This window comes from Desmodus rotundus, chromosome 11 (assembly GCF_022682495.2).
Source record: "Desmodus rotundus isolate HL8 chromosome 11, HLdesRot8A.1, whole genome shotgun sequence".
Lineage (NCBI taxonomy): Eukaryota > Metazoa > Chordata > Mammalia > Chiroptera > Phyllostomidae > Desmodus > Desmodus rotundus.
The window spans coordinates 10,606,650-10,716,153 of record NC_071397.1 but is presented as its reverse complement, the minus strand read 5'-3'; the positions used below and the strand labels follow the sequence as shown (position 1 = coordinate 10,716,153).

Here is a 109,504-nt window from a genome sequence, read left to right as displayed (position 1 = left end):
AGATTAACCCCTTTCTCTACTTCCTTCCTACTCTCGTCTGGGATTAACATCAGCCCACCCACCTCAGCCTGCCCCAGATATTGTCTCGGAGGCTGAAAACCGAGGGCTCTCTCTACGAAGGATTTCCTCAGCCTTTCCTGGAAAGATAACCATCCTCTCTGGCAACAAAGCTGCCAGAGGCAGTTCCTCTTAATTCCTGATTTTGCCGTTTGTGATGTGTCCTGCCTCCTCTGCCCCGACCTCTACTCCTCATCCTCTGCTGGGCTGGGAGGGGCCAGGCAACTTTGAGGAAACTGGTCAGACCTCCTGTTTTTAAAAGTCAATGAAAAAATATAAATATATATATATCACTGTGGCCAGGTGACTAAGTTGGCTGGAATGTCATCCCATATGTACACCAAAAGGTTGTGGGTTCAACTCCCTGCTCAGGGCATGTATGGGAAGCAACAGGTCAATGTTTCTCTTTCACATCAATGTTTCTTCCTCTCTCTCTCTCTCTTCCTTCCTCTCTCTTTAAAATCAGTAAACATATCTTCGGGTGAGGATTAAAAAAATGTATTGGGTATCAACTTGTGAAGTGAAGGCCAGTGGGCTGGGCATTAATTGACCCCTGGCGTCCTCCTCCCTGGTCCTCTTCCCAGACCCTCAGGGTCATCTAGAGGCATCCTGGGGGCCCTACCACCCCCATATATAGACATCAGCCAATTGGGCCATTCATGTCGACAACAAGCATTGCATGCCTACGGTGTACCAGGCCTGTGCAAGGTACCGAGGACGCAGGACGGCCACACCAAGAGTCAGCAGGGTGACAGCAGATGGGGAAACCGGGGATGGGGCGGTGAGAGTTGTAATAGAGCTAATGGGCTCTTTCAAGACCTGAGAGTACTGAGCATCCTGCTCCTCCCACCCCTTTCTGCTTGTCCCCATCCAGCAGGCCAAAGAACTCTACAACCTGGTCACCGCCCTTGCTGGTCATAACCTGCGCGGGAAGGTGAAGGACGCTTAGGCATCATTGTTCATTCAGATCTGGCTGTGCGTGCTGGCTCCGGGCTGTCTCAGGGTTGCTCTGGCGGCTTCTGCAGGCTGTATACTGCACCACCCAATGTGGAAATGACGCCCTCTGGAGTCGTGCTCTGCGGTAGCCCTCTCCCCTAAAATGGGAATGATCATAACACCTATCTTGGAGGGAATCAAGGGATGAGAGAATACTAGGTCCAGAGCTCAGCCCCTAGAAGGTGTCCAATAAGCAAGAGCTTCCTTCGGTTACCATTGGCGTTTAGCTACATATTGAGAAGGGGAGCAAAAGGGAACCTAGGCACTGCACTTAATAAAACAGGGAAGCATAAATCTGCTTGCTGAGCCAGGAAGCTACAACTTCACACTCCAGGGGCCCACAGCATTGTGCTCCACCAAGGTAATTAACACTCTTCTTCCCCTCTTCCGGTACAGGACTGTTGTGGGGCACTGTGGGAGGTGCTGGACCATCAGGCCTATCAGTCTAACCAGGGGGTGGACCTATCAAAGACTGTAAAAGTTCAGGAGATTGATTGGTTCTTTTGAGAAAGCACCTGGTCCATCCAAACTGAAGCTCCTGGTTACAACCCCAGGGGATCAAAGAAGGTCTCTCTCTTGATCGTGACCTGCACTCACACTGCATGCACCTGTTCTCTCCATGGCCACGTGGCCTCAGCAACCACGTGGCTCTTGGCCTCCAGCGGGAGTCTGAATACAGAAGCACAGCAATGGACTACAGCTGGGAGCACACGCTAAGCTAGCCAGATGCTGGATGGACTGCACTTTAACATGGAGCCTAAGCTCCGGGCAGTGGCCTTCATCCTGGCCTACCGAAGACAAGATTGGACCTTTTCCATGGCAGGGTGGAGGGAGGTGGGACATGGGAAACCCAAGGAGCAGTTTTTCTTTCCACATGAATAATCCATCCTGCCACCCCACAGTCTCCTGTGCGTAGGTTCCTGGAATTCTTTTCTTGTGATCATGCGGAAGAGCCTCGTGTATTTCTACCAGCAACGCTTCCTTCCATCCTTTGGGTTTCCCTCCCAGTTTATTCTATGTCGAAAGCCAGCCCAATGGCGGCTCCTTGAAGGCCTGCCACGAGGCGCCCTGATGCTGTGAGCAGCTGCCTGAAAGTGGATGCTGGGGCTCACTTAATACTTGAAGAATCAATGGCAGCTTGGGTCCCCTCAAGGCCCTTGCCCCTGGCTCCTGGCTCTGTCAAGTTTCATTGTCCTGTTGTCCCCTCCAGGGCATCAGCACTGGCCTGGAGCCCTTCCTGGTGGTGGGAGGTTGAGGGCGGTGTTGACTCCCAAACAAGGAGTTCTGAAGAGAGGCCAGGGAGGCTTCATGGCGGGCAGGGAGTGCTGAGAGGCACAGGCGCCCAGGAGGAGATGCGGAGACTGGGCAGGTGTAGGAAGTGTCGGCGGGGAAGGCCCAGTGCTGGGAGTTCAGCCCTGTGACCTGTGACAGCACTTCTCTGCCTGCAGTAGCAGGCCTGAAGCCACCTGCCAGAGTTGGACCATTGGGAGGATCTGAGGTCTGAGTGTGGTGACAACTGAGGGGGCCCTTTGTGAACTCCAGCTCCTTGAGGCAAGAGATTATGCACGTGGGAAGGATGGTTCCTTCCCCACGACCACCACTCCTCTCCCCACCAATGCTAGGCAACGACAGACCTATGAACGGGCAATGGGGAAGTACAACACCCTCTAGAAACGCTCGCAAGACACAAGGAGAGTGGGGATTTAGATGTTGTCTGAAAGAGTCACTGGAGCTGACAGGTGGGCTGAACCCTCTCCACAGGAACAGTTGCTCTGGCCAGAGAGGGACCCTTATAGAACATAATCCTTTGCCCCCCCTGAAACAACTGTCACTCTCCCCAGACTCAGCTGACAGGGCTCAAAGTGGGCAAGTGTGAGCCCAGCCCTTCGGGCAAGGCCGCTCAGGAGCAGTCAGCTGCTGGAGCCAGACAGCTGCCCCCTGCACAATGGGAGGGAGGGGCAGGGAGCGCGGGGCTGGAGTAGGGGTAAGGAAGGACATGCCTGGCATATTTGACGGGGAAAGGGAGAGCAGCAAAATCCACAGCCCCCAGGGATAAACCTAACAAAGATCGAGCAATACCCTCATGGGGGAAAAATAAATGTTTACAAAAAAGAAGACCTGGCATATCTGGTCATAAGCGAACGAAAGCAATGCGGCAAGGTGCAAGAATAGACACAGTGACTAAGGGATAGAGTGGAGAGGTTAGAAACAAGTGCAAGACTATATGGGGCAGAGGTAGAATTTCTGGTTAGAAAAGAAAGAACATAAAGGGTCAGAAATGGGGCAGGGACACTTGGCCATCCACGAGGGAAAGATAAGATTTGACCTTCTGCTATACCAAATGCAAATACAAACTGCAGCGACATTAGAGCTGTGAGTGTGGAAAGTAAAATTATAAAACATAAGAGCTAGTCTTCAGGAATGTGGGATAGCAGAGAATTATTTATTTGATAAATTTTTACAACTTTTTATTATGGTTATTTTCAAAATTATACAAAAGTGGAGATAATAGTGTAATGAACCCCCAAGTATCGATTGTCTAACTTAAGTAATTACTGAAAAACTTTCCATTGACAAAAGATACTACCAAGTGAAAAGACAGTCCCTCACAGACTGGGAGGAGAAATTTGCAATTCTTATAACTGAAAAAGATTTAGTAGCAATCATAAATAAAGCATTTTTATAATCAATAGGAAAGGACGAAAAGCTCCCCAAAGGAACGAAGGATGAGAACAGGCCACCTCTCGAGGAGGACCTAGGAGTGGCCGTCCAGGACCACAGGCTGCTCCCTGAGCCCGAAGGACTGTGGGCACCCTTTGAGCCTCCGCTCGGCTCTCTTCTTCTGCCCCGTGTGAATCCAGGTGGGGCCCCTGCCAGGCTGTCCTCTCACCCCCACCCCATCTCTCTCTTGGTCTGGGAATTCTGGAAATGTGAGGGAAGGGGCTAGACACCTCGCCCTAAGAGTTTTTGGAGGACCTGGAGTGGTGGGTTTGGGGAACACACCTCTGTCAAGACCACTGTCACTAAGTCCATGTCAATCATGGCAAAACAGTCGCTGTTCAACTTCTCTGGATTTAATCCCACTGATGAATATCCACATCAGAAAATATGGGCGTGGTTCTTTCTGAAGAGCTACATTTTGAACCTGTCTTCATTCATTGCATAGATAAATGGTCATTTACTCAAAAATCTACCTATAGAATTACCAGTTGATATAGAATCATGCTGGGAGAGCATGATTCAATTAATTAATTGAAGAGGGCAGTCCTCAGACCAAATACTTCATTTGTCCCGTTGCTATTTCCAAGGTATAACTTATTTGGTCCTTGTAGTTTGCCCCTGAATGTTCTTGTCTCCAGACGGATGAAAAGGCTGAGGTGCAGAGAGGACCCGAGTGACAGTCAGAAGAGGGTGGAAGGCAGACCGTGGAGATAGAGGAGTTGGCATGTTAGACCCTAAAGGGTCCCAGTTCCAGTAGGGCCACTTTGGCCCTTTGGGAGGCGTCCTTGTTGGAGAGCTATGAGGGTTCAAAGTGTGGGGAGCATTCACATTAGCTGGGAAAGCCATTCATTTCCTTAGTCAACAAACACACCTCACACACGCGTCAATGAGGAAGACAGTCCGGCGCCATAGATGGTCAGCAGCGGGGACAGAGGAGTAGGCGGGGAACACCGACAGACAGCTCAGAGAGAAATGAGCTGCCAGGCAAAGTCCCTGGTACCCCGGAGTCCTGGGTGCCAGGTCAGCATGGTGCCTGCGGGGCGTGTCTCTGCGCCAGCAACTTCTCAGAGACCTTCTGGAGGAGGGAGCTTCTGAGCTGAGGCTTGAAGGAGGAATGGCCGGGAAGGTGGGAGGACTCGGGGGCAAGAGGATGCTCAGGGGTGGACAGTGGGAAGACTAGGTTACACACAGGTGTGGGGGGACCTGCTGCAGGGTGGGAGGCAGAGTCCAGGTGAGGAAGAGCATGGACAGAAACAGGAGGGCGGACAGCATGGGGTGAATTCGGGAAATGTGAGCCTTGAACAGTCTTCCTGGCTGGGGTCACTAACAGAGAGGTGGAAACCAGGATCATTTTGGGGGGATGGGTTGATGAACCCAGGTTTCCAACAAGGTGGTTCTGAAGACTCGATGAGACATTGAGTTTGAGTCTCTGGCAGGACTGTGGGCTTGGAAGGCTCTGTGGTAGGGGGAGGGGCGGCAGGAATCTCCCCAAGATACATCTATATCTTCAGTGAAAAAAGGAGGGTAGAGACTGATGTGCATAATATATTTCCTTTTGTGCAAACAAGGTGAGAAATAAGAATATATATATTTGTGTTTGTAGAGAGAAACTCTAGAAAGATGCACACAAATCTACCAAGAGAATAAAAAAAATGTATATTCCCACAAAAATTAGTAAATGGCCCTGGCTGGTGTAGCTCAATGGATTGAACGCAGGCTTACGAGCCAAAGGGTCGCTGGTTCGACTCCCAGTCGGGACACATGCCTGGGCTTCTGGCCAGGTCCCCAGTTGGGGGTACTCGAGAGGCAACCACACATTGAGGTTTCTCTCCCTCCTTTTCTCCCGCCTTTCCCCTCTGTGCAAAAATAAATAAATAAAGTCTTTAAAAAGTAAAAAAAGAATGGTAAAAGTTACATCACTTCCACACCGTGGTCAAGCTTACAACATCTACTTTATTAACAAAGGCTTATGTTTTTACACTTTGAGACTCAGCTTCTCAAAAATAGAAATTAATTTAGTAACATGAGAGGGAAGGATGTAATTTTTTTAAAAAAGGAAAAAGGCAAGCTAACCCACTAAACAAAGTACGTACTCAGCCGGTGACCCCCACACCTTCTCAAGGCAAAGACAAAGCCGAGCCTGGGGGCTTTCCCTGTAGCAGCAGAGTGTGCTGGCTTCATGGGAAGTGGTTCCATAAACAGGAGGCGTTTATTACTCCTCTGAAATGGTGTTGACATTCCTTGATCTTTGGAAACAATGTCAAGGGGCAAATCAAAACCTGATATTGAACAAGGGAAAGGAGTGCCGGCCAGATACCAAAGTCCTTCCCGGGCATGGTCAGCGTGGCGGCGGCATTCACACCTTCCGGTGGAGCCCTGAGAACGAGCGGGGGCCCCAGCAGATACACTGACCCTTGCATTCGATAAATGTGTGTATTGAGAAATGATCGCCACAATGAGTCTAGTTACCGTTCATTACCATGCATAGTAACAAATTGTTTTTTTCTGATGAGAGCTTTTTTAAAGTTATATTTTATTGATTATACTATTACGGTTGTCCCAATTTTCCTCCCTTTACTCCTCTCCACCCAGCACCCACCGCTCCCTCAGGCAATCCGTGAGAAGAACTTTTAAGATCTACTCTCTTAGTCCTGGTAGGGTTGGTCAGTTGGTTAGCGGGTCGCCCCAGTACGCCGAGGTTTCGAGGTTTCAGGTTTGGGTGTGGGTCAGGGCAATTACAAGAACTGACTAATGAATGTGTAAGTAAGCGGAACAACAGACTGATGTTTCTTTCTCTCTCTTTCTCTCTCTCTCCCCTGTTCCTCTCTCCCTCTGAAAACAATAATATTCAATGTTGTTAACCATAGTCACCACGCTTGTCCATCGCCTCCCCAGGACTTGTTTATGTTACTGCTGGAAGTTTGTACCTTTTGACCACATTCGCCCATTTCACCACTTCACCCGCCCCCACCCCGGCCTCTGGCAAACGCCGATTTGTTCTGTGTGTGTGTTTTCGTTTCTGTTTGTTAGGTTGTTTGGTTTTTCAGATTTCACATAGGAGTGAGATCATATGGTATTTCTCTCTCTCTGACATGTCACTCAGCATACGGCTCTGAAGGTCCACCCGTGCTGTCGCAAGTGGCAGGATTTCTAGCACATCTTAGACCCCGCTTTCTCAGAGGCCAGAGGACGAAGCTGCGCGTGTGTCCCCGGGAACCGGAGCAGTCGGGCTGAGGCTGTTGCTCTGATGTGGCCTCATCTGTGCGGTAGAACAGGAGGCTGCAGGGAAGGATCTGAAGAAGTGGGGGAAGCAGCTGTGGGGAATGACAGTTAGTAAAGAGATGAAATCTAGATTGCCACATCTCTCAGCTGAGGACACCCCAGCATGAGTACGCAGATGCGGGCGGCAGGGCTTCACCCTTCCCCCCGCAGAGCTCGGCAGCCATGCTGTGTCCGGGGAAAGCTACCGCACTGAGGACCAGAGCAGAAAGTGTGGTTACACATCCCCAGGACAATGCGAGGACACAGTGGGAAGGGCCTCCCAGGGCATTAGGCTGGCAAGGAGGCAGGTGAAGCTGAACTGGGACTGGGTCAGAAGGGGATGTAGGAATGGTGAGGGGCTGGGGTGCAGAGGCCAGAGGCCGGTAGGAGGAGGGAGCAGCTGGGCCCCCACTGCAGCTGCAGGAACTTCTCTTCCAGAGTTTGGACGTGGAGGAATGGGATGTATGCACGTTCGCAGGTGTTGAATGCATGTGTTAATCACGTATTTATTAAACGAATGTTAATTCATCTGGCTTCGTGAACACAGGGCAGCCGTGTGGCAACTCCGAGGGTGCCCCTTGCATCACAGTCCCAGGGAACGACGCTCCGCCTGGGGCTGTCTGGGTCACAAAATGTACAAGTGCATGGGGTTGGGCCGGAATGCAAGCTTGCCATCGATGGAATGCTCACTATGTGCTGTCGGCGTAAGGAGCATTCTAACCTGCAGAGAATTTTTATGACTTTGTTTGAACCAAACCGATGACGACAACTGCTGGCAGCAAAGTCTCAGCGGACAGAGAAGTGCTCCGGGAACGGCAGTTCCGCAGCTCACTCCACTCATTGGGCCAGCGATCCGACGTGCTGGGAGACCTTTCACCACAAGCGGTACCCGACTGTGTAGTCGGGGCACTGACCACTTTTCCCTTAGCTCATCAAATAAGAAAATGACAACAGCCAACACAACAATAGCTGTCGGGTGCGAATGAATCAAAATGATACCTATTTTTCCGGTCAGATCGGCAAAAAATAAATATTTGGCGTGCCACAGAATTTTAGTAATTAGTTTTTGCGTGCCATGAGATGAAAAAGGTTGAAAACTGCTTCATCAGATATCGAAGGAGGAGGCCTGCAGGGTTACATGAAACACACTGCTGGTAGGTTAAGGGGGCAGGAGAAGGCAAAGTGGGGAAACCTCTGGGGTGGGAAAAAGAAGTAAAACAGAGAGACATATACTTCTTTTGCACTGCCGGGTGCAGGACAGCTAATAATGAACGTGTACAGCACTAAGAGACGGCGTTCGGGGAGCAAGGTAACAAGTGAGGGTCCTGTGGTCTCTGCCCTGGTGAGGTGGGTGTGCTCTGAGGGGCTGGGAAAAGGTTAGTCTGACATTGCTTTTTTTTTTTAAATTGGTGTGTGTGTGTGTGTGTGTGTGTGTGTGAGAGAGAGAGAGAGAGAGAAAGAGGGAGAGGGAGAGAGAAACACCCTGACGGCACACCAAATCCACAATCTTGGCTTTTGGGGACAAGGCTCTAACCAATCGACATACCCTGCCAGTGGCCACGTGGGAGAGGGTGGCAGACTCGGTTTAGTCTTTGAAGTCACAAAGGAGGGGGGAGGGGATAGGGGAGAACAGGTGCCGAGTCAGTCACCCGATCAAGGGAGATTGGAATCCCACCTCCCAACTAAGCATAAGACAGGTGGCTGGGTTAGTGCAAGTGGGGGGAGCCTCTGAGCAAGCCCTTCCGCGGGAGGAGACGCAGGCCAGCTACCCCAGGAAGCTGGAGAGTACATCGACTGGGAAGGAGTTAGACTCATTTCGGGATGACAGGTCCCAAAATGAAGGGAATTGGGAGGCTGTCCCTATTGAAGAGGCTGAAAACCTCTCATGCAGAGGCCCCAGCCCAGGCTAGAGAGACCAGAGCTCTGGAAGCTATGGAGAGATGGGTGTGTGTGTGTGGGGGGTGCGTCTAAGGCAGAGACTCCAAGGTTAAGGACATGGTCACTGATCTTTAGAGAGAGGGGAAGGGAGAGAGAGAGAGAGGGAGAGAAACATCCATCCATTGTCTCATTCGTGCCCCGACCTGGACCAGGACCAAACGCACAACCTAGGCATGTGCCCTGACTGGGAATTGAACCTGTGACCTTTAGGTTAAAGGGTGATGCTCCAATTGAGTCACACTGGTCAGGGCTGGCAGGGACAATTTTCTGACAGTGATTTGAATCCGAACACCTTCAGGCCTGGAAGGAACTGACCTGTTGCTACAGTTCTCGCCCCTCCCGGCCTCACACTCAGGAGGATGGGTTCATTTCTGACCTGCCGGCTTTTGTAGCTGTTGGAATTTGACCTTTGTGGCACCTGTAACGCAACCTTTGGAGATCCCAGTTTGAGGGGTGAGATGAGAGAGGAGGCTGAGGGCCCTGTGGACCCCTAACTTTGCCCAGCTCTGGCCGGGGCGGAGGGTTGGCCGCTGGCTCAGACCTCCCCTTGGACACTGCTCCATGTACTGTGCTCCATACAGTTCCCGGGGACCGCTGGGCATTAAGCATCCCTGGCATTGCCCATAAATGCCAAATGCATGCTCTAGCTTTGGCAACAACCACACATTTTTAAATGCTCCCTGGAGGAGGGGTGGTACTGCGCTAACTAAGGCCCTTCTTTGGTGCTGAGGAAGTGACTTCCACCCCCGCCGGTCTTTTCCTGGCATGCAAACACAGAGACACAGAAGTCAGTGGCATGTGCTGTTTATTATATTAATGCCCCTGAGTGAGAGAGAAGAGAGAGGCCATGCCAGGAGGGGCGGTCAGCAGGCAGGTGGAGGCGGGACAGAAAGTGTGGAGAGCCTGCCCAGCCTGGGGACAATGGGGAAGTATCACTTAGTCTTTCATAAAATTTACTCAGAGGGAGAGAGGCTGTGAGGTAAATCCAGTCACCAGAAGCCTGGCTGGGGAAAAACAGAAACACTGAGCTGGGAGGCTGGACATGGAGTATGAACAGGTGCGGACGGCACCCGGGACCCAGGGGCTGCCACCTGGGGCTCATCCCATCAACAGAGACTGCGGAGCCGAGAGCAGCAGAGGGTGGCCGCCCCCTGGGCCAGAACCAAAGTGGGTTGGTGGCACTGGCAGAGGGAGGTAGCCGGGCTCCTGCAGCCCCTCTATCCCCACATGGTTATCTGCAGCCACTGTGGGGAGAGAAGCAGCAGCTCTGAGCGTGGGGGTGGGGCGGGACGGCTGGGGAGAGCAGAGGGCGGGTGGAACCCTGGGTTGGGGAGCCAGAAGGTCCTTTCCATGTACCTGGTTCAGGTTCAGGCAAATATGGCCAGTATTCTTGGGGTCCATAGTTAGAAAGTGTGCTGTTTCGGGGAGGAGGCAAGGGGAGAGGGTTGAGAGCTGAGTTAGTGGATGGATCTAAAATACCCACACCCGACTAGGCAAGATGGCAGAAAGGGTGCAAGAAGCTGTCCCCTGCTGCTTCCCCAGCTAACACCCCGCCCTTCCACCGAGCAGGGGCTTGATGATAACAACTCAGAGAGCTTGCTTTGAGCCAGGCCGGTTCTGAGTGCTCTCCACACATACACTACCTTCTTTAGTCTGTACTTCCATCCTATGAGGGCAGGACCATTATTTCCCTCATTTTATAGGCAAGGCAATCGCAGCTCAAGAAATAAAGCGACTTGCTTGAGGCACAGAGCCAGTAAGTGGTGGAGCTGCGATTTGAACCCACAGCACCTGTGCCCTGTAAGGGGGAGTGGCTCTGGAGCAGCGTTCCTCTCATGGGTATGTGGGGCAAGGCCAGCGGTCCCAGCCTCGGGTGGGGCGTGAGCAGGTGCCTGACTCACTGAACATGGCCTTCAGCCTCAGGAAACAACTGATGAAGCTGTCAAAATCCATGATCATGTCGTCATTTGCATATCTGGCCACCAGCACCTGTGTCACCTTGTTATTCACCTTGATACCTGGGAGAGAGAGGTGTGCAGAGGAGCCATCAGCCCTCTGGCCGCTGCCTTCCTTGTCCCTGCCCCAAAGCCCCCTCCTGACCCCCGTCCACCTGCTTTCTCAATTGCCAAGCGCATCTCGTAGGAGTTCAAGGTGCCTGAGTTGTCCTGGTCACAGTCATGGAAGATGTCCTGAAGGGACACGCAGATGAGGTAGGGCGTGTGCACGACATGGTGGTTGGAATAATGAAATACTTCCCTAGAGTTGGCTCCCAACTGCTACCCAAGACCAGGGGCTCCCCGCCCCGGCCCATCTCCTGAGCGCCCACCATGGCTGTCAGCTGGTGACTGTAGGATGAATTCCAGGGCCGGGCCGGGGTTCTGACACCCTGCCAGGGCTCTGCCTGTATCCTTTTGGCTAGGTGATGCCTGGACTACACTGCTTGTTAAACATTTTGTTCTTTTTTTCAAAGTGTATTTTATTCATTAGGCTATTACAGTTGTCCCACTATTTTCTCCCCTTTATTTCCCTCCGCCCTCCACCCTGCCTCCCAATAGCATTCCCCCCACCCCCTTTAGTTCATGTCCACAGGTCGTACGTATACATTCTTTGGCTTCTCCATTTCTCACACCATTCTTAACCTCCCCCTGTCTATATTGTACCTGCCATTTATGCTTCCTATTCCCTTTACCTTTTCCCGCATTCTCCCCCCACCCCCTCCTCACTGATAACCTTCCATGTGATATCTATTTCTCTGATTCTGTTCCTTTTCTAGTTGTTTGTTTAGTGGGTTTTTTTTTTTTTTAGTTTCATTTGTTGATAGTTGTGGGTTTGTTGTCATTTTACAGTTCATAATTTTGATCATCTTCTTTTTCTTAGATAAGTTTCTTTAACATTTCATATAATAAGGGCTTGGTGATGAGGAACTCCTTTAACTTGACCTTATCTGGGAAGCACTTTATCTGTCCTTCCATTCTAAATGATAGCTTTGCTGGGTAGAGTAATCTTGGATGTAGGTTCTTGCCTTTCATGACTTTGAATACTCCTTTCCAGCCCCTTCTTGCCTGTAAGGTTTCTTTTGAGAAATCAGCTGACAGTCTGATGGGAAGTCCTTTGTAGGTAACTCTCTCCTTTTCTCTTGCTGCTTTTAAGATTCTCTCCTTATCTTTCATCTTGCGTAATGTAATTATGAGGTGCCTTGGTGTGTGCCTCCTTGGGTGCAAATTCTTTGGGACTCTCTGAGCTTCCTGGAAGTCTATTTCCTTTGCCAGATTGGGGAAGTTCTCCTTCATTATTTTTTCAAGTAAGTTTTCCATTTCTTGCTCTTGTTCTTCTCCTTCTGGCACCCCTATGATTTGGACATTGGAACATTTAAAGTTGTCCCAGAGGTTCCTATGCCTTTCCTCCTTTTTTTGAATTCTTGTTTCTTCGTTCTGTTCTGGTTGAATGTTTATTCCTTACTTGTGCTCCAAATTGTTGATTTGAGTCCAGTTTTCTTCCCTTCACTGTTGGTTCCCTGTACATTTTCCTTTATTTCACTGTATTTCACAGCTTTCACTTCTTCCTCTATTTTGCAACCACAATCAACCATTTCTGTGAGCATCCTGATTACCAGTGTTTTGAATTCTGTACCTTATAGGTTGGCTATCTCTTCATTGCTTAGTTGTATTTTTGGAGCTTTGGTCTGTTCTTTCATTTGGGCCACATTTGTTTGTCTGGGCGAGCCTGTTACATTTTAAGGGGTGGAGCCTTAGATATTCACCAGGGCGGGGCAACCCACAGTCTCTGCCTTGTGACACTGTATGTGGGGGAGGGGTCAGAGAGGGAACAGTGCTGCTTGCTCAGCTCTCCGCCAGCTTTCAGTCACTTCCCCTACTATCCACAAGCAAATTGGGCCCTTCTGGTGCTGATTCCTGGGTGGGTTTGTGTACGTTCTAGGACCCTGTGGGTCTCTCCAATGAACTCTCCTGTGAGCCTGGGAGTTTCTCGTGCTGCCACAATTCCCACAGGTTTTTACAGTCAGAGGTTTTGAGGCTTTATTTCCCTGTGCTGGAACCCTGGGTTGTTCCATCTGTCTCGCTCTCCAGTTGTTCTTCCCGGTTTATCTGCATGCAAATGTGGGACTGCCTGGTCCGCCAGCTGCCGCCTCATCCACCCGGTCCTCCAGCTGCCACCTTGCTGTGCATCCTCTCTGCCCTGGCTGCCCGTCTCCGCCCCTCCTACTGGTCTGGATGAATGTTTCTTCTTTAATACCTTGGCTGTTGGACTTCCATACAGTTCAATTACCTGGCAGTTCTGGTTATTTTTGTTTTTAAATTTGTTGCTGTCCTTCTTTTAGTTGTGCAAGGAGACAAAGTGTATCAACCTACGCCTCCATCTTGGCCGAAGTCCGGCTTGTTAAATATTTTGACTAGTTAATACACCAACACTTTGGCAGATCCTGACCTGTTGTGTGTGCACGTGTGTGTCTAGTCAGGGGCTCTGGTTCTAGCTTCATCCTTACTAGTGCCCATCCCTTTCGAGGATCCTTTCTCACCCCCATAAACTGCCCTTTTGATGCCCTTTACCGTCCATTTCTTGATTTTTTTCCACAGGATCTGGAATTCCAGAAGCCCTAGCTTGCCAGAGCCATCTTTCTGCGGGGTGGTCAAGGATATCAGAGAAGGGAGTGAGGGGGCATCCTGGGGGCAGGGAAGCAGAGGGACTCATGGAAGGGGTCCTGTATGGGAACTATGGTAACAGTCAGAGAAACTGACACCATTGGGTACCCCAGAGCCTACTCCCCATCAGGAAAGAGGACATGACTGGTCAGAGAGGGGCCACGTGGGGGCTGGGCTGGGGGCAGGGGACAGGGGCAGGAGGAAACTGGACAGGACTGCCCACTGGTCAGGAAGATACATCCATGATGTTGATCATGCTGCGGCACACATCCACGCCAAAGCCCCTGGTCCTGAGGTTTCTGACTGGGAGGGGAAGGGACAAGAAGAGAAGGAGCGAGTAGGGGGTTTGGGGGGACACAGACAGTGGTCAAGGTGGGGCCACGCTGTGGGGGGAAGGGCTGTGAGCGGTGGGGCTGGAAGACTCACGTTTGGAGACCACCTTGTTGAGCAGCCTCTGTAGCTCAAACACACCTATCTCCTTGCCCTAGGAAGGGGGACCGTAAGCCCCTGCGCCGGCCCCTTCAGCCCCCAGCCCCTCCTTTCAGCCCCAGCCCTCAGCTCTCACCTCTCCTCCTGCCACTATCTGAAATAAATGTTTGAAGTCCTGGTCTATGTCAATCTCAGAGACGATCTCCTGGAGGGAAAGTTATGGGAAAGAGACTCAGTCCAGAAAGGTCCTTCACACACCCCCCCCCCCAGAGGCTTCCTTGATCCTCCAACACCAGAGCCCCCCCCCCCCTCACCTCTTGGAGGAGCTCTGAACAGTTGGCTTCATCCAGTTCCCTGGGCAAAAGTGAATGAAGTTCAGGGGTTACCAGGGGTCAGGGAGACAGGATTTCAGTGAGGGGTGGGGCGTCAGTATGGAACAGGCTCATGGCATCTGGGTTCTAGTTCTGCTTCTGCTACGAACTAGGACTTCCCCTCGTCATGCCTCTGTCTCCCTGACTATATAACAGGGACAAGGTCGGGGGTGGGGGGCACCAGATGACTGCTCCCTGAGCTTGACATCTTACAGCTCCTGAGCAGGTGGTCTTGGAGCATCTAGCGGCGCCCCTCACCAGGACTCGCTGTGCTTCTCTGTGAAGACCCGAAGCAGGAAGTCGGCATCCCTGTGCGGCTCAAAGGTGGAGGGAATGATGATATATTCCCCTGGAGGCAGCTGCAGGTGGCTGCTCACCTCCCGTGAGTTGGTGAAGATCTCTGAGAAGCCATGGTCCTGATACTTCATGAAGAATTCCTTCTTCAAGTGGATATCCTGGATGTTCTGCAACTATATGTGCCCCGGAGGTGGGTACAGGGCTGGCCTGGGAGGGCTGGGAGAGGGGCCTCCAAGGTGGAGCCTGGCTGGGCAGGGTTGTGGAGAGGCATCTCCACCACTGGCTGGTGCTGGACACCACCCAGCTGGCAGGCACCCTGGTGTGAGCTCGCCTTTCCCTGACTTCCACCCAGGGCCCTTTGCCGAATTCCACCCTTTGCCCATCCACATGCATCCTGGCCAGGATCAAACCCCATGTCTTCTGTACCTCCTTTGGGACCTAGGAAGGGAAGAGAGAGGAGGGTCAGATCCCCAGGATGGTGAAGGGGCTCAGGCTTATGGAAGCCATGTGAGAGGCGTGCATAGGGTGTGTTGGGTGGGTGTGCATAGTGGGGTGTGTTGGCAGGGCATGTTAATGGCACCGGGACACTGGTAATGGGGTGTGGGCATGGGCTCTGATAAAAGTCCTGGTGTTAATAATCCTTCAGCTCTGGCCAGCAAAGTACAGTCTACACAGAGTTTGGCCAGGGGGAGATTGTCACCACTGCAGGTTAAGGACAGGACACAGAGTCCCCAGGAGGTGAGGTGACTTGCCCGATCCCCACCACTAAAAATGGAAAGAGCTGGGATGAAAATCTAGAGAGCTTTGTCCTGACCTTGAGCGTTTCCAGGGAATGCTCCGGTCCTGCTGGAAGCTGATAAAGGGTTGTGAAGCTGATAAAGGATTGTGAAACTGATAAGGGATTGTGAAACTGAGCGTGCTGTTGCGCACCAATAAACTTGGGGAAAAGGTGAGCTAAACCAAGATAAATAGGTTGCTCTGCTTCAGGGATGACCAGAACCTTTAATACGCTGATGGCACTGTAGACAGGGGGTGGGGGTGGTGGTGGCGAGGAACAGCCTTTCCTGGAAATAATGCATCTAATCTTGGAAATGTCTTGCCTTGAGGTGTGTCTGTTAATCTGGTAGACTCACAGCCTAGGAGGAGGGCCTGGCTTGTGTCTGTTTTTTTCACTGTTGAGCCACTGGGAGGCTGAACTGGGGCCTGGCATGCAGTAGGTGTTCCATAAATACTAGCTGTGTATCTAAGAGAATGAACAAGTGGCCACTTGAAGGATCCTGCAAAGCACGGTTTGGGAAATACTCATCAGGGATTTCTCTTGGTCACCGGAGTCAATGCTCCCGGGGGGGCATCTGGGGGAGGCTTGGGGGGCGGGGGCTTGTGCAGAGTTCTCAAAGTGTCTGGGAATCAGGATGCAGGCTCTGCTGCTGACACTTTGTTGTGCGAGCTTGGGCCAGTGACCTCACTGCTCTGGCTCTCAATCTCCTTCCTCTTCATAGAGGGCGTTACTATTCATAAGGCCTGTGGTGGGATGCCTGGTACAAAGGAAGTGCTACCTAAGTGTTTTTGATGAAAAAATCTGTTAAAAGGAAACTACTGGCCCTGCCTCGAAAGCACAATGCACCATGCAAGAAAGAGCCAGGGCCGTGGAGCCTGTTGGAGAGGGTCCCACCACTGGGTAGGCAGTGGCCCTGGGGAGAAGGCATGGGGAGAGAGGGAGAGTGGCTGGGGGACTGGCTGGGGTGCCCACCGTGTAGATGACAAAGCCAATGGTCTGCAGCTTGGCTCCTTGGGGCCGTGCCTGCCGCCAGTTCTTCTGCATCAGGGCTATCATGCAGGTGCAGATGACTTCATCATCTTCTAGGTCATCGTCCTCCTCGGGGAGACAGATCTTGAACTGGGGGTTGGTCCAGAATGTGTCTGTGGAGGAAGCAAGTCAGGATGGCTCTGCCCTTCCCAGCCACATGCCTGCCTCCTCAACAGGGCCAGCAGGATCTGATGGCACTGGGGCTCCTGATCTGCTGGTGGACCCTGACCCTTGTGACCCGGGTCCCCAGGCAGGGTTGTGTGGTGAGCCGGTAGCCCCTCCCTGGCTCTCTGCACCCACCGAGGTGGTTCCTGCAGCCCCCCGCAGTGCTGCCCCGCCTCCAGCTGCCCTCGTAGAAGGTGGTGTGCCAGCAGCTCCCATAGTTCCCAGAGAGCGCGTCAGGCATCAGGCTGCAGATCTCCAGGCATGTGAAATTCTTCAGGAAATCGTGGTAGGACATCCTGTGGTGGAAGGTGTGGGTGCTACAGCCCATCAGTGCTACACTCCCACACCCACAGGACCCCCTTTCCCAGGAGCCACCACATCCCCCACATGGTGGGGAGGGTGGGAGGAGATAAAGGGGCAGGGCTTGGGAGGAGAAAGGAGCCCACCAAGCTGCACTGACCAGAACTCCCCATCCTCCATTCTGTGCAACAGCTGCTTCTGGAGGTCTGGGGACACTTCTTCCCACTCTCTGGAGCTGGAGCAGAGACAGGCAGTGAGAGGGGGTTGGGGGCAGGAGGTACCTCCTTTTCCCTCAGGACGTGCCCTCACCACTGAATGCCTGCCTACTGGGCGTCCTGACTTTATGGAGAAACTAGAGGGGAGGGGTGTGCCTCGGTGTGCCCCCGGGTCCCTCTGAGGCATGGCCTTGCTCATGGGTCCACTGTGTACTCTGCCCCTTACCTGAGAGCACCGGTCAAGGGCACCTACTTGTCACTCCAGGCTCCATTCCACTCAACTCGGCCCCAGGGATTCCGGACCCGAATCAGGGTTTCTGTTTTGCCTCGGTACCAGATCTGGGTGGGGAGTGGGCCAAGGTTAGGGACACGGGGCAGGAGGAGGTGCTCTTTCTTCACGTGCCCCTCAGGGTAGGGTGCTGGTGAGACTTACATCCTGAAGGTCCGTCACTGAGTAAGCGTGCCCCCTCACCAGCATGGTCTCCGTCAAAGTTTCCAGTTCGCTGTCGCTGGTGACCTAGAGAACAGGGAAGAAGGAGAGGAATTTGGGGTCTGCTCAAAGGGGTTGGAGCACGGAGGGCGGGGGTCATTTCTTTAGGATTAAACTTTGTATTTTCAAACAATTGAAGATTCCCATGCCGCTGTAAGCCATCATCGCTGGCGGTGACAGAGAGGTCTCATCGCTGGCAGCCTGTTTCCGCTGGTTGAAACATCCCGCAAAAATACAGCACCGTGTCAAAACCAGGATGTTGGTGTGGGTGCGATTTGCCAATTTTACACAGCCTCCTACTTTTACTAGTTCTCGTGTGTGTGCTCTAAATAGCTTTATTGCCTGTGTAGTTTCGCGGACCCACCACCAGTGGTGACACCGATTTCTGTCCCCTGAACACCCGTCTCATTGTCCTCGCGTGTATTCTTCTCATGGCCCTCCTCCCCAACCTCCGACAGCCACTGCTCTGTTCTCCACTTGCTCACTTTGTCGTTTCAAGACTGCCATATGAATAGGATCATACACTACGGAGCCCTCTGGGACTGGCTTTCTAATTCAGCATCACTCCCTGGAGATCGGCCCACACTGTTGCCTGTCACTGGCTCATTTCTTTTTATTGCTCAGTAGTGTTTCAGGGTGTGCGCTCCACAGCCTAACCATCCACCCTTTGAAGGACTGCTGGGTTGTTTCCGGTTTCTGGCTATACGAATACCGCTGCTATAAGCATTTGTGTTCAGGCTTTTGTGCGGGCATGTCTTTATTTTTCTGGGATAAATGCACAGACTGCAATTGTTGGGTCATCCGTAGCACTCTAGGTTCATTTATTTAGCTGAGCAAATGTTCGTTGCTTTGCTATTGTATGCCAAATGCCATCCTAAGGCCCAGGATCGGGCAATGAATGAGACAAATACGGTCACTGCCGCCATGGAATGTGAAAATCGGAGAAGACAGGCTATGAGTAAATTCATAGTAAGTAAGAATTTCATATTGAAATTTCAAAGTAGAGAGTATATGGTGGGGGGAGCAGCTAATTTAGATTGGGAGACAGGGAAGATTAACCTGAGGAAGGGACATTGGGACTGAAATGTGAATGAGAAGAAGCTAGTTGTACAGGTATCTGGGGGAAGAACCTTCTAGGTGAAAGCTGCAGCAGGTGCGAAGGTCGTGAGGCAGAACCAAGCATGGCTTACCTCAATGGAGCAGCCCATGAGAGAAGATCGGTTTATGGCCTTCCTAAGCATTCTCAGCAGGTTCTTAGGGGGCCTCTGGAGTTGCAAGCTCTGGGTGACGCCCCCTGTGAAGTCCTCGAAGCCCTCCACCGTATTGCCCCCTGACAATGCTTCATAGGACCCGTTCAGCCTGTGGGCACATAGAGGGCACTGTTTGGGCTCTGGAATAGAGGTTGAGCTTGGACATCAGAGGGTTAGAGAGGGAAGGGAAGGACGCTCGGCCACCCCTGCCTTTTCCCTTGATTCCAGCTGCCCCCATAGCAGCCAGCCGGTGGGGCAGGTTTGGAGGCAAACCGAGCTCCTTGACTCGGGCACTCACTTGGCATACGCCTTCTCCAGCAGGGCACTCCAGAACTCAGTGCGCTCACCTGAGTGCACGAACACCAGCTTGCCACTCTTTGTGGGTAGCCGGTCGTCCACCACGACGTTCACCCACTGCCCATATTGCCAAATCTGTGGGCAGCAGAGTGGGCCTCGGTGGGTCATGAGGTATCTGGCATCTGTCTAGCTCCCCTTCCCTCAAGCGCAAGCACACTAAAGAGCACGCACCGCCCGCCCCCCCACCCCGCGCAGTGAGAATGCTGTTGTGTGAGCGCCCCCTGGTGGTCAAGGCTGACACCCTCAGAATGGCTGAATAGTGAGTGGAAGACAATGAAAAGCATGAACTTCACCACTAGCCTCATCTCCAGGTCCTGCCATGGCTTCCAGGGGGACCCAATCCATCTTTTGACCTTGGTTGGACTATAGGACTCCTAAGGTCTTAAAAACTCCAATTTTCTAGTCCTGGCTGGTGCGGTTTAGTGGATTGAGCACTGACCCATGAACCGAGAGGTTGCTGGATCAATTCCCAATTAGGGCACATGCCGGGTGTGGGGTCCAGGTCCCCAGTTAGGGGTGTATGAGAGGCAACTTATTCATGTTTCTCTCCCTCTCTTTCTTCCTTCCTTCCCCTATCTCTAAAAGTAAATAGATAAAATTTTAAACACAAAAACTGGTGATTCTCAGAAATACTTTATAACATGGGGATTTTATCCACATGTTGCTAAATTTAAAGAACAGATTCCAAAACTTATGTGACAGAGATTCCCAATATCATACACACATAAGAGCAGGGACCCCTCAAAAACAGGAATTATCTTTTGGAGGGTGGGCCCCTTGTAGTACAAGCTTCCCCCTCTAGGTGAGTGTTCTAGGAACCCATCTGTATCAGTGTACCAGCTGGCACGGTTTTGAGAGGCTGTGTTCAGCTTCAGTGAAGGTTTTTGAAGACTCAACGTGTTTGCCCATTTCATGATGGGTGACTTATGAGCGCGCCTGCTCACAGTGTGCCGAGTGTTCAGCAATTTTTGACCAAAAATGACCTGACCCTTGTGCCCCACCCTCACTGCTCCCCTGATCTCTCTCCCCAAGCAACATTTTTTTTGTTTGTTTCCCTGGATGAGAAAAGTCCTCAAAGGGAAACCTTTTGCCAATGCGAAAGAGGTGAAATAAAAAACAGCAGAAACACTGAAAGCCATCAAAACTGATGAGTCCAAAAACTGTTTTGAGGAGAAAAAAAAATCTCAATAGGTATATTGTATCAAATGGAGAGTACTTTGAAGGTGACTGAAGTTTAAACATGTAAAAATAAATACATGTATAAATAAATATTTATAAATTCTTTACAAATAAATCCCAGTATTTTGGGGTCCCCCCTTGTATGTGTGTATGTGTGTGTGTATATCTATTGAGAGAGAGAGAGAGAGGGAGAAAGGAGGAGGAGATCCACAAGCTGATAACAATTTGTTTTGGGGGGAAATTTAAAAATTAGCTTACATAATTTTTTTAAAAAAGAGTTTATTTATTTATTTATTTATTTATTTATTTATTTTAGAGAGGGGAAGGAAGAGAGAAAAAGAGGGAGACAAACGCCCATCCGTGGTTGCCTCTCGCGCGCCCCCTACTGGACACCTGGCCTGCCTTGCAACCCACACATGTACCCTGACTGGGAATTGATCCATCGACACTTTGATTTTCAGGCTGACCCTTAACCCACTGAGCCACACCAGCTAGGGCAGCTTACATAATTTCTTTAGTGAGCAGATATTCCTCTGATAATTAAGCAAAACCCCATCCTAATAAATGTCACTTTTCAAAAAGAAAATAAAAAAGGTAAACTTCGAAGCATGTAGTAATTCTTTCCTCCCTCCATATTCCCCACCCCACCACATACACACACTACAAAGCAACTCTGACTTTCCAATCACCCTTCACCTGAAAGTGGAAGATGCCAGCATAGTTTTTCTTGAAGCTCTGCCCCTTGGGCACCACGCGGTACAGCAGCTGGGGGCATGTGGTAAGGGAGCCGATGGCAGCCAGCAGCCAGCAGTCCCCTGGAAAGACAGGCAGGTGCTTCCCCCCTGAGCACTCCCACGTGTGTGTGCGTCCCGAAATCCAAGCCGCTGGAGCAGGAGCTGGTCCTGCAGCCCCCTCCCCAGTAAGCCTCCTGCCACAGAAGCCAGCTGGGAGCAGCAGGGCAGGAAGGACAGCCTCTGGGAGGTGCAGTGAGCTTCTTTACCTTCTCTTTTAGGTGAGAGATTTAAAAATTAGAACAGGCGCTTTTGTTTGGGCATTTGGGGAGGAGGAATGTTTGGCCTCGGTGTAGCTCCTCACTCTGGGACCTGCTTCCTTTGGAAGAGAGCCAGTCACCTTCCATCCCTTGAAGAAATGCAGTCACCTTCCCCCACGGACTGCATGTCTACCCCTGATTACACTGGTGTAGCAATCAGGACGTCTCTCCCTGATGTCACCCACGTAATACTGGAGACTCAGGGGGTTCAGTCTGTACTCCAGGGTGTCTGGGGCTGGGCACTGGGCACAGGGGCAGTATGCCTGGTCTGAGGTTATCCGTTCTATCTCTCTCCTGGAGATCTCAGACCCCATGGGCTGGGGCTGCGGTCAGGGGTGCCCCATTTGAGTACCCTCAGCGAGGTTGAGGATGAGGGCACTGGGAAAGCTTCTGTGATTACCAGTGGCTTCCTGGCTATTGGAGGTGCCCCCAGGAGGGAGGCAGAGGGTGGGAAAGGAAGGTTAAGGACGCTAATCCACCATTGCCAGAAGGGCACCCAGGGAGAAGCCATTTTCTTCTTGGTAACGTGGGGCTGCTCCAGCCCAGTGAGCCTCAGCGGCAGCTGGGGGCCTCTCCTTGGCCTCCGCCCTGCCCACACCCTGCTTTCTCTCTGCCACAGATCAGACTGAATTCAGCCCCAGGGGAAACCCACCCTGGCCTTATCCCTGAAGTTGCAACGAGGAGTTTGGAGGAAACCATGGAATAGAACCGGGTTTAGGGAGGAAGCTATCTCTTGGGACTGTCTGTGGGAGCCTGTGGGAGAGGGGGTGAAGGGGGCCCAGTGCTTCTCTATGTGATACCCCAGAATGAGGCAGCTCTGGCACTGCAGTGGCTTTGAGATATGTCCAATTCTTTGACTCTGCTCCCCTCAGGAGGTGGAGCCTCCCTCCCCTCCCCTGGAGTGCAGGCCAGGCTCCTTGCTCACTTCTAACAGGTAGACTGTGGCGGAGGTTACCTTACTGTGTGTGTGCGGGGAGTGCGCGTGTACGTCTGGGAGCAACTGTCTACCAAGTTGTGGGGACACAGTCCTGCGGCCATGTGAGCGCACCCTCTTGGAAGCAGACCCCCAGCTCCTGCCAATCCTTCAGATGGCCGCAGGAGCCCGGACTGGCAGGTTGGCTGCGGCCTCGTGTGAGACCCTGAGCCAGACCCACCAGCTGGGTGGCTTCAGAATCCCTGCCCCACAGCAGCAGCCAGGTGGTACCGCGTTTGCTGTTGCTTTGAGTCGCTGAGGGTTGGGGTAATTTATTGTGCAGCGGTGGACAGCTAACATATCGCCCATCTCACTCCCAGGTGGGGTGGCGTCCAGAGTAGGGGAGGAGCAGGAAGACCCCCCTGACCCTTTCATTACCACCTGCTCGGAAAGGGGGTGACAGGGAAACAGAAGGAATTGTCTGAACCTAAGGGATCCTAGCTCCCCAGCCTCAAAAGACACTTTGGCATGGGCCCCACCTCAGCCCCCCTCCCTAATTCACCCCTGCCTCCAGTGGAGACCAGCTTTCCTGCTCCCCACTCACCGAGCACCCCCTGGCAGATGTCCGTGGGGCTGACGCCATTCACAATGAAGTGAGGAGTGCTGGTGATTTCCTGCAGTGAAGGAACACAGGTTTCAGGGGGCCCAGGACACCCCATCTCCCTCCTGCCTCTCCTGAGGAATGATGCCCACCTCCAAGTTCTAGGGGAAATATGGATGGGGAGGGGGGGAGGGAGGGGGCTGGACCAACTTGGCACAGTTGTAGGCTGTGATGGCAAAGATTGGTGGGTGACTTTCCTGGGGATGTTCTGAGAGATTTTGCTTAAGCATGTCCAGAGCTGTCCCCAGCCCTAAGGGAGGTGGATCCTAGTGCCAGGGCCGGATGCGGCTGTGGGGTCTGCAGATGGACAAAGTGACAGGGGCACCTCTACACTCTGCCCCTTCCCCCAAGAGCCCACGCCTCCCCTCCCAGTGCCCACACTGGGCCGCTGCCAGCAGATGTTCTGCACATTTTTGGAGTTGGGGCCCAGCTCCTTGAAGCCCAGTGACGTGGGTTCTGCAGGGAATACGGGGTCCTCGAACAGTTCCCCCTTCCTCAGACAGAGTGCTCGCAGCTCCTCGAAGCTCTGGTTACTGTAGTTCTGGGCGTTGTTGTGTTGGCCCACACCCTTGGCCTTGAGCCGGCTGTGGCTTATGTGAGCTGCCATTCCCTTATCGATGAACATGGATTCCACTTAATAATAAAAAGAGAAATAACCCCATTAAAAAATGGACAAAGGGCCCTGGCTGGTGTGGCTCAGTTGATCGAGTGCCGGCCTGCAAACCAAAGGGTCGTGGTTCAATTCCCAGTCAGAGCACACGCCCGGGTTGTGGGTCAGGTCCCCAGTAGGGGGTGTGTAAGAGGCAATCACACACTGATGTTTCTCTCCTTCTCTCCTTCCCTTCCCCTCTGGAGTGCAGGCCATGTGAGCGCACCCTCTTGCGCTAAGAATAAATAAGTAAAATATTTTAAAAAATGGACAAAGGGTCTGAATAGATACTTTTCTGAAGAAGATATATAAATGACCAATAATCACATGAAAAAAACGCTCAACATCTTTAATCACTAGGCAAATGCAAACCAATGAGATACCACTTCACACCCAGTAGGATGGCTATGATTAAAGACTGATGCTAGACCTGGCTGATGTGGCTCAGTGGATTGAGTGCGGGTTTGGGAATCAAAGGGTCGCCAGTTCCCTGTATCCCTCCAGATACATGGAGGCAACCAATCCATGTATCTCTTGCACATCGATGTTTCCCTCTCTCCCTCCCTTCCCCTTTGGGAAACAGTCTGGTGGCTCCTCAAACAGTTAAACATAGAATAACCATATGATCCAGCGATTACACCCCTAGGTATACATACACCCAAGAGAAATGAAAACACGCCCGTTTAAAACACCACACGACTGTTCATAGCAGCATGATTTACAATAGCCCAAGGTGGGAAAAAAACCCCGAAGCCCACGCGCTGCTGAACGGACAAATAAAACGAGGAACGCAACATGCAATGGAATAGTTTTCCACAGCGAAAGCGAATGAAGCACAGGCTACACCGCGGGTGCGCCATAAAAACGTGATGCTCGATGCTCACGAGCCAGGGGAAAGGTTGTGGAGGGGGACCTGTGGGACCAGTAGTGGCGCCTCCTTCAGATGAAGAGGGTCCAGGGAGGAGAGTGCAGAACATCGCGGAGAGGGACGAGAAAACATTCGGAAAGTGCCGTGTGTATCGCGCGATTCCAGTGATACGAAGGGCCCCGAGTAGGCCAGTCTATGCAGAGACGAAGTAGGCTTGGGGCAGCTGAAGGCTTGGGGGAATGAATGGGTGTGGGGTTTCTTTCGGGGGATGGTAATGAAAACGTTCCGAAATTGACCGTGGTGACGGTGGTACAACTCCGGGCAGGTACGGAAAGCCATTAAAGAGGGAGCTGTATGGTGTGTGAATCGTATTTCAGTAAAGCTGATTGGAAAATGACCCCCAGACCTGCGCCAGACACTGCCGTTTGGGGAGGGTGGAGACGACCGGGTGTGGAGTGTGCAGGCAGGAGGGCAGACGGCGGGGGCTGCTTGTGGGGCACGGCGGCTGAGTCTTGAGGGGAAAGGTCATGCCGGCTGAGGGGGCCCCAAGGCAGCAGGGCAACTGGGGCCAAAGGGCGCCCTGCCCGCACGTCCTCCTGCAGAGGGACTGCAAGCCGCTTGCACCCCTTCCTGAGGACAGCTCCACAGCTCCAGTACGTGGGATGGGCTCCCCTCTGTCACCAGCAGAGGCCCCAGGCGAAGAACGTGAAGGAGGAGGAGGAGGGGGTGAGACCATAGACTAGAGGTCAAGTCTGAATCCTTGTCCTGCCCTGTATGACCCGGGGGCCATCCACCCTCAGTCTCCCCACATTCTCAGCTGGCTCTGGAATAAGGAGGAGCTTAGGGGGAGGGGAGGAAGGATGTGGTCTGAATCAAACAGAGCCCAGTTCGGGCCAGCGTGTGGGAGGGATCCGAATGAGGAAAGGAAGGGGGGCAGCTACAGAGAGGGGCTGTCCAACGGTGAAACTGAGCCCACAGAGGGCTGAGTGCCTCCGAGGGAAGACCAGGGGTCTCCTTTTTCTTCCTCTGTCCAGCTGACAGACAAGAAGAGTTACAGCAGTGGGACCGAGTCCTGGGCCCCTGCTCTAGCACGTGGGCCCTAGGACAGGGCCGTGCAGTACCTCCACTCCGGGCACTCGCGTGGGCAATGAACAGAGGTACTGGCCACAGCACAAGGACCTCTCTTGGGTGCCCTTGGGGTACCTGGGGCCTGGAGGTGCCCAGCCCCACTGAGGGGAGTTCATTGGTCATAATGATTGGGGTGAATTTGCTGAAGAAGGACTTGGGGTCCTGTCCTTTGCCTCTTCCACAGACAGAGCCTATGGCTCGTGATGACAATATGTTAGTCATCCTCCCTCGGTTAGAAAAGTAACGAGCATTTACAAACATTGTAAGAATAATAGTTAACAGTGTTTGAGGACTTGCGTTTGATTATAAACATTTTATATGCACGAACTCATTGAATCCTCATGATACCCTTTTGGTTAGGTGTATCGTTGTCTCCCTGCTACAGAGGGAGAAACCGAGGCACAGAGAGGCTGATTTTCCTCGAGGCCGCATCCCCCTGCACACCCCTCCTTCAGGGCTTACTGATCGTAAGGAGAGCAACAAACACACCCAACATGTTGGGAGCACCTGAGAGCTTACCCACCTCCGCCCCTGGGTTTGAGCCCCTGGGTTTGAGCTCCTTGGAGCCACCCGGCGCTCATCCCAACCCGCCTTGGGAGTGTCTATTCTGTGCTGACTACGGAGGAGTCAGAAGTGAGCGCCCCCCATGGGGGACTCTGGGAAGACCCTCACTGGGCTGTCCCTCCTCAGAGTCTGCTCTGTGGGCCATAGAGACAGGGGGCAGGTGCCAGGGAAAGAGGCCACTCAGGCTGGGGATGATCAGGGAGGTTCTGGAGGAGTGACTGCCTCCTTTAACCTGCTCTAAGCTCTCCCACTCCCCTGAGGGTGAGTGCACTGTGAGGTCCTGGCTCTGGAAGAGTCAGGGCTGGGGAGCAGGGAAGTGGGTGGCTGGAGCCAGAATCTGGGAGTTCTTCCTCCTGCCCTTTCCCTCCATGGTGCCTCTTCCAACCCAAGCGCTCTGGGCTTCTCTTAGAAACTCCTTCCCACTCCCTCAGCCTGGAGGAAAAGGAATAGGGTGTGTGTGTGAGTGTGTATGGAATATAAGTGTATGTCTGTGAAGTGCAAGAGTGTGTGCCTGTGAAGTGGGTGTGTCTGTGAAGTGGGTGTGTGTCTGTGGAATACGTGTGTGTCTGTGAAGTGTGTGTGTGTGAGTGAGTGTGGGAGGGGATACGTGGCTCATTTTTTTGCCTGCAGAGCCAGGGGAAAGGTTGTGGAGGGGGACCTGTGGGACCAGCAGTGGCGCCTCCTTCAGATGAAGAGGGTCCAGGGAGGAGGGTGCAGAACATCACGGAGAGGGACGAGAATCGACAACTGGTCTGTCTCATTGCTTGGTCCTTCCCAGCGTGGCTGGCAGGGCAGGAACGACTGTTTCGTCTGACCCAGGAGCCACCCGGGGCCCAGAGAATGCAGGTCAGTGGTTATCAGCTGGGGAGGGCCATGCCCCCAGGGAACGCTTGGGAACGTCTAAATACAGTTTGGTTGTCATAGCTGGGGAGCGGGGTCGGGCGCTACCGGCATCCCACGGTACCATCCTACAGTGCGCAGGACCCCACGACAAATAACTACCCTGCCTCAGGTGTCGAATGTCAAGGTTGAGAAACCTGGGTTAACCAAGTGCCAAGGACACCCACAGAATAGGGTGAATGGGCCGTCCCCAGGAGTGGGTGTGCAGAGCTCTCCTGGGGGTCTGGGGGGACCACAGAAGGTGCTGGTGCCAAGAGAACATCGGGGGTAGACAAGGCGATGAAGGTTAAATCTCACTTGCCTCGTCTCCCTGGAGCCCCCCACCCCTGGTCTGCACCCAGCTCAAGAAGCCATTTGCTGATCTTCCTGATTGCAGACCTTGCTTGAGATCCCGTGTATCTGTGCCCGGGTCTGAGTTCCTCACTCAGCGGCTGGCAAGGCGGGGTCTTGGTCTCTCTCTCTCTCTCTCTCTCTCTCTCTCTCTCTCTCTCTCTCTCTCACACACACACACACACACACACACACACACACACACACACACACACAGAAGTTACCAAAATGTCTCCAGAGAAAGTGACAGGCCCAAGCTCTGTCATGTGGGCTAAGCAGGGGCATGCGCAAACTGAGACAGACAGACGAGGCAGGCTACATGTGGGAAGGACAAGCAGATGGCCTGAGCACGAATCGGTAGGAAGCCTTCTGTCCTGGCGTTTGTCTGGTCTCCCTCATCAGACTGGGAGTTGTCTCAGAGCCTGGAGGCTGCAGCTGTGCCCGCCCCTGCCCCCAAGACAGGACCGGCAGATATATGGACAGCGGAGCCCGCACAGCTGGGAGGACATGAAGATGTCTGGACTTCTCGGTTGGGGAGCTCCTGAAGGGCCAAGACCGGGTTGGGGTCCTTTCCTAGGGTGAGGCCTACACTTCCGGGGCTCAGGCAGATGTGGGGGCCGGAAAAGCCCGGAGGCAGGGGTGCCCTCCGACCACTGGCCTCCCACCCCTCAGAACAAGGCTCTGCCTGCTCCCTCCCTCCCCCAGTGCTGCCCCCCAGCCCCTGGCCCCCCAGTCCTGAGGTCTGGTCCCAGTCTTCCTATGTAAGCCTGCTCTTGACCTTCTTAGGGTCCAGACTTTTTGTTCCGAGGGCCTGCTTTTCTAGATTGGGGAGAGTGTCTCTCTGTTCCCCAAGCTTTATGTCTTTGTTGCTGGGGCAGTGGGTGACCGGTCCCTCTCCTCTCTCCAGCAAGACCAGGAGAAAGGGGCCCTGTGGTCCCAGCAGCAGCCGCCTGTGTTTTCCCAAACTGTCTGAGGAAGAGGCTCAGCTCCTGCTCCTCGGGAGCATCCAGCCTGAGGACGAGTCACCCTGGAGGGGACACAGCCCCTTTCCTGGTGGAGGTCACAGCCTGCATCAGTCGGACAAGCCCCCACCAGCGCCTACCTGAGGAGTACAGCATTTTGGTGGCTTGTACGGTGCTTGACAGTTGAAGGTTCTGCAGGGAGGGAAGGAGGACCCCCACCCCCACTCCTACCCAGAATTCTCCAAGCGCAGTGGGGTTCCAAGGTCGGTGGCACATTTTAACAGCCGCCTTTCTTTACTCCTCCTTCCCACTGGTCCCCCACAGGCTGGTGCAGTCAGGAATTCAGCCCCTTTCAATCTCCTCGGTTCCCACCCACCAGCCTGAGGGCCATTTTCCTGCAAGGATGGGAACTCAGCACCTCCAGCCCAGGTGGCCTCTGCCAGGCAGCCTGTCCTTATTGTACAGGGTGGGGCAAAAGTAGGTTTACAATGGTTTGTATGGAAAATAATACAGTAATTAAGAAATAATAATACAAGAATAAACTGTTTTGTGTACTCACAAATGTAAACCTACTTTTGCCCCACCCTGTATATCTAATCAGGACCAGTCCTAGTCTCTCCACTTCCACCCAGGCCTTCCAGGAAGGGGTCGTCCCTGACACCCCAACCTGACTTTTTATCCTGAAAGCCTCCTCATTTCCAACGCTACTGACACAGCGTTCTCCGTGTCTCTGTGCCTTCACATGGCATTCTCCGTGTCTCTCCTCCTCCGCTTCTTCTTCCTCTCCTTCTCCTCCTCCCTCTTTTCTTCTCCTTCTTCTCTTCCTCCTCCTTCTTCTTTTTTAGAGGAAGAGAGAGAGAGGAACATCAATGTGAGAAAAAAACATTGATCAGTTGCTTCCCGTATGTGCCTGTACCAGGGATTGAACCCACAACCTAGGTATGTGCAGTTCCAACCAGGAATTGGGCCTGCAACCCTTTGGCCACAGGATGGCACTCCAACCAGCTGAGCCACACCAGCCAGGGCCCTCTCTTCCTCTTACAAAGACACCAGTTGTACTGGTTTAGAGACCTACCCTAATCCAGTGTGACCTCATCTTAACTCATTACTTCTGCAACGACCCTATTTCCAAATACAGTCACCTGCTGAGGCACGGGGCGTTAGGGCTTTAACATATCTTTCTTGGGAGATGCATTCCACTCATAATACTCTCCTTGGCATGGTTAGGTCCCTGGCCTGACTGTCAGGCCTCCCCATGGGACACAGTGAGCTCTGAGCTGGGAGTTCTGCACTGTAGTACAGTTTTTTAAACATAGATTTTATTGATGATGCTATTACAGTTGTCCCATTTTTTTTCTCCCTTTTATTCCCCTCCAGCCTGTACCCCCCTCCCAACAGCATCACCACCCCCACCCCCCCTAGTTCATGTCCATGGGTCATACATATAAGTTTTTTGCTTCTCAATTTCCCATACTATTCTTAACCTCCCCCTGTCTATTTTGTACCTACCATTTATGCTTCTTATTCCCTGTGCTTTTCCCCCCGGTCTCCACCCCCCTCCCTGTTGATAACCCTCCATGTGATCTCCATTTCTGTGATTCTCTTCCTGTTCTAGTTGTTTGCCTAGTTTGTTTTGTTTTTTAGGCTCAGTTGTTGATAGTTGTGAGTTTGTTGTCATTTTACTGCCCATAGTTGTTGATCTTCTTTTTCTTAGATAAATCCTTTTAACATTTCACATGATAAGGGCTTGGTGATGATGAACTCCTTTAACTGGACCTTATCTGGGAAGCACTTTATCTGCCCTTCCATTCTAAATGATAGCTTTGCTGGATAGAGTAATCTTGGATGTAGGTCCTTGTCTTTCATGACTTTGAATACTTCTTTCCAGCTCCATCTTGCCTGCAAGGTTTCTTTGGAGAGATTAGCTGATAGTCTTATGGGAACTCCTTTGTAGGTAATGTCTCCTTTTCTCTTGCTGCTTTTAATATTGTCTCCTTATCTTTCATCTGCGGTTATATAATTATGATGTGCCTTGGTGTGTGCCTCCTTGGGTGCAACTTCTTTGGGATTCTCTGGGCTTCCTGGGCTTCCTGGAAGTCTATTTCCTTTGCCAGATTGGGGAAGTTCTTTTTCATTTTTTTGGAGCTTTGATCTGTTCTTTCATTTGGGCCAAATTTGTTTGTCTGGGCCAGCCTGTTACGTTTTAAGGGGTGGAGCCTTAGGTATTCGCCAGGGCGGGACAACTCACGTTGCTGTATGTGGGGGAGGGGTCTGAGAGGGAACAATGCCGCTTGCTCCGCTCTCGGCTGGCTTTTAGTCACTTCCCAATACCCACAAGCAAATTGGGCCCTTCTGGTTCTGATTCTGGGCGGGCGGGTCTGTGTACATTGTAGGACCCTGTGGGTCTCTCCAACAAACTCTCCTGTGAGGCTGGCAGTTTCTCCTGCTGTGGCAATTCCCACAGGTTTTTATGGTCAGAGGTTTGAGGCTTTATTTCCCTGTGCTGGAACCCTGGGTTGCATGGTCTGTCTCACGCCCTAGTCATTCCTCCTGGTTTATCCAGTGGTCCCCTTGCTACAAGTCCTTTCCTCCTGGCTGCCCATCTCCGCCCCTCCTACCAGTCTGAATGAATATTTCTTCTTTAACTCCTTGGTTGTCGGACATCCATACAGTTCGATTATCTGTCAGTTCTGGTTATTTTTGTTTTTAAATTTGTTGTTGTCCTTGTTTTGGTTGCGTGAGGAGGCAAAGTGTATCTACCTACACCTCCATCTTGGCTGGAAGTCTGGAGTACAGTTTTATAGTACAGAATGCAGGGCTGTTGAGGATGGACACTGTCGAGCTTGTCCCCGTGCCCCTCAGCCCTGCCAGGCGGTGCATCAGGCACAGGGCAGACACTCAGACAACTGAATGGAATCCCATAGCCTTGTTCCAAGTGGACCTTGGGCAAGTCCTCCCTTCCTCACTGTGTGGGTCTCAATTTCCTCATCTGTGAGAATACAAACTAGTTTATTAAGTTCTTATTATGCGCCAACCACGACTAAGAACTTATTACTTCTTACACCTTAAAACAGCTCAAGTACATGGTATCATTATTCCCCTTTTGTAGATGAGTAAAGTGAGGTCCGGATGTGACATAATAGAAAATATATATTTGGTTCCTGCCCTGGTTCCTGACACAGAGCTCCTAAATCCCTTAGAATTTCCTGAGTCATAGGAACATCTTTTGTTCTAATGAGGTGACTCTTGGAGGCCTTCTGGAAAACCTCAGGATGGGGGCTGGTCACCAGAAAGACCAAGCCATGATCAAAAGTTTAGAACTTTCAGCCCCACGCTCTATCCTCCAGGGGAAGGGAATGGGGCTGGAGATTGAGTTAATAATCTATCATGCCTAAACACAAGATGGAAGGAAAGATAAGCATCAAATGAAAAGCAGTTATGGTCCCTGGCCGGGTAGCTCAGTTGGTTAGAGCATTGTTCTGATATGGCAAGGCTGCCGGTTCAATCCTCAGTCAGGGCACATCCAAGAAGCAACCAATGAATGCATAAATAAATGGAACAACAAATCAATCTTTCTCTGTCTCTCTCAAATCAGTAAGTAAAACATTTTTTTAAAAAAAAAGAAAAGAAAAGCAGTTACGTACAGAATGAAGAGAGAAAAAGAATAGAGGTAACAGAGATGGAAGCTAAACCCAGGACCTGAAGCATCCCTATCATGTAGATTAGCGTTTTTCAACCAATGCGCCACAAGAATTTTTAAAACATGCAATACCTGATGATTCAGTCAAGGGCACCGACTTCTTTCCCCCTAGATTGTCAAATAAAAACCGTGACAACAGACAGCACAACGACAGCCATCTGGTGTGAATAAATCAAAATTGCACCTATTTTTTGTCAGGTTGGCAAAAATATTTTTTGGTGTGTCGCAAAATTTTAGTAATTTGTTTACATGTGCCATGAGATGAAAAAGGTTGAAAATCGCTGGTGTAGGTGCTAATGATGCGTGTTAATCACTTAGTAGCCATCTCAGTCATCCGGGAGAGAGAGACTACATTTACATAGCTTTTGTTTAGCTTTTTTAAAGATTTTATTTATTTACTCTTAGAGCAGGGGCGGGGGGGGGGGGGGGAAGGGAAGGAGAAAGAGAGGGAGAGAAACATCAATGTGTGGTTGCCTCTCATGCACCCTTTACTGGGGGCCTGGCCTTCAACCCAGGCATGTGCCCTGACTGGGAATTGAACCTGCGGCCCTTTGGTTCACAAGCCCCACTCAATCCACTGAGCCACAGCAGCCAGGGCTATATAACTTTTTAAAAAATCCTCACCTGAGGATATGTTTATGGATTTTTAGAGATAGAGGAAGAGAGAGAGAGAGAGGGAGAGAGAGACAGAGAGAGAGAGAGAGAAACATGGATGTGACAGAGAAACATTGATTGGTTGCCTCCCATACGTGCCCCTGACTTGCAGCCTAGGTGTGTGCCCTGACTGGGAATGGAACCCAAAATGTACGTGATGACGCTCCAACCAACTGAGCAACCCCGCCGGGGTGACAAGTACATAATTTTTATTACAGTATATTGTTACTTGTTCTATTCTATTTTCAGTTATTGTTGTCAGTCTTTTACTGTGCCTAATTTATAAGTTACCCTTCATTGTGTATAGGAGAAAACAGAGTATGTAGGGTCAGTACTGTCTGCAGTTTCAGGCATCCACTCACCGGGGTCTTGGAACATGTCCCCCATGGATCAGGGGGACAACAGGTGTAGAATACAGTAAGTCAGTTACAATGCTCTTGTCACCAGGAACCAATATTTTCTTTCTCCTTTATTTTAAAGGTTTTATCTATTTATTTTTAGAGAGAGGGGAAGGGAGGGAGAGAAGCATCAATTGGTTGCCACTTGCATGCCCCCAACTGGGGACTTGGCCCGCAACCCAGGCATGTGCTCTGACCGGGAATCAAACCAGTGAACTTTTGGTTTGCGGGATGATGCCCAACCCACTGGGCCACACTGGTCAGGGCCAATGCTTTCCTTGGAAGAGTCAAAGACATGAAATCAAAGGAGTAAAAAGAGAAATCTATCATGCTTCCGTGGTGAAACCTCCATGAAAAGCGCTAAAATGTCAGGGTCAGAGAGCTTCTGGGTTGGAGACACATGCACTTGCTGGGAGGGTGGGACGTCCCAGCTCCACAGGGACAGAAGCTCTGCGGTCCCTTCTGGACCTCACCCTCTGCACTTCTTTGTCTGGCTCCTCATCTGTACCCTTTATCATATCCTTATATAGTAAACTGCCAAATGTAAGTAAGTGTGTCCCTGAGTTCTGTGAGGCATCATAGCAAATTATTGAACTTGAGGAGGGGATTATGGGAAGCCCTATTCATAGCTGGTCAGTTGTGATTTGTGTGAAGTGAGGTCAGTCTTGTGGGACTGAGCCCTTAACCCATGGGACCGGATGCTGCCTTCAGGTTGACCGTGCCAGGACTGAACTGGACACACAGCTGGCGCCTGGAGAGTTGGAGGGTTGGTTGGTGTGGGAAACGTGCCCACCCATTTGGTGTCAGATGTACTTTGTGTATAAAGGACAAGAGTTCTTTCTGAGCGGTATGAGACCCTGGTAAATGGCTGAGCCAGGGTTTGAACCTGAAGCCTCATCCCCTATCTATTATCTTCTGCTGGCCCCAGTTGTAAAGAGAGGAAGTGAGGTGGACTTTGGGGCTCCCTGTGGCCTCCATCTTCCTTCAGTGATTCCACCACTGTGCCTCCCGGCTCCTCTGCAGCACCCAGCACGGAGCTGGGAGCTTAACCCCTGCTCAGGGAATGTTTGCCAAATATCTGTGTTGTAATTCCACCTCTTGACCCGGGTTCTGCCCATGAAGAGGTGCCAGGAGCAGGTGTGGGTGAGAGCAGGCGTTCTCCTCCATTCCACCCTGGGGCGGGGCTCTCCCAGGACCTTTGCTCCATCTGCTGCTTGGGCATCACCTGAAATTTCACATCTGAAAACACTTGAACTTGGCTTTCAACTCAGGTCCTTCTAGAAGGCCCTGTGAGGTGGAGTCAGGGGAGACCCTCCCTCGAGGGAAGGGGAGGCATGTGGGCAGTGAGGAACCAGGAGGTCTAGGCTGCCCAGAGGCCCAGGCTGAGGTCTGTCCAGGCAAGTGACGGTGATGTCTTCATGGGCCACGGCGCTTGGTTCAAATCACTCCTGACTGCTTCTTTATTTTTTTCCTTTTCCCCCCAAATGTTTTATTTACTTATTTTTAGAGAGGGGGATGAGGGAGAGAAACATCGATGTGAGAGAGAAACATCAACTGGTTGCTTCTTGTATGCACCCTGATCCGGGACTGAACCGGCAACCCAGGCATGTGCCCCTGACCGGGGATCAGACCAGCAACCCTTTGCTTTGCGGGATGATGCTCAACTAGCTGAGCCACACCAGTCAGGGCTCTTGGCTGCTTCTTAAAGCCTGTTCTCTGGTCCCCCACCCTAGGCCCAGTGGCTCCTGCAGCCCTGGGACTTGATCTGATCTATTCGTGAAGTCAGAGGCCAGGACCACCCAGCCTTTGCCTCAGCTGTATTCGGCCCACCCCCGCCCACAGCCAGCCAGCAGAAAACACTGGCCCTCCAAGCTGTGTTTGCTGTGTGGGGGCACCTCTCACCGCAGGCACCATGTGCTTCCTGCCCCTCACTGGTGCCTGGGCAATCGTTACGGGCTTTTTACCTCATTTGCTGTCCCCACTGTTTGTTGTGTCCAGGACTCTAAGACACCTGCTTCTCCTCCACTGAGCTCTCTTCTCCCCTCTGGGAGTTCCTTAACTCACTTTTTTTTTTTTTTTTTTTTGCGGGGGGTGGGGATCCTGCTGGTAGGTGGAGGGTGGATAAGAGGGCACTCCGGGGATTTAGGGGTTACCTGGTCACACCTCCTGATTTTATTTATGAGAGAACAGGTCCAGAGAGGAGAGTTGGCTTTCTCGGGGCCGCATGGAGAATTAGTAATGGAAGCAGAGCTGGGCCGTGTCCTGGCCCCTGCTGCCACGGTGCACACTCTCGGGTGTGTGCGGGGGTGGTGGGGGGCGGGGTGGTGACCACGCAGCTCTGTGGGTCTCTGGAGGGTGGGCTGAAGCAGTCACGGGAACTTGTCAGAGAAGGTGAATTTGAGTTGGGTCTTAGAGGATGAGTAAGACTTGAGGGAGGGTGGGGAGGGGGCTTTTTCTGGAGGGTTGTGGACACTCCTGCGGGGTAAGGGATAGATGTGCTGGGGGCCAGCTCACTGAGACATTCGCGACCGGTAAGATTGCCCCCAGGCCGGTCACCTTGGGCAAAGCCCAAACTCTCCCTGGGACTCTGTCCTCATCCAGGAAAAGAGCAATACCACGCCTGCTTTGTAGGTGCTGTGCATGACCATGGCAGCAAACAAGGGTTGGTGTTTGCTGGGTGTGCATCATGTGCCTGGTACTGGGCCCAGTGAACTCCTGACATGTCTTACGTAACCTCCCCGGCAGACCTGTCCCCACTCAGGCAAGCTCTCTGCGTAAACGCTCTGAAACATGACAGCCATTTAGCATAATCCCAGGCACATATTAATCACTCAATAAAATGTAGTCGTGTTGACAACAAACAACAGAATTTGGCTGACTATGGTGGCCCTGCTTTCTTGCCTCTTCCCCTCCAGAGCAGCTGCTGAGCCCCTTCCTGGAAGCCGCTGTCCTGGAATCTTCCTCCTCCAGGAAGTCTTCTGGGACCAGTGTAGAACTTGTGGCTTTTCCTGACCTATCTCCACTGAATCTGTTTCATTTGCGTGGCTCTCGGGGATTCCGAATGTTGGCTTGTGTCCCTGTCCCTCAGTCTGAGTGGTCCCACAGTTGCCTCAGGGCAGGGGTGGAGGCAGAGCTGGCAGGTGCAGGGAGAGGGGCAGCGTTATCCCAGCAGGCACCTCCCCCGAGACCCTCCCTCCCGAAGTGTCCGGCCCAGGGTCACACGGGGACTCCAAACAGCTTCTCCAGCCCCACAGAATGGCGGCAGGGCCCCTGCCAGGTGTCCGGGGCAGTGGCACAAACCGGACACGTGTCTCAGAGCTTTTCTTTCCATTTTTATTTTAAAGGAAAAAAAGAAAAAAAAAAACAGTGCAAAAACCCATTGTCCAGTGTCAGCTATGCCCACCCCCCACCCCAGGTCGCCCCCCTGGCTCGGGCCTGACTCTTCCTCCCACTTGGCACCCCGTTCCCTCTCATGCAGCCCTTAGGGGCTGGAGGCTCCCCTTCCCTGGAGTGCCAGGTCCCAGGGGCACTTGCGGGGAGGAAAGAACCCGGGACTGCCCTGATCCACCTGAACGCCCCCCCAGGTCTCCAGCCACGGCACCAGGTGCCCATCTTGGCTCTCATTAACCCTTTACTGACCACACTACTAGCCTGGGGGGGGCACTGATCTTGGGGAACTCTGTCCACACCCCTCTGCCCCGGGACCGGCTCGGGGCTGTCCTCACTGAGGTTGGGGTCTCCTCTCCCACTCTGTGATGGGGGAGAGCAGCAAAACGCCCAGGTTTAAATACCTTAATGAAAGCAAGGGATGGGGGAGGAAGGGGTTTTAGATCTAATAAATTATTAGTGTTTCCTTTTTTTAGTGTCCGTGGGGGTGGGGTGGGGTGGGGCAGGGCGTGGCCTCCAGGGCCCTTCCCTCCCCTTACTGGTGAATCTCGTTCTCTATGAGGCTGTCCTCGCACGACTGGAAGTCTGTGTCTGTGAGGCCATCAGGTGGCATCAGCAGCTCCTCATCTTGGGACGAGGATGATGGGGGCTCGTCCCCAGAGCTTCCAGGACCCCCGTCCCCATCCCCGTCCACCTCTGAGTCCTGCAGCACCTGAGCGATGTATTTCTGAAGGGGGAAAGGAGTGAGGCATGTGGGTGGGCAGCTGCCCCTTGTGGGTAGGTGGGATGGGCAGTCGAAGGGCCTACAGGGGAAGGGACATATGCCCTGCCCAGGGGAGGCGGGCAGCCCTGTGAAGCCAGGCTTCTCCCTGCCCCTCTTCCCCACAACAGTGGGACAGGGGACAGGCTTTCCTTTCTGGAGGATAATGGGATACCCAGCTTTGGGGCTGAGTCTCAGAGGCCCCTCCCCACCCTTGGCTATGAGTGGGGCACTTACCGCAGATTTGGGGACAGCGGCAGCAGTGGGGGGCCGTCCATTGCTTCTGGAGTCCACGGCATCTGTCTCTGTGTGCTCAATCTTGAGGGGCCCGGAATGAGTCAGGGGTTAGCAGGAGTGCCCTTTCCGTCAGCCGCAGTCATGGCCGCACACCGCCCCTGCCCTCAGCTCCCAACCGTCCCCTCACCCCTGCACACCCTTGAGCTTCTGCCATGCCCTGCCCCCCTCGCCCCACACCTTGTAGTTGTGGGCACTGAGGTATTTGAAGTGTCCGAAGCAGACGTGGCAGAGGCAGATGACAATGGTGATGACCAGGACGACGAATGTGAACATGGACGTGGGGGCTAGGAACCCTGTTATGGAGGGGCAAAGAACGGGGCTGCTACCTCTCCCCTGGGCCCCCCAGCCCCACGTGGCTCCCTTCTGAATGCAGTCCCACGCTCCCAGGTGCTGCAGCCTCTCCCAGGCCCCTTGTCTGCAGCCTCTCTATCACAGACCTTCCGGGGGCCTGCTCTGCCTTGACTCTGGAAGGAGGCCCCTCGGCCCCCACCCGCCCCCGCTCCCCGTGGGGAGGGGCCTCACCCGTGCGCATGGTGGAGAAGAAGAGCAGCCAGAAGAGGCAGAGGATGGGTGCGGCCACCACCTGGTTCACAGCCCCCGAGTGGATCTTCTTGTCCAGCTTGGCCGGCAGGTAGGCGTAGTAGAGATTGTACCTGTCTACCAGGTGCTTCAGCAGCATGTACATGAGCCCTGGGAGAAGCCACATGGGCCCTAACCTCGGAACCAGTGCCGACAGACCACCTGTGTCCACCACAGGTTGTCCTGGTCCTTCCGAGGGCTGGCCTCCCTTCTCCTGCCTCAGCCCCACACAGGATAGGGCCCCAAGCCTCCTGCAGGACCAGACCTCCGCTTCCTCTGCTTCATCCCCTCGATCTGCAGCCCCTCAGTAGCAATTCTATTAGAAATCCATTCGCTGGATTCAATGGATCAACAAGCATCCTGTTAATATCCACACTTTTTTTTCTACCCCTGTTCCTAAATAGACGGGCATAAATTAGGCAGTAAGGTCTGTTTTCCAGGAGACTGAGGGAATGGAACTTTTGGAGGAAAACAAGGTTAGTTTGGGAGTTTGGAGCCTTCAGCAACCAGGAAGCGTGGTTAAGGGGCTGGGATGTTATCGGGGGGAAAGTAGAGACCACTAGTGGGGGCAATAGTTGAAGAGGCTGCTGAACTGTGGAGGAAGAGGGACTCGCCTAATCGCATTGCTGGGCTAGGCCGCAGGGCATCTCCACGAGTGGTGAGGACCCTTCCCCACCCTGGGGTCCGAGTGTCTCTCCTGAGTTTACAGGGCTTTGTACAAATGTGCGCATGGACCCCGCGTGGACGTGTGTGTGCGTGTGTGTGTGCGTGCGTGTGAACACTTTAGAGGGTATGTGATGTGTGTCCCAGTATGCAGTTGAGTGAAGGCCCAGTATACAGTTGAGTGTGGGCGAGTATGGTCATGTTGGGGTGACTTTGCCCAGGGGTCCAGCGCAGCAGGTGGGTCCAGCCTGAGCTGAGATGGCTTTTCCCCTCCTCCCCCCAGGCCGGGTCCCAGATTGAGCCAGGATCCGGGCGGGAGGCCCAAGCGGCCGGTCTCCCAGCCAGGGCCCTGTCCACTCGGGGTGGCCTGCCTTACTGGAGTGGAGCGGGCAAGGCCCCGGGTCCCCCCGAGCAGGGCCCAGGTCCCGGCGCGGCGGTGCCTACCGAAGGGCACGATGATGGGGCAGGTGATACTGTAGGTCATGACCACCGTGAAGACGCACATCATCCAGGCGTAGGCTGCGCCAAACTGGAACTCGTAGGCCTGATGCTGGGGGGGAGATGGGCAGGAGGGGGGCTCAGGGAGGGGAGGGGCAGCCTGGAGGGGCAGAGGGCAGATGGGAAAGGAGAAGGGCCAGGAAAGAAGCAATAGGGAAAACGAACCCAATGTCCAGGGTAGGGCAGGGCAAAGCAGGCGGAGAGAGGAGCTGTGGCTGAGAAGGTGGTCAGGGTGGATAGTGACAGGGCATGGGGGTGGGGCCTTCAAGGGGTCAGGGGCTGGCAGAGAGGTGGGCTCGGGAGTGGGATGCCCAGAGCCCTTGTGTGAGGTTAGGGCCCAGGGACCCTAGGTGTAGGGACCTGGATCTCCCCCAACTCCCATCACAGAGCACTAGACTGTCAGAACTGGCCAGGGCCTTCAGGGTTATCTGTGTCAACCCATCGCCGTGCACATGGGAAAATTGAGGCCCAGATGGGAAGGGGATAACCCAGGGCTACAGAACTGCACTATCTCGCACCCATAAGCCCCACACCCTAGCACACTGCTGCTGTTCCTGGTTGGGCCCACCAGGGGGGCGCTGTGCGAGCCGAAGCGGCCCCGTGGCCGTTACCCGCTTCACGTTGCGCCTCTCCGCCGCGGAGCGCGCCAGGCAGAGCCGGATCATGTACATGAGCAGGCCCGGAATGCGCAGCAGGTCCATGGCGTTGCCGATAAAGGCAGAAGCAATGACGTAGTTCACGAAGAAGGCGCCGTTGTCGGGCAGGAACACGCACCTACGGGCACCAAGTGCTCCAGCATTGCACCCTTGGGTGGCTGCCCGCCCACTACCAGCATGACAGGTACCACACTTTCATCCCCAACGTGCCTTGTGAACAGCCACATGTCCCCAGCTCACCCCCGAGCACCTGGTGCCCCAGTCCCCCCCGAGTGTTGACACACCTCACACCCTCACTGTGCGTGGACATGACCTGAGAGTGTGAGCTCAGAGGCACCCTGAGAACCTGTGCCCCATAAAGACCCATGGAGAGAGTGCCTGAGACCCCTAGAGCCAGCAGTATTCAGGGCATCTGCCCAAGATTTCCATAGCAACCCTGTGAAATCCCCCAAAGATCCCTGAGGGTGTGTGAGCCCCAGGAACACCAAGGTGGCTCTCTGCTTTAGGTCTTAATCCAAAGTCACCTCCAGAACACAAGCTCCAGAGAGCCTCCCCTGGAGATCTTCAGAGTGAAGAGCCAGGATGCTCGTGACCGTAAGTGGGAGCCCAAGATTCCTACAGATGGCCCAGAGCAAGACCCCTGGAGCTTGCACCCACATTTCAGCCATGGTACGTGCCCCCTAAGACACTCTCACAGGGATCCCCAGAGAAGGGGCCTCAGAAATAAGCACAGTCACACCTCTGAATAGGAGCCTGACACTTGAGAAGTGTGCCCTGAACTTGCGCCCTGTAAGTGTCCCAGAGTCCCCCATAGATCTAAACAGCGATCTCCAGAGACCCTCAGGGGTACCTCTAGGAACCCCAGGTCACTCCTACAGCATGACCAAGATCCAACCCCCAAAACTCCCAGAGTTCGTCCCAGAACCCTCACAGAAACCCTCGTGTGGGGGCCTCAAATACACCTTCAGGGTGACCTGGGAGTGAGCCCCAACATCGCCCCGGGAAACTCCCAGGTATACACCCGAGACTCCCTGTGAGCCCTCTGGGGTGACCTGCCAGCCTGTGGGGTAAGCTCCTCTCTCTCCCCACTGCAGGGGCAGGGAACTGTATTGCACCCTCCCCCGGGGAAGGAAGTGTCTCTCAAGCATACCCACCCCTCCATGCAGTCTCCTTCCCTGGGGGCCCCGTCACTCACTCAAACCGAATAGCTGCCTCAGCCAAGAATTTCTTGTCAAAGAGCCAGCGGAAGAAGAGGTCCAGGCTGGAGAGGAGGAGAGGGGTGGTGGGGGCTGGAACAGGGATGGGAGTCCCCGCCAAGAGCCTCTGAGGATGCCCCCTAAACACGGGGTGCTTGGATTGGTAGGGGACGTGGGAGCCTGAACCACTCCCTCTCCCCGTCCTGAGACTCCCCCCGCCCCAGCTCCCATGCCTTCTCTTTGGACCCACCTGCTCAGTCCCAGCGAGGGCAGGAGCAGCACCATGAAGATGAGGAAGGTGTAGCACTTGTGCATGGTGGTCCTGTTCTCTCCGGAGCTAGGGAGGGGACACAGGGGCAGAGGTCAGGTGGGCCGGCCCCCATGCTGTTCCCCAGCCAATTCAGTGTTCCAGGAGGGTCCCCTGGGCAGGGGGATGCTTTCCAATGTGAGGATGCTGACACCATGCCTTTCCTGCCAGCTCTGGGACCCCCAGGGCAGGGAGCCGAAATGGCAAAGGGCTGCCCAATGGCATGGGTGTAGTTCTTGGGCGCCAAAGCAAGGCACCATGTATGTGGAGGGGTCTCACCGTGTCCAGTGGGCTTCAAAGAAGGCAGAGTAATAGACGATGGTGGGGAGCAGGGCTGAGAAGCACCACAGCAGCAGGGTGGGGAAGAACTGGGTGATGATGGGGTTCTGCGGTGGGATACAGGACGGGGATGAGTCAGGTGAGGGCAATCTAGTTGGCCCAGCTTGCTTTGCTTACCTGCCCTCCCCCACTGAGCCCTGGGCCCCATGGCTCTCAGGGCCCCAGGTTAGAAGTCCAGAGCATCTGGAGGCCAAGGGTTGAGGGTGGGGGCCAGGGCTGTATTTGCAACCCCAGGATGAAACATGTTAGTTAGCCATTTGCTAAGCCCTACTCTGTGCCAAGCACTGATCATGTACATTACATTATTCCTCACAACAACATTATCCCATTTTGCAGATGAGCAAACTGAGGCTTACTAGATTGCCCAGCTAGTAAGTAGTGGCGTGGGGATTTGAACGCAGAAATTCTACGTCTTATCTATTGTGCTATCATCATTCAGTGATTTTCAAACTACCTTTCTTTGAACTGAGTGGCAGGAGGGGTGAAGGGCGACCAGGTGAAGTGGCCCCCCACCCTACTGCCATCTGTGCAGCCTTGCTTTTCCATACCGGGTTTCAGGTAAGACTCCTTTTGATAAAAGCTTTAAGTTTGGAAGCCAACTACCTAGTCTGAACCTTCCATTCTTCTGTTGAGGAGAACGAGGGGTGAGAAGGGAACTATCCGAGGTCACGTGGTCAGTTAGGACTGGGCCTGGGCTCTCTCTTTCCTGGGGTCTCTGTAGGTGTTTGCACGTGCAAGGGTGGCCTCTCCTGGGGGAAGGTGGCAAGGAACCCAAGGGAAGAAACACAGTGGGATTTGCAGCCCCTGGTTGTGTGGGAGCTTTCTGCTGGGGCAGGTTGCAGTGGGATATGGACTCACGTTGAGGTACTCCACGGGCTTGGTGACGTTGAACTTGTCCATGGTGGTGATGATGATGGCCGGGGTGGTGAGAAAGAAGAGGAGGATGAAGAGGACGACGTTGATGACTAGGCAGCGCAGCCACCAGATGAAGCCGCGTATGGAGAGGTGCTCCCTGGAAGGCCAGGGAGGCAGTCATTTCAGACACTCGATGCCCTACTGGTGACACCTAGGACACCCCCTCCCTACCCACTGGAGCCCACCCAGGCCCATGAAGCCTGCCCTTTGCTCACCAATAGATGTTCTGGGGGTCTGGGGCGTAGGACACGGTCCAGTTGGAAATGTGCAGGGACTCGCTGCAGGACGAGGCGCGTGGCTCCCCGCGGCAGGTGCAGCCCTGGCATTTACACACGTTGAAATCCTTCAGGATACTGTGGGGATGGACACCAGTTATCGCAACACCAGTCGATGGGGACCCGACTGCTGACAGCTAGCCATGAGTGCGGGGGCCTGGGAGCCCCGGACTGGTCACGGGGACTGGGGCTGGGGTGGGCAGGCTGGAGGGAGGCTCACATGGCAGTGATGGTCTCATTGTGGAAGGTGACAAAGGCCATGCCAAGAGGCTTCTCGTTCACCTTCTCCTTCTCCCGCTTGTAGTCCTCCTTCAGCTTCTGCTCCAGCTTCGTGTAGTACTCGATGGCCTCCACCTGCGGGGAGGACGAGGCAGGCTCTGGGCAGAGAGCTGGGCTGGTGCCCGCGGACCAGCTGCACTCACCCGGACCTTCCTACGGGCCAGGCACTGCTTAAGCTCTCTCTGTCTCTCACAACAAGCCTATGAGGTAGGTACGATTAACCCCATCTTACAGATGAGGAAACAGAGGCACAGGGCAATCAAAAAACTTGCCTAAAGCCACAGAGCCAGTATGTACGGCACAACACTGTCCTCTTGGCTGACCTCTTCTGATTCAGGGTTTGAAAATTTGGTCACTGTAGGAACAGGGGACAACCCAACAGTGGGAACAGGGCTTCAAGGGCTATAGGAACAACAGGTGGAGAGCCACTGAGAGAGGGGCTGCGCCCTGGGCCTGGCCCCGGCTCCAGCTCTGGCCTTAACTCCTCTGGGAGGCAGCTTGCCTTTGGGTGCTTATGTGCAGGGCCTGTGTGTTTGTGTGTGTGTGCGTACACACTGACAGGGGGTGGGACATGCACCATGGAGAGCATCCGTCTCTGCTGTGATCTGTTTCCTCAGGCCCTTCCAACTCCTCCCCGTGCCATCAGGAGCTCTGGGGCCCTGAGGTCTGTGCAGAGGCCGGGCATGCCCCTTGGCCAGCCCACCTCGTACCTGCTCACAGCCTCGAACCACACAGCAGCAGAGGTGACCACAGGGCTTGGGGTTGATCATAGTGGGGACATTCTCTTTGCTTTGGAGGTTTGTGAAGTACTGCTTTCCCCGCTCAGCCTTCTTCCTGTGGAACCCAAGTGCCCAGTCACATACTGCCTGGCTGGGAGGACCAGTGGGGAGGCCAGCTCAGGGGTCATTAGTTCACTCCCCAAGCTCCAGGGTATCTTGCTCTTGGGTTTGTTTGGGATGCATGGTTCAAACATGTCCCCATTCCGGGGTCCCAGTGTCTCCCTACCCATCCCTTGGAGACCAGAAATTCTTGCTACAGTCTGGCCTCAATTTCTTATACTGTAGTTGAAGAAGGTCTGTTCTCAGATGGGGTAGGGATGGTGAGCCCCTTTACTTCTGCAACCAGCTCTGACCTCCAGGCCTTGCTCTGTCCAGAGCTGAACTGATAAGCACTCCAGGGGCTGAATTAAAGTCAAATGCCCCAGGGAACACCCAGAAAGGGAGCCTGCCTCCTCTTCTGCAGCCACAACACCCTCCACAATGGGCAGGGGGCCCTCAGGTGTCACCCTCCCACCTCCAGTCCCTGTCCCCATCACCTCTCTGCATCAAGGAACATAAGGCGAGCCACGTTGTAACATGGGCGGGCTTCCAGAACCGTGCAGTTGGGGTAGGCCTCCCTGAAATACAGTCTACCGTCATCTTCTGCGGGGACCCTCCCACCTGCCCCCAACTTTCATGCATGACCCCATCATCTTCAAGACCCCCCCCATTTCAAGCTCCCTCTTTCTTTGCCTATAAAAACGAGAGTTCCTCCTCCAATAAAACATTGAAATTCCTCCTTGTGCTCATCTGAGTGGGGGTAGTATGTGTGCAGAGGCGTGGGAAGCTGTGTGAGCACAGTGTGGGCCGATGACCCAGGATATGAGCACACCTGCGTGGTGCTAGGGCAGCCGCAACTGTGGTCTGGTTCTCGTCCACGGCTTTGAACTTTAAGTTGTCCACGGCTTTGAACTTTAAGTTGGGAGAACCTGTTTCTACTCATGGGTTGTTCCCTTTACCCTGTTCCCAGAAGATCTGGGTATAGGCCAACACTTAGGCTTGACTATGAACTGACCCCAACCAACCCACAGTCTACAGAATAATCTCTGCCCCAAGACCAACCAGAGATTGATCCTGAACCCTGACCTGAGATAGACCTCTAACCCCAGACACTGATCCTTTACTCTGACCCAAACTGATCCACAACTCAGACCAAAGACTGACCCTCTAACCCTGACCAAAGATAGACCCCAACCTTGACTTGAGACTGACTAGAGAGACCGTTCCTGACTCTCAGTACCTGGTCCCTGGCTGGGCTCGAGGGCTACCTGCTGAGTGCACCTGCTGAGTGCGGGAGCAGTTCCCTTTACATTCTGATCACACCCTGCCCCTTGATCTTAATCCGTAATCTAGGTTTAGCCCTACTTAAAAAAAAAAATCATGCAGTGGATTGAGCACCGGCCTGCGAACCAAAGGGTCACCAGTTTGATTCCCAGTCAGGGCACATGCCTAGGTTGTGGGCCAGGTCCCCAGTAGGGGGAGCTCAAGAGGCAACCCCACACTGATGTTTCTCTCCCTCCCTTCCCCTCTCTAAAGATAAATAAATAAAATCTTTTAAAAAAATTTTTGAAGCACCACTAAGTGTTAAAGATGCACTAGATACTGCTTTCAAGTAACAAGATAAACTGCACAAAACCATGAAAATTTGGAAACTGAAACCTGATGGGCTTCCTGAAAAGCACTTCCCAGACCTTTTCCCTGATGGTGATGTTCTCAAACCATTGTAGGAATCCTCTTTGGAAGGGCCTCACCACCCTGTGACAGGGTGAGCCCTCGTTCTCACTCAACTGATCTCTAACCCCTTAACGCCCAGCACACAGGCTCCCTGGTTTTGCACACAGAATATTCCCTGACTCTGCTGGGTCAGTCCTCCAATCCAGACAGACCCCAGGCCCGGACCGCAGCCTAGCCAAGTACTGTCAACTAGCCCAGGAGCTCCATGAGGGCAAGGCTGCCTCTTGTATTTTACCACGTACCCATGACTGAGCCCACAGCTTGCACATAGTAGGTGCTTAATAAACATGTATGTGCCGAATGATTTGATCAATGAAATGGCTATTCCATGATACTCATTCCATTGATTCCCCAAAGCTCCCATTAAGACCAGTCCCCCCATCCCCGCTTATAGGCTAACCACCAATTTTAATCACAGACTATTTCCTAAACAAAGCCACAGAAGACCAATCCCTGAAAGACAGCTTGGACTGTGAGCTCCCCACGGACAGCCCCCATGTCTGGTTCTTCCTTGTCTCCCTGGTGTGACGCACGTAGTAGGTGCGTAACGAAGGTGTGCTGCATAAATGAAGGCTTGGCTAGTGGGGTTCACTCCCCCAGAGCATGCGAGTCTCTGCTCAACGGTCCTGCTGTCCGAGCCCACAGCCCCCACCCCACCCCGCCCCATCCGAACACCCTGCCTGAGTCCTTCACACTGCCCTTCTTTCTGCTCTGGTTTTCCTCTTTGCACCTACGGCCTCTCGACACAGTGTCTGCTGCTAGTTCACTTGTTCATGGTCCTCCCCGGCCCACTGGGGCCCACTGGAAGTAAGAGGATGAGGGCAGGGGCTTCTTCTTTTCCGCTGACTGTTACTCCCCAGCTCATACTCCAGTGCAGCCACAGCGCAGCGCAATGGACATTCGTTTCTACAGGACTTGTCGGTACAAGCTAACAGCTGATTCAACTGGACAGTAATGTTAGGGGTCACCTAATTCTGAGCATGCACTATCCTTAATCTCAGACTGCCCCCTAATGCTGATCACAGCTTGAGCTCCAGCTAGGACCCCAAATTGTTCTCTCAGCCTGACGGAGTTTGATTTAGTTTGGACTGTTGTTCTGGGAATTGTATGGGGGCGGGGCCTGTTTCTCACTGATTTCTGCCTGGCGTGTAGAAGGCGACTAATAAATGCCTGCTGAATGAGCTGAGTGTTTATCTACCAATGCCGATCGCAAAGCCATCATTCTCCTGTAACGCGGAGGTGTGGAATCTGACCCTGCCCAGGCGCTGGCTCTCGATGCTGTCCTGGTCCAAAACAATGCCTGACCTCCAGTCCTGGCCAGCTGACAGTGAATCCAGGCCTCACCGAATCCCCACCCTGACCAGAGACGGCCCTGACTCGGACCATCAATGTCTCTTATCAAGACCACTGGCCAACTCCTAATTCTGACCCCAGACCAATCTTTGATTGGACCTTGGACTGGCTCCTAAAGATGACCTCCATACTGTGGGCCCCCGAGAGTTCAACAGCCTTTTATTCATTTGTATTGTCCCGAGGCCTACCACAGGGACTTACGCCTTAGCACCTGAGAAAGTCTGCTGAATAGACAGATGAGTATACGCTAGGACCCCTAACCCTGTACACAGACCGTTCTGGCCGCCTGGGACCCCTTCCCACTGAGACACACTTCCAGAGTTGAAAAGAACCTGAGGGGACACACGGCCCAGGTGCTCTGGGGCTCCCTGATGGCCCACTGGGAGTAAGGAGCTTCTCCCTGCCAGTCTACGTACACACTCCAGAATGTCACATATCATTTTGAAGAAGCCATATACTGTGGACCCTTGGGCGACAACCCGTGACCCAGTTTGAGCCGGAGAAGGCGGCGGGGGTTGGGCAGGGGGGCACTGTGTGGGAGACTGGACTCACTGCTCAAGTATTTCAAGTATTTCTCTTGTGCTCCTAGAGATGCCTCTCGCCCAGTGCAAGTGTTGGGCTGCCCTGGAGCCAGAGAATTCTTTTGTCTAACCTCTACCCTCGCCATGGCCCAGACCCCTGAGTGAGAGGAGTGAGAGGCATGTGAGGAGGCGGGTCTTGGGAACTGAAAGGCAAAGAAGGGTCTGCAGGGCCTAAGGTTGGGGGTGGGGAGGTAGGAGTGGCTACTCACTCAAAATGCTTCTTGATCTTTTCTGACTCTGCGTATTTGGAGATTCCATTGATGAAGAGAGTCCGCTTCACCTGGAGTGAGAGGCAGGTGAGAGGGGCCAGAAGACATAGGGAAGGGGTGGGGAATGGGGGAGCAGAGAGGAGCAGAGAGGGGTGGCAGAGGCCTTGGGGACTTTCTGATAAAAATCAGGCAGTGAGCCAAATGAAAGAGCCGTCTGGCCCCTTGTGTCTGAAGGAGTTGGGGGAAGACCCAGAGCAGTGGTTGGCATGGAGTGTGGGCATTCACCGCTAGCTTAGTGGGTAAGTTTTACTTCATCCATTATCATAGGGAATTTTACTACCGCACCCCCCACCACAGCTGCTTCCCTAGTGCCAGGCATAGCACGGGGGCTTTCCGCGCATTGCCTCACTTCACCTCCCCTCCAGCCTCGGGAGAGGCACTGTTGTTGTGTCACTTGTCAGAAGAGGAAACCAAGGCTCCAGGAGGTGACAGACTTAGAGTGTGGGAGCTCCTGAGCTGCTGGGCCAGGACTCAAACCAAGCTGGCCCAACTCTGGGGCTGACATAGCTCAGAGCCGAGGCAGTAAGGGCCGGGGGAAGGGCAGGGCAGGCCGGGGCCCTGCCCCGCTCACCAGGTCGTCCTCCTTGTACCGCATCTTGGACGTGTGCCTACGCATGCTGTAGACGGTGAGCAGCAGGTACAGGAAGGCGAAGGAGGTATGCAGCCATAGCAGGTTGTTCCTGGATGGAGCAAAGGGTACGGAAGCCTCAGGGGCTAGGAACACCCCCAGACCCCCCCAACCTCCCGGTGCTCATTAAATCCTAGTCTAGGGCCCCTCTGCTGCCACCAGTGTTCTGGAACTGACAACCCACAGGGTGGGCCCCACACCCCACATCCCCTAGACCTGAAGACTGTTCCTTTCCAACTGAAATGCCCCAGAGGTCATCTCTTCACTCCCTACCCACTGGCTACCCTACCTGCCTCCTGCCCCGTGTCAGCCTCGCCAGCCCAAGGCCGCACCGTCCTCTTCTCTATCTGGTCACCCCTGGCAATCCACAGCAGGGTTCCACCCCTTCTGTTTCCAACCCCAGCTCTCAAGGCACCACAGCCTCCACCTCAGCCACCTGTCCCCCGAACACGCCCCCTTTCCTCCCCTCTTTGTCAGGGCCCAGACCCTGACACAGACCCGGGCCTCACCGACCAGCTCCTTAAACTTACCCTGATTTCAAGTTGGCAATGGTGGTTCTCCCAAAGCTGTAGGCATTGTTCTCTGGGGGGTGGAAAAAGGGAAAGGCCGATGGTGGGGTCAGGGCCTGTCCCCTCTCGCCCCCTCCTCTCTCTACCCCACCCACCCTGGCCCTCACTGACCCAGCAGGTCCCCTGAGAAGTTGACGGGCAGCACGATGCCTACGGAGAGGACGCCCACGACAACCAGCAGCCCGATGATGTGCCTCTGGAAGGACAGGTAGTGCACGGCATCGCCCCCACATTTGTCCCGGATCTCATCATCCCTGCGGTGCAGCCGGACGAAGGAGTCAGGTGAGGACCAGGGCCGCAGAGGGGCCGCCACGCCTCGCCTGCCCTTACCCACCCCCTACCCACATCCACCATAGCCCCTGCCAACCGGGCAGCAGTGTGGCGTGGAAATGGGGTCTCTGAGTCCCATATTTTCTGGGGAGAGGAAAAGGAGGGAGAGGGGGAGGGGGAAAAAGAAGGATGCAGGAGAAGGGGATGAAAAGGGGACAAATAGAGAGAAGAGGAACAGCAGAGGGGAACAGGAAGTTGGGAAGGAAGGTGGGAGGGAGGAGTAAAAGGAGCAGAAGGCTTTGAAGAGAAAGAGGAGAAATAAGGAATGGAGAGAAAAGGGAAAGGAGAGAGGACGATGGAAAAAGGGAGGTCAAGGCAAAAGGGGGAGGAATGGTGACAAGAAGAGGCGGAAGCAGGAGGCTGGATGGAGGTTTGGGAAACAGAAGCACCTCATGGGTGCTGGTGCAACACAGTACACGGTACACTTGGGGGGGCCCTGGGGGCCGGTGCTGACCTGTCCGGCTTCCTGCCTCTCTCAGCGCTCACTGCCTGCCTGCCGCACTCTGGCTTGATCTCCTGACTTCTGCCTGCCGGACACTGGCTCTTGCCTGCTGCTGGCTGGCTGCTCCCAGCCTGCCTGCTGCCCCTACCCGCTGGCTGCATGGAGGCTCTGAGGTGGGGGCTCCAGCCCCTGCTGTCAGGGCGGCAGGGGCAGGGAGAGCTGTGGACAGAGCAGGGCTTCCCAGGCAGTGGGGTGCTAGGAGACCATGGCAGGGGTGGGGGGTCAAGTGAAGCCAGCTCAGGGGCAGCAGAGGCCAGGACCCCAGGGCCTGGCCCCCTGGAGTGGGGAGGGAGAAGGGTGCTGGGCTGGCTAGGAGCCCTAAGGCCCTCCAAGCTGCTGGGCTTTGGATTTTGTCGGGAGATGACAGGTTCTGAAGTTTCTCTGTTTCTTTCTTTACAGCCTGAAGACCATTCACTTACTTTATCCTGAAGATGGCTGTCAGCCAGGAACAGAAACCCTGGGGGGACAGAGGGCTGTCAGCTGTGGCCCCAGCCCCACCCCGAACCTCCCCTTGCCCCTCAGGTCCCACTCACCCTGGTGCAGCTTCCACAACCCCCCCACAGAAGACAGTTCACCCCAGAGAGGGAGACAGAGAAGGTGTCAGCCTTCGAAGAAGAAAAGGACCAAGGCGAAAGTCTGTACACTCTCACGCCCAGAGCTACAGGCCCCCGCAAATACCCCACGGGGCAGCAGAACCGGGCCAGGTCCTGCAGTTGTGTGGGCCAAGGTACGGATGGCTGGGATTCAGGGTTCTAGGAAGAGCTAAAGGAAGAGTTGGCAACATGGCTGCCAAAAGCAGAGGCCTGCGCCATACTGCCTGAGATCCCGACACTTGTCTCCTACAGCACCTCAGCCAAGGGAGACCCCAGGTCACTGAGCCACAGGCTCCCACCCGCAAGCCCCCAGGCCTGTCTTCAGGCAGAGCCCCGCTCACAGCAGGGGATATTTGGGGGAGGGATGGGCAGGGAGACCCACCCCGTCCCTGACCTTCCTACCAGGAAAAGGCCCAGGCTTGACACAGGAAGGGGGAGAGAGGTACCCGGCCAAGACAAAGGACTGTGCTACCTATTGCCAATATCACCTGAGTCTGGGGACCATCTGGACACCTCTGGCTGGCAGGGGTAATACTTTTGTTTAGACACTTACCAGGACGCGTCCAATTCAGGAAGCCAACAGGCCCCCAGCTTGAGCTGGACTGACCAGAGCCATCCTAGGGCCTGAAGGTTAGAGTTCCGACCAGGACACTTAAACCCTGGCAGAATGACGGGGGCTGGGCGGGGAACGTCAGAGTGCAGGGTCTGATGTGAAAGGGGCCTGGGGCCTGCCGTGAGTCACCAAGCACAATCCTTATCTTCAGAGGCCACTGCCACTCAGCCCCAGTCCACAAGCAGGTCAGCTGGCCCTGCCCGCCCAGCCAGGGGCTGCCCGCCTGCAACCTCTGAGCAACGCACCGATTCTGTACGTTTTGCTAGGCAGCATGAAAAACTCACGATTACTTCTAAGACCGTGTCTAAGGAAAAATGGGTCCTTAGGATTAATCAGCAGAGGCGGGCACTGAACTCTACTGTGGAACGGGTTTGAAATCGTGGATCAGGCTTATGCTGCTCTGGAGGCTGACACCGGGGACAGAGCCAGGGGTTCTGGGTCTGGGTGGCTCTCCTGCGGCTCTGAGGGAAGCACGGCCCTGCTGAGCAGGCCGCACTCCACGGGTCCCCGACTCTGTTCTCTGGAAGCTAGAGGATGCTCAGCCCACATGCCCTGGAGGATGAGGGGGTGGCTAAGAAGTCTGGGAAGGGCACTCACATTGTCTCTTTGGTCAAAGTCCACGGAGCTGGAGACAGACGTGAGACGTTCGTACCGGTCGTGACTGTCCCCGTGCATAGCTGAGGCCACACTGGGGGTGAGGAGATGGGAGATGAGAGAGCCTGGTGAGTCTGAGCCCCTGGGGAGCAGAGGGTGAAGTGGGTGGGCTCCCTCTGCAGAGTTCCAGGGGTTAGACAAGGCACAGAAAGCGCAGTGGCGGAAGCAGGAGGAAATGCCCTCTCCCTGGGTCCCTCAAATTGGCCTCTTCCCTTCAGTGGCGTCTGGGGGAATAGACACAGGCAGTGGGGGAAGGGGGGAGGGTATCTTCATCATCGCCCCTTGGAGGCTGAAGTGAGAGTAAGTGAGAATGTGGCCTGGCCCTGCGGTTTCAGAGCTGACAAAGCCTCTGCACAGAGGACTGGGAGGTGAAGGAAAGGATGGACTAGGAAAGCCCCAGAAGGTGGAGTTAAGGGTGTTTGGGGATGTCTCCCTGGTGGGCCCTACTCGCCCTCTTCTGTGACCCCAGCAGCTGCCGAATCTCCAACATCAGTCCTACAGACAGAGACCATGATTTGACACAAAGGGCCGGACTCGGGGCTCCTTGAGCAGCGCCCCTCCCAGGCCTCCAGAAGAAGGGAGCAGGGAACCCTGGAATATGAAGAACTAGCTGTTAGGGAAGCCACTGGTGACCCCCGATCTTGTCTCTGTGACCAACAGGGTGAGCGTGCTATGAATTTCTGGGAGGATGGCTCCCGTACTCCAGCCAACTGTGGCCAGGACGGCTGCGTGCACGGGGAGGAGCTTCTCCCAGGCAGAGAGCCAGATGGAGAGGTGGGGGCAACAAGACAGAGACAAGTTAGGGAGCCCCCTGCTCTGCAAAGCACACCGCCTGCGTTAATCTGAAGATGAGCCTGCAGAGGAGAAAACTGCGAAGAGAAACCAGCAACTTGGCAGGAAGAGAAGAGAAGCATGAGAGACGGAAAGAGAAAGCTGGTTTAGTGGGGCTGAGGGGGCTGGTGCCCCACATACTATTCCTGTTCCACTCGGTCCCTTTCCTGCCGCCGAAGCCTGGGGACAGAGAACAGACAAAGTTAGCAGGGGGAGCGGGGGCAGGAGGGTGCTGGGGGACTGGCAAGGGACAAAGGCCCAACTGGGGACCTCATGCCCCCCATGCCTGCTCTGGGACTGGTCCCTCTTTACCCCCCGACAAAGGGTGATGACAGAGGGCTGGCTCTTTCTTACACCTGAGGAGTGTGGAACAAGTGTGTGTGCGTGTGTTGGGGTGGGGAAGAGTCTCTGAGCTTTACCTGTCCGCATCTGTCACCAAGGCCAGCCGCCCATAGTCCCAGGCCACCTTCCGGAGAATGGAGAACACGAACAGCAATACCTGAGGGGAGAGGAGGCCCCCCACCCACTGGATTAACCAGAAGAGCAGAGGCAGAGGGGCCAGAATCTTGTTTTAGAAGGGGGTGGCCCTGGCTTGGGTGCACAGTCAGAGGCTAGGCTTGGGCTGTGTGATGGGAATACCTCCTGTAGTTAAGCCTGGGGAGTCAGGGTCAGGTGGGAGAGGGGTTAGAGCCACAGGTGTGAGCAAACTATGGACCGAGGGTGGGTGCCGAGGGTGTGGGTGGCAGGTGGGCACTCACAAGGAAGCACATGAAGTCGAGAGCCAGTACAGTGGGGACGCCCCCGAAGGGCAGGCCCTGCAGGACGGTGCTGCGGATGCGGGCACTGTAGCAGTAGTCCTTGGGGTTGCTGTTGTTGAGGGCCGTGGTGCCCAGTGTGGCCAGCAGGAAGGGCAGCATGGCTGCTACTGCCGCATGGTCCTCCTGGGCAGAGGGCAGAGTGGTCGGCTGGGCTCGGCCCCAGGCCCTCTCATAGCTCCAGCAGGGTGGGTGTGGGGAGGGGGAAGTGAGGGCAGATCACTGGGCTGCCTGGGTGGGTGGAAGCTCTGGCCTCAAGAGATAAGGAAGGGCCTGGAGAAGGGAGGGTTAAGTCACATAGTTTTACCTTCACTGGCTCTCAGGCTGTGACCCCACCCTGGGCCAGGGGAGCCTGGTTTTTCTAAGCTGGAAGCTATCTGTGAGCCTACTATCTATCGTCCACCCCCTCGACACACACACACAGACACACACGTGCGTGCGTGCACACACGCACTCGCATACAAGCTCCAAACGAGTCTCTGTGTCTCCTTGTCTCAGGCAGGGGGCAGAGCTGAGCCTGAGGAAGGATGAGGAAGGGTCTTAGGCCTCAGGACCCAAGGATAAAGGGAGGGGGTCTCTAGGCCAAGGGAGGATGGGTCAGGAGCCAGCACCCCACCCTAATCTTCTCTGTCTATCCCTAATAGAAAAATGGCATGTTTTCATTTGCTTAGAGTGTTCAACTCCGTTAATCAGCTTCCCAATATAATTGTCCTCAAAATAAGATGTTTAGCTTCAGAGCTGCCCCCTCTGTCCCCAGAGTAGGGGTCTGAGAATAGGTTCAGAGTGGGAAGTCAGTTAAAAAGTGGGACTTCTGGATCTGCGTTACTTGTCTGGCTCCAGTCACTGCTGCTTACTGTCATTCCTTTCGCCCTGCCCAGGCAGCAGCTACAGCTTTCTCCCCTCTGACTTCCTCACCTGTCTCCAGTGATCTCTGCACAGAAGTCACCTGAGAGCTGTGAGGACTACAAGTCCCAGAGTGCACTGCTCCTGTCTCCGGAGCAAGGCAGGCTGGGAAAGCCGAGCTTCCAGCGAGCTTTTCAATTGGCAGACGAAGGAGGAGTGGGCGGGGGCCTCTTAGGTCGCCCAAACCCTCTGCCGCCAGGGTAGTGCCCTCCAGTCCCGGTTCCTGCCACTGCCAGGCTGTTCAGCTCTGGAAGGTCCGAGGGTCCAAGGGTATGGGGTGGGGAGGAGGAAGGAAGGGGCAGGCAGCCCAGACGCCTGAGTCCTGGAGGTGCCTGGGGACGGGGCGAAGCAGGGCTTTGGGGACGCTCCCACGGAGCCGAAGTGCGGCCGCAGCATCGCTGCCCCTCCCCCGTTTTAATGGAGGGCCCCTGGGGACCCCTTCTGCTGACAACACTGAAGCTCTGCCTTTGGAGGGGGGGGGTCTCCAGGGAAGAAAAGAAAGCAGACAAAGAGAGAGAACAACAAACCCAGAATCGGTGGCCACAACTCTGGGAGCAAGTGTCTCCCAGCCCCCTGGGGTGACTCACAGGGTTTTTCTCTGCCCACCAATCGCCGCCTCCCTCCAACATTTCAACTGCAGGGCCAGAGGCACCAAATCTTAGATGGGGGGGAGGGGGGGCTGGCGTTGTTTATCTGTTCCACTTGGTCCCAGGGAGTCTCTGAAAAGCCTGTTAGGAAGGCTAAGAAAGTAACTGCCCGGTGTTCTATGCCTCCCTCTTCCTTCCCAGCCCACGTTGCCTTAAAAAAATAAACGAACAACCCCCCCCCCCACTAACTTAGTAATTGTAGCAAGTGCCATTTATCAAGTACCACTGTTTCAAGAATATATACTCCCAAAGTCACACCACTAATAAAATGACGGACCCGGGATTCAAACCTAGTTTGACTTTCTAAAGCTAGAACACCTTTCAGGGCGCAGCAGTGCTTTTCTGGTGTGCCTAGAACGTGACTCCGCAGGCCCTGGAAGCTTTGTATGCGCTCATGAAGTGCCCTCTGGCCAGAGAGCACTGGAGTGCCGTGGGCACGCGTGTGTCTCGGTTTGTAAGTGTGTATTTTGGGGGGTTGGGAAGCTGAGTGACTGCACGGCAGTCTACAGAACTGAAGTGAGTGTTGATTTCTAAGTGGGGGTGTGTATGTGGGTTTGTCTGGGAGCCTGGGCATGCAAACACAAGGTGCTCAGAACTCTGGGGGACCAAGGGAAGGTAAAAGTAGGTATAGGTATCTTGGGTTAGTGGCAGTTGAGGGGCATGTACATTAGCTCCCCCCTTAACTCCCAACTCCGGTGCACTCCAGAAATCAGTATAGCCCATTCTCACTCCTTGCCCATTTCTCTCCCCAACTCCAAGGCTCCGCCAGGCCAGAATGTAAGGGGTACGAACCCCTGCAGCACCAGCCCCCTTTCCATCCTCTCCTCCTGGAAGGAAGGCATGGAACACTCTCGGAGTTTCTACAGTAAGGGAACCTGGTGGTGTGGGCGGGGAGAGTCCAGGCAGATGCTCAGTAACTGAAATCACCATGTTCACCTGAGGACTCCTTTTCAGTCACAAAACGCTCTCCCCTCCAAAATGGCACGGTCTTCCCACCTACACCTGAGGAAAGCAGGGCAGGCGCGATCAGATCATTACTCCCATTTTCAGGGACCCAGGGAAGAGAAGCCACTTGCAGGAGGTCACAGGGCAGGTAAAGGGTGGAGCCAGGGATGGTGGCTCTGCAGGCTGACAGGGTTGCTCCAAGCTCTTAATTGTGGGGGTGGGGCTGCTGGGCTGAGTATCACCAAGGGTGGCTGTTCCTTCACTGAGAGCAGCTGAGAGGGAAAAGAATGAAGCAGAATTTGGGGTAGGGTGTAGGTAGGAGGTGGGGAGGGCATTTCCTCCACTCCTCAGGGTTGCTCGAGCCAGCTGTATCCCAGAATTTCTCTAGCTTGACACAGGCTTTTAGCTGGAAGTTTGTAGAGAGAGTGATGGAAGATTTTATTTCTAGCTAATTGAAGGTTGTTATTTTACCATTAAGAAGCATGTGCATTGTAGGGGTGGGGGAGTTTTAAGTTACAAGTTTTTTCTTACAGTTACTTGGGAAGATTTAATTTAGGCTTGGGCTCATAGGAAGGCAGTATGTCTAATCGGAAGAAGACGGAGATGGAGGCTAGCTCTGTTACTATGTAACCTGGGCCTCAGTCTTCTAATCTGTAACAGAATTATATCCTTGCTCTGCCCCTATTAACTTCAGAGGGGTGGGCAAAAATGTATCCACAAATGAGGATAAAACTAGTAGGAAAAGAATGCACTAATCAAACACTTCTTCAACTCTTATTCTGTGCCAGGCACTGTTCTAAGCACTTTACAAATATTAACTCATTTCCTCCACATCACAACTGTAAGAGGGCAGTGAGGTACAGGCGGGGTGCATAACCTGCTCACACAGCCAGTCTCTGGTAGATCCCGATATGGACCCAGGCAACCTGATTGGAGACTATGCTCTTAACCACTGCACTTTGCTGCCTGGACCAACCTCAGAGCCACTTCCACCAGAGAGCCGAGGACTGCTCCAGCACTCTGGAGAAATGCCACGCCCTATTTTCTACCTGTTTGCCTTCCGTCTTGCTTGTAGCTCCCAGACTCTCCACTCAGGCCTTAGGTTTGTGATTTTAGGTTCTGAGGCAGGTGTAGGGAGCAAGGCACAGAGCCTGGTGGTTAGGAGCACAGGCTCCAGGATAAGACAGATCTGGCTTGACCTGCGCAAACTACTTCACCATCCTGGCCCTTGGTTCCTTCTCTGCAAATTGGGATAATAATTCAGACGTGCAGTGGTTTTGAGGATGAAAAAAGATGACTTATATAAGGCTTTTAATACAGTTTCAGGTACATAATGGATTCTAAAAAATTAACTACTGTTATTAATACGGTGTGGAATTAAAAGGGGTTGGGTTAGTGGAGGAAAACTGTTAAAAATCAAAATAAAACATGGAATTTAATATGATAGAGCCCTTCAGCCATGATGGGCTTCTTGTTGTGACCTAAGGGCTGATATCGCATTTGGGGCTCTGCCACTGAGAGGCAGGGTATGTTCCTAAACTTTTCAATTATATCCACTCCATCCATAGCAGGCGGGGAGGTGGGAGCATGGGAGGGCGATGCTACGTTAGAACAGGTCAGAAGTTAGGAGGACTGAACGCGTTATTGATCAACTACCAGGCAGGGTGCCAGGTTCTACCTGTGCCATCTCCTTTGATCCCCATGATAAATCTTGAAAGGAAGTGATAGTAAACACACATTTTAATGGAAACTAAGGTTCAGACAGGCTAGGTAACTTGTCAAGGTCACACAGCTAAAGAGTGGCAGAGCTGGAATTTGAACCCAGGTCTTCACGGCTGTTGTAATTGGAGGAAACTTGTAGGATGTCCAAAAGGGGGTTCTCAGCTACCCACCACCTGCCTTCTGCCTTGCTACCTCCCCCCCCCACCTTGACTGAGTTGGGTGAGCCAACAGCAGGCCTCAGCACGTGCCACTTGGGCATGCCAGGGCTTGGACCCTCCGGTGCTCTAGAGGACACTCATGCGGCCAGCACACCGCCACTGGGAGCCGGGCAGATACTCCCATTCCCCTACTCACAAGGAGGCAGGACTGCGGGGTCCCGCCTCAGGAGCGGTTGGGCACAGCCTCATTTTTCCTAGGCTGCTGCAGACCCAGGGTGAGGATAGAGAATGGTATTAGGCAAAAACCCTAGCCGCCTCCACCCCCACCCTTCTCTCCGGGGGGAGCGTAGTACCCAGCGGCCAGATCTCCACCTAGGGGACCCAGGAAGGTGGCAGCGCAGAGCCCCAAGGGCAGCTGGCCCCTCTGACCTCTCCTCTTCACTTCCCAAGCGTCCTTCTCTTCTGGGACACACGGCGCCAAAGCTTTGGGACTATCCTCTCTAGGTGGTCCAGAAGGCCAGGAGGGACAAAACGCTTCCCCTCCCCCGAACTGGGCCTTTGCCCCACTCCCGGTTCCGCGCGGAATCCTTTCCCCACCGCACCCTCCAACGCAGGCCCGGGCGCCTCATGAATGAACTGCACTGTGTGGGGCGCAAGGAGAGGACACGACACGCTCCTGGGACTAGCCGCCTCCCCGGCCCGCCGATCAGTCCCCAGACCGGCTGGGGACAGCGGCCAGCCTCGTGCCAGCCAGCACCCGCGAAATCTGCCCTTGCCCGAGCTCGAAACCCTGCCCCGGGGTCGGCTTCGGGGGTACTCGGCCCCAGGAGCAGGAGAAAATAAAAAGACACCGAGGCCAGCGGACTCGGCGACCCTGGAATCCAAAACTCGGGGGCGGGGGCGGCAGGTTCCCCACAGCGGCGGCAGGTTGAAGGGGCGCAGCTGGAACCCCGGAGGGCCGTGGAGGGGAGGCGCACCTGGACCGGGCAGGTGGCAGAAGAGTGGCTCTAGGGTGGCGGGGGTCTCACCCCTCGGGATCTCCGGAGGGGTGGGGACAGAAGGCGTTGCACCTCTGGACCCCTAGCAGGGGTCGGAAGACTCACATTTGGCTCAAGATGGTGTGGGGTTGGGGACAGCGCGCGACACCAGTAGGTCCCGCGGGCCCGGGCACCTCTGGGTCCCGCAGGAGGTAGAAGGGAGGGGACGCGCAGCTGAGTCTGGGGTTTTGTTTTGGGTGGCACTGGGATCCTCAAAGAAGAGAGCGGGGGCTGGGGAAGGGTCGCATACTCACCCCCAGGCGCAGACTCAGCTCCAGCACGGAGCCCCGGCTTGGGGCGGGGCGGGGCGGGGGGAGGGGGAGGGGGAGTCGCTGGGCGGCTCGAGCTCCAGGCTCCTGCGGCGGCCGCGGCAGTGGCGGGGGAGGGGGAGCAGGAGGAGGGAGGGGGAGGAGGGGCGGGGCCTGCGCGGCCCCGCCCCCCACGCCAGCACACGCACAGCGCGCGCGCACTCTCCGGTCACCGCCCTCCCAGCTGGGGCTGGCGCGCAGGCGCAGGGAGAGAGGCCGCGCGGGGTGCGGGGGGAGGCGGCGCTAGGCCAGTGGAGCCGTGGCGGGATATTCCAGAGCGGCGAGAGCGGTATGGAGTGGGGGCGGGGGCGTCCCGCTCCCGTTTTGTGCTGCTCGTCTTTTCTTGCGGGCAGCGGGGGAGGCGCCCTCCCCGAGGGGGCGGGTGGGGGCCCTTCGGAGCGCAGCGCTGCGGGAGGGGTCCTGACCGAGGGGGGCGGCCTCTGACCCGGACGCTCCCCGCTCCCGCCCGCGAGAGCTGCGGGGCCCCCTGTCGTCTGCGCCCCGCGCCCCCGGCGGGTGCTCACCTGCCTTCCCTGGGGCTTGGGGCCGGCCCGGGCGGGCGCGGGCTGCGGGCGGGCCTTCGCGAGGTGCCTGGGCCCGCCACTCCGGCGCGGCTTCTCGGGCGAGTCGTCTCCTCCCCTGCTCTCCGGCCCCCGGCCGGGGTCTGGAGGTGACTTCGCGGCTCGTGAGGCACTTCTGCGGTGTGGGGAGCCCGTCCGCCGCTGCGCCGGCCGCGGGGCCGAGTGCTTCCCGGCTGCAGGGGGTTCCCTGGTGTCTAATTTCGCCCGCGGCTGCGTCTGCCGGGGATCAGGACTGGACGGTGGGCGCGGTAGAGACCGGCGGGTGTGCGCGCGCGTGCAGGCGCAGACCCAGGTGTGGGAGTGTGTCGCCCACACGACGGGCGCGGGGTGCCAGCGTAGTCACTCACTTTTGGCTTCCCGGTAGGTTCTCTCTCCTTCGAGCTTGAAGTGGCTGCTTTGGGACAAGAAGTGAAGTATTGCTCTTCACAGCGGGCAGTACATGAACTTTGCCACCCTAAGAGAGTGAATGCACTGAACTTATAAAGAGGTTGACAAAAGGGCCTGCGACAGTCATTTTGAGTTACTGAGCAGAGCTGGGAGGTTGGCTGAGGCTTAAACCTGGGCTGCTGGCCGGGGAAGGTACTGCCCCCCTAGGTGTGTCTGGTGTGTGGGCCGCTGGCTCTTTAAAGGGTTCCTTCGTAGCTTGTGGAATGAAGCTCTAAGTTTTGATTTATTGCAGTTCGAACGGAACTCTCTTTCAAACTGAGTCCCATTGGGTCGTGGGGGAATCAGTTCAGGGGATCACAGCCATCATTGAAAGAAAGAGAGAGTGGGGGGGGAGAGAAGGAAGAAAGGAAAGGAAAAGAAGAGAAAGAAAGAAAGAGAAAGAGAGAGAAAGAAAGAGAACAGAAGGTATCAGAGCGCGTTGTCCTTGGTAAGGGTAGGTGTTATCTCTTGACACTTGCTTCAGGTCTACACACACACACGTGAGTGTATTGAGAGATGTTAGAAGGTGTTGCTTTGTGTGTGTCCCAGAAAAGTTTGAAACATTTTGGTCTTCTGTATCCTCCTGTCCGCCCTCTTGCCTTCCTCAACCTGAGGATGCCGTTAGCGCGCCAGGAACAGACAGTAAAGGACAGAGTGGGACTCTTTCTTCGGGCAGGAGACTGTCCGGGGGGAGAGTTCACTCTTCACTAGTTGGAAATAAGTGCGGTTGGCGTGGGAAGTAGGCCGCCCACCGAGGGAGAACAGACAGGAAGATGGCCTGAAGCTGTCTTTGGTAGACTGCTTGGTGGGAGCTGCCTTTGTAGGTTTGGATTCTTGGAGTTGTTTTGTTTTGGGTAGGAGCAGACGGTTCAGATGAAAAAGCATGGACTCTAGTTTGGTTTTTTTGGATGGAATTGTTCATTTTATCCTCAGAGCTTCTTAGATGTATATTTCCAATGAAACTTTTTACATACTGAGTTGATTTTGTGGTTGTAAAGCTGCTGTGATTCATTGCCAAATAGCACTTGTGATGTATTTCTGGAAAGTGGAACTGGAGGCCATAGTTACCTGGTGTTTGGACCTCTGAGGATCACTGAAGGCGTTTATATATTACTGTTATTTTAAAAATGCAGTTATGAATCTGAACATGTGCTGGATTCCTGATCTTTTCTCCCAGTGCCCAGTTAGGGTCACCACATGTTGACAGGCAGAGAAAAGAAACATTTCAGAAAGTCTGAAATGAAAATAGAATTAAGTGCGTTGTGGAATTCATGAAAGAACAGTGGCCAAAATGTTTTATTGCTGCCCTTGAATATGAAGGGTAAAAATCTTTTCTGGAATCCATTTTTCAGCAGCTACTCTCATGGACAGTGAACATGATTGTTAGGCTCTCCTCAGCAACCAGAATCTTAAATGATGCACGAATTCGTAAAGCCTGTCTTGCCCCACCCCTGTCTGGGGGTTATGACACCTGGCCCCACATTAGATGGATTTCCCTATTGTTTAGTTTTTATGGCTCTATGAGAGCTTACAGGGTCTCAAAAACCAGAGTATGATTTAGCCTTCCTTCCAAAGGCTGATGGTTTGTTCTGGATTCTAGCTCTCCCTGGTGTGGTTTTACATGTGGGTTAACAATAACAACTGGCATGTAAGACAGAACTGTGATTCAGATCCCAGAAATGTTACTCTGGGTCAGGCAATATGGTCCCTTATTAAGAAAGGTATGAGGTTAATTATCACTAGTGGAACAACTCAGAGTAGGAAAGTCTCCCTGTTAGAAACGTGTAAAAAAAAAAAATCACCTGCACCCCTAGAAAAGAGAGGGAAGCGCTTTTCCATGTCTACTTTAAAATGAAAACCGCTTTTAAGACTGAGTGATCTTAAAGTATATAGTGCTGCCCTGAAAAGCAGGGAGTGAGGCTATTCTCCCTGCCGGAGATTTGGGGAGCAGACTGCTTATCCTGCAGAGCTGGTCCCTACTGGTTAATTCAGAAGGGGAGTCCCCACTTATGTGAGTGAGGCCAAACCACATTCACTTCCACGCCCCTTTGCTCTTTCCAATTACCCTTGCTTGGCAGGAAGTCATTGAGGCCTGGAGAAGTTCATTTCAAGGTCACACACTTAGCAGTAGAGGGAAGGATGGAGTGGAGGAGATATGGTTTCTATCAGCAGCATTTCCTGTTTGAGTCCAGGGACTCCTCTAGGCTTTTCCTTTCCTCCACTACCCGTCTGCCTACCTGACAGCACCATAAACCTGGCTGCTTGCCACTGGCCCACTGGAGGTGGTAATAGGAAGGAAATATGCACATGACTGAGTAGAACGGAACTTTGCTTGGTGCGCTTTCTCTGAGTTTGACCATACCAATTATTACAAACTTATTTCTAGACTATAGATGTCTGCGCATCTGCGAAGTGGGGGTAGAGAGGGAGGAAAGCCAGGATAGATACAATCTACCCATTGAAAAACCAGTTTGAATAATTGAGAATTGCCAGGTATAGTTAAGAAAAATAGCTTTCAATACTTTTGTGACAAGGTGGGGAGAGGTGAATAGATAAACAAATATAGGACAAGAGCTCTAGACACATTTTTCTTTTGTGAATCAAATGGAGAAATGGGGTCCTCAGGGGCAGGCCTGGCAGAAACAGCTCATCATGCTATTGAAGGGCACTTTGCTTATTATTGATAGTGACACTGTGAAGACCCACTTTGCCATGTGAGTCAAGTTAGCTTCAGCTTTTGCCCTAGGCCGTGCAGAGTGAGTGTGGGTATTTATTGAAAAGACGGTTTTTTAATTCCTGAGTTTTTAAAGATTATGTGACAGCCTTGATAGAGAAGACAAAGGCCTTGCCCTGTGTGTGGGGGGTGTTTTTCTGTGTACTTTATTAGTGGTTAAAGCAGCATCTTAGCCGTGCAGGTATTGTGCAGGTTGTAATAGAGACAGTCTTCTAACCTTGGACAAGTCAACAAGTTGCTTAGTATTTCAGACTTCATTTCTAGTCTGCAAAATTGTGCTTACACTGTGGAGCCCCCAGAACCGTTCAAAATCCTTAGCTGATTCAATCTCCTGCAGACTCTTGCTCTTTATTATTTGTCTTTTTGTTTCCGTTGGGTGCTGGGGGATGAAACTGTCCAAGAAAGTGACCTGTGTGAAAGTACTTTGAGAACTGTAACATGTTACATTTGTGTGAGGTTGAAAAAGATTCCCGAAAGGATCATTGGACAACAAGACACTAATGAGTTTTTAAGCAACAGATAAGAGCACATGTTGGTCCAGAATGATGATTGGGGTGAAAACTGCAGGGGATGTCAGGGTCCTGGGGTTTCCTTTTCTTGATTCTTTGGAACTTCCGAGCATCTATCTGCCTTTTCCGCTTTAACTAAAAGTGACATTTACATCCTCAGGCTTGTGAGGTTTGCCCTTTTTGTGACTGCTTGTTGCATTTGATTTCTCTAGTGTTTCTTTTCCATACTGTTACGTAGTAGCAGAATCTCCTTTAAGTACTCCTTTGTGATTGTGGGCCTTTTTTATTTGTTTAGTTTCTTCTACAGACCCCATTCTGTTTGAAAGGACTTTGAAATTTATGTAACATGCCTTACCTGAAGATGGAATTGTTCATATGGAAACAATGTATAATTATATATAGGTCTGTGATACTAAATACATTTCCATAAACCTCAGCTCAAGTGATGTTACTTCCCCGTTTTCCACAAAGCATTTGTGTTTTCTTCAGCTCAGTCTCTGTGTGTTGAAATTAGTTAAAAATGAGCTCTCGGTGTGTAGGAGGCTCCCCCAAGTCACTGGGAACCTGGGAGTTGAGCACAAGAAAGATCACTAGGCCCCCAGTGTGGAGCCTTCTGGAGCTGTAGGATGAATTGCAGTTGCAGATTAATTTCATGCATTTAACAGATACTCACTGAGCTGCGTTTGTGTGCCAGGGACTGTTCTGGGTCCTTCAGCACCATACAGGGCAGGCAGGCAGGCAGGCACAGCCTCTGCCCTCACTGAGCATCATTCCAATGGGACCTGTAAGGTGATGCCAAGTGAAAAACTCACCTATATGTACCTGAAATGTACAGTCTTCCCTGGCCTCCACAATTGAAGGGAAATGTTAAAGTTAAACCAGGGTAGAAAATGAGCGTGGCTCTTGGATTATATAGTAAGTTGTTTATCTCCCTTCTCTTTCCTTTCTTTCCCCCTTCCCCCTCCTCCCTTCCCCTTCCTCCCTTTTCCCTTCCCTTCTCTCTTCCTTCCTCCCTTCCCTTTCTCCCTCCCTTTCTCTCTTCCTCTCCCCTCTTTTTACCCAGCTCCCTCTCCTCCCCTTCCCCCTCTGGGGAGGTTGTGATTCCTGGTCTAAACCTGGAGGGCAATGCTCAGTGCTGACCAGAAAGTGCCATCAAAAGCCATTCCTGGCACTGGAGTCTTCTGAACACCGGGCCCTCTCTGAGTGAGAGTGTTGTAGAGGAGGAAATATCACTGGGGTTACTTTTTATAGAAACATGAAATTCAGTTTTGAAACAAAGTATCATATACAGACTACATCTGAAGTGAATCAGGGCCTGTGTCTGCGGATGGATTTATGTTAGGAAATAACACCAGGGCTAAATTTGCTTTGAAGTAAATTGCTGCCTCCATTATTCCTCCCTGATTCAAACCAGTTATTTAGTGGTGGGATGAGGTGTTTTTCCACAGTGGGCAGTGCAGACACCAGGCCTGGGGGATGATTCGGGGACCTATAAACATGCGTGGGCTGCTCCTCCCACAACAGCACCACAGTACCTGATAAACAGATAGGAGCTCTGCAGTGTGTCTGGAATCATGAGTGGGGATTTTTTGTTGGTGGTGTTGGCTACTTAATTTATTTTATTCAACAAGTGTTTATTGCACTACTATTCCATGGGGACCTGCTGCAGTCTTTAGCTGGGGTGGGAGTGGTGGGGACAGACTTACTCTTATAATGAATAAGGGCTCTACGGCGCAGTAAGTGAATCTATTTGGTTCTTTTGTGCTTTCAGGTTCGAGGGAAGGCCTACTGTTGTCTGTTTGACATCTTACATCCTTTGGGTCTGAAGCTCACCATTAGGCCCACCAAGAGCTCATGAAAAGTCTTTGAAATCAGGCCCTTCCTTGTGAAAACGTAAGTGCTCCCTGGGGATGGGAATGTGTTACTCTTGGGTTTGAGGACAGTACATGCAGTCCCCACCCTTTGAGTCTGTGCTTCCTGAATTCCTGCAATGAGTTCGCTTGCCAGATGATCGAGATTCCTGTTTTCTTTCTTTCTTTCTTTCTTTCTTTCTTTCTTTCTTTCTTTCTTTCTTTCTTTCTTTCTTTCTTTCTTTCTTTCTAGTTTGAGATAGTGAGTAGCAAGAACTAGAATGTTAAGGGATATCAGCTTTATTCAAAAAAAGTATCTAAATTTATTCAGTGTTTGCGTTTGGATCATGGAAGTTGGAGCTGTGAGGGAGAGTTCTTTTGGCACGGGATGCCCGGATGTCCTCAGTGCTGGGGGTGGAGGGGTAGCATCTGATGCTGCACTTTTTACGCAAGGCTTCATGGGGGAGCTGCACTCGCAGCCAGGTCAGACCTAGCTGTGCAGAGATGGGCACAGGCCCGGGGGCTGGTGAGCATGGCCTGGGGAGGGGCCTGGGCCTGGGTGTGTGCTCAGACTGCCCCTCAGAGTTTAGGGCGGCACTTAGGGAGGTGCCTCCAATGGCAAGGTTGGGAAAGTTCTGGGAAGCCCCCAGGCACTTCTGCAGTTCTTGGACAAACAGAAGTGTAATTGAAGAAGCAGAGTGGTGTGGAGAGGCGGGGTAGGGGTGTCTCCTCAGGAGAGGAGGTGTGGGTGGTGCTGAGCTAATCTTAAGGGCTCTATAGAGCCCAGGAGCCCCCTGTCTCTGGGGGGCGGAGCAAGGGCCTGCCGGTATCAGATGGGAACGTTTGGCTGAGGTAACTGCAGCCTGGACCAGAAGGACTGCTTTTCACAGCTGTGTTTTTTGTTTCTTTTGTTTTGTTTTTAAATCTGATATCTAGTTATTGATCAGAGGATGGAGCTCTTCTTGCCACCGACACTACAGATTGTCTTCAAAATCTAAATTGGGTTAAGGTGAATCATTTTCACCTGGTGTTTGTCTACATCTCAGTTGATTCTGTAGGCATTGAGCTGGGTGTGAGTAAAGTGTGCCTGCGATGTCACTATTCTTGATGGAACAAGGATGATTTAACAGTTAGAAAAATATTGATACTTAAGTTACCATGTTAACTCTGTTAAGAGCACAGGTTCAAGAAGCTATTACTGGGGTTCATGTTGCAGCTTTGTCACTCCTGGCTGTGTGACCCTGGACACGTGGTCTAACATCTCTGAGCCTCATTTCTTCATGTACAAACTGGGCCTAATGATAGTGCCCATCGCGCAGGGTTTTGTGAGTCTTAAATGAGACGATAATGTAAAGCATTTAGCCTAGTGTCTGATACGTTATAACTACTCAATAACTTTGCATAGAGGAGACAGAAAAAAGATCAGATTACCCTTAGAGCTGTTCTTACCCAGAGCTCTCTTGTGTGAAGTGAGTTTTGTATGGCACAGTGAGGCTGTAGGGTGTGGGAAAAAGAACCTTGGACAGAGGATGGGTCTGCTTCTGGTTCTGGTTCTGCTTTTGGCTATTTGTGGGGCTTTACATAAGTCATTTCATGTCTCCGTATCTCAGTTTTCTAATCTGTGAAGTGAGGTGTGACTAGTGTCGATGTGACAGTGACAGTGATGATGATGGTGATGATGATGCTGATGAAGACAGCTAACAGGTATTGAGGTCCAGGCACTGTGCCCTGTGCTTTGCATGGCTTAATGTCCTCGTCATGCTGTGAGGGAGTCTTGCAGGACGTGTCACACAGCTCCTTCGCTAGGGGTGCCCAGCTCTAAGGTAAGGCTTGTCTCATGCAGCAGTCCTCAGCCCTGTGTGTCAGATGTTAGTAGTTCTGTGTTTGCTGACCTCCTTTGCAGTTAATTTTCTCATCGTAATTACATTTTGGCCAGTGCTTGCTGTGTGGTCATAAAGAAAACACTGGAAAGTAAGCTTCTGATTTGAGGCTAAATTAGAGTTAAAAGGCATTTCTGAAGTGTACTTCTAGATGTTCCCGTGGAAGTAAACAGTGAGTTCCCCCCCCACTCTTATGAAATAAAATCTTATCTGAGGTGCTTTGAACTTCGACAAGGCACAGCTATATGTAAATACTGCAGTGGTAGCGGCCTTTCTCAGCGGAGCTCTTGAACGAGGCCCTCTGCAGCCAGATGTTTGGAGAGGGGAACGGGCGTGTTTTGCAGCAGGAGATAGTAGCTGTTTGAAGGTCTCTCAAACAGGCCCCTAGCTGACACCCAGGTGTTGCAGGGAACCAGGGGTTTCTGTGTTTGTTGGTTCCAGGGGGCCACCGGTTTGAGGTTCTGCAAGCTAGAGCCATCAGTGTTGGGTCGGTGTTTGCTGTTATGTCTCCGGCCCGCCCTCCCGAACCCCCTTTTTGGCTGCAGTACGGGGTGGTAGTTTGGGAGACTGACCCAAATAGAAACCTTGACCAGGGACTTGGCAGGCCACCCTTTGGCTCTACTCTGCTGGCCTTGAGCTGTCCAGGTGCTCTGGTTTTTCCATTTGGGAGAAAGGTGATGTGGTGACATATAACCTGGGCAGGTGCTCAGATAATAGCACCTGGGCAGGTGCTTTCTTTCAGGGAGTGAAAGTGCTGGTCTCAGGGGGCCCTGAGGGTCAGCAGGGGCAATGGTGTGCAGACTTTCTCTGCGAAGGACTTGGAAGGTGGTCCCTGGCTGTGGGCTGTACCAGAGGATCAGTGCTCCCCTCCCCGCCTGTGGAGGGGAGGTGATGATGGCAGCGTTCTGTGAGCTGCTGTCTTCCTTGTCTGTTGTGGGTCATTCCGGTTCTCTGACCCCACTTAGAACGTGAGTCAGCAGCCCTGGCCGGTGTGGCTCAGTTGATTGCAGGTTCAATTCCTGGTCAGGGCCCCTGCCTGGGTTGCGGGTTTGGTCCCCAGTCGGGGAGCGTGTGAGAGGCTACCAGTTAATGTTTCTGTCTCACATTGATGTTTCTCTCCCTCTTTTTCTCCCTCCCTTACCCTCTCTCTAAAATCAATAAGCATGTCCTCAGATGAGGATTTGAAAAAAAAAGAATATGAATCAGCAAAATTGTAGCTGGAGTTCCAGCTAATCATCTCCATATCTTTTAACCACTGAGATGTATATTTGGTGACTAATGATCTTGGGCTGGAAGTGCTGTCTCCCACACAAGTCCCCAACAGTGTTTTATTTAAAAAACAGCAACAACAACAAAAACTGTCTCCGACTAAGGACACTGACTCAGAAATAAATCCTTTCCCCTTTCTTTTTCTGCAGGATTTTCCCTCTTGGTATCCAATGGCGCTCTTTTCTGGGCTCTGGGGTCCTTTCACCCATGAAAGCAGAGTATTCAGCCAACGCTGTTTCAGGTAACTTTTCCCATTTAGTTCTTAAGGCTACATCTTTTGTGTAAGTCTCCAGTTGGGGCTGGGTGTTACGGTGACTAGAACAGAAGTGGAAGCTCCGGGAGGTGGGCTTGGGGTCAGGGAAGCTAGAAGAATCAGACTGAGCTGGGGCTTGGTCAAGTCAGGTGAGGGGCATAGATAAGGAGGTGCCGATGCTGTTAGTAGGGGGATAGGTAACGGCATGTGGTAAAAGATGAAACTTTTCAGTCCTTGCCAGACTTAGAGTGAATCTGGTATCTGTCGACCTTACCATTCCTCCAGTGCATTAGAACCTTCTCTTTTAGAAATGGGGTCATTTTGTAAAAGTTAACATGCTTATTATCAAAAACTCAAGCATAGTAGACATGTGGCAGCCTCCCCTCCTGTTAGACGCTGAGCCAGGGGGAGAACACAGGGTGCGTTCCGGTCCCGTTGGCGAACGTGCCTTTTGGCCCCATTCACGCGCTTATTTCGCAAGTGTGCGCTGAGTGCTGTGCCAGGGTTGCTCACAGAGAGATGAATAAGAGTTGCTTCCTGCCCTGAAAGAATTCTCACAGTTGGCCATGGGGCAAACTGGGAAACCAATAACTCTGAGAAAATGTGACAAGTGTAAGAAGAGAGGTTTGTGTGTTGCTGCGGAAGGCCCGAGCTGCTAATGGAGCAGGAGAGGAGAGTGGAGGTGGCCTTCCCACAAGGGAAGGGGGGCAGGCCTGTCCAGGCCTCCGGGGAGGACTGAGAGGCAAGGTGCGCTGGGAGAGCTCCAGGGCTTCGCGGCCGCTGGGGCGCGGAGTGGGTGTGTAGTGGGAGCAGATGGACCTCAGAAGGCAGGTGACTTGGGGCCAGGTTGTTGGCAGTGTAGACAACGGGAACCATTGAAAGCTGCTGAGCAGGGGAGTGGCCTCAGTTTTATATTCTACAAAGAGCTTTTGGTTGGCAGAGTGAAGAGTACTTGTAACCAATTAGGACACTAATGTAATAATCTTGGTGTAAGAGAGTGAGTTGCCGAATTCAGGAAGTGTTGGTGGGGTGGAGGGAGAGGACAGAGGTGCTTAGGAGGTGGTATCAGCAGGACTTGGCAGCAGTGGATGTTGATGGAGAGAGACGGGTGCATGGCTTGGGTGCTGGAGTTTCTGGAGAAGCCATGGTCTCGATAGGAGATGTAGCCGTGGGAGGAAGACTGCAAGGGGAGGCAACAGGTCAGTGTGGGATCTCCTGAGTTTGCAGTATCTGTAGGACACGTGAGTGTGGAGTGGAACTACAGGACTAGAATACAGGAGGTGGATGCAAGGGACAAATGGGGCTGGAGATGGAATTTACTAGTTGGAAGCAATAGGAGTGGATAAAACTGCCCAGAGCAGTCATGTGGAATGAAAGAAGAGGGCCTGGGGTCACCCTGGAGAACATCAGTGCTTAAGGTGCTACAGGCAGAAACTAGAAATCTTACCATCATCGGATTGCTTAATAATAGCTTATCTGCCTTTAATAGGTGCCCATTAAAAAAAAAAAAACTTTCTAGTGGGGGAAAAAATGCATTAAAACAAAAGGTTGTTACCTTGACTTACTCACAGTTTCTGCTGTGTTGTGTCAAGGGACTCCCTTAGCAAACCTGCTCACTCATACCTTCTGGTTCCCAGCAACACACAGATGAGAAAATTTGGGAATCAGTGTATCTGGGGGAGCAGGTTTTGCAGGTTAGGCAGTGGGTGAGGCCTGGCCCATAAGGTATTTCCTTAATCCTCAGAGTCCTTTTGGAAGTCAGAGCCTTTAAGTTAAGGCTGCCCTGAAGTGTGTTGCAACAGAAAATTGGGTCCTCTTTAATACCCATCCAGGTCCAGACATTGTCCGTGGAAACTTTCTCACGCACAGAGAAGGCCCGACAAGCACCTGACTCTGTCAGAGCCCTGGGCTGCTCTCCCTTCAGCGCCGTGCGCTCTCCCGAGCCCTGCCCTCCAGAGGTTTGCACCCCGGCAGGGGAGGTGCAGCCCTCAGACTTTCTTCTTTCCCATCAGCACCTCCAGGACCCTCTGCGCGATTCAGAAGATGACGCGTGTGCGTGTGGTGGACAACAGTGCCCTGGGGAACACCCCATACCATCGCCCTCCTCGGTGCATCCATGTCTATAATAAGAGCGGGGTGGGCAAGGTGGGTGACCAGATCCTGCTGGCCATCAAGGGACAGAAGAAGAAGGCGCTCATCGTGGGGCATCGCATGCCTGGTCCTCGGATGACCCCCAGGTTCGACTCCAACAACGTGGTCCTCATTGAGGACAATGGGAACCCTGTGGGGACCCGAATTAAGACACCCATCCCCACCAGCCTACGCCGGAGGGAAGGCGAGTTTTCCAAGGTGTTGGCCATTGCTCAGAACTTTGTGTGAGCGGAGCCCAGGCCGCTGGCAGCAGTGGGGTTAACAAATGCAGTGGTTCCAAAAACCATGCTGTTGCTGATGGGGAGCTTGGGGCCCCGTGGCGGGAGAACAGTGTCCTGTGAGAAATAAAATTTTCATGTATGTTTTCTTCCCTGAGCTTTCGGAAATGTGGTTTCGAGGTAAGCGGCACTGAAGCAGTCAGCAGGTGGCTGACCTGTGTCTGACGAGGCGGCAGTGTTTGCGTGGAGCAGCTCTGAGCTCCTCCGGGAGTCTCAGGCTCTGGAAGATGGAGGTGCAGACTGAAAGCCCACTTATGGACGCGCAGTGGAATCTGTCACTTCTAACCAGGCCCCCCATTTTTCCCATTCAGAGTATCCTCTCCCTGTGTCAGAGGGCTTGACATGTAAAATGGTTATGAAGATTACTGGGTTAGCATGAGTAGGAGCAGAGTGACTTGTTTAATTAGCAGAGTGTTGCCTCTAGGCTGTGGCAGAACCCAGACGGCAACCCTTACTGTGCTAGGGACCACACAGCAGGAAACTTGCTCCCTCGCTGCTGGGGCAGTGCACTAGCCCTTGTGTTTTGCAGGTGACTCAGTCTGGGACCTGTGCAGGTGATTCAAGGACAATTTATTATTATCTTCCATTTTTTTGTTGGTCTCCTTGGGGAGGTCTGGGGTTCCCCTTGGTTCCTTGATGGAACCTCATCAATTTATTTACTCAAAATATCTTGGACACTTACTCATTAAATATTCCAGTGGCCTCTGAGAGGCGAGTGGCATGATGATTAAGAGTATATGCTCTTAGCCAGGCTGCCTGGGTGTTTGTCCCGACTCCCCCACTCACCCCTCGGTGACTTTGGGAGAGCTATCTAACTTTCCCTTCCCCCGGTCTCCTCACCTGTAAAATGGGGATATAATAATGCTACATACTTGATAGGGCTGATGTGAGAATTAAGTGAGTTAGTACCTGTAAGTGCCTGGCAATAATAAGCACTTGACAGGTATCAGCTATTTTCTGTTAGCATTGCCGAGCGTGTGCCAGCACTGGGGGGCAGGTGAGTATAAGCAGACACAGTCCTTGTCCTGGAGCTCACAGTGTCCTGGGGGAATGGGCACAAGTCACACAGTTACTTGAATAAGTGCAAATCCCTAAGTGTAACAAGTGCCTATGAAAGAGGGATTAGACTTCAGTGGGATTGGAGGCCGCTCCCTGAGAAAGCGTCACATCGGCTGCATTGGGAAGAATGAGCAGGCGTTGTGATAGACGTCGGGACGGTGGCTCCGGGGGGCCGGGGGTGGGGGGCAGAGTGTAGATCCAGCAAGGGGCAAGAAGAACCTGTGGGTGCTGACGTGTTCTAAATCTAGATCTGGGTGGGAGTTAGGTGACTGTGTACATCTGTAACCATGATGCTGTATACTTTAATGCACTTTATACCTTAGTAAAAATAAATGCATAGGTGCTAGCTGGGTGACGGATGAGGGGGAATATTCCAGGCAGAGGGAAGAGCATGTGCGAAAACCCTGTGGTAGGAGGGAGTGGGGTAACTACCAGGGACTGAAGAACACGCCGCTGTGGCTGGAGCAGGGAGAGCCGGAGGGAGCGTGGTGTGGGGCGCGGCTGCAGGAGGAGCAGGCCTGACCAAGCAGGGCCTCATGAGCTCCCAGGAAGGAGGTTTCCTTCTCTGGAGGGCACTGGGATACTGTTCTATTAAACAGCATATTTAGCACGCAGGGCTGGGGTGGTGGGACGGGAGACGTGGTTAGATTTGCTCAGTGGAGAGGGGCTGAGGGAGGCCAGAATGGATGGGCAGAGGCTTTGTCGGAGACTGGGCAAGATATGTTGGACTAGGATGGTGGCGATGGAGGGGAGTGGAAGCCTTTAGGAGGCAGAGTTGACTGGCTTGGTAACGTGTTACTGTGGCCTGGGAGGGCCAAGAATGGATCCTAGGTTTCTGGCTTCTGTGCCAGTACGGTTGGTCCTGCCGCACTCTGAGCTGGGGTGCCCTGGGAGACGCCTGAGAGTGTGGGAGGAAGTGGGGGGGCGGGCTCTGAATGGAGGTGCCTTTGAGAAATCCAACAGATGTCAAGTAGGTAGCTGGATATAAATAATCGCTTAGAATAGCACTTAGTATCTATTTTGAAAGCATTTCTGTGTATGTGCATATTCTTGGTGTTCTTCGTTGCTTAGGTTTGGCAGGCACTGGTCCCGCTTTTTAGAAGAGGACACTGAGTTTCAGAGGTCACATGATTTCTCAGGGTCTTACAACTAATAAATAGGTGGCAAGGCTGGCCTTAAAGCCTGATCCTGCGACTTCCAACTCAGGTCTCCCCACAATGAGTGGGGTCGCTTGCCGTTGATGAAGCCTCCATCTTGAGTTGATTCTCACTGGCTGTGGTTCTAGCGGAGAGTGATCCATGTCAGAGCCTCTTGCCCATTAAGCCTTGACTGCAAGGAAGTGAACAAAGGCTTTTAGTTTCCATCTTCCTGGTAGAGGAGTGCACTGCTCCCCAGGCTCCTCTGACTAAGCTCAATTCAGAGCACCTCTGGGTGTTTGAGGAGCTACTGTCCCTCCCCATCTGGCCTCTGGAAGGACCAGTAGAATCTACGACATGGTCTGCGGCCGCACTGACTGGCTAAGGAGGGGGACTCACACCCAGACCAGGCCTGCTGTGCCGGTGGTGAGTGTCTCTTCAGCTGCAGCAGTTGGTACTCAGCAAGCTCTTAATTGCCCTGTTTTCTGGGCTGCAGGAGGAAGAGACCCCTGTCCTGAGCTGAAGGAAAGGTGGATTGATACTCTTGGCCCAGTGCTTCCTGCTCAGGGGCTGGGCCTTGGCTCTGACCGGGCCGTTTGATCTGCGTTGCTGTCTAGCTTTGCAGGCCACTTGCGCTCTGGGGTCAGGCTCACTTCTCCCCCCAGCCTTAGTCAGCAGGAAGTGTGTTCGTCCTTGCATGAGCCTGCGGGGAACTGGCCACTCAGCTGCATCCCCTCAGCTGCCTCCCAGGTGCTGAGGTTTACCCAAGTCATTCAAATGACTGTCCTTGCCGTCCTCTCTTCTGGTCTTCCATGGGCTCAACCACTCCTCCCAAGGTGTTCTTGCTGACCGCTGGAAGGCTATGGTCTCCACAGAGCCGCTGGCCAGGGCCCATACTGCGTGGGTGACGCAGGCCCTCGCAGAGCTCAGCCCAGAATAGCCTCGGCTTTACTGCTTTTCCAGCCGCCCTATCACTTTGCAAACTGGGATCTAATTTGCTGTCCACCCTCCACACCCCAGTCTCTCAGCCAGTACTGCTTTCTTTGCTCATAAAATATTTATAATCACAGATTATGTTTCCCTCTGAGTATAAACTTGCTTTTGTTTTTTTCCCTTCTGTGCCCTTAAGAAGCTGCCCCTGTCAGGTCAAAGGCTTCACTTCTCTGGGTTCATGGACCTTATTGCAGCATCCACCAAAGTGTCTGCTACAGTGCCCAGCTCCACCCCGGATTGCTTTCCTCCACTACGCCACTGCCAAAGAAACGTGGTGGAAGGGGCTGGAGATTGGTGGTTGTGGTTGGGACACCTGGGCTCCAGTTGGGCCTGTGCTGCTAACTAGAGGTGCCACTGTGGACAAGTCACAGCTTCAGGGGGGTTGTATGGGGGCTTGGTGCTCGGGGGACCCAACAGTGGGCTACCTCCAGAGTCAGTCAGGCATGGCTCTGACTGCAGCCCTTGCTCCCGCCACCTTGAGGGCCGTGCCCTCGGCCTCAGATGGGGGCCCGGCCAGACACTGCTGGAAAACTGAGAAGCCAGCCATCTCTGGCAGGGGTGGCCCGGCCAGGCCACTTCCTGGCTGCCAGGCATTTCCCTCTTGAAATTCTCAAGCTTGGCCTCTCTTTAGCGAGGGTAGCCGAGGGCAGTGAGGGAGCTCCGTTAGGCAGAATTGACCTGAGTTATGCCTTCTCCTGTGTCCCAGTGAGGAGGGGAGCCCCTCTCTCAGTGGGGGGTAAGCCCCCCGGCTGGGTCCGGGCCAGTGGGGATCCTCGGCCTCACCTGGGCGCAGCCTCCTTAGCTTCCCGCTCCACCCTTTCATCGCCTTCCACGGCTTCTCGTGTTCTTTGAGAGTCTTGTTTTTGACGAAAATTACATGATACTGGAATACTTAGCTGAAATTCAAATCTGCCCCAGCAGCTGCATTTCTTTCCTTCCTCTAATTCGGAAATTCAATCTTTCACAGAAAGTTTGGGGGTTTTGTTTTAGTCTTTCCTACCTGGAGGGCGGCTATAGGTTATAGTTCATTCCTCTTGGCATTTTAGACAATGGCCAAATTGTTTTGCCAAATATTAGTAATTTTCCAAGTAATTTGGGCTTCTGGGCTCATAGTGGTCACAAGTTTTCTTCTCAACTTTCAACAGAAGCCAGTTTCTTTACGTTGAAGCCAGTGGTTTCCAGCTAGATCCAGGCACAGTGATACTCTGTTGTCATTTGCTTGATACTATGACAGGCTACCTCATAAGACATACCAGGTGTGAAGTACTGCCTTTAGAAGTGAAAGTGAATTTAAACTATTTTGAGAATTCCAGAGGAGCTCTTGAATAATTGGGATGCCCTTGGATGTTAGGAAGGCTTGATTGGCATTTGATTTTAGGCCGAGTGCGTACATGCCAAACGGAGTCAACTCCTGGTCAGTTGGGGCTGACCAGAGCCAGCTGTCCTGCTCCCCACTGTTTTGTACCACCTCCTGAGGGCAGGGAGGGGAGGTAGCAAGAGGCCTTGAGAGACGGCTCTCCCACGAGCTGGCCTTTCAAGGGGTGCTGGGCCTGGCCTAGGAGTGGGCCGAGCCACCCAGCCCCGTGGCCTCACCCAGTGCCCTTGCTGGCTGGCGCACGTGGGCAGGGTGTGGGGCTTTCACCTGTCCACTTGCCCCCTTGGCACTGTGCTGAGCCGGCTGAGTTAGCTCATAACTTCGCTGCCGGCTCTGGTGAGAGGCTTGCTGGTGAAGAGGTTTTGGGGTTGCCTGTGAATTTTCTTGCCCCAGGCTGGTCCCCGCAGTATACCAACAATTGAGAATTAGTTACATCGTTCTCCACTTATTTTGACAGCCTTTGTTGAGCTTCAGTCCTGTAGCCTTCTCTCTGTACTTAATTGAATTGCTTTCTGGTAGGAAATTGCTTGCCGAGAGACAGTTTGTCTTCATTATCTCTATTTTGTCTTTCTTTCATTGCATGAAAATTAACGTTAGCCCTGCCCACTCCCTTTGTTAAGTCATGTGTTTATGTTTTAAAAGCCTGATGCTGAAATACTTGGGAGTGGGCCGTTGTGACATCTGCAAAACGTGACCTGTTGATGAGTCTGAGTGACTATATGGTGATTGTACTATTCTTTCCACTTTTCTGAAGTTTAACGTTTGCAAAATAATGGTAGGGATAAAAGAAAGAAAGAGGAATTACCGCTTTTTAAAAAATCCTGATGATGAAACCAAACCTGTGTTGGAAATATGTCCCGTTCCCCCCCGCCCCCCCCCCCCGCCCCCAACCTGTAGCTCTGCACTGACCAGTGGGGATGGAGTCGTTCAGAGGGCAGGAGCCGGGCTGCCCACACTCCAGCGTCTGGCTCCTCCGTGCGCACCGCCCCTGCCCACCACCCTTGCCCTTTCCTCGTGGCCTAGGCTTGGCCTGTATCCTTTCCTTCTTCCAGGTTAGGAACTTGACTGTCCTATTTCTTTTAAATCCGTGTTCCAAACGTCTGGCACATAGTAAGTATGTGGAAAATAAGTTAATAAATTACTTCTGTTCAAGTTTGTGGTGAGTTTCTAAGGGAGAGGAGAACTTTGTGCCCCTAAGTAGCCGCCGTTAGTGGTGTGCACTTGGAGTTTTCCCTTTGGTGACATGGGGTTGGGAATGCATAGGGAGCCTTTCTCACCAAGGGCAAGGGCATGTCAGAGTTCAACACACAAGGGGTGTGGCCTAGGCCTTTCACTACCACCTCATAGACTTGGGGGCTCAGGAGGCCCCCAGATTTCACAGATGAAAGTGGGAGATTCGGGATGAGAAACTTGGGTTTCCTGGTTCGCGGCCCAGTTCTCGTCAGTGCACCTCACAGCATCACTGAGCACTATTATTATTCTTTTTTTACCATATTTTAAAATACGATGAACTCCTTGAAAAATGCGCTGGGTGGGCCATACCTATCCAGCCCGCAGGGCTGGAAAGCAGTGTTGTTGTGAGAGGTTGGGAGACTCGGCTGCCCTGATGAGCCTGGGGTTTCCTGAGGTGCGGTGACAGGGTGGCCTGGGTGTGCAGGGGTGCAGGATGTTTGTGCTGCTGCCGTCTGAAGCCCCCACCCCCGCCGACCTCTTCACCCCTACACCCCTACTGGCTCCCAGAGCTTCAGAGCCTGCCTCACTGCTTCCTCTTCCTTCTGAGCAGCAGGGAGCTTCCTCACTGGGGTCCTTGTGGTTTCTGAATGCCACTGCCGGGGCACCTCTGCCTCTGTGGGACATTTGCGTTCTGCACAATGGTCTCACCTTTGTGATCTCGCCTCCCACCCACTGCTAGGGTTCCTCCAGCTTTGGTGACAACTGTGGGTGGCAGGTGGGACTGATGTCCTTATTTTAGAGATAGAAAACAGAGTAAGCACGCAGGGGAGTTGGGCCCAGTGGTCTTTTCATTGCCCTGCGGGGCCCCCGCTGGGCCCGGTGCCTTTCAGCACAGCACTTCCACACCTTTGTCCCTGGTGGAGCCCTGCTGGCTCTGGAGCAGTGTCCGTCTTGTTCGCTGCGCTCCCGCTCATTATCAGTAGGTGCACAGAACACACGGAAGCTCAAAAGTTAAAATTTGGGAGAACTTGGGCAGTGTTTGCAGTGGACACAAAAATTCAGTGGCTTCAGGGAGCCAGGCCTCTGATACACACAACAATTTTGGATCGTGTGATGGCGAACTGCCCTCCCCCCTGCCCCCACCGCTGCCACGCACCCACCAAAGGGCTCTGGACGCTCTGTCCACACTGAGAAAGTAAGAGGGCTGGGGAACTTGTGCCGGTGATTGGAAGAGGCATTGGTGCCGCGGTCACACCCGAGACGTCAGCCCTGAGCTCCTGGAAGGAGGTGATTCAGGCATTACTAAGTGCTGCCTGTGATTTTGACAGTCTAGGAGAAGAGGAGAGAGAGGTATCTGAGACACGTCCCCAGGAAAACGAGGATCTTGTTCAAGTTGCCCAGGAATTTTTTCAGAGCCTCTTAGATAATAATGACCACGACATGTATGTCAAGAACCCTTACATGCAGTATCCATGGCTTGGTGTCAATGATCGAAGACTTTGGAAAAGAGCTATTTCAGTTAGTTCTCCACCTGATGGAAAACGGAGCCCTGGAATAGACTAAAGAGCTCTACAACCTCAAAATTATTTTGTCTTATATAAATATATATACATATATATATACACTATATATAGTGCATATATATAGTTAAATATATTTATATATAGTATATATATACACTATATATGGTATTTATATATAGTATATATATTTATATATAAATATATAGTTAAAATTTGGATTCTCAATTTAGGAGTCTGTGTACAGCTAGATGCCCAGTATAGGAGTTGGTGAACTAAGACATTTATGGAGTATTTCCAAGGACCAGTGCAGGACAGGGTTGCCTATTTCTGCAGATCCTTACCCCGGTGGATTTTACCCACACTGGCTGGACGCCCAGTATTTGCTGCTCATAGGATGCCTCCCCATGCCAGGACTAGACTGATAACCCTGCTAAACTGGAGTTCACATTCATGCCCAGAGAATGAATGTGTGCTTTCTTGGAGAGAACCCACGGTGAGGTGTGGCTCTTGGCCATATCTTTGATGTCTTTCCAGGACTAACCAGGATGAAAAAGGAGCCCTTAACTGGAACTTGGTTTCTTTCTTTTCCAAATGTAAAATAGCGTACCCTATCCTAAGTTGCTTCCAATCACAAAAGTTTTAATACCTTCATACATACAGGCAACCATAAGAAAGATAGATACAGGTGGGCTCTGAGACAGTTTTTCTCTACAGGGGTTCGGGGGCAGCAGTTCCTTCAGGCTGGGTGACTATGGGGCAGGTGGAATGGATAAGATGGGGCTCACACAGCTCCATCCTTGGCTCACGTTCATTGGTGTCAGGAAGCAATGAGCCGTCCTCGGGCTTAGGCAGGGGACAGAAAGAAAGGGAGTAGGAGCAGAAAACAAACAGGAAGATGCGTGTGATGGAAAGTGACAGAGCGGCACCATGAATTGGCTTCAGTGTTCTTCAGTGCCCGGGCTGTTCATCATTTTTGTTGACGAAGCTCTCCACCTTCCTGAATCATATTACCTCCACCCTCCCCACCCAGAAGGATATTGAGTGAACATGCTTATTAGTGGACTAAAGTTGAAGTTTTAAAATCTTCACCATGTTTAGGAGAAAAGAATTTATGCAAGGGATAGGGCAGTGGTCCTCAACTGGGGACATTTGTCTGGAGACATTGTTGGTTGTTACAGGTGAGAGTGGACATCTAGTCCACTCTAGCTGGCATCTAGTGGACTGGGGCCAGGGGCGCTGCTAGATGTCCTGTGACAGACAGGACAAAGAACCAGCCAGCTCCAAGTGCTGAGAAACCCTGGGGTAAGACTGGGTGGGTTTTGCCCAGGTGGCTCAGTTGGTTGGAGCAACGTCCTGTGCACCAAAGGGTTGCAGGATTGATCCCTGGTCAGGGCGCATCCCTAGGTTGCGGGTTCGATTCCCGGTCAGGGTGTGTATGGGAGGCAGCCAGTTGATGGTTCTTTCTCACACTGATGTTTCTCTCTCACACAAATCAATCAACATATCCTCAAGTGAGAAAAAAAAAAAAAAGACTCGGTGGGACCTTCTGTGTGTAAGGGGACAGAGGGCATCTGGGAGTCAGGGTGAACTGCTGGCTCCTAAGTAACGGTGTAGCGTTGCCGGGTGAGACCCACACTGAGTCCACAGCACTCTTCGCTGAACCACTGTTTGTCTGCCCACCGCCTTCCCTTGAGCCTTAAGATGGAGCAGGTAGTGGGGAATTTGGAAGGGCTGCTGCTTGCTGAAGAGTTGAGAAAGAGGCGACAGAGTCAAGGCCACCAGAGTGCCGGGGCATTTGGCTCGCAGAGGGCAGACAGATGACCTCTGTCCACATGAAAGCTCCAGGCTGGGGGCTGAGGTCAAGGCTACAGGGTGAGCTGAGCCGCTTGCTCACCGTTGGGTCACCTTGGCTGCCACTGTTCCCAGAGCTTTGGCTTCTGCCCTGCCCTCGGCCTCCTTGACTGTCCCAGTGGCAACACCCTTCCTGCCTTACCTATCGTGCAACTGTGGAGTCGCTTTTGGGTTTATGCCACTTTTCCTTGTCCGCTTTTAGTTTTCAGCTGCCCATTCTCCAGAGGTAGAAGCTGTTCTCCTCCTCCCCCTGCTTTGCTGCACTGCTGCCGAGTTACTGTGACAACCTGGCTGCCCAGCAGAGGCAGCTGTCCGTGCAGAAATCACGTCCTTTCAGCCTGGGGTCTGTCGCACATGGTGGTAGGAGCAGAGAAGACAAACCGATGTGCCACGGGCTTACTTAGTGCCAGTTTTGTGCACATGCTGTTCCAAGTGGCTGTCGCGACGGCACGGTGGTCACTGCGTGTGCAGGAGTGAGAAGCCCAGGCTGAGACGAGTTCACGGACAGGCCTGCTCTTTTCTGCTCACTGACCTGTGGTGCAAATATTTCTTGGTAACGTGCCCTCCCTCGGCTATTAAAATAATCTCCCGGAAGCATCAGCCGGATGACTACTGCAGATACACAGTTGCTTCAGTTTCCACTTAGGTCAGCTACCTCCAGCCAGCCAAAGGCAGCGCTTTCTGCTGGAGGCCCACTCCCTGCTTATGCATCAGCACTGTTTCCTAGTCCTCGCAACCTGAGCATCTACTCTGGCCAAGGAAGTGGGCCTCCGCTTCCACACTGCGCCCAGCCAACCATGGGCTCCCTGGGGCCAGTGCCTCCTCTCGGTTCACTGTGCAGCCCTCAGCACCAGTGCTGAGTGGGCTCGCCGTGTTTGCTGAATGCGTGTGCGTTTCCTCACCCCCACCTAAGGCTTCCTCTGCTTCTCCAAACCCACCTCTCAGCTGGAAAACCCAGCCCAAGGAAGTCCTGTACAGGCCAGCTACACAGCTCCACTCAGCCGGTCCCTGCAGGGTGGTGGTGGGGTCTGTCATGCTCACTCTTGGTTTCTCCAACCCTGTCCACCTGACTGCTGCCTCCACGCCCAGCATGAGGCAAGCTGAGCCCCCAGCTGTGTCTTTGCACCTGTTTGGCTTGGAATGTCCTTTTCTCCTGGAGAGGCAGTCATTCATCCTGCGCAGACCTGCTCAATCATCTCATCAGTTAAATTCGGATCCACTGACATTTATGGAGCCCCGGGATTGACACCTTAATTTGCCCTTCAGGGTCCCTCTAGCCCCTTTCCACCCTGCTCTGTGCCTGGGAGACTGGCCCCTGTGGACTGCATTAGGGGTTCTCAAGCCCTCTGACTTCTGGGTGGGTGTGGCCAGAGGGAGGCACCAGCAGGAGGTGGAAGGGCTGAAGGAAAGGAAGGTGTCGAGGGTGTTTATTACTGGCCATCCTCCCTCCTCGCATCCCCTCCCCGCACCACTTCCCACGTTCTCCCTGTAGGGCAGGGCTGGTCTTTGTTACCACTCTCCTCCCAGGGGCCACAGCCCTGCAGTGCAGGACCCACTGCTGCCCACACCTTTGCAAACAGTCCCTTTGTTAAACTCTCCTCAAATATCCTACCTGGAGTGGCCCATCTATTACCTGCTCGGACCCCGCCTCATACAAACATTTTCTGTGTGAACCCGATGGGCAAAATATGGTTCCTGCCCTGGAGAAGCTCCAGGGAGGTGACGGAATTGGAATTGGCTCACTTTACGGTAAGTGTCGGGATGCCTGGATGCCATGACTACCGTTAACCTGGGAGGTTTGGAAAGGCTTCCAGGAGATGCCTGGGAGCTGGAAGGTCAGTCAGAGTTAGTCAAGTGACTAATGTGCCAGTGCCTTTCAGCCCAGCTAAAGCCAGAGGGTAACACCCAGTGGGATGTACCTGGACCTGCCAGCATTTTGGGGCTCCTAGGGGGTGGCAGTGAGTGAGGTGGTAGATGGGGGGGTCACACGAGGGGCTGGGACTTGGACCTCATCACTGCCCTCCCTTAAATACCGCACAGCCTCTCATCCCAGATGGGCATTTGTCAAGACTGCCCACTGCTGTGCAGGGAGCCCTCTAAGGGGGTGGGGGGGCCAGGCGGGTGGCAGGGTGCCCGTGAGTTCAAGATGATAAGAGCACTAGGGCAAGGCAAGTCGGGGATGGAGGATGGCAGTCAAGAAATACTTTGGGGAAAATAGGTATTTAGCAGGTAGAGACAGTGTGGCCCAGAGAAGAGTCACGGAAGACAGGGCAGGGGTCCAGAAGTTCAAGTTTGCACAACCAACCCATTGGGGGAGAGGTTATTGAGGGGTGAGCTTTGTATCCCAAGGGGCTGTGTGGTGGGAAACAGTGAAGGAGGGTGGGTGGGGTAGGGAGAGCCACACACGTAGGACAAGCTGCAGGTCCTGGGGGACAGCTCGGAGGGCTCAGGGTGACCGGTGGTGGCCTGGGCTGAGGTAGGGTGGGGGGGCGGTCCCTGCAGCATCCCTGCAGTGGGAGGAGGTCTGCTTAGACCCCCCAGGGACCGGAGCTGTGGGGCTTGACCCCCCCCCACTGCCCTGTGCGGCTCCCCAGCCCCGTCCTCGCACCCAGGAGCTTCCCCTCCTCTGAGCCATGTCCTTGAAATACAGGCATCCATGCATCCTGCTCCCTGACTGTCAAAGCTGCTGGGCCGCCAAGTGTTAATGGCCCCACAGGTGGAATAGGCAGATATGGTGAGTGGCTGGAAGTGGAAGGAGGCAACAGGGTGCTGGTGGGATTCCTCCTGGGATCCGGGACCCTGGGAGAGGAGGAAGGTCTTTGCTGGTTGCTGAATTGTGTTTGGGGGACAGTGGGCCACACTAAACACAAGGTCAGGAGAGAGAACAGCGGGTGATTTCAGGCCATCGGGACATAGGTGGTTCTTGACTGTGAGGCCACCGAGGGGAGACGAGGGAGAAAGGAGCAGTAAGCCAAGGGCAGAGCTGCGAACACTGGTGTGTAAGAGGTGGGTGGGGGAGGTGGAAGCTGGGCGGGAGGTCACAAAGAAATTGTCAGGGAGGGGCCTGGGAGCGGGGTCCTGGAGGCAGGGAGGTGAGGCGCAGGAGGAAGTGGTCACTTGGTCAGATGTGGCAGGGGCCATTTGAAGCAAGGTCTGCAGAGGGCTGGGTGACATGACCACATGGCCGTGTGGGTGGAGAACTGGATCAGAGGCACCCATAGAGGGTTAGAGAGAGCGTGGGAAAGGAGGTGGTCACCGGGAGTGTGGAGGGCTTCTTCAAGAGCAGAGGAAGAGCAATGGGCTGCAGCTGGGGGATGACGTGAGGTGTGTTTTAGGCTGGAGAGGCCTGAGCAACGTTTTATAGACACGTGGGTTCTTCCCTCTGAGGGGATTTTTGGTAAGAAGACATGAGCATGTGCTAAAATAAAAAACAAATGGAGGCCAGCCTTGAAAATTCCTTGAGTAGGCAAAACCAGTCTCATCATACGAGCAAAGCTTCATTTAGCTTATTGGGCAAGGCTAACTTGACCTGTGTCATTCCTTGGTTGTGCTCTGAAATTCGTAACCAAAATGTGAACTGTTGCCCAAGGTTGATGTGCCCTTTCCCTATCGCTTAAGAGGATTCTAATATTATCACCCAAATCTGTGACGGGTACACAGCCACTGCCTCCTCACTGTGCGCTGCTTTTCAGCAGTGCACCCTGAGCCTGGGTCCGCGTCCTGGCTGGAGTGCTCCCGGTTCCTAAACTGTCTGTTAAGTGGTGTGTGCCCAGTGGACTTTTACCAGTTACTGCTTGGTGTGTTCACTGTTGTAACTTCTGTGATGTCTGAACGTCTGGCACATGGTAAGTGCTAAGAGGTCGGCACTGGCCGCACGAGAAGGCCCACTAGCACGGTCTGTGTCTCACTCTGAAGGGCCTCCTTCTGGGGATGCCCAGACCCGAGGAAGCTGACCCTTGGTAGGACAATGGAACCAGACTGGCTGACAGAGGGCCAGGCCCTGGGTGGTGGTGGCAGAGATCCTAGAAGGGACGGATTTGGGGTTCATCTGACTTCAACTTAAGTTTGATTCGATGGGGAAAGTAAACAGCCATTTGCAGAATCTGCATCTCTGATCACCTAACAGTCATTGAATGGGCCCTGTGCCCTTTCAGACGTGGTGGGCGTTGTTGAGGGGTCAAAGCAACAGCCATCACATTCAGTGCACACTCCTGCCTGCAGCTCCCTGCTAAGCATTTCGTGTGCTGGCACCACCCATCTTCCCAGTGCCTGAGAAGGTAGGTCTGGCAGTCTCACTGGGGTCTGCCCGTGCTACAGATGAGGGGCCTGAAGCTCAGATTGGTGGAGTGACTGTCTAAGGTCCCAGACCCAGGAGATGGGGTGCTGGGGTGCTCAGCCTCTGCAAGGCTGCTCGAGGCGGGAGGAGGCCCCAGCACAGGGAGACGCAGGGGAGCCTGAACAAGTGTAGGGCGCCGCAGTCCCTGAGCCTGCAGGCAGACTGGGTGCTCAGTGAATTCGGCTTGTGTGCAGGGAGGCTGTCCGCTGAGAGTGCAGGTGGGCAGGGTGGGGATCCGCTGCCCAGGAGGGAGAGTGGAGGATGGAGAGCGGATTGCCAGCGCACTGCCCAGGGTTTCCCACCTGTGCAGTGGAGGAGTCTGTCCAGCAGGGCTCAGTGGCCTTGGGGACGTGGGGGAGGAGAGGGGTGGCGGGATCATCCTGGGTCGGGGTCTGAAGGGCCCGGCAGGGGAAGTGCCCCCTTTCTCCCAAAGGGTTTGTGGCCCCAGGACGGAGTTGCCGCCACCCTCCTCTTCTCCCTCTGGGTCTTGACTACACCTCTGTTCCTGGGCGCCGTACTCGGCACTGTGTTGAGTTGTGAGTCTAACTCCAGAAGAGTGTCACATCAGACTCCAGAAGGCAAAAAAAGAAAGAAAGAAAACCCCCAAATCCCCCAAAATAAAAACAAAAACACCAGCAAAACAACAAACGAAGACACTGTCTTTTTTGGTCTCCAGCACTTGATACGATGCACCTGGAAATCTTGCTTGAACCCAACTGTCTTGTTTTCGGCCCCTGTCAGTTTCTCAAGGAGCAGTGCTTGGCGCCTAGTAGTGACCTCACATTCGCTCCACCACCCTGGAGACCCCTCAAGGAAAGGGGGCTGGGCTCCTCCCTCCGGAAACCCCGACCCTCCTTTGCTCTCTGCCTCTCCCAACACATCTGTATACGTTCACACGTGCACACACAGACACACATCCATACACATGAGCTCACACTCACACACATGCACATTCACACCCCCCGCACAAACACACACACATGAGCTCACACACATGCACACACATTCATATGCATGAGGTCACACACAAACTTACACACACACTCATACACACGAGGTCATACCCCCACAACACATGAGCTCACACACCCCACACAAACACATGCACACACACAAACACATGCACTCATACTCACACATGCGTGCATACACACATGATACCACACGGGCACACACACACTCATACACACGAGCTCACACTAACGCACACTCACATACAATCATACACACGAGCACACAGGTTAACATGGGCCAGTGCTTCTTAGCTTTCAGGGGCCCTTTGAAACCCTGAGGCCTGGTGAGGTTATGGACCCTCTCCCAGGGTGGTCCGCACATGCAGAGGCATACACGTGTACCTTTGGGTACAGTTCAGGGGGTCGAGGCCCCCGAGGCCTCCAGTGGTTCCTAGGTTGCTCATTCCCACGAGAGGTGTCCCTTAGCAGTGTGACAGAGGAGAGGGGGCGACTGTCCGTGCCCTGCACAGGACACACACCGCAGTGCCCTGGGAAGCCTGTTCGCGCACTTTCTTTCCAGCCCCATTTTTGACAGCAGAACCGGAAACAACCTGAACGACCGTCAGGAGTGGGCTGGTTCAATAAACAAAGCCCTTCCATGCAACAGAACACCGCACAACAGTTCCAAGAAAGGATGGCGTAGGTATAAATAGATGTAACTCTCCCAGGCACGTTGTTGAGTGGGGAGAAAGCATGTTGGAGAGCGACACACACACACATCGTTCATGCAAAGCAAAGCAAAATAAAAGCACTCAACAATAGTACTTACCTCCTGCACACGCGGAAAAACGCACGCGAGCCCAGGAGTACAGGCTGGAGTGCTGTCCGGGACACAGCTGATAGTGGGGTGTTTGGGGGAGGGTCGAAGGTCCTGGTCGAAGGTGCACAGCCCTATCTATAGTGCTTTAATTTTTTTTATCGGGAGAACATACACCTTTGTCAATCATCTACTTAAAGCTAATTTTGAAAGGCAGCACACACACTGGGCTTGTGGAGGAGGCATGGAAGAAGGGGTTCTGAAGGAGGTGGTGTGGGGGAGGGGAAACCCTTCGTGTCGGACAACCCTGAATTCCAGTCTTGACCATGACCCCGCTACCTGACAGCGACCTTGGGCAAGTCATTAGGCTTGAACTCTGAGTTCTTGAGGCTTGAGGTTGAACTCTCTGAGCCTCAACTTCCTCATCTGTGAAATGGGGTGATAATGTCTGCCTAGCAGGGCTCTTAGGAGGATGGAGTAGGGAAAACAACTCATCGCACATGGTAGGTGCTTGATGGATGGTAGCCATTGTTGCTATTTCGAATTTCAGTCCAAAAGATAGGAGTTCTTACTAGGTGACAGTTGGGTAAAGGGCTTTGGGGCCACATCTGGTTCAGTCTGAGATGACTTCCTGGAGGGGGAGGAAGTTTGAGTTACTTGAATGTGTGAGAAATAAGGGCAGCTGTGAGTCAGAGAGAGGGCTATGTCCAGAGACTGGGAGGGACATCACGGATAAAGACACTTGGAGAGATTAAATAAGCTGCCCCTAGACAGAGCAAAGAAGTGCTGAACTGGTGGTCCCAGGGAAGGAATGGGCTTAGAAAGAGAACTTGGGAAAATGCAGAAAATGGGTGGTTCCATGGTCAGGAGAAGGGGGAAAGAATGGGCTTTGGTACCAGAGAGACTCCTGAAGACAGGGATGTGGGGCATTTAACGGGCCAGAGTGGCCTTGGTGAGCACTCAGTCAAGGTGGGCAGTGTAGGCCCCGGGGAGAGAGCAGGACCTAAGGTTTTACTTTTGCAAGGAGCTTTCGACAGGGGCCACTGGCCAGCAGCTCTCCAACTCCCTAAGGCCCAGGTAGAATGGATTTGGGAGGGGTGTCAGGCTGCGCCATCCCGGCAGGCTGGTGGTCTTTCCCCCAGGAACCCTTCAAGAATGGGTGAGTTGAGAGCTGGCTGGGGGTGCTGCATCACATTAAGTCGACATGTAGCCCGTGACCTGGAAATCTCGCTCCCTAAATTCTCGGACAGGGCCACGGGGGTCAAGTGCAATGGTGCTGGTGGTGGCCAGATTGTTAAGGGGTATTGGAGGGAACCGGGGTGCCCAGCACCCTCCAAGTGGGGGGATAAATACGGAGGGTGCCCACCAGGGACTAAATATGCCCATAGCAACAGGGATGGGTCATAAACATACTAAGTATGAAACCGGAAAATACATGCTCATGTTTTGCAAAGACCACCAGCCTGCCGAGATGGTGCAGCCTGACACCCCTCCCAAATCCATTCTACTTGGGCCTTAGGGAGTTTGGCTCTGGGGTGTGGGTGAGGGATGGGGATAAAAGTGAGGTAAACACAAAGGGTGTGTGGTGAAAATTCAGTCTCCCTTTGGGTGAGAGGGGCGATCCCTTGGGTCAAACCTATTTCTGTGCACATCTCGCCATCTAGTGGGCAAGAGGGCTCCCTGCTCCCTGGCTCCAAGAGTTGGTTCACAACCCTGGTGCCAGGGCATCCTGGGCAGGGGCTATCTGGCGGCGCCCCTGGAGCAGAGTGTGTGTGTGTGGGGTGCGGCCTCACTGGGGTGGGCTGTGGACAGGCTCCAGGTCCAGGCGGGCCCTGCACTAGTGCAGGGTGGGGAGGGTGCAGACAGGCTTGTCCTGTTTCCCCAGGGGGGCCCTCTGACTGCCCGCTGTTGCAAGGAGGGAGCGAGGGTAGAGACGCTGAGTCCAGAGAGAACAATGACTAACTGGAGACCCAGCAGCGAGGAGCGTCTACACCCAGGCCCTTGCACTGGATTGCCAGGGTTCAAATGTTCCCTCATGCCACAGTTTCCCCTCCTGGGAACCCAGGGTTGGCCAACAAGTTTGTTTGTTTGTTTCCACAGGATGGCTCTAGTAGTGCTTAGATGTCTTTAACTTCATTTGAAACAATTTTGTTAGATTGTATTGTGACAGCTGTCATATCAGCATGCATTAAAAAAAAGAATTTTTGTGTAGCCATTTTAATATTGAACATGGAAGAAAATATACGACATTTTTGGCATATTATGCTTTACTATTTAAAGAAAGGTAAAAATGCAACTGGAATGCAAAAAATGATTTGTGCAGTGTATGGAGAAGGCGCTGTGACTGATTGAACGTGTCAAAAATGGTTTGCGAAGCTTCATGCTGGAGATTCCTCACTGGACAAAGCTCCATGGCTGTGTAGACCAGCTGAAGTTGATAGCAATGAAATAGAGACATTAATTGAGAACAATCAAGGTTAATACCACATGGGAGATATAGCCAATATACTCAAAGTATCCAAATCAACAAAGTAATTGGTGAAAATGAAAAATGAGCCTTTTATTTTATGGAAAAAAACTGAATGGACTTTTTGGCCAGCCCAGTGCTTACGTGGTAGGGACGTCAGGAAGACAACATGGGCAGAAATAAAGGTCAGAACAGGGCCCCGCCCACTGAGGGCTGCTCAGGGTTAGCTGCGGTCAGCACCTGAGGGTTACTCGACCTGTGAAGCCCACTCCTCACCCTTTATGTTCCCCAGATAGTGGGGGCTGAGAGTGGTGGGGCATGGACAGACAGCCCTAGGCTGCTGGTGAGGGGTCACTGGCAGCAGGGCACGGGGCTATTGGCTAAGAATGGACCAAGGACCTAGGCCAGGCCTGAGGGGGGTGGGTGGAGTGGAGCAGGGTGGGGCCCCGGGCTGTGACACCCCATTTTTGGCATCTGCAAAATACATCCTTATCTACTGACTGAGCTGCTCTGCTCTCTCAAATTCCACCCCCGCCGCCCTCACCCCACGCCAGGTTGTGGAGGTTAGGTGTGATCAGGATAAATATGTCACTGTGGGGGAGGGGAGGGACTAAAAATGCCGGTTATTTCTGGGGTGTGAGGGGCCCACCCTGCCTCCCCCCACTCCCTCTGCAGTAAGTGACTCACCACTTCCCTCTTTCCTGATTTATTTTAGCTGTCTCTTCCCCCCAGCCCCAGCCTCTCCTGGCTCCTGCACCAAAGGCATCTTGCGAAAGCACGGAATAGCTTAGCCTGTTTGAGAACCTTCCTTGGCTTCTCATTGCCCGTGAGACAAATCAGACATCCTGATAGGCACTCAGGGTCCCTTGTCACCTGGCCCAGCTGCCTTCTCACACCTTCTCAATCCCAGTCAGGCCTGGGATTGTTATCTTAATATCCCTTTCTGATAGTTCATTATTGGCATATAAAAATGCAACTGAGCCCTGGCTGGTGTGGCTCAGTGGATTGAGTACCAGCCTGCGAAGCAAAGGGTCGCGGGTTTGATTCCAGGTCAGGGCACGTGCCTGGGTTGCGGGCCAGGTCCCCAGTAGGGGGTGCTTGAGAGGCAACCACACATTAATGTTTCCCTCTCTTTCTCCCTCCCTCCCCTCTCTCTAAAAATAAATAAATAAAATCTTTTAAAAATTTTTGTGTATTGGCCTTTTACGAGGCTCTCTGTGTCTCCAGCTGTCTCTCCCTTGCAGACAGAAGCCCACTTCTTTTCACAGTGGGGTGTCATTTGGGTGCCCTCCTCAGTTCTGGCGATCTGGGCTGGAGAACCCAGCTTGGAGTTCAGACCCTATACCTCTCAGCGGGAACCCCCCCCCCCCCGCAAACTGGCCGCTGAAATATCCCTCCAGAACTTCAGCTGCCTTTTGTAGGACCCCAGCCAGCCCTACTCACGCCTCTGCAGTTTTTACCAGTCTCGTGGTGGTGAAGTGGTTTCCTCTGTAAGTGCTTGGTTATAAGGCCTCTCTCCAACTAGTGTTCAGTTGGTTATTTAGGATGATTTTTCTATAATTTATTTGTAAGTCCAGTTTGGTCCTGGGAAGAGGTTGGTATAGCTTCCACCTACTCTGCTGCCATCTTGGCTCACCCTAGCTCTGCTGTTTATAAGCTGAGCGACTTTGGGAAAGTTACTTACCTACCTAGCGCCTCGGTTCCTCCCTCCGTAAAGTGGAAACAATAATAACATTGGCCTGTTAGGGTCATTGTGAGAACTAATTAAGGTAATATGCACAAGGCAGATAGAACACTGTAGCCCCCTTATCTGCTGGGGGAAATGTGCCAAGACCCCTGGCGGGTGCCCGAAACTGCAGATGGTACCGAACCCTGTATGTGCTACGTTTCCCGTACATACATACATACATACCCTGATTAAACTTAGTTTACAATTCGGGCACAGTAGAGATTAACAACAATACCTGATAATCAAATAGGACAAATATAACAATATACTGCCATAAAAGCTACGTGGCTGAGGCATCATTAAGTAAAAGAAGGGTTGTCGAACACAGGCACTGTGATCGGCAACAGCCCCTCTGATAACTACTCGATGACTGGACGGGCAGGCGGTGTACTCGGCACGAAGGTACTGGACGAGGCGGGATTCACACCCCGGGTGGGACAGAGTGGGATGGAGCAAGATTTCCCCACGGTACTCAGCATGGAATGCAATCTCTAACTTACCAATTCTTTATTTGTGGACACTTCCATTTAGTATTTCCAGGCCATGGTTGGCTGTGGGTAACTGAGACCACAAAGAGCAAAACCACAGGGGGGAGGGGCGGGGGGGGGGGGGAGTTACCATGCAGGCGGGAGCTCTGCACGTGCTGGCTGCTGTCACCTCTGCTGCCCTGAAAGGACAGCCCAGGCCCGGCTCCGTTTCCCGACTCCGGGCCAGCCACCCCGTAGTTGCCCCTGACAGAGCCCGAGTCTGGACACTCCCCAGACCGAGGTCTTCGGACCCGTCTGTCTTCCTGGGGGCAGGAAAAAGGGCTTCTGCCTCCCTCTTTCCTCGGCCCTCCTCTCCTTGGCATGCGTCTTGCCGACGCTGGGTTCTCGGTGGCTCTAGAGTGGGACTGGGGGCTGGTGGGAAAGTCCCAGGGATACCACCCTGGACCCTGAACCAGGGCACTCTGTCCATTCCAGCTTGCGGGCCTCGTAGTGGCGCAGGGGGACGGCTGGCCCCTGTGAATGAGCCAGCTCTACCACTAACTGGCTGTGTGATCTCGGCTCCCTCCCCGCCCCCCCCCCTCCCGCAGTCCCGGTGACCATATGAGCATTTATGACACATTGCCTCATTTATTCCTTAAACTCCTCAGTGATTCAGGCTCTCATTATACAGATGCTGAAACAGGGGCGGCCAGAGGTGAGAAACCACAATAAGAACAGAGAGACCTGGTTGGGAAGAAGCTGGGCTTCTCCCCACGGACAGGAGCGGACAGGAGCGGGATTCACTGTCATTTCCTCTATTCTAGGCACGTGCTGTTAAGGTGAAGAGCTTGGGGTCACCAGCAGGTGGCGCTGAAACCAGAACCAGGTCTGCTTAGACGCTGGTCCAGGGCCTGATCCTTGGGCCTCAGGGATGAGGGCCAGGTCACGGTGGAGCGTGGGGAGGGTGCTCTAGGCTTGGTGCTGGGACCAGGACTCTGTCTCACGGGTGGCCCCTGGCCAGTGAAGCTGCCTGAGAAGATGCAGCAGGGAGGCTTTGCCCCCAAAGAAGGCAGAGGGCTGTCTCCCCTGTCAGAGTGGGGGCTCCCTGAGATCAGGGGCTCATCTCCTCCCATGGGAGACTTTCTCCCTGGGAACCTTTTAAAAAGTTTCTACTGTAGAAACTTTCAAACATACATGTAAGTAGAGATAAAACATAATAAATCCGCCCCCCCGCCACCCCCCCCCCCCCAAACCAGATGCAACAGCTATCACTCACGGCCAGTCTGGTTTCACCGACCCCCACCCACCCTCTCTCCCCTGTCCCCATGCGTGGGTGATTTTGAAGCCCGGCACCTCAGACAGCATATCATTTCATTGATGCTTCTGACTGTGTGTCTAGAGAGAGAGACTCTTCTTCAAGAAAGAGGGAAAAGCCCTCAGTAATAGAAACTTTCAAAGCTGAGGACCTGATTCTCGCAGCCTCTGCGCACCCAGCTCAGGCAGGCCCCGCTGCTCTCAGTTTGAGGTTCCTTCAGCTCCCGTTTCCAGGGCAAGAGAGCTGCACAAGCTGGATGGGGCCGAGTGTGCATGGGAGTGACTTCGGCCAAGACGTTCCCCTTCCAAGCATCAGTGCTGGGGGTGGTGACCAGGGAGGTCCGCGGGCCCGTCGCCCCTCGTGGCCCTGGGGGGCAGAGTTAGCCTCACTCAGTTCACAGCAGGCTTGTGGGCATCACTGGCCTTCCTTGTTTTGTCTGGGTGTTTGTCCCCTTTTCATCCCCTTCCCACACCCTTCCTTCCTTTCAGTATTTACTGCCGAGCTTTCTGCTGGTAGTTTTCCTGCAAATGGGTATTGCTGTTTTATAAACATGTTTCTTATTTTTTTACTTTGGTATATATTGTTGTGTAGTAGATCTCCTTTACTCAGCACTGTTTTAAATAATTTAGCCCTGTTGCTTCAAACAGCTCACCTCACTCTGATGTACAGACCCACACATTCCCGTCAGCACCCCACTCCCACCCCCCGCCGCCCCACCATGAAGGCGCTTGACTCCCTTGGCCTGGCTGGTGGGACTGAGCTGAGATTCTGGGGTGTAGTCAGGAGTGGAGCTGCTGGGTCACAGGACATGCTGGTATTTCGTTTCACTAAGCACGGCCAACCCGAGTGGCTGCCTGGCCTACACCTGCCGAGCAGAGGGCTTCTGTGTCCCCACACCCCTGCCAGCGCTGGGCTTCCTCCAGCTTTCTCATTTTTGCCCATCTACTAGACGTAAAGTGATGTCAGATTTTCAGCACCTTTTCTCAGGCTTGTGAGCGTTTGGGTTTTGTCTCCTTAAACTGCCTGCTCATTTCTCTTGCCCACTTTGAGGCAGGGTCGCTGTCCCCTGACTGCTCTGCAGATGCTTCTTGTGTCACCTAATCTAGATATTAATCCTCCGTCGGTTTTGACACACAAGCCTTCGCCGTCATTCTGTCATCTTCGAGCACTTTGAAACCTAACCCCTCTCCCTCCTGCCTGCTTCCCGGGTCCTTTCTGAGTGGATGGCACAGGTGAGGCCCTTCTCACTGTCTCTGCCCTTTTGGTAAATGCCAGGCGCCCGGAACAGAGTACAGCCCGCACCAGGAATTTGCTCTTAGCACGGGGCCCAGGCATGGGGGAGGGAGAGACTGGCCAGGGCAGACAAGCAGCTGTCCCTACACCTTGGGTGTCCTTGCCTCCGGCAGGTCTGGGCCCAACTGGTCAAGGTTTCTTCATTCTACATGCACCAGCACTAGGCTGGATCATGTTGTCGGACTTGGGGCCCCCAACTTAACCAAGACTGACACTGGCCTCAAAAAGTCCAGCTCAGTGGAGGGAAACAACACATTCACTGACCACGCTGGCAACTAGGCATCAGGAAGAGAGCTTTGTGAGACACTGTGTGGACCGCCACTGTGGCTGTTCAGGGAGGCCTTCCCAGAGGAGGCAACTTTGGTCTGAGCTTCAGAAGAAGCGCAAGCCCCTGCAGGCCTCAGCAAGGTCTCAGTTAAAGCCCTGAGTGGGAAGAGGAGTGGAGCTTTTGCCTCTGTTTCCAGGGCACATGGTTTCTAGGTCTTTCTTTTTCACGGCATTTGAGGGGTCTTTGCTCCCACTTTCCTTCGGAACAGGGCCCAGGTACATCACAGGGAAGAGGAAGATGGTGTGGGGGCCAGCAGTCCTGCCCTGTGTCCTCACTCTGGGAGTGACCTTGGGCAGGTTCCCTCTCCTCTGTGGAGCTCAGCGCTCTCATGGGAATGATGGGGGCATAGGGAGGAGCGAAGCCCCCTGAGACCCTCTGGAACCCACAGGAACCTGCAGGAATGGTGTCGGCGTGCAGGTAGTGGCTCTCTTGCCCTCTCTGTGCCCTTCACACCCTTCAAGGGACGAGGCATTGAAGGCACAGGTTGCCTGAGTCCATGACCCCTGCCCCTCCCTGCCTCTCTGCTCCGCACATCCCCTGTCCACTGGCCTCAGGACAGGCTGGGCTTCGTCCTCAGGGTTTGCTCTTAGAACCTTTCTGGGTGTTCCTCACAACAGCCCCTGTGAGGTGAACGTGAGCAGGTCCTGTGTCCAGGCACCCTGCCTGCTGTATCACACCCACGACCACATCTACTTCCCACAAGTCTGTGAGGTTGGGGCTGCTACTGCCCCCACGTTGCAGGGGGGCTCAGAGAGAGTAAGCCACCTGCCCCAGGGTAACCTATTTATCTGCAGTTTTGCCTGCTCCAGAATCCCTTGCCTAATTGCAGAGCCTCTTCCCATGCCTCCATGGGTCTTCGCTTTCCTAAATTCCAGCTGTCCTGTTAGCATCCCTTGGCTAAGCTCTCCCCATACTTCTCCTTGATTCCAAAGCACAACCTCCCATACACACCTCTGCCTTTTCCGGGTTCACCCCCACTTTCCCCTCTGCGACCCTTGCACCCCTCTTTCCTGCCGGAGCCCCGCTGCCCCCTCCAGAGCCTCCTTGTTTCTCCATGTCTCCCTGGAGGGTGCCCAGGGCTGGGTACCCATGAAGCTTGGGGATCCCTGAAGCTCCTCCTTAAGCTGCAGCCCTGCCACCCATGCTGGCTCTGAGGAGGGGCTTGGGTGGGGGCCCTGGGCCTACATCCTGGGAGTAACCCTCCTTCCTGAGGTTGAGAAGGGTCAGTCTTGGGGGAAGTCACCCTCTAGGGCCCAGAAGGGCTGGAAACCTGGGCCTTGACACTGGCCTAGCATGTGCCGGACGGGGCCAGCCTGAAGGGTCCCGTCTGTCCTGCGGAAGCTGCTGGGTTATCAGAGGGAAGTGAGGGGGCTGGGATGCATGGGATGTGCAGGGACTCACAGCACCTGAGGGTGTGCCAGCCGTGCCAGCCCAGGGCATTGAGGGCCTGGCCCCAAGGGAGGGTGGTGGGAGTTCCGGGTTTAACGCTCGGCTCTCCTGAATTTAACAAACTCGGTGTTGTCTGGGACCCAGCAAGCTTCTGACCTGTCAGCACTGTTATTATTTTTATAGTTAGCGGCCTAAATCACATTTTCTTTTCCCCTGGGCAAATCCTGCTTTCCACATGACACCCCAGCTGGTGGAGGACTGGGAGTGGGCATGTAAAGTGAGCCCTGGGCTGGGCCGGCGGTGACTCAGGCTGGGCCCTGGCTCCGCCTCTCTTCCAGGTGCAAAGCTGCTCCACCTCTCTAAGCCTCAGCTTCCACCCCTCCAGGGCGGCCAGCACCACCCGACATGGCAGCTCTGCGTCTGAAGGGACACCCCGCGTGCAAACTGTGTAAATGCCACAGCACAGCGTAAATGCGGGTGGTGCTGCTGGTCAGCGTCGTTCACTTCCACTGAGTGCTGTGTCGGGCCCAGCAAGGCTGACTGAGGGACCCTTGACTCCCTTTGTTAAGGATCTAGCTCGTGCCCTTGCAGATGGGTCGGCCTTGGCCCCTGAGACGTAGAAGATGGTTGGGTGGAGTTCGCTGGATAAATAAATGAGTGAATGAATATGTGGAGATGTATCCACTAGAGCAGTTGCTGAGGGAGAAGGCTGCCCCCCACTGAGAAATCACGGGGCTGCTGAGTCAGCTGATATTTGAGGTAACTTCCCACTCCTGGTCCCTTTCAGGTTCTGATTTGAACTGAGTTTTGCACCCTTTTGAAGAGCCTCTTGCTCTCAAGCCTTCCTGTGGCTGGTGCTGAGCTGGGTACAGTAACTTCTGTGCCCACAGGGCCTTCCCTTAGGCATCTCTGGGCCAAGGTATGGGGAAAACCCACAGCCAGTGGAGCTGAGACCCAGGCAAGACCTACACGATAGGTCAGGGGTGAGGCAGGGGAGGAAAGGGTGCCGTTTAGAAGGTCAAGGCTGTGTGTGTGTGGCACTGCCAACCCTTTGTGGATCAGCCTGGAAGGCTTCCTGGAGGAATCAGTATTGAATCTCAATGTGAAAGACACTGGGCTGGCCCCAGCAGCCACAGGCTGTGGTGACTAGATACACCTGCCCTCTTTTTGCTCCACCCCATGCCCAGTCCATGACCCTGGGGGGCAGGAGGGAGGGTGTCCTGCTGTGGTAGCAGAGGGTCTCTGACCCAGGTGACCACGAGAACTCCCAAGCCTTCCGGTTTCAGTTCTGCTGACTCACCTGGGCAGTCTCTTGGGAAGCTGGGGCTTCCAGGTGTGGTTCCGACACTGCCTGACCTGGACCGGCTCTAATCTCTCAAAACCCACCTCCTCCCTTGCACATCAGTGGTTCGCAAAGGTGGCCATCCTGGGCCCCAGTGTCAGGGCTCTGCTGGCTAGAGGCCTGCTGGGAGCTACCTGGTTAGCTTCGCTTGAGACCTTGTGCCCTGGGGTGAGCTGGGGGTGGGGGTGACTTCTCTCTTTGCAGCTGCCACCTCCTGGAGGGCATTTTGGGGGCTGGAAAGAACCCCCAGCAAAGTTCACTTCCTGGCATCTTCCCCCCATCTGGGCCCCTTTGTTCGGTTTTCCCCCTGGTGGTACGTTCCACAGAGGAAAGTGACCCCTCACTCAAGGCCTGAGGATTACTGGTCCGAGAGAACCCGCGTGGCCCTGGGAATGCTCACGTGGCCCTTTCTCGCTGGCGCCCTCCCCCCACTGAAAGCCAGGGTGGGGCGATGGCCCTGGCACGCCCGGGGTTAGCGGGCAGCAGGGCCTCTGGGTTTGGGAGGCTGGTCAGCCCCTTCCTTCCTCCCTGGGATCAGTGACCCCACGGTGGGGGTAAGCTGTGCTGAGCTTCCAGTGGGCCCTCTGAAAAGGTGGCTAGGGGCTAGGTTCTGAGGTCTTCATGTGCCTGGGCTCACCTGCCTCTTCACTTCTGCCCTGAACCCCCTTCCAGGCTGAAGCCCCCCTTCCATCCCTACTAAGCTGGGGATTTCTGCAGGCTGAGCCAACCACCTGACCCTAATTATGGCGCCTTCATCCTGTTGAGGTTAAGCTCCCAGTGGCCTTCCCTGCCCCCACCCCAGAGGCCAGGCCTGGGGTCAGAGATTCAGGAGGCTCAAGCCTGCTAGGTCCCCTCTGGGAAGAGCTGATAGCCAGTATTCTCTCTGGGGGCCCTGGAGGGTGGGTGAGGAGGCAGCTTGTCCTGGGGGGGGGCATGGTGGACAAATTAAGGTGTCCAGGGAATGCTAGGGGCTGGGTGGGTTATTCCCTGGAGAGCCCTGGAGGGCAGGGAAGTCTGAAAATGGGATACTCCCAGAAGCCCCATTCTTAACCCTGGCTCATTTAGAATCACCTAGAAAGATTTTTTAAAATGCCCATACCTCAGCCCCACTCCTATTAATTTTGATTTCATCAGCCAGGGCAGTGGCAAATATTTTAAAAGCTCTCCCTGGGCGATTCTCATATACAGCCAGTTTGAGAATCGCTGTTCCATTCACATCCCCTGGTGCCCTCGAGACTCGTGCTCAGCCATCAGAAGTCCCGTGAGGGAGGTCACTCTGTTTAGTTGGGCAAGGCTGGGTTGGAACTTGGGGCTTTTTGCCCAGTAGCGAGCCCCGAGATGGGGACAGAGAGTGATGCCCGTTGTTTGGGCACTAGGATCTGTGTGAGCCTGAGCAAGCGGCTGAACCTCACTGTGCCCGACTTCCCTGTTGTGGTCATGGGCCAGAGTGGTAAGAAGTGAACGGGACGGTGCATATAAGGCACCAGCAGCCCTAACACCAGGGCGGGGGCTGGGCAGAGGCTTTCTTCATTAACCTGCCCAAAAGGCTGAACAACCATCAGGGCTAGAGCCTCTCTAAGGTGGAGTGGGGAGTTCCCTGAAGGTTCTCTGGGTCCTTAGAAGAAGTTGTGAAGTCCAAGGAAAATGCTGGAGAGAATGGCTCCCTCACCCATCAGAAACCATGCCCTTCCTGTTGTGGGATATCACTGGTTCCAGCCCTGAAGCTCCAAGAATGGCCACAAGGTGTCACCCTCAGCTCATATTTGAAGAGAAGGCAGCACAGAAAAGAAACTGGGTGGAGAAAAGGGAAAAAGGGATAGGACTGCTCCAGGGAGTGGGTGAGGTTGGAGAGGGCCCAGCCTGCTGGGGTGGCTGTTAATTTCTCCAGGAAGGTGATCTGCAGAGGTTCTTATGTCTGATCTCAGAATTCTCATTCCCATGTTGACAGCACATCCCAATTCAACAGGTTCTTTATGGGCATCTGCTGCACACAGTGGGTAAGAATCTTATCGAATGCCTACTATGTGCTAGACTGTGTGCACACAGTAGACCATTCAATATTCACAATGCCTCTGTATAGTAAGTGTGACTATTAGTCCTGTGTTACAGATGAGGAGACCGATGTTCGTACCTGGTATGGGTTGGTCCCAAGCTGGACAAGGACTGAGGCCTGTCTGGAGGCTGAATTCTTTCTCCTACACCAGATTGAATTCCAGGAAGTTCTAGGATAGAGAACCTGCACATGTTGGCAGAGGATGTGACAGCTGGCAACCCTACCTGGCTGTGCTAATCAGGAGTGAGTGAGGAGCTCAGACAGGCCATGCTGCTGGTGGGCAGTGGAGGGTGCTGGGCCCGTCGGGGTGGGTGCAAGTGGAGCTTGGGGGCACGCTGGGTGTTAGGCATGGGCAGGCTACAGACACAGCAGCAACGAGAGGCTTTCTCTTTCTGTCTGTGTGCTCCTCCGGACAAACTCCCCACCACAGAGGTATTACGTTTTCCTCACCTGTCAATTCTAGGGGTAGACTTGGCTTGTTCAACACTTTGTCCCTGTCCCCTGCCCTCTGCCAGGCTCTGAGCTGACCACTTCTCCAGAGAGATACTAAGGTGCCACTCCCACCCACCACCACCCCACCTGAAGCCTAGATCAGGGGTCTCCAAATTTTTAAAATCATGCCCCCAGCAATAAAAAAAATCTGTTGAGCATGCACTTGTAATATAAGCATATCTTTTTGTTGTCTACCTTGTAACACACTAAATGAAAAGAAAGACGAGAAAAAATGACGTCCTGATATTTTCCTGCTGCACCCATGTGTACACAGGACTGTAAGACCCAACGTTCCGGGGGACGGGAGAGCGAAATCAATCCCATCCCATTCGGGATGCATGTGCGGTCAGTGCTCCAGAACATCCTTGCCCACCTAGGAGAATCTTCAGGGACAGGAGGCAGCAGGTGGGATGGGCCGGGACGTGAATAAGGAGAGGCCCGGATGACCTGAACAAGAGGCAGATTTTTATTTTAGCCCCTGAGACTGGAAGTTTTGTGATTACTTTATCTCCTGTCCCAGGACTTACAGAACCAGGCTGTCGTGTCCCAAGTGGTGTCTGATGTCAAGTACTTGACATAGTTCTATTTCATTTCCAGCAGTTTAGAAAACATCCTCAACCCCGGACGCTGCGGGTCGCTCCCCATACCATGCACTTGGGACAGGAAGGGAAGAGCCCGGCTGCGGAGGCACTTAGTGCACCTTCTCTGGGGTTTCATCCTCCACTGCCCCTCCTGGGTTGAAGGACCCCGTGACCCCCTTGCCTGGGAAAGTCCTCCTGCAGGACCCAGGCCTTGGGAGCTTCCTCGAATATGGGTTGCAAGAGAGGAGGAGCAAGAGGCAGCATCTGAGGTACAGAAGGGAGCCCCGCTTGGAGGCCCCCTTACGCAGAGAAGTCTCAGTAGAAGCCCCTTCCCCCCAGCCATGGCACCATGCTGGAGAAGGACCAAATGGCTTGTGAAAGCATCTGTCTGCTCCCAGGGTGGCTGCCAGGGTGGCAGCCATGACGGCCGGGTGGTGTGGGTGCCTTTGTGCGCAGTGACTGGCTATCTGTTTCTGCAGTCACTGGGCGCTTGTTCTGTGGGATGAGGGGTGTGGGGGTGGGGGCACGGCCTGTGGCTGGGCATGTATGTGAAGCTGGGCACGAACAGCCTCACTCACCAGCTCTACTCCTGCCAGGTACAACCAGCTGCTGTAACTGCCTGCCACCTCCTCCCTTCCTTGCACGGCCAGCCAGGCTCGGGGGGCAAATGACTTGGTGGGGATCTCCCCTTGCTTAGACCCACTGGGGCAGAGCAGGATCACCTGGGGCACAGCCAGGGCTTCCAGCTAGGTGGGTACTCTGCCAAACCCTCCCCCACTCCTCCCTAGGGGGATGGGGTGGTGAGGCACAGAACTGGGCACAGGCAGAGCTATGCCCTCTCCTCTCCCAGACTGGATGGGTACAGCAGGGCAAAGGGGGCTGAAAGAAGAGTGAGTTTCACTGTTTGGGGCCAGGAAATAATTTCCATGAAAATGAGACGCAAATTCCCTAATGAGTTTCCAATTAAGAGACCCAGGCTGTCATGCCCAGGCAATGCCTGCGAATTTTATGAATGGGCCTGCGTGGGGGATGGGGTAGCGCACTGGCCCGCCCCCACATTTCCCTACGCCGCGCCTGCGACATGCCGAGCCGCACGTTGCTGCCTCCCGGCTGGCTGCGACCTGGCCTGCCGCCAGCCGGTCAGCTGCTTCGGATGGGGCTCGGAAAGCTGCCGGCCAGAATCCCTGCCACACCGCCTTTGGCGGCGACGTGTCGGGAGGACAACATACCCCCTGGGGCCCTCTTTCTGCCGGGTTTTTGGAATGGTCACTGAAACAGCAGGGAGTGAAGTTAGCCTTCAGGTCCTGTTTCCTTGAGGGTGGGCAGCCCTGAAAGGTCACTGACCACAGGAGCGGGGTGGGCCCCTAACTTGGGTGGTGGTAGCAATGACCTTGGGTGGGCTGGAAATACAGTCTTCCCCAGGTGTCCTGGGTTTCCCAGTGGGGGGGTTGACTCCAGGACCCCTGGGAATACCAAAATCCATAGATACTCAAGTCCCTTACATACAAGGTTGAAGTGTTTGCACAGAACATACACACATCCCCCCATATACTTGAAATCATCGCTCAATTACTTATAATACCTATTACAATGTAAAGGCTATGTAAATAGTTGTTATGCTGTATTATTTAGGTTATAACAACTATTATTTAGTCTGTACTAATAATAGTCTGTATTATTTAGTCTGTACATGTTCAGTACAGAGCAGCCATCACAGGCCTAACCATCACCAGCAACAAGGTAACACTTTTTAAAGGAATCTTCCATCTGCAGTTGGTTGATAGGCAGGACCAGAGGGCGGGCTGTATAGGTGTAGGAGAGGGACCAGTTCTCATCCCAGAGCCCCCTCTACCTCCTCATTCCTTCCCATGCCAGTTCCCACCAGCTTATCCTCAGAAGGCCTGTTCCTAGCATACCAGGGTGCCTCCTTCATTTCTGCAGGGCTCCCCAGTCGGCTGTGGGCCTTACTCTGACCTGGGGCCCAAGAGTGGACCTCCTAGTTGGGTGGGCTCTCTCAGCTCAGCTCTGGTCTGCAGAGACCCACCAGAGTTTGTCCTATTAGGCCACAGACCCTCCTTTCCCCCACTGCTTTCAGAGAAGTTAATTAGCTCCAATGACAGTGCCTTGTTCTCTGTTCCCTCCTAGGCCTCAATCCCTGCCCCCGGAGCCCTCTTCACCCTGGCTGGGTCTGGAGGGGCGCCTGGCCAGTAAGGTGGAAGGCAGTGCGTCAGGAGTGGAGTAGGGAGAGGGATAAGAGGCAGGGAGCCCTCAGCGCCATTTACTTCTTGGGAGTGGTCCAGGCAGCCAAGACTTCTGTCTTCCTTGGGGTCTGGGAACTTGGATTCTTGTGGGGCTGGTGAAGGTCAGAAGCAAGGGCTGCCTTTGGAGGTAAGACCTGGGTGAAGGACCTATTCCAATGCTGAGGCCCTCTTTAGGAGGAGCAACCTGCGAGGCAGGTTCTGGAAGCTGTAGTCTTTGGTGGCACCTGCTGCCTCCCTTACCCAAAATAGCAGGAGAGACCCCAGATGCCTGGGTGGGTGGGGTGGGTAATCCGTCCCATCCCTCCTCTCTCTATCCCAGCCCCTCCTTCCACGGCAGTGAGAACCTGTTCATTCTGTTCCTCCTACCCCTCAGAGGCCCTGAGGCACAGTCCCCAGGGCGAGGGTGGCCTACCCTGCCCTGACACCACCCTGGCACCACCCTGGCCCACGTGTGAGACGTGATTGGGAGGATGCCTGGTGGCTGGAGTCAGGGTGATGGGTTGTTGACCTGGGTCTCACCTCTGGCAGAGCTGGCCTTTCCTGAGACACAGCAGAACCACACAAGGCTATGACTCAGGCCCCTACACCACCTTGAGCCCCGCCATGCCAAAGCCTGGGCTTGGGCCATCCTTGTGGATGTGGGGTGGGGGCGGGGGCAGAGATTTGTAAAACCGCAGACTTTTCTCTGGAGTCACCTCCTCTCCCAGCTGTGAGGAGCCAGGCCGCGAATGTTCAGAGGTTTCAGCCATGGCTGTTCCTCCCAGCCCACCGCCCCAGTAGAGGCTGATGTGAGGGCCCCCTGGCAGGGCACAGCAGCAGCAGAGTCAGCAGGTGTGTGTGAGCCATGCAGCGCAGGGCCAGGGCTCTGCATATAGGAAGGGCTGCCCCTGGGATGTCTTAAGCCCCCATCTGCCAGCTTGGCTTGCCCTCCTTGGCCCACTGAAAGCTGGCTCAAAACTCCCACCTCCAGGAAGGCTTCGGCATGCCTCCTTGATCTGTGGCCAGCTGGCCACCGCTCTCAGCTGGCTCCCGGTTCTCTCTTGTTTCTGTGCCTCGTGTCCCTATCTCCAGACCCTTAGTGAATGCGTGGGCAGGACTCTGTTCTTTCCTGCACTTCCCAGTGGCCAGCAGAGGGCGCCATCCCAAAAAGGAGAGAGGGAAGAGGCGAATCCGCTGGTCTGGATCCAGGCGCTGGGCTCACGGGCCCGTTTGTGTGAAATGAAGTGACCCCAGCCGCCTTTCTCCCTGGGGATCTAGACTTAACCCGTCAGCAGTGGGCCAGAGGTTAGACCACAGTTTGAACCCAGGTGGCTGCCTTGGACATGAACCCGGGTGACCTTGGGCAGTAAGAGAGGGTGAGGGAGCTGCTCCCTCCCAACAGTTGAACGGGCAAGGGGCACTGGAAGTTGCCAGCTTTCCTCGTTTGACGCTGGGAGAAGCTTTGGGAGGAGTTGCATAGAGTAGCTGGGGCCCCACCCTGCGGGAAAGGCTGCTGTGACATCTGGGCCACAGGTGGGCTCCTGGCAGGACGAGGGAACTGGTCTGTTTGGGATTCTACAGGGATATACGATCCACCCCTCGGTGGCCCGTCACCATTACATTCCTCGGGAGCTCTTTCCAGACAGGTGTATAGGCACAGCCCCGTAATGCTGCGAATTCGTCCCAACCTAGGAGGGTCCCTCGCGACACGCTTTTCTTTGACTACGGCTCTCGGGGCCTGGGCAGCAGCTTGTTCTCCTGAGTTACCCAACCTTTCTGCCGTTCTGAGCGCGCATGGAGAAACGCTGGCCTTCTCCTTGCGGAAATGCTGGGAAATAGGCGCTGGTGTCCATGTGTTCGTGCCCCTTCCTCCGGGTGGGACGGAGAGAAAGAGAGAAGGGGAGTTCAACTATGGTGCCCCTTAGGACCTCCCCCCCCCCGCCATGAAAACCAGAATGGGGTAGGGCCTGCCATTGGGTCACCTCACACAAAAGCCTGGGAATGGGATTGGGACAGGAAAAAGGGGCGATTCTTCCTGAGTTTGGGTTCTGGGGAGGGTCCAGACACACACCCGTGAACAAATGAAAAACCCTTTTGGTCGGCCGTGTTCCAGGACGCCGGAGCGAGGAACAGTGGAACGGCTGTAATGGCCTTGCAGAATGGAGCGACGGTGAAGAGGGGAAGTGAAGGGGGAGCGTTGTGCCTACCCGGGCTCTCTCCCAACCCCTCACCCCAAGATCTCCCTCGCCCCGCCGGCTGCGGCCCCTCCTCCAGACCTGGGCGCCGCCTCCCCCTCCCCTCCCCTCCTCCTCCTCCTCCCACCCTGCGCTGCAGCTGCTGCCGACGGACCATTCTGCACGTAGCGAATGGAGGAGACGCACAAGGGAGGCCTCAAGTGCGCGCGCGCGGGAGCCGGAGCCGCGCGGGGGGGCGGGGAGCGGCCGCGTGCGCGCGTGCGCGAGGTGCGGGCCCTGAGCGTGCGCCAGCGCCGAGCTCCGGAGCGCGCGGCTTCTAGGCGCGTGGAGGTTGGGGATGCTCCGTGTCGGGACTCTCGCTCTTCCCAGACTCTGCCACTGCGTTCTGTTCCCCTTGCAACGAGCCACACCTCTACCCAGGCTTTTTACATCTTCCACGCCAACAGCACAATCATTTGCGCGTAGTAGGCATTTCAGGATGACTGGATGTTGAAATGAGTGGATTCCCTTGCCTTCCTCATCCTCTGGGTCACTGCCGCTCACCCACCCTCTCTGCCACTCAGATGCATGGGCTGAAGCACCTCCTGGTTGTGCGGGGTGTGCACAAGGCAGGTGCAAGGCTTTGCCAAGGGAGTTCTGAGCGGAAGTGAGTTGAAGGGGACTGGTCGGTGGCATATGGATTGGGGGAAGAAAGGGGCTGAGGGTTCTTTGTCACATATTAACTTGAACTTGCCTGAGTTTGATATCTCTGAGCCTGAGTTTTCTGTCTGCTGGGAGTACAGCATTCCCCTGGTTGAGGAGTATAATGCAGTCTGCATGTAACATGACTGTGTTGAAGGCAGATAGATGCTCAGCAAGAGCTACATCGTTATTTTATTTTACTTTTATTATGTGTGGACTGGCTAAAAGGCTGGGGGCATTTCCCTAAGCTGTGTATCACGGATAGAGTGCATTCAAATCCCAGAGCTGACAGCTCCTTGGAATTTGGAGGTGGGTTTTGAGAAACCAGTGATATGTCACACTTCTGTCATCATACAAGAATGAAACATGTCACACTAGTTTTCCAGACATTAATACCCAAGATTTTAAAGAGATATTTTAGATGGAAATCACTAGTGGATATTACACACTTTCCTGCCTTCTTAATCAGAGGTTACAGAACATGTGAGTCTTATGACTCAGAGTTGTTATGGTTACAAGAGTCCCAGTTGTAATACAGTGAAAATCCAAGATTTCATTTTTCCCCACACGAAAGCTTCATGCCGCCTTGGCTACATTTTCATAGTGCTTATGTCTACTTTTCATGGTTCTTCATCCCTTTATCAGCTGCCTCCCCGTTAGCTGTCCCTTCCACTACCATCAGTCTGCCTGCCTCAGGGGACCAGCGCCCTGCCTCATTCTTCTCAACTAGTTTCTATCCCGCGGCAGGCTGAGGAATCAGAAGGTGACATCTGTTGGAGCATGTGGAAAACGAGATCTTTTTGAGCTTGACAAATTGTATTAAAATTCGCCTGGAGAAATAAACATGCAAAAAGAGCTTGAAAAATTCTGAAAAAGTGGCATTGTAAGGGACGGCCAGAGCTACCAAAATGTTGTGTAAAGCTCTAGTAGTAGGACAGTTGGGTATTGGCACAGGAACAGACAGACGGATCAAAGGGACAGAAGAGAGGACAGACACACACACCCATGGCAAATGAAAATTAAATGTATGAAAAAAAGACATTTTAGGTCAGAGGAGAAAAGAAGAGTTAGTCAATCAAAACGGACAACTGGCTAGCTGTTTAGGAAAAAAATACAGCCAGTTCTCCACTTCATTCCTTAGTCTGAAATAAGTTCCAGATGGGTCAAATATTTCAATGTAAAAAGAAAATCATTAGCTTACTAAAAGAGAACATTAACAAAATAATTTTTAAATATGTAGTCTTGGACTGGGGAAACTATGACCCAAAATATAGTAGTCACAAAGGGAAAGCTTTTTTAAAAAATTGGCTATGTAAAAATGTAATATCCTAGATCTAAAGGCAAAGAACAAGCCAGAAGAAAATGTTTTCTATATATATGACAGATGAGTTCTTACAAGTCAATAAGGAAAAGAAAAACAAACAGAAAACCGGGCAAAGCTCACGAACAGAAAAAGGAACAAACAGAAATGGCTAACAAACAGGTGAAAATATCCACTTCGGTCAGAATGTGAGAAATCGAAATTAAGCAACGGTAAGGCTCTCCTTTTCCTGACCTGCGATGGCGACAACTGAGACGGGCAGCCCTTCACTTCGCGGGCTCCGGCACCCTTGGCATCGGGGGCAGACAGGTGCCCCTGGGACGGGGTGGGGGGGGTGGTACGCTCGTATGTGAGAAGAACGAATTCACAAACTGTTGTTCCAACTGTATATACAAGTGTGTTCACTGCAGTAGTATTTCCAACTCTGAAAACCTGGAAGCAATGTCAAATCCATCAGAGGGAGACTGATTCGCTAAGTTACAGGTTGTCTGAACGTGACAGTCGTGTGCAGGGGTGTAAAAGCATGAGGTCCATCTTATTTATTTATGTATTATTTATTTATTTCTAATCCTTACCTGAGAATATGTTTATTGATTTTTTTTTAAGAGAGGAAAAGAGAGAGACAGAGAGAAAAACATCTATGTGAGTGAACTGTCGATCGGTTGCCTCCCTGACACACTGAACTGGCAACCTCAGCTTGTGCCCTGGCTGAGGATTGAGTCAAGGGCACATTTTTGGTGCATGGGATGAGGCTCCAACCTGCTGAGACACTCAGCCAGGGCAAGACTGAGGTCCATCTTTATGCCTTGAGATGCACTAGGCAGAAAAGCGAGTGGCGGGGCTTCGCTTAGACGCTGCTAGTCAAGAAAGGGTATATACCCTGTAGGCAACGGCGGCCTCCCGCGGAGGCTGGGAGACACCCGGGATCTTGGGTGGCTTCAGAAAAACTGGGTTGGGAACCATGGGGCTGGGGCCCAGCAGCCTGTTGTAACACTCTCTCTAGAAGGTTCTGATAGATCACAGTTCAGAAGTACTGGTGAGGGTGTCATAACGTTTCTGTAAAATATATATATATATCTAAATCTGTCTGCCCTCTGCCTGGGAAATTTGAGATTTATGAGCAGAATGAGGTGGGGCTGAGCCGAACTTTGACTTTTCACTTTATTCATTTCTGACCTCTTCCTGAAAATGTATTACTTTGATTTTTTACCCTGAAAATGTATTACTTTGATTTTTTACCCTGAAAATGTATTACTTTGATTTTCTTTTTTAAAAAAAAGGGGGTGGGGGGTGGACCCTGGCCAGTGAGGCTTAGCTGGGCATGGTCCCCAAAAGCAAAAGTTTGGGGGTTTGATGCCTGGTCAGGGCCCTCGCCTAGGTTGTGGGTTCGTCGTGGTGAGGGTGTGTACGAGAGCTGACCAATCTGTGTGTCTCTCTCACATCGGTGCTTCTCTCCCTCCCTTCCCCCCTCCCTTCCCCTCTCTCTGAAAATAAATAAATAAATCTTTTTTAAAAAGTGGTTAATAAGCAAGCTACCCAAAAAGACAAAAAAAAAAAATGATTGGTCCAAGCAGGGGAGTATTATTCAGCTTGTAAAGGAAGGAAATTCCAACATGATACAACACGGCCAAATCTTGAAGATGGACGTTGCGCTGAGTGAATCAGCCAGTCGCCCAGAGACCAATACCGCATGACTCCACTGGAATGAGGGACCAAATTCATAGAAACAGAAAGTGGAACGGTGGTTACCAGGGGCTGGGGGGAGGGGAGAATGAGGAGTTACTGTTGAAAGGCGCAGAGTTTCAGCTGGGGAAAGATAGAAGTACTCCTGGAGATGCACGAGGGTGCTGGGCACGGCAACCGTGTTAATTACTTAATGTTAATGACGCGTGCACTTACAAATGGTTAAGGTGATGAGTTTTCACTGAAATGTGCACTTATAAATGGTTAAGATGGTGAATTTTCAGTGAAACGTGCGCTTAAAATGGTGGCTTTTATGTTCTATGTAACTTACCACAGTTTTTAAAAATGTTAAAGCAAAGCTACCTGCCCAAACGGTGTGTGAAGTAGGGAAGATGATCGAAGCCGCCAGGTTCTGTGGGAACCTCCCTCTAGATTACAGACTGTGAACTTGAGGGTTGGGCTTGATGGCAACTCTTTCTGCTGCAGAGTCTGGCTGCAGCATGTCGTGGCGTCCAGTAAGAGAGAGACCACATCCCGCTGCACTGTGGGAAGCAGACCTGATAAACCAGCCTTCTTGAGAGATGGCAGAGGCTGGCAGTCGGACGATAGGAGAGTGCTTTAGGTGCAGAGGCATGCTAGGTTATTAGAGAGGCTGGGTCGATGGTTCCCCCTTGCTGGCTCTCCCCGTGGGTCAGAGCTCTGCAGAGTGTGGTGAGCCCAGGAGCCTGGGGGGAGTTGGCTCTTGTGTGGAGAGGAGGGACAGAAGCCAGGATGAGCCGAAACTGGCAGGTAGGGCATGGGTTTCTTGGGGACAAGTCTGTGCTTAGACATCTGGCTGGAGCAAGGACTGTGCTTGAAAGAGGGATGACGCCAGGGTGGGGGTTGAGAGAGGTGGGGATACTGGCTAAACTGGAGTTAGCCCAGCCAGTGGCTGGGCTCAGGGGCAGAGGAAGGCAGATTGGCTTTCGTCAGCTCTTCTGCCCCCTTGGGGGAGAGGGCTCTTGCACCCGGCTCTGGGGACTTCTCCAGGTGGCCCATTCTGGCCTGGATGCACATCTGTCTGTGTATCCGGAAGCCTGCCTAGCCTAGACCCTCCTTCCCCAAGGCACTAGGAGTCCAGGGCTGCCAGGAACCAAGGGGAGGGGGCTTGTGGCTTGCAAGAAGGGCCCTAGAGGTGAGGTCCTGCAGCCAGCAAAGGGAACAGGGAGGGATCAGGTGAATCTTCTGAACTTCTGTGGGTTCTCTAAGACTAGAGCAGGACACATGGGTGAGGAGACCCCGTTGCAGAGATTGAAGGCTTCCTGCCTGACCCCCAAACCCCACCCCCAGGAACAGCTTGGGCTGGGCACTT

General features: G+C 53.4%; 3 protein-coding genes across 9 annotated transcripts; 1 reads left to right on the top strand and 2 right to left on the bottom strand.

Annotated features, from left to right (window-relative positions):
- Positions 1–9,811: 9,811 nt before the first annotated feature.
- CAPN11 (calpain 11) lies at positions 9,812–23,723 on the bottom strand. The gene is made up of 21 exons (XM_024558016.3): positions 23,496–23,723; positions 23,060–23,129; positions 21,188–21,306; positions 19,254–19,387; positions 18,896–19,064; positions 17,649–17,732; positions 17,469–17,554; positions 17,161–17,235; positions 16,836–16,996; positions 16,479–16,648; positions 15,155–15,166; positions 14,690–14,901; positions 14,375–14,414; positions 14,197–14,265; positions 14,058–14,115; positions 13,870–13,934; positions 13,539–13,607; positions 11,084–11,162; positions 10,875–10,991; positions 10,330–10,388; positions 9,812–10,217 (listed from the first exon to the last, which is right to left on the bottom strand). The coding sequence occupies exons 1-21, from the start codon at positions 23,721–23,723 to the stop codon at positions 10,191–10,193; spliced, it is 2,103 nt and encodes a 700-aa protein (XP_024413784.1). The 3' UTR covers positions 9,812–10,190.
- A 12,858-nt stretch (positions 23,724–36,581) lies between these two features.
- Positions 36,582–60,084, bottom strand: TMEM63B (transmembrane protein 63B). 5 transcript variants are annotated; one of them, XM_053913777.1, is made up of 24 exons: positions 59,955–60,084; positions 53,654–53,836; positions 53,315–53,394; positions 53,037–53,075; positions 52,008–52,098; positions 50,624–50,661; positions 49,484–49,626; positions 49,334–49,385; positions 48,747–48,855; positions 48,116–48,186; positions 44,736–44,816; positions 44,131–44,254; positions 43,362–43,495; positions 43,082–43,219; positions 42,810–42,963; positions 41,892–41,998; positions 41,556–41,642; positions 41,305–41,370; positions 40,065–40,227; positions 39,400–39,505; positions 38,236–38,403; positions 37,891–38,006; positions 37,654–37,734; positions 36,582–37,383 (listed from the first exon to the last, which is right to left on the bottom strand). In XM_053913777.1, exons 2-24 carry the CDS (start codon positions 53,810–53,812, stop codon positions 37,192–37,194), a joined length of 2,499 nt encoding a protein of 832 aa, XP_053769752.1. In that variant the 5' UTR covers positions 53,813–53,836; positions 59,955–60,084; the 3' UTR covers positions 36,582–37,191. The 5 variants fall into 5 exon arrangements, with proteins under 5 accessions (XP_053769752.1, XP_024413455.1, XP_045049006.1 ...); XM_024557687.3 differs by lacking the exon at positions 59,955–60,084 and adding an exon at positions 59,377–59,498; XM_045193071.3 differs by lacking the exon at positions 59,955–60,084 and adding an exon at positions 56,197–56,684.
- MRPL14 (mitochondrial ribosomal protein L14) lies at positions 59,602–71,458 on the top strand. 3 transcript variants are annotated; one of them, XM_024557689.3, is made up of 4 exons: positions 59,602–59,719; positions 65,452–65,573; positions 68,829–68,920; positions 70,945–71,458. In XM_024557689.3, exons 3-4 carry the CDS (start codon positions 68,850–68,852, stop codon positions 71,309–71,311), a joined length of 438 nt encoding a protein of 145 aa, XP_024413457.1. In that variant the 5' UTR covers positions 59,602–59,719; positions 65,452–65,573; positions 68,829–68,849; the 3' UTR covers positions 71,312–71,458. The 3 variants fall into 3 exon arrangements, with proteins under 3 accessions (XP_024413457.1, XP_045049009.1, XP_024413458.1); XM_045193074.2 differs by lacking the exon at positions 59,602–59,719 and adding an exon at positions 60,121–60,259; XM_024557690.3 differs by lacking the exon at positions 59,602–59,719 and adding an exon at positions 60,232–60,371.
- The last annotated feature ends 38,046 nt before the right edge of the window (positions 71,459–109,504 follow it).

What these genes read in the sequence shown, in the direction of transcription:
- TMEM63B (XM_053913777.1), bottom strand. Translation starts at nt 53,812, where the DNA reads ATGCTGCCCTTCCTGCTGGCCACACTGGGCACCACGGCCCTCAACAAC. An exon ending in TTTGAAGCCCACTGGACACG is followed by an intron (nt 41,643 to 41,891) that starts GTGAGACCCCTC and finishes TCCCCTCCCTAG; the next exon opens with CTCCGGAGAGAACAGGACCA. An exon ending in CCGCTGTCCCCAAATCTGCG is followed by an intron (nt 37,384 to 37,653) that starts GTAAGTGCCCCA and finishes TTCCCCCTTCAG; the next exon opens with AAATACATCGCTCAGGTGCT.
- CAPN11 (XM_024558016.3), bottom strand. Translation starts at nt 23,723, where the DNA reads ATGGCAGCTCACATAAGCCACAGCCGGCTCAAGGCCAAGGGTGTGGGC. An exon ending in AATGGAGCCTGGAGTGACAA is followed by an intron (nt 17,236 to 17,468) that starts GTAGGTGCCCTT and finishes TCTCTGCTCCAG; the next exon opens with CTCCAGAGAGTGGGAAGAAG. An exon ending in GGGCTGCAGGAACCACCTCG is followed by an intron (nt 16,649 to 16,835) that starts GTGGGTGCAGAG and finishes CTTCCTCCACAG; the next exon opens with ACACATTCTGGACCAACCCC.
- MRPL14 (XM_024557689.3), top strand. Translation starts at nt 68,850, where the DNA reads ATGGCGCTCTTTTCTGGGCTCTGGGGTCCTTTCACCCATGAAAGCAGA. An exon ending in TTCAGCCAACGCTGTTTCAG is followed by an intron (nt 68,921 to 70,944) that starts GTAACTTTTCCC and finishes CTTTCCCATCAG; the next exon opens with CACCTCCAGGACCCTCTGCG.